The following is a 144,179-nucleotide window of genomic DNA, read 5'->3' as shown; positions in this document are numbered from 1 at the left end:
GATCCCGGCACCGATATGACTCCCGGCACCGGTCCCCGGCACCGAGACGATCCTCCGTGCCGGCCCGCGCAGACCCGTACCATCCAGGGTCGGCCCCGCCGTGGCCCTCGAGGCAGCCGTCCGTATCCTCCCAGACGGACAGCGGCTATGCGCTGGGCACCGACCGGCAGGCGGCGCTGTTTGCTGATCCGCCGCTGCAGGACCAAGGCCCACAACAGTGGGGATTCTGGACACCCTGGGCGTACCATCAGGCCCAGGGCCCCCAGCAGCTCCCTGCTAGGCCGGCGACTGCGGAGCGTAGGGCCCCTGAAGCCTCTTTGTCTCGCCCCCCTCCCTCCCCGGAAGGGGACGAAGGGTCCAAACAGCAGGACTCCGCTGCGGCTCCGGAGACAGAGGCGAGGGCTGAGGAAGACCCTCAGTTGGACACTATTGTGCCTGGGGTCTCATCATCCTCCTCCCCGGATGAGGCGGTGGCGGGTACCTCCTCCAACAGTCCCCCCCCGCTGGATCTCAGGGCGCACCAGGACCTCCTCAGGCGATTGGCTCAAAACCTGAGTCTGCAGGCAGAGGAGGTCTCGGAGATAGAGGACCCAATTGTCACCATCCTCTCTTCCGATGCTCCCACCAGGGTCGCCCTGCCGTTCATACGGACCATTCAGGCCAATGCCAATACTATCTGGCAGTCCCCGGCCTCCATCCCTCCGACAGCGAAAGGAGTCGAGAGGAAGTACATGGCCCCTTCTAAGGGGTACGAATATTTACATGTTCACCCGACTCCCGGTTCACTGGTAGTGCAATCAGTGAACGATAGGGAGCGTCACGGCCAGGAGGCTCCGGCCCCCAAATCCAGAGAAGCCAGGCGGATGGACCTCCTTGGCCGTAAGGTGTATTCGGCTGGGGCGCTGCAGCTCAGGGTCTCTAACCAGCAGGCCCTGCTGAGCAGATACGCCTTTAACTCCTGGGTGGCAGTGGACAAATTTAAGGAGCTGCTGCCACAGGATGCTCGCCAAGAGTTTACGGCCATCCTGGACGAAGGCAAGAAGGTCGCGCGCACGGCCTTACAAGCCTCCTTGGACGCTGCGGACTCGGCTGCCCGTACCCTCGCGTCAGGAGTTACGATGCGTCGCATCTCCTGGCTGCAGGTTTCCGGCCTTCCGCCAGAGCTCCAGCACACGATACAGGACCTTCCTTTCGAAGGCCAGGGCCTGTTTTCCGATAAGACAGACCCCAGACTTAAGAGTTTAAAGGACAACCGGGTCATTGCGCGGTCCCTCGGGATGCACACCCCCGTGACACAGCGTAGACCCTTTAGGCCGCAACAATAGCAGCACCGTCGGCCGTTTTCCCAGTTCCGCCAGCGGCAGGACCTTTACAGGCGCCGCGGCAGGAACGGAAGGCGCAGGCAGTCGGGGAACCAAGGGGGGCAGAACCAAGGCTCCTCAAAACCCCCGCCTGGTCCTAAGCCTTCATTTTGAAGGTGCGCTCGAGGGCGCAGTAACAGTTTCCCCTATGGATCCTTCCCCCCCGTTTTCCAACCGCCTTTCGTTTTTCCTCCCGGCGTGGTCCCAAATAACATCGGACCGCTGGGTCTTAAGCGTGGTGCAGACGGGGTACCGCCTGCAGTTTGTTTCGTTTCCTCCTTCCCGCCCTCCTTCCTCGTCCCTCTTCAGGGACCCCTCTCACGAGCAATTCCTTCGGCAGGAGGTGCAGACGCTCCTCAGCAAAGGAGCTATAGAGGCGGTTCCCGAAAACGAGAAAGGCAAGGGGTTTTATTCCCGCTATTTTCTGATCCCCAAGGCCAAGGGGGGCCTCAGGCCTATCCTCGACCTGCGAGAGCTCAACAAATACCTCGTGAAGTTGAAGTTCCGCATGGTATCCCTGGGGACCATTATTCCATCCCTGGATCCGGGAGACTGGTACGCCGCCCTCGACATGCAGGACGCGTATTTCCACGTTGCCATTTGGCCACGCCACAGACGCTTCCTCCGCTTCGTTGTGGGGGCTCGTCATTATCAATTTGCGGTCCTCCCGTTTGGCCTGTCCACGGCCCCGAGGGTGTTTACAAAATGCATGGCAGTTGTCGTGGCGCATCTTCGGCGCAACCGTGTCCACGTGTTCCCTTATCTGGACGATTGGTTGATTCGGGGCACGTCGGAACAGCAGGTGTACAGCCATGTCCGCGTGATCACCGGCATGTTTGCGAGTCTGGGCCTCTTGATAAACACAGACAAGTCCACCCTGAGGCCCACTCAGAAGGTGGAATTTATCGGGGCCGTCCTGGACGCCACGGTGGGCAGGGCCTCGCTGCCTCGGCAGCGGTTCCAGACCATGGCGGCGATCGTTCAACGCTTGCGGTCAGCCCCGTTGACGTCAGTGAGGACATGTCTAACCCTGTTAGGCCACATGGCGGCGTGCACTTTTGTGACCGACTACGCTCGGCTCCGCATGAGGCCTCTCCAGCTGTGGCTTATCAGTCATTACAGGCCAAGGCAACCGCTAGACATGTTAATCACAGTCCCCCAGAAGGTCTTAGATTCCCTCGGCTGGTGGTTGGACCAGTCCGTATTGTGTGCGGGTCTTCCCTTTCACCCGTCTCAGCCCTCGGTATCCCTGACAACGGATGCCTCAGATCTAGGCTGGGGGGCCCACCTAGGGACCCTGCGGACGCAGGGCCTATGGTCCCAGGAGGAGGTGGGGCTACACATCAACATGAGGGAGTTGAGAGCGGTCCGCCTTGCTTGCCAAACGTTTTGTCATCAGCTTCAGGGTCGTTGTGTAGCCGTGTTCACGGACAACACGACGACCATGTATTATATTAACAAGCAGGGCGGCACCAGGTCCTCCTCCCTGTGCCTCGAGGCGATACGACTCTGGGACTTTTGCGTAGCCCACTCCATTCACCTCAGGGCTTCCTTCCTTCCCGGAGTACGGAACACGCTGGCGGATCGATTGAGCAGATCCTTCCTGTCACACGAGTGGTCCCTTCGCCCGGACGTCGCTCTCTCCATTTTCCGGAGGTGGGGTTATCCCCGGGTGGACCTCTTTGCGTCCAAGGGGAACAGGAAGTGCCAAGCGTTCTGCTCCTTTCAGGGCAGGGAGCCGGGGTCGATAGCGGATGCCTTCCTCATCCAGTGGTCGACCCACCTGTACTATGCGTTTCCTCCGTTCCCTCTGGTTCACAAGGTCCTCCTGAAGGTGCGCAGAGACAGGGCTCGTGTGATCATGGTGGCCCCGGCATGGCCCAGACAGCACTGGTACACCATGCTGCTAGACTTGGCCGTAGCCGACCCAGTTCCCCTGCCCCTTCATCCGGACCTGATTACCCAGGACCACGGGTCTCTCTGTCACCCAGACCTGCAGTCGCTGCACCTAGCGGCGTGGCTCCTGTGTGGCTAACTGGTTCCGAGCTGCGCTGCTCCACGCCTGTGAGAGAGGTGCTCTTGGGCAGCAGGAAACCGTCCACAAGAGCCACATATTCGGCAAAATGGAAACGCTTCTCCTGTTGGTGCGTAGAGAGAAATCTCCGCCCTATGGAAGTTTCGGTATCCGAAATCTTAGACTATGTTTGGTCCCTCAAAGGGCAAGGTCTGGCCTTATCATCGTTGCGAGTCCATCTGGCAGCTATCTCCACCTTTCACCCGGGTGCGGACGGTCGCTCCGTTTTTTCTCACCCGACGGTGTCGAGATTTCTTAAAGGGCTGGAACGGTTATTCCCTAACGTCCGTCCCCCTGCTCCAACCTGGGATCTTAACCTGGTGTTGTCCCGACTCATGGGGCCCCCCTTTGAGCCGTTAGCTACTTGCTCCCTGCTTTACCTCTCTTGGAAGGCTGCCTTTCTAGTAGCCATCACCTCAGCTAGACGGGTGTCGGAACTCCGAGCCCTTGTGGTAGACCCCCCATATACGGTCTTCCACAAAGACAAGGTACAGCTTAGACCACACCCTGCCTTTCTACCCAAGGTGGTCTCAGCCTTCCACGTCAACCAAGAGATTTTCCTCCCGTTTTTTTTCCCAAAACCTCACTCCTCAGGCAGGGAGCAGCAGCTCCACTCGCTGGATGTCCGTAGAGCTCTCGCGTTCTACATAGAGAGGACCAAACCCTTCCGCAAATCCCCCCAGCTTTTCGTGGCGGTAGCGGACCGTATGAAAGGGCTTCCTATCTCCTCCCAGAGGTTATCCTCGTGGGTTACGTCCTGTATCAGGACCTGTTATGACTTGGCCCATGTCCCTACGGGCCGTGTGACTGCGCATTCTACCAGGGCGCAGGCGTCGTCGCTGGCTTTCCTTGCCCGTGTGCCCATCCAGGAAATCTGTCGGGCAGCGACCTGGTCATCGGTCCACACCTTTGCTTCCCACTACGCCCTGGTACAGCAGTCGAGAGAGGATGCGGCCTTCGGAACGGCAGTGCTCCGTGCCGCGACTTCTCACTCCGACCCCACCGCCTAGGTATGGCTTGGGAGTCACCTAACTGGAATGGATGTGAGCAATCACTCGAAGAAGAAAAGACGGTTACTCACCTTTGTAACTGTTGTTCTTCGAGATGTGTTGCTCACATCCATTCCACACCCGCCCTCCTTCCCCACTGTCGGAGTAGCCGGCAAGAAGGAACTGAGGAGCGGGCGGGCCGGCAGGGGTATATATAGAGCGCCATGGCGGCGCCACTCTAGGGGGCGACCTGCCGGCCCACTGGAGTTGCTAGGGTAAAAAGTTTCCGACGAACGTGCACACGCGGCGCGCACACCTAACTGGAATGGATGTGAGCAACACATCTCGAAGAACAACAGTTACAAAGGTGAGTAACCGTCTTTTCACATACTGTTCAGCTCTCACAGTCTTCAGGACTTGAGCAGAGTAGGAACTGAGAGCATACATGGTCAAGAAGCCAGACAGTGGTTGTCTTCTGGTGCAGTGCATTTTGTTCATGTTCAAAGGCCACTTCCTCTCCCTGAAGGGATCAGTCACAGGTGCTCTAGAACACTGTGTTCCCCCGGATGGCTTGTTGTCCCAAAAAACAAAGCTTCCCAGCCTTTATTTGTTGTAGTTTGTAAATTCAGCTTACTCAGCCTTGCAGCACCTCTCTCCAGGGTCTTGAGAAAATCAAGTGTGGTCTTCCTATCAGGTGGAGCCATCCAACTGGATCCAATTAGGTCATCCTTAGCTAGCATCAGTTTGGGAAAAGTCCTGTTGCAGGCACAGAGGGTGCCCGAGGCAAGCAACAGTGTTTCGTTGCCCAGAGTGCATAGCGCCAATAAACACACCAGGGTGGAGAAGCAAGCAAAGTTTATTTGAGATCTCAAAGCGGTGCAAGGAGACGAACGCCTCAAATCATGCACACCTACACAAGTGGCTTTTCCCTTTTTATAAGGTTTTTTTCTCTTTCTTCTTTCTCACCCCCCCTTCCTCCCCCTGTAGCAGTTACGTAAGCGCAGGTGCATTAAGTAATCTTGGCTGCGGCAGCTCGTTAGTAAGTTTTCCTTCTGCAAGTTATCTTGTCCTTCAACACGGAGGCCTTATCACTATTGCTTTAGACCGGTTTTAGCTGTGCTGCAATTGATAACTTTCTGTTACACATATAATTTCACAGCTGCTAGCTTTCTAGATCAAGTAGAGTTCAACATGGAGGAGCTTTGGTTCACTGAGGCCTAGATTTATGCCTAGGGACACCAACAGTCCTGTTTAAATCGGTAATTCTTAAAATATTTGGTGTTTTACATACCTCAGAGAATGAAAGTCTGCATCTACCCCAAAATGTCAAAAAGCAAGCCACACAACTAGTTTTTGAGTAAGTGGGCATAGAGGTGTCAGAGTGCAAGGTCCTATGATGACATCATGTCACCAGTTGATGGAAAGTTTAATACAAAAAAAGTCTAAAAATGACTGATTTGGGGAAAAAATTGCCTAGCAACATAACCAGTCACTGAACCAATTGCTTGCCCAGTGGCAAATTTAAAAATAAATTAGCTTGCAAATAATACAATTTATAATGATATTGAAACCAGCCTATTTGTCCAACAACTTATCTTTCAAATTTTTTACCTTGATAGAATGAAGTTATTTCAAAGCCTCTCAAGATAAAACTCAATTAAAATATACAACTTCCAATTTTATAAAGGGTCCATATTCTAATATAGGCTATTTCTCCCACAGTCTTGTGCAAGGGCTCTCTGTAATAATCCTGCTACTTATCCAAAGTGTTGGTCCTTGTGATCATCCTCATCTTGGGCTTGAAATACATGCTAGTGGTACATTGTGGGCCTTACTTGTTTAGGCTATTGGTCTACTATGCATTGTGTATATATAATAATACATTACTTTATTCCCTGAAGCAGTAAAATTTTGTTTAGGTGAAGACCACTTTGTGTGGAGAGTGATCTAGGTTATCTGGGGAGAATGACAGGAAATATACATTCCAAATGACGATAGATATCTTGGGATTACCTTCTACAGAGTTCTGTGCATGGAGTGCATGTTGTTTTGAATCTGTGGTTGCCTCGATATCATAAAGAGGGAAAAGGATACAACTACTGATAATGGGAAACCCTAATATCCCTTGAATGATGGCAGACTCTGTAATTGCAAGAGGCTTGAGTAGTGGAGAGAAAAAAGCTTGTTTATCTGAAACACCAAGCAACAATGACAAAATGTAAAGGGGTCTGGGCAGTTTCGCTGAGAATAAAATATTCATGTTGATAACTTACATAAAACAAAAGATGGAGTGTTTTCTGCAGGGAAATTACTTTCTCTGATGGGCTTCATTTATGCATGATGGAGTTTTAAATTTTTGAAAACCCCTTTGGTTATTTTTCTTTCTTTCTTTCAATTCTAGTGGTTTTAATTTCAGGCTTATAAACAGATATAAAATTTCTTGCTGAAAGGGTCTTATTCTGTTTAAATCCATGCTTACTACATTCAGCAAAAACAGAATTGCTTCTTACAATGACAATGAATACAACATCAATATTTAAGACTGCAGCCTCACAGATTTCATGTTGTGATGTGGGGACTTTCGTTTTAAACAGCCCTCTGATAAAATGTTTCTTCATTTGCTTACAGTTTATTTTTTAACATTCTTTACCTTAAGATTCTGGTTGTTATATCTAGTTACTGGTAGCCAGACATATGAAAGTGATGGTCTAGCAACAGAGTTTTCTAGTTCTCTGCATGGAATTGCAGTGTGTGTGTGTGTGACCTGCAAACAACTACAGCTGAAAGTCAAAGACATGGTCATTATGAGCTGCAGGGAGCAGTTCCATCAGGTAATCTCTATGGAAGCATTGCACTGGCCAAGCTACTAGCAGGACTAAGCTTTTTCTCATCTCAAAGTCCTTACATGCTGCAGACTTTTCAGAGGAGAATAGGAAATAGAATAATACTGACCTCTGGAGAACAAGTTCAAATTCTGGGTCAGGTTTCAAGAGAAATAAGTGAGCTTAATAATCTGTTTAGTTTTTCTCATTTAACAACATCACAAGGCTGCCGCACTTACTTAAACCAGAAATTCAGTCTTTGCTCAAGGATTGAAGTGCATTACCTGAGCTGTGTGGAGGAATCTTGAATAGTGCCTGCCCCATGACTGACTGTCTGGACTGAGTCAATACTCTCAAATGTAGCCTCTTCTGAAAGGGTACTATATACTATAGTCATTTTACCTTTGGTAAATATATTCTGACTACTTGGATTCTTGGTAGCTTTAAATTATGCAATAATATTAAATTATTAGGAGTTATTCTTCAGTTTCTCTCCTGGAAAAAATGTTGCAGACTTCTGCTATGTGCTGTTAAACAGCTGCTATGTTTCACTCCAGAGGAAGGTGCATCCTGGCAATGGGGAACTGGTCTCGATGGAGCAGATGCTACTCTCTTACTTATGTTGAGTGCTATGAGACAGCTTGGAGAATAAAATATTACTTAGTAGGCATGTTTACTTAGATACAGAATTACAAACGTGTGTGTCCTAAAGGGAAAAACTAGGTAAATGAGCAACAAATATTATAGCTCTAATGTTTGAAAGATATCTTTAGAGTACGTGGGTAAACAATTAAATACATTTAGTCGTTTGCATATAAGACATACAGAGCAGGAGAAATGCACTGCCTAGACTAGAGAATCAGTTATTGCTGAAAAGGCTCACTGGGAGCCCAATTCTGTAGACACTTCCTTGTGTGAATAAGTTACTCACTGGATCAGGCCTTATAACTGCACTGTATGATTGACTTTTAAAACTATTAAGTGACTATTGCAAATTAAGGAAATGGACCCTACCCTATTTAAAGGCAAAATTAAGAGGGACTTAGGAGGGGCAGCTCCTGAGAGATTCAAGAATCCCTGCTAAAAACCCATTCAGATGGGGTAATATGTATCACATTTATAAAGTGTATGTGTTCAGAACAGTTGTTAGCTTGATTACTGCCTGTTCTCACATGAAACTATGATCTAAACTGCTCAACTTCTTACTGCTGTGAAGATTCTAGTAGCAGAAAATACTGTACTCAGTTCCTCCCAACAGACTTGAATATATTGCAGTCTTAATAACAAATCTACCTTTTTCCTCTCCCACAAACCTTCTGGGAGAGGACTATAGTATTAAATAATAGTAATTGGCAGTTCTTATATAGTGCTTTTCATCTGTAAATCTCAAAGGGGTTTGCAAAGGAGATACATATCATAATTAGACTCTGTGAAACTCCCCAAGCAGTTGGCCCCACAGACTCCCTGACTTTTTTGGGAAGCCCAGGGAGATAGCTGCCAGGGAAGGAAGCTGAAACATTCAGTTTTATTTCTCCCAAAATGTGATATTTCCTCCTGCAAAAACTTTTGCATATTTGATGTTTCCTCCCAATTCAGGATATTCTTTTTTCAAAAATTCAAAATTTGTCCTGGGTGGGAAATTCCCTTTCTGGCCATCTCTGATCATAATCCTTATTCTACATTTGGGGAAGTGACGGCTTAGAGAGGTTAAGTGAGTTGCCCAGTGTCACCCTGCAGGTCAGTGGCAGAGTCAGGAGCTAGGTCTTCTGATTCTCTGAGTAGCTTGTGCTCTATTCACTAGGCAACACTACCTTTGGAATATGAAGCTATTGGTGCCAAAATGTGAAGTTAGGAACCTAACTTTAGGTTCCTATTACTGAAAATGTTGGCCATAATCTACTTTATTTACAACCAATTTCCATCTTTTCTTGTCTAATGAGCTTTGATAACAGCAATAGATATATTTATATTTTATGGTGTGGAACTAATTATGTACATGTGTTCTTAATGTATAGAAGAATCTTTCCAGTGATTGCAGTGGCATTTCGACAATGCCCTTATCTTACATATTGATTGTTCTTCCCCAAGTTTGCAATATCGGTCATCTCCTATTTTAGTGAGAAAGCAGATTTATTTTAGCCATGCATTTTAGATAACATTCTGTTCCATTTAATAAAATGTCATGGTTACCATTGTAGGGTAGTGCAGGAAATGGTGTTAGTGATTCAGTAGCTAACTCTCTCCTATCTGAGCAGGTACACTACATGATGAATTTAATAAAGCATTTGATATAGTGTCTCATGAAATCTTGCTTGAAAGTAAAGTCACATTGGCTTTGACATGAGGACAGTTATATGGATTCAAAACTAGCTGAAGGGTGTTCATAGCTGTGTAGTGGTGGTGATGATGATGATGATTATATCTAACCTTTCTGCTTTTCAGCCATACATCTCAAAGTGATTTACAAAGGATAAATGGTAAAGTATCAAGCTATAGGGAAGTGGCTAGCGCAGAGGTGGGGAAACTATGGCCTGCGGGACTGTCGTGCCTAGCCCCTGAGCTTCTGGCCCAGGAGGCTAGCTCCCAGCCCCTTCCTTGCTGTCGCCCCTCCCCCGCAGCCTCAGCTCGCTCATTCCGCTGCCAGCGCAATACTCTGGGTGGTGGGGCTGTGAGCTCCTGGGGCAGTGCAGCTGCAGAGCCTGGCCTGACCCAGTGCTCAGTGCTGCATGGTGGCGGTGGCAGTGTGGCCCAGCTCCAACTGGGTGGCACAGCTGTAACACCGCCAGCCACCGGTGCTCCAGGCAGTGTGGTAAGGGAGCAGGGAACAGAGAGGGTTGGATAGAGGGCAGGGGAATTTGGGGTGGTGGTCGAGGGGGAAACAGGGGGTTGAATGGGGGCAGGGGTCCGGAGGGGCAGTCAGGAAGGAGGGGGGGTTGGATGGGTCAGCAGGGGGCAGTCAGGGGCAGCAGTTCTGGGGCAGATAGGAGGTGGGGGCCGGGCCACAACCCCCTCCCCTAACTGGTCCTCCACACAATTTTATGAAACCTGATGTGGCCCTCAGGCCAAAAAACTTGCCCGCCCCTGGGCTAGTGGAATGACATGGTGACCTATTTGATGTTCATGCTTACTCGACATCCTCTTCATTAAATATATAAGAGAAGAAATAAATAGCGTGTTAATTAACATGGAAGATGATTCCCAAGTGGGAGGTGTTACCAAGTCAAGGAGATGTAGAAATAATAGAAGATAGTGGTTTTCATGTACAGCAGAGGTCGGCAACCTCTGGCACTCGGCTTGCCAGAGTAAGCACTCTGGTGGGCCGGGCCAGTTTGTTTACCTGCTGTGTCAGCAGGTTCAGCCGTTTGCAGGTCCCACTGGCCATCCCAGGCCAATGGGGGCTGCGGGAAGTGGCGCTGGCAAGGGATGTGCTGTCCGCGGCTTTCCTGCCGCCCCCATTGGCCTGGGACAGCAAACCGTGGCCAGTGGGAGCCACGATTGGCCAAATCTGCCAATGCGGCAGGTAAACAAACTGGCCCAGCTGCCAGCATGCTTACCCTGGTGAGCCGCGTGCCAGAGGTTGCTGACCCCTGATGTACAGTCTTACAAACTTTCATTCCCTCAAATACTCTGTATGATAAGTATCCTTATTTTACAGATGGGGAAATTAAAGTAGAGAGATTAAGTGATTTATATTAGGTCACTGGGACACTAAGTTATTGGGATGGGATATGAGGAGTCCTTGTCTTCCAATATACTATTTGGACAACTAGTCTAAGGCCAGATTTTCTTCTGTTTCTGAGATCTGCTCAAAGCAGCAGAGAGGGTAGGATGGTCAGGGAGCAGTTTTTGACTCCCTGATTTTTCCACCTGTCTCAGTCCCAATCAGAGCACACTGAAATTTTGCCATCTGTTACTTTAGTGTAAATCTGGAGTGACTCAATTTACATTGGTGTGACTGACAGGAAAATTTATCACAATACATAAATGAAGTGTGGTAATGTCCAAAGAAAAGAGGTAGTGTGTACTCTTCCTGCAAAAAAGAACACTCAGACTATTTTTAATCATTAATATCAAGAAGCTGCCACTTTCCAGAGAGGTAGACATTTTGTAGGAAATGTTTAGCCTTGAGGCAGTTTATTATTTACACAGATGTATAAGTAGTACAGCTTCTGGCAGTTTTTATCATTACTAATGAATGAATAAGCACATTAAAAATGTTTCATCAGAAGGAAGCATGTTACACTGTTCTTATCAATAATTATATGCAAGTAAAATTCAAGCCTATGGGATTATATTGTTGTGTTTTTTATGCAATCACTTTTCTTAAAAGGAAAGTTCAGACAGAGAAGATAAAAGATGGTTGAAAATTTTAGACATAATTAAAAGAAAAAAATGGATATGTTCCCAAGCCTCTTTAACAAAAGGAACACAGACAAATATTGTATAACCATAGTTTGATAAATAATATTGCATTAAAATAGCATACACAAAAATTGGGCTGGTTTATGAGAAATAGACTGACTGGTTTTTAATAGTCATGAGAATGCGATTAGTCAACCTATTTTGTTTCCTATTTTAATTTTGGAGATCTGCAGAGCAAAAATTGTTCCAGAGCATAGTATTAAATATGTTGAGAGAATTCTGGTATAGGTAACTGAGAATATATTTCCTAGAGGCCAGCTGGGAATGAGTGAAAGACTCTTAATTGGGCTGATTTCTCAATATTACCAATGAGAAAGAAGAACAGAAGAAAAAGCAAACTAATTCTCTTCTGAAGCAACCAATGAGGGGATGAAAGTGGATTCAGTCATTGGAGCTAACTTGGGAATTGTCATCACTATGGGATAAGTGGACCTAAGTTATGCTACCGCAGCTACGTGAATAATGTAGCTGAAGTCGATACAGCTAAGGTCAACTTATTAAGGTGTCTTCATAGTGCTGTGTTGATGGGAGACACTCTCCCATCAACTTCCCTTAATCTTCCCGGGGAGCTGGAGTACCAGGGTTGACCGGAGAGTGCTTTGCCATTGATTTAGCGGGTCTTCACTAGACCCGCTAAATCGATCCCTGCTGCATCGATTGCAGCAGGGTCAGTCTCCCCATAGTGAAGACCAGCTTTGAAAGTGACATCAGATGGGGTCAACAGGCAGCAAAAATAATTCAAAGGAAGGAAACACAGATAAACCATGGAATATCCTGACCATACGCAATTTTCAAAGGAAACATTTTTGCAAGGGAACAGGGGGAGTATTGTGGTGATGGTTGTAATTCTCACAGTGCAAACCCTGCTTTAAGCTTTGGAAGAAATTGAGGGAAAGAGAGTAGCTCACTTGGAACCATTCGGGTTGTCCAAGTGTTGGGGGAGGCATACTTGCAATGAGAATTACTGTCCTTAAATAAAAACATAGCCAATATTTTTAAAGATAGAAGCTTAAAGCTAGGCACTGAAATCTGTACTTAGAACCCAAATATATAGCCTGATTTTCAAATATGCTGAGCACTCAGTAACTTCATTTGACTTCAAAATGAGCTTTTTGAATGCTGAACACTTCTGAAATTCACATGGTTCTCTGTTTTGATTCAATACCTGTACCAAAGACAGGTATCACTTTTCAATGATAACTTTCTGACTCTGGGAAATTTGAGTATTCTTCATACCTGTTGACCTATTCAAAAAAAGACAAGGAGATATATGTATATTCATGTTAAAAAGTAATGAAATAAGATCAGAACTTCTTGACCTGGAAACAAACAGCATTGTGGTTTTGTTTAATGCAACAATAAGAGTACATAATATCATCAATACCATAAGCTCCTCTGACTGCAGTGTAACTGCTTCTTACTTTTTGTACCATCTCCAGTAAGAAGTAATGTTTTTAAGTGGGGCTCAGAGATCATGACATGTAGTTTACATTTTTCATCTGTTGTAATGCTGTTTGCATCCATGCTTCTAATGAGAAGCACAATATAATGCTCATCATTTTTTAAAATGAGTTCTCACTAAGGTCAGATGGCATGCAAGAAGCCTGAAAAAGAAGAATGATTTGGTTCAGAGTGTCAGTGTCAGAAGATATATCAGTCAGAAAATGCCACTCTTGCACTTTCAAAGGCCCAGACCAGAATGACTAAGAGAACTGGCAATGCATTACTCTGTAGAAGGCCATGTGCTCCGAAGCAAGGCGCACATGAGTCTGTTGGTATTGGGAAACATTGTAATGTGCAGAAAGTGGTGTTCAGTTTTGGTGTCATCTACTTTTGAAAATTTATTTTGCTACCCCTCTGTTGGAAATATCTAGTAAGAATGATTTTCTGTTTTTCATCTTTAAGTTACCATGGTCACCATAGTATTTGGCGTTAGTCTCCATATATTGGTATCTACCAAAATGGTCTTCTGTATGTGGAGCTGAGTGATAACATTTGGAAATGTTGACTTTTTAATGGCTTCTGCTATTTTCATTTGACATTTTAATAGGAAAACGTAGGCTACTTTGAAACCTCAATCTGTAGTAACAAAGAGCATTAATGTATCTAATACATTAATGCCACAATAAAAATTGAGTTCCCTGCTATTCTTCTACATTTCTTTAGTCTGGTACCTGTTGCAGTCTCCTCTGGGCTATAGTGATTCATCCTCAATCTATGTAACCATGCAAAATTAGCCTCTTACTCAACTACAGCTGCACTCAGAAATTTCAATTCACTGTGTCCTTTGAAGCTGTGGTGTGTATATATATAAAAAAGTACATTTCTTGCAATGTTGTAAACCTTGCCACATTCCTCTCCCTTTCCCCCCTACTAATATGGAATTACAGCAATAATAGCTCAGGCTCTGCACAAGATAACCATAGTGATCTGAGCAAGGGAGTCTGGCAAATCTACACTCCTGCAAATTTTGAGGATCTAGTCATCTGTCACCCAAGTATATTAGGCTTTTAAAGTACTTGTGATTTATGTATCGCTGCCATCTGTACATTACTATACATGCATATACCACAATGTATGTAATTTTACATTTTCACTCTAGTATTTCAGGACTGCTGTAGATGGAAATGTGCCTGGAATATATGAGAGCAGAATATTCTGAATACTGAATCCATTTTATGAACCGTGAATGGTGGTAAAAAAAAATGGGGAGAAGCAATTGAGAAGGCGAAAGAGAGGTTATCAGACACAAGAATCATGGAATCTTTTGTTTATGGGGATAGCTCTGCCTTTAGAGATTATGCTACTAGCATTGACTCTGAGTACTTGTGACATGATATGTCATTCTTAGGCAATTTTACTGTAATTTTAATTTTAATGAGAGCTGAAATAACAATCCATTTGGGTTTCTGTGAGCCAGGGGAAAATATATAATTTATTTGGATGGAGATTGGAAAATTACTCCTGACCAGATGGGTCAGTGACTCAAATATCCTCATCAGCTTTATCTTTCTCTCTCTTGGCTCTGTTAACAGAGTGCAAATTGGAGAAGAGGATGTCTAGGTGGTTATGCCAGACCATTCTTTCTCATTGCTGTCATTTGGTAAAGAGAAGCAGGAGACAGTTGCCAAAAAGAGAGAGAAATGTTGTATTATAGTATCCTTTATTTCCAGCTCAAGGAGTAGGCATAAGTACCAAGGCCCTGACCCTGTTGATTGAAGACTGGGGTCACCATTGTATGAAATAACTGTAAAGGATACAAGAAAGGTATAACAGAGGACCAGGTGGCAAATGACGAACTCTCCCCATAAGTGTTGTAGGAGGAGCAGATCCTCAAAGTCTAGGAGCAGTATCCAAATGCAATCCTTCCTAGGGCAATATGATAGCGTTACCCAAGAGCACATGGCTCTGTGCTTATTCATCTAAATTATGCTCTTTCATCTAAGGATGTGTATGCTCAGAGTAAGGTGGATTTTCAGATAAGTCGTTGAGGTGGTATTAAGCAGATACCTTTTCCCAAACCTCAGGGAGGGAGAAAGGGAAGGATGAGAAGTTAATAAAGAGACTGAGAAGATTCCAAAGAAAGGGAGAGACATTTCAATGTGCCCATCAGCTCCTGAGCAGATGGGGCATCCCAATGGGAAAAGGAATCTTATGAGGGTGACATTTTTTATTACAATGCAATGATAGCAGAATTTGTGTTTCCAGTGTAGCGTATCAGTGTCCTGTTTCTGCATTGAGCACCGCACATCGCGAGCTTCCTGCATAGCACTGTGCAGAAGGATAGACAGACCAGGGGATAGCATGGCTGGGATAGGGGAGCCACTGCTCTGCAGAAACCCATCCTCTCACATCTGGGGAAGGAGATACATAAGGATCTGCAGAATTTGCTTCAGCCATTTGGTTGCAGTAGTCTTCCCAGAGTGGCTGCATAGCTGTTCCATGGATTGTGGAGGGGGGTTCTTCTCCTCCTGCTTTTCCCCTTGTGCATCTGCTCCATGACTACTCTGGCTACTTGGACGAGGTTTTACCACCATACGTGCAGATTTGGTGGGATCTTAGATGAGCAGAGCATGAAGCACAATTTGCACTGGAGTACAACCTGCAGTGTTTAGCAGTATCCTTATTCAACAGTAAGATGGAGAGACTATACCAGAAGGGTGAAATGTGGATGTTCTTTCCTCTCTGATACTTGTTCATTGGCTCTGCAGTCATCTTTCACTCCAGTCATCATTTTTTCCTTTTTTATCCTATTCTTACATGGTAGATATTTTTCTATCTGCTCTTTCTTCCATAGTCTCTCTTGAGAGGATACAAACTCTATAACTTGTGTGTGTCTGTTTTTTTGTTTTTTTTTTAATTTAGGAACAATGCATTTGTCCAGTTTCTGTAACAATAAAGTACAACAAGTTTGAACAGATCAACCGAGAGACGTGCTGCATAGTGGATAAAAAAGTGTGTAGGGAGAACAGAAAAGATAGTTATGCCTTTATGAAACAAAACAAATGTTAACTTTGTCCAACACCTTTAGGCCTTTTCTGTTCCTTTCTTTTTATTCTTATATCTGTCATTTGGCAACTGGCTGTTGAGTGAAGCGGTGTTAGATGAACCTTACTGTCTTTGCTTGCTCTTAGTGCTACAGTGTACTGCACTGATAGAACACGAATATAAAGTGGGAAGGAAATAGTCAGAAATGGACAGGGTCCTGATGGCAAAAGCTTGTAATTTTGATGGGCAAAGAGATCTGTGTATGCAGTGAGTGAGCAAAGCTAGCTAGCTATTTTAGTTTAACTGAGTATAAGAAAACTGTCAGTATGTCCCATTCTTTGTTAAATTACTCTGATTCTTCAGTTAATGTACAATCTCATAGTACATGCATATTAACAGTTATAAAATGCATCAAGATAAGAGTCCAAAACATTCAGAATCCAGTATCAGGCAGCACTATGTAAAACTCTTGCACAAAAACTGAATCCTACTTCCATTCATCCGAGAGGTTGCAGGCACTTCACAAGGCAATTGTAAAGTTTGTGCCTAATAGCCGGTTTGCATGCTCATTGGCTGCACTATAGATTATATGAGTTCAATGAACAGTTCTTTATGTGGATTATCTCAGACTTTTTTTTTCATGTGGATTTATAATCTCTGGCAGTGTGCGCATAAACCCAAGCAATAAAAGATGACTACTATAGTTCTAAGATATATGGATCTCACTCCTTTCAGTTGCTGCCATTCTCCAAAGTGTCTGTAGGGATCAGAATGGTGATAATCAGCTGGGTATGGTCTGTGATCTGGGGCTGCTCCTGCAATTTTTGAAATTTGCAAGTGTGGTGTAAAATCATCAGATGCCACAGAAAGTGACTTGCTCACTGAACTGAAACCAGAATATCATTAGAATGGTGCCTGCTTGTGCCTCCGTAATTAAGGATCTGTCAGTATTTCCATTATAATCCCTGATTTTCAAGGGATTCCAATGCAAATGTAAAATTTTATTCTGCACAGAACCTGGTAAATTGTGGTGGGCATCACCTAGAAAATACATTTATCAGCCAGCTTTTTAAAAACAGACATCACTTTCGTCTCCTTTTTATGTGATGACAGTCCAATTAAAATCTCAAATTAAATAGTTGGGGGATGATTTAGATATTGTTTGGACTCATGTAATTTTTAAAAAAGAGCATTTTACATACATAATTAACAGGGACCAAGAAACTTCTGGTACTGAAAAAAAATAAAAATTTGAATTAGTCTCTCAAATAAGGTCATGATATTTCTGTCACAGAAATTAGTGATGGAAAAGACTCATCTGCATCTTTAGTTCTTTTGAGGGGAGTGAGTGGGTACAGATGGGGAGGAATGTGGTTTATACAAGTCTTACTATTTTATATTTGTTTTGTCATGACACCTAAACACCAAACCCGGCAGTGGGCCCATCTGTGCAAACATACATTGACAGTCCCTGTCCCAAAGAGCATCAGTAAACAGACATTTAACCTTTTCATTTCCGAGGGCACAATTTGGATCATTGTTTTGGCAATGGTGAATACTGCTTTATGCTAGGGGAGCAGAGATGCCTAGAGGCAATGAAAGCTGCAGTTAAGGTCTTTACTCCAGTAGGCAGCCCTCTGTCTTATGTGACCACAAAATACTCCCAGGATGTTCTGCACTAATTAATTTGGGCAGTCACCTCCATTAGGCCAAGTCTGCTTAAGATGGGGCAGGTTGTACTATAGATTCCAATTTCCCAGTTCATTGTAAATTGACTCTGAAATAGTTTCTGATGGATACCTGACATAATGTACTACTTAAAAAAACTAAATGAACACCTTCCATTCCCCTGGTAAATCCATAACTGCTGGTGATTGTAAAGGGGGTGGCTGGGTATTATATAATCAGTCTGGTTTTAAGTGATGGCAGAGTGCCAGTTTTGTACAGTATCTTTTTATGTATGCTTATAAACAAAAATAAATCAAAATATAATCATGCAGTCCTGTTCATGCAAACATTGCCAGTGCAGGATTTCTCTCTACTGTCCACTCTCCAATGCTTTGACCAAGTTAGTTTTAAATGTATCACTTGAAGGAGCATCTAATACTTCCTGTGAGAGCATATGTCACTGTTTCATACACAACACCATTAAGAAATGTTAATGTTTATAACTAGCAAACATATATTAATGTCACCTCCCTCTGAAATGTAGCAAGCAAAGTCACATAACACAAGATCCAATAATTAAAATGACACCCCCTTCACCACCTTCTGTTACTGAGAAAGCCAATGGTTCAGCTACACATAGCTGAAGAAAAGATCAGTGTAGCTCGAAAGCATGTCTCACCAACAGAAGTTAGTCCAGTGAAAGATATTACCTCACCCCCTTGTTTCTCTAATATCCTGGGACCAACATGGCTACAGCAATACTGCATACCCTCCTCATCAGTTATATACTAGAGTAGATTAATATTAAATCTCTAAATCCTTAATGAACCTTCAGAAATGGGCACCATTACAGGGTCAGATCATGCACCAGAGGAAATGATATTTGAGAGCTGGGATGGGTCCCAAAGATCAATTACTTTCTTGCTTCTCCAAGACAAAGATCTGGCTGCAGCAGTTAAAGAAAACATTGTTCAATTATTTCAGATAAATGTTAGACAATATAAAAAGAGGCCTTCTCTGGGAGGCAGATAAAATAGCATTTAGGAGCTAGTTGACAAGCAGAGCCTCAAGTCCTGCCCACGGGGACATTGGACCCAGTTCTTTAAATAGATAACTGCTCTTTCCACCAGCCCAAAAACGGCTGTGCAAGTTAATGTGGTTACAACTCACCTGTTTGAATTACACAGAGGGACTAGGCATTGTCTCCTTCATGTTTTGCATTGGGCTGGGAGCGTTTTGCACAGAGGATAAGGAACAATGAATCTATCATAGTAATAGAACTCACAAGAACACTTTATTATATGTAGGTGATGTGATATTTCCCTAAAATTAATGTCTAAAGAAATCCATGACTTTGAGAAAACATCTGGTGTTAAAGTAAATTACACTGAATCAGAAATGCTCGCTCTGATTTTGTCAGACTCTGAGAAGTCATTCCTCCAGAAAACATTTGGATTCAAATGGGCAAAAAATTCTATAAGATTGTCATAAACAGATAGCTAAGGGTTAATGTCTCTTTCACCTGGAGCACCTGACCAGAGGACCAATCAGGAAACCGGATTTTTTCAACTTTGGGTGGAGGGAATTGTGTGTCTGGGGTCTTTGTTTTCTGGCTGCCTGCTTTCTCTGAGCTTTGGAGAAGTAGTTCTACTTTCTAGTCTTCTGTTTCTAAGTGTAAGGACAAAGAGATCAGATAGTAAGTTATATGGTTTCTTTTCTTTGGTATTTGCATGAATATAAGTGCTGGAGTGCTTTGATTTGTATTCTTTTTGAATAAGGCTGTTTATTCAATATTCTTTTAAGAAATTGCCCTGTATTGTGTCATCTTAATACAGAGAGACTATTTGTATTTTTTTCTTTCTTTTTATATAAAGCTTTCTTTTAAGACCTGTTGGAGTTTTTCTTTACTTCAGGGAAATTGAGTCTGTACTCACCAGGGAATTGGTGGGAGGAAGAAATCAGGGGAGACTGGTGTGTGTTGAATTGGCTAGCCTGATTTTGCATTCCCTCTGGGGGAATAGGAAAGTCCTTTTTGTTCCAGGACCGGGAACGGAGAGGGGGAGTCACTCTGTTTGGATTCACAGAGCTTGTGTCTGTGTATCTCTCCAGGAGCACCTGGAGTGGGGGAGGGGAAAAGGATTATTTCCCTTTGTTGTGAGACTCAAGGGATTTGGGTCTTGGGGTCCCCAGGGAAGGTTTTTCAGTGGGACCAGAGTGCCCCAAAACACTCTAATTTTTTGGGTGGTGGCAGCAGGTACCAGGTCCAAGCTGGTGACTAAGCTTGGAGGTTTTCATGCTAACCCCCATATTTTGGACGCTAAGGTCCAGATCTGGGACTAAGGTTATGATAAAGATATCCAGGAATTCACATCTCAAACAATGTAGAAGAGTTCTATGAGTTAAATGTCAAACAACTACTTCAGCAAATGGGGGAAAAAAACATGTTGAGTTCTTTGGAAGTATGAATTTCTTGGTTGGGAAGAATAGTCATTCAAAATGAACATTTTTGCCAAGGATATCTTGCTTGTTTCAAACTCTTGGTGTAACCATCCCAGAAAAACCCCCAGCAGGAATACAGCCAATATTGTTAAAAGATCATATAAAATAAGAAAAGACCAAGAGTGCATGCAGATACTTCAGACAGACCTATTAAAAAGGGTGGACAAGCTGTTTCAAGTATTCTGTGGTACAATCAAGCCAGCCAACTCAAAGCCGTAGTGGATTGGGGCAGTCTAACCCGGCCAAACATTGGGTCTTTATTGAAAAAGAAGATTGTCACATTGGAAACATCACTAGGCTACCATGGATTAATAAAAAAAACCCACACTTTTCAGAAATTTATACACGTTCTTTAGTAAAAATTACTCTATGGTTCTGGGGCAGAACTAGAGATAAGTTATTTTCCCTTGCCAATGACTCCCATTGCAAATAATGTATATTTTAACCCAAATCATAAACCAGAGAGCTTTAAAGACTGGGACAGCCATGGAATACCACTGGTTGGTGAGCTATTTAGTAAAAAATCTTTTGTAACTTGGAGATAAAAACTAACTTTAACTGGTCTATGGTACCAGTACTTTTAAGTTAGGTATTATGTATGTCAGCTTTGTAGAAAAGCTGCTTTATACAGAAAACTAACTTTAATAGATGTGATGGTAATTGGTCAGTTAGAAAACAAAGAGTATAATTTATATGAATCACTGCAGGGAACTTTTCTAACCAAAAAATGTCCATACATTACATGGTGAGAAAAGGATCTCACCAAATTACCCCGGGGGAAAAGAGGACCAGCAACCTGTAGCATGATAAAATAAACAATTTTAAGATACTGTTTAAGGTTATGACTGGTGTGAGTTGCCATAGATAGACAGACAGATTAAATGAAGATAAATGTTGGAGTAATTGTTGTGAAAAAGGAGAGTTTATGCATAAACAGTGAACATGTCATAGAATCATAGAATATCAGGGTTGGAAGGGAGCTTAGGAGGTCATCTAGTCCAACCCACTGCTCAAAGCAGGACCAGTCCCCAGACAGATTTTTACCCCAGATCCCTAAATGGCCCCTGAAGGATTGAACTCACAATCCTGGGTTTAGCAAACCACTGTGCTATCCCTCCCCCTGCCCCCCAACTGTCCACTTGGAGAGTACTGGGATGCAATTTGTAACTAGTATCACAAAGAGTTGGATACTTTTACCAAATGATCCTTCTGTAATCCTCCTGGGGCTTCCTAGTGGAAATGGTCACGCACAAGGAAATGAAGAATTAATCTCTCACCTGCTAATAACTACTAGCCTACTGATAGCTTCTCATAGAAAAAAGAAAAATAATCCAAACTGTAAAGGAATTTCAGTATTTTAGAAGTTCATTATATTAAAAATACAAATGTATATGTATTATTGTGGAATAGTGTTTTAATATCTCTAGGGAGGAGCCATGGCTAATATAAACCTTGGGAAGTGTTATGAGCTTCAAATGACTCTTTGAAACAATGTGCTAGACAAGTGGGATTCTTAGGAAATACTTTCTCCTCTCTGTTCATCTTTAAAAGTTATCCTGTACCTGAGTTTAATTCACTTACTGCAGTTTCCAGTGCATCTTGTAGTTAGGTGCAGGCCTCCAACTGTGATGAATCTTCACAAGATTCCTGTTAATCTCTGACATGAACTGCTGCTTTTGGAAGGGATAATTTAGCACAATCTAGAAGATGTTCTGTTCTTGTAGTCCAGGGCATGCTATGGGAACAGTATATCTTCAGAAACAGTAACTTTATAAATAAGATCACTTAAGTCCTGTGCTGAAATAATAACTTGTATTGGCTTCATATTAGAAGATCCAAGATTCCTGCAAGACGAGGAGAATTGCAACTAGTTTACAGAAGGATTCCTTACTAGACAGGCCAATATTCTATGTGCTGTAAGTAACCAATCCTCCACAGGATAAGATAGTTTACATGCAATGGAAATGCACCATGTAAGTAAAACTGTAGGTGGAGCTGAGAAACAGTTGTCAGAAAGTGAATTTAATTTTGAGTTATACTTTTAAAGATAAGGCAGGGAAGAATCAAAGCGAATGACAGAGTGAATCATCCAGGTTCTTCAGCCATTAATGCATTTATCCTACCAATGCTCCTGTGAGGTAGAGAAGTACTTTTATCCTCCATTTACAGATAGGCAGCTGAGGCACAGAAAGATTAAGGTCAAATTTTCAAAAGTAATTTTTGTTTCTGGGTAGCTAACTTTAGACTCCTAACACTGATTTTCAGAGATAGTACTCAGAGATCACATTCAAATTAAAATGTTGGGTGCTGAGCACTTTGGATCTCAGTGCAAAGGGCTAGATAGAAGAAGATACCTACTCTAGAGAAGGCAGTTATAGACTTTTTCCTTGGAAAAAATCTCACAGTTATTTCTTTGTCTGCCTGCATGGAACTTGGTGTGGCTAACCTATGGACTTCTTGCAGAATAAGGAACTTAGCAAAAAATCAAGGACCAGACAATCCATTGTGGAGTATTTTTTTGTAAGGGCAGCTAATGATCTCTCCTATAATGATCCATTCAGTGAACTGGTCCTAAGGCAGGATATTTAAGAAGTTTTCACACAAGTCAATGTTAGAGGGACTGTCTGATTTCCCCTCCCCACCCCCCTTTGCTCTGTTCTATAAAAATTCCAGGATATGTATGTGATTATCTGTTTGAATCTGTCTCATCATGGGTGCTATGAAGCTTACATATTTCTTCAATGGGATAAGTTTTCAGTCTGTGATCCATCTAGCCTTTTAATCGTTTCTAAAATGTTATTATTCCTCTCCTTAATCTTGCTCATAATCTCTAGAATGGAGTGAATCGGAACAGGCTCTTCCAAGATTCTGGTTGCCGGGTCTGACTCTCTTTAGGCCATCTTAGAAAGAGTCAGTGAACCAGCTAAAGCAGGCATTCTCGACCTTTTTCTTTCTGAGGCCCCCTCAATATGCTATAAAAACTCTAGGGCCCATGTGTACCACAACAACTGTTTTTCTGCATATAAAAACCAGAGCTGGCATTAGGGGGTAGAAAAGAAGACAGTTGCCTGGGCCCCATGCCACAGGGCGCCCCTATGGAGCTACATTGCTCAGGCTTCGGCTTCAAACCCGGGTGAGGGGGCTTAGGGCCCCGTAGGGCCTCTGTGGTAGGGCTTCTGCTTTCTGCCTTGGGCCCCAATGAGTCTAATGCTGGCCCTGCTTGGCAGACCACCTGAAGCCTGTTCTCTCTCTCTCTCTCTCTCTCACACACACACACACACACACACACACACACACACACACACACACACACACACACACACACACACACACACCCCGACTCCTGGTTGAGAACCACTGAGCTAAAGCAGGGGCAGACTGTTAAAGAGTGTTTTCACACAATCTGTTGCTACAGTTTGGAGTTTTATTTTACCTTTTTTTTTTTTAAACAAAGACAGTATTTACAAGCACAACATTATTTCTCTCTGAAAAAGAAATGGAGAGTTCTGAAAAGCAAGAAACAGAGCTGTTTGCAGGTGGAAATGATAAATATGCTCAAAATATGTACCTGTTTTTGCAGAAAAATACATGCCAGATAAAACACCAAGTTTTCCACAACCCAAACAATTGGGTTTTGTATAGAGGGATTTAAGAGGGAGTTAAGTGTTTGGAATGTAACCCCCGTCTATGGTCTCTCTTCCAGCCTGTAGATGGTAGTTTCAGACCGCTGAATCCACTAATCACACACCCAACAGCAGTCTGTTTCTCCGCAGATCCTCCAAGCCTCCCTCTTTAGAAGCTTAATAGCCTTTATAGTATAAAAGGCATGTTGAGGCTTCCTTGCATGACTGTTCTGCCCATTGGCCCCCACCTCATGAAGGTTTAAAGTAATACTGCTTCTGAACTGGAGAGAAATGAATTTAACCCTTTTCTGAGCTTTGGGCCCTAATAGCCCAGCTCAACATAATAAATTAGAATAAATTGGAATCTGATGCAATTTCACTTTCTGGTTTTGGCAATATAACCAAAATTAGCTGCTAAGTAAATAAATCTTATACAGCACTTTGCAGTTATATATATATATATATATATATATATATATATATATGTTGGTGGTTGAAGGAGCTACTGGAAATGCTGTACTCAAGGATCTCTAAAATGTAATTGGGAATGAAGAAAAATCATTACAAAATGCATGATTGAACAGATTTGTTTTGCACCAGACAGCCTTAAAGCATACAGTAAGTATAAATGGGGGAGCATCACAGCATTATTCCAGCACTGTAGCATAATAGGAAAGTGGACAAATGAGTCACACATTCACTCTATTGCAAATATCTTACACATATGGAATAATGCCTAATGCCAGGTGCTTTAAATGGGTCATGTTAATTCAAGAAGAGAAGAGAATAAAATTCTAAGAACTCTGCTGTTGACTTTGAAAACCGATGTAGAGAACCCAGTATAATAAGCAGAGATACATACAGTTCTTTACCTTGAGTTTCAAAAGGTGCTTTAAAATATACCTAATGACAATATTGTGCCATTTTGGATTTATAATCTGAATTTCCATTACAAATCCCAAGGCAACATAATTCCAGTGTAATGATCAATATGTTTTTTTAAATGTTATTTACCACTACATTTATTTCAGCAACAGTCCAATTTGTCCTCTTAATATTATATGAGCCAACCATGGGCCCAAGCGCTTTGAGTGACTACCATAATTGTTCTTTACAATCTATTTCTTAAACAGAAAGACTTGCATTTTTATTTAGTTGTAATTAAAAGTAAGTCTGCTGCTATGGAAAAATAATAAGCAGTTCTATGGTTGAATAATGAGGATAAACAAAATAGGAATAAAATAACTACTGCACAGTGCACCACTGCAGATATTAATAGTACTCAGCAACTCATGAAATAAAATGTATTGAACCTGAAAGTGTGAAGCATGCACACAAATGTGATTACAGTATATATTAAAGTGCATATATTTCATGTTTTCCTACTTGATTCATGTTACCTTCAATATAACGTTAATTACATTTTATTTGTTTCTAAACTGAGACATACTTTACTTGCTTTGTTTGTTGTATTAATTTACAGGAAAGATGTCAATTTACTTTTGGACTTCTCTGTTTTCTCAGTGATTGGTGCACACAGCTTCACTAATAAGTTACATACACAGATTAAAGAGACAATGGAGTACCTTTCTCATTAACTTTATCCTTACATGAAAAGAGGCACTACTAAAAGTGTCCTAAGTGAAATACTAAATAAATAACCTACAAACTGTTTAATATAAAATATATTAGTTACATTCATAGTTTTCCTGGATTAAGGCCTTTATGAAGGGTTCTTAGTCTAAGTGGTGTTTTGTTGACCATGGAGTAGTTAGTATCTTGTTTTGTACAGAATGTTTGTGTTTACTTTCTCTTGTCTTGATTGTCAGATTATGTGTCCTTTAACTCCAGTAGCTGGTGTATAAGATGTGGCACGATAAATGAAAAATAATATAAACCTGTAATAAAGGGATTACTAAAGTAAAATCATGAATGGTTTTACGATTATTGTAAGATGCATTCAGTATTCTGACTTTTTTTTCATTGGATTTGTAATATTTAGAGCAATTAACAAAGATTCACTTCAATATCAGACTTATTATTTGATAAGCACTGTCAGTGTTCTTAGCACTGAGCAAACCACAGTGGCCTGCTCTTATGTGTTTACAATTGAAATAGATGAAAACCTAGATGATCACTAGCATTTATAGAAGTAGCACCTCAGCTGGTGTAAATTGCCCAAGCTCCCTTGATAACAATTACAATTTACAGTAGGTGAGGAGCTGGCCCCAGTTTATAATGTTGCAAAAACATGTGTGTTCTATTTTTTTAAATGTAGGATAGCTGTGTCAGCATTTCTTGGTTTGGGGGTTACTGTTGGTAGATTCTGTGGAAAAAATTAATTTTAAGGCAGGATTTGAATGGGAAGATGTCAGTTGCTTTGTTCAGAGGAAGTGGAGGGAACCTAAGTGTCAATATGGAAAAGTTGTGAGGCAGGAATATGGGATAAGGTGAAGAAGAGAAATCAGAAGAAATGAGAGTAGACATACAAGCAGAGTCAGACTTGCACAGAACCTTTAAGGTAAGGATTAGATGTTTGAACTTGATGCAGAAGGCAAAAGGAAGCCAACAAAAAGATTCAGAATGGGTGACAAAGTCCAAGCAGTGGGAAAGGGAGAGATAATTTCAGCTGTGATACTCTGGCACAGAGGTGAGCAAGATGAGCAGAGCCAAAGGCAGGAAATTGCAATGGTAAAGGCAGGAAAGAACCAAACATGGCCTAGAGCCCTAGACGCAAAATTGAAAAGTCAAATATTTGAGAGCTTATGAATAAAGAACTAGCCTTATTTGGCCTTCAGTTTGGCTTTTCTTTAGTTAGTCTTAAGCATAGGCACTGTTTTCCAATGTAAACCGATATTACACATTTGGCCAGAATCTACTTACATTGAAGTAGTTTTCTAAAAATACCTTAGATACAGATAGATAGGGACCAATCCAATCCTCATCTTAGTTACAGTGCTATAAATGAAAGTGAGGAGACTTGAGTTTTATTCCAGAATTTGTCATTGACTCATTGTGATTTAATCTTTGATTATTTGGTAGGGTTCTTTGAGATCTGTGGATGAAAAGTGTATTATTGGTGCAAAATTATCATTACACTGTGTTATGTTTATCTTTGGGTATTATGGGTCAAAACCTGGGATAATAGTAAACAAGGAGCAACATAGAATGAGAGAGAGAGAGAAGTACAAGGATTGTTTTTATTTTATTTTATTTATTTATTTGATTTGACTTGTTTGTTTGCTTTATCTCAATGGTTAGCTCTTCGATCACTTACTCCAGTGTAAATTAGGAGTAACTCAGCTGGGCAGGAGTTATGCTGTGTTAAGATGATATAAGTGATCTCACAAGCATATCCCATGTGTATAGTTGAAGAACTGCCAGTATGGCTAACTTCCAAACCTTTTCTAGAAAAGGTTGTATTGAGGTGTGAAATTTCCATGGTCTGTCCAGGACAACAGAGAAGGTCCCTGTATTTGTCAACACTCTTACTTCTAATTAACAACAGAGTAAAGAAAAAAGTGTCCCTTAGCTGAAATGTGCCCACAGTCAATTTATGCAGGCTCTTTGCTTTCTTTTACATCTAAATTTTTGTACAGATGTTAAACATTATGATTTTGATTATACTGATTGATTCCAGTCATTTTAAAAATATTCATTTCAGTTGATGTCAGGGCAATGAGTTTTTGAAAAGCTTTTGTTCTGAGTGATGTTCATCAAGGGAAAGAATAATATTTCTGGGAGAATTTCAGTGCTTTTGTGAATTGTGAGATTAGTTGGTTGTGCTGCAGAGAAATATATCTGAACTTGCCATATAGGAAATCTTTATAAAGAATTCCAGTATGATGGGGGAGGTGTGGAGAAGCCTTAGCTCAAGGAGGTCAGTTGGGGTTTTTCCTTTTTGAAAAAAAGTGATTCTTAATGCTTTTGTACTTTTCAAGATCCAATGAAGGTCAGTGTAGTAGGGAAGTGTCTTTGCTGTTTTAGATAAATAGTATAGCTTTGCTATGCATTCTGTTTTTCCTTTTACCCAGTTGAAAACTTACTATAGGATTTTACCTGAGTCTGTCAGGCAATGTTGAATTTTTTTCATAAGCCGTGGTAGGGTTATTAACTTGACATCACTTTCACCCTTTAGGGTAAACAAACACTTCCACTGCTGAAGAGGATTTGTTATTCCCATACTGATGCTATAAATGCTCCAATTTAAATATCTAGCACTAGCAATTTATTCTTGTAGAGTTTAATATACAAATCAGAATGTACTCTGAGTTTAAATTTAACATACAAAATGAAACAAAAACAGTTTTTTCCTTTCTTTCGTATTTTATTGGTATGACCCCACCACACAGTTCACACTCTGACCATTTTTAATAATACTACAGAATTCATAATGTACAGCAGAATATTCAGACTAAAAAACTGATGTACATATGAATGTTATAGTGTGTACTTTAAGTTTTATTATGGCGAAATGCACCTTAAAAAAATCTCAAGGAGTGAAATCATAACATAAGAATGGCCTTCCTGGTTCAAACCAAGGGTGCATCTTGCCCAGTATCCTTTCTTCCAACAGAGTTCAATGCCAGGTGCTTCAGTGGGAATGAGCAGTTCAGGGAAATTATTGCATGATTCATCCTCTGTCGTCCAGTCCTAGAATCTGGCTTATGGAGATCCAGAGCATGTAGTTGTGTTCCTGACCATCTTGGCTAATAGCAGTTGATGAACCTGCCCTCTATGAGCTTATCTAATTCTCTTTTGAACCCAGTTATATTTTTGGTCTTCACAACATCCCCTGGCAATGAGTCCACAGACTGACTGTGTGTTGTATGAAGAAACACTGCCTTTTCTTTGTTTTAAACATGCTGCCTATTAATTTCATTGGTAACCCCTGCTTCTTGTGTTATGTGAAGGGGTAAAAAACAATTCCTTATTCACTTTCTCCACATCATTCATGATTTTATAGACCTCTATCATATCCCCCCTTAATCGTCTCTTTTCCAAGTTGAACAGTTCCAGTCTTTTTAATGTCTCCTCATATGGAAGGTCTTCCATATCCTTAATCATTTTTGCTTCCCTCCTCTGTACCTTTTCCATTTCTAATTTATCTATTTTGAGATGGGGGCAGCCAGAATTGCATGCAGTATTCATGGTGTGGTTGTACCATGGATTAATATAGATATTATATTTACTGTCTTATTATTTAACTTTTTCCTAATGATTCCCAACATTATTAGTTTTTTGACTGCTGCTGCACATTGAGCAGATGTTTTCAGAGAACTATTTATAATGACTCCAAGATCTCTTTCAAAGCTAATTTAGACCTCATCATTTTGTATGTATAGTTGTGATTATGGTTTCCAATGTGCATTACACTGCATTTATCAATACTGAATGTCATCTGCCATTTTGTTGCCCTGTCACTCAGTTTTGTGAGATCTCTTTGTAACACATAGTTCAGTCCAAAGCAAGCTGCAACCCTAAGTAATTTTGTAGCATCTGCACACTTTGCTTATCATTGTTTATCTCTTTTTCCAGATCATTTATGAATATATTGGACAATACTGGGCCCAGTATAGATCACATGAGGAAACCCTGCCATTACCTCTCTCCATTCTGAAAACTGAACATTTATTCACACTCTTTGTTTCCTGTTTTTTAACCAGTTACTGATCCATAAAAGGACCTCCCATCTCATACCATGACTGCTTACTTTGTTCAAGAGCCTTTGGGGAGGGACTTTGTTAGAGGCTTTCTGAAAGTCCAAGTACACTATATCCACTGGATCACCCTTGCCCACATTTGTTGACCCTATCAAAGATATCGAATAGATTGATGAGACATGATTTCCCTCTACAAAAGTTGTGCTTACTCTTCCCCCAACAAATTGTGTTAATCTATATGTCCAATAATTCTGTTCTTCAGTATAGTTTCAACCATTTTGTCTCTTACTGAAGTTAGGTTTACTGGCCTGTAATTGCCAGGATTGCCTCTGGAGCCTATTTTAAAAATTGGTATCACATTAGCTATCTTCCAGTCATCTAGTACAGAAACTGATTTAAGCAATAAGTTACATACCACAGTTAGTAATTTTGCAATTTCATATTTGAGTTCCTTCAGAACTTTTGGGTGGATACCATCTGGTCCTGGTGACTTACTACTTACTAATTGATCAATTTGTTCCAAAACCTTCTGTTTTACACACCACCATCAGGGACAGTTCCTCAGATCTGTCACGTAAAATGAATAGCTCAGGTGTGGGAATCTCCCTCACTCTGCAGTGGAAACCAGTGAAAAGAATTCATTTAGCTTCTCTGCAATGCCTTTGTCTTTCTTGAGTGCTCCTTTAGCATCTCGATTGTCTAGGGGCCCCACTGATTGTTTAGCAACTTTCCTTTTTTTGATTTATTTAAAATTCTTGTTGCTATTTGGTTTTGCATCTTTTGCTAGTTGCTCTTCAAATTCTTTTTTGGTCTACCTAATTACACTCTAATATTTTACGTACCAGAGCTTATGCTCTTTTCCATTTTCTTCAGTAGGATTTGACTTCAACTTTTTAAAGTATGCCTTTTTGCTTCTAACTGCCTCATTTACTCTGTTTTTTAGCCCATGTTTTGGTCCTCTTAATTTGGGACATACATTTAGTTTGAGCCTTTCTTATGCTTTTTAAAAAAAGTTTTCATGCATGTTGCATGCATTTCACTCTCATGACTATTCCTTTTAATTTCCTTTCAACTAGCTTCCTCGTTTTTGCAAAGTTCCCCTTATTGAAGTTAAATGCTATTGTGGTGGACTTGATTGGTATTTTCCCCTCAACAAAGATGTTAAATTTACTTACATTACGGTTGCTATTGCTGAATGGCTCAGCTATATTACCTCTTGCATCAGTGGTCCCGTGCTCCACTTAGAACTAATTTGAGAATTGCCTCTCCTTGTGGGTTCCAGGACTAGCTGCTCCAAGAAGCTGTTATTAATGGTGTCTAGAAATTTGATCTCTGGATCCCATCCTGAGATGACATGTGCCCAGTCAACATGGGGAAAATTGAAATCTCCCATTATTACTGAGTTTTCTGTTTATATAGTTTCTCTAATCTCCCATAGAATTTCACAGTTACCATCACCATCCTGGTCAGGTTTTTGGTAATATATTCCTACTGCTATACTTTTATTATTCAAGCATGGAGATTCTATCCATAGAGATCTTTGGTACAGTTTGATTCATATAAGATTTATACTGTATTTGACTCTATGCTTTCTTTCACATATAGTGCCACTCCTCCACCAGAACAACCTATTGTGTCATTTGTATATATATTTGTACCCTGGTATTACCATGGCCCATTGATTATCATCGTTCCACAAAGTTTCTATGATGACTTTTATATCAAGATCCTCTTTTATCATTATCCTCAAGTCCTGGTCCTATTGAAGTATTGGGACTTCGATAATTAACCAACCCAAATTATAAATAATTATAAAAGAATTGAAAGATCAGGGCAGGGTAGTGATTGTATCTCGTTTCAATTATGAGTTAAGTTTTTGGGAAAGGGGCCATACATGCAGTGTTTATCCCAACCTCCCAAAATTCTATTTACTTACGGCAAGTAATTTTGCCTTCTAGTTGGGTAAAATAACATTTTTTATCATCAAATACCAAGGCTAAAGGAAAGGCAAATATTTTTTATTTGCCTAGGATTCTAAATTTTCATTACAATCTTGCAAGACTGATTTATCCATGTAAGAAGTAGAGTGCCAGCCATGGTAGCTCAGATTACCAGAGACTTCACAAATACTCAGCATTAGAGAGTTGTGCTGATAATAGGCAAAAGTTACTTTTTAGTGGCTGTGACCAGAATCTCAGGGGAGCCAACTGAGGTCACTCAATTAGAATAAACTTCAAAAAATGGGGCAGACAATCCTCTAAGCTGGCGGATATCCTAATACTTAGATTTACCAAACCAGGACAAAACAGCTTCTATAATACCTCACTGGTTACCCAGAAGCCAACAACACAGTTCCCTTAAAGCAATCCAGCCTCAGATCTCCACTCAAGTCAAATATGATGATGATTACTGAAAATCTTGTTCATCATGTAAAAAAGTTTTACCAATCCCGAAGGATTGGACATATTACCTCGTGGGTTAATGAGTATTTCAGATCTTACCCAAATACATGCTTACAGCCAATTCTTATTAACTAAACTAAAATTTATTTAAAAAGAAAAGAGAGAGAGTATTGGTTAAAAGATCAGTATACATACAGACAGGAGTACAATCTTGAGATTCAGATTCATAGCAGAGATAGTGAGCTTTGTAGTTGCAAAGAATTCTTTCAAATTTAGTTCATAGGTTATAGTCCGGGGTGGGCAAACTTTTTGGCTTGAGGGCTTAATCAAGGGATAGAAATTGTATGGCAGGCCATGAATGCTCACAAAATTGGGGTTGGGGTGCGGGAAGGGATGAGGACTCTAGGGGATGCGGGCTCTGGGTGGGGCTGGGGATGAGGAGTTTGGGGTGTAGAGGGTGCTCTGGGTTGGGATCAAGGGATTTGGACAGTGGGAGGGAGATCAGAATTGGGGCAGCGGGTTGGAGTGTGGGGAGAGGGTCAGGGGTGCAGGCTCCAAGTGGCTCTTACCTTAAGCAGCTCCTGGAAGCAGTGGCATGTCCCTTCTCTGGCCACTACACGGAGACATGGCCAGGCAGCTCTGCACGCTGCCCCATCCACAGGCACTACCCCTGTAGCTCCCATTGGGGTGCTTAGGAGCCGGAGCAGGGCCGAGCCGCATGGTGCGGACCCCGAAATTATGCCCCGGCCAGAGCTCTAGAGCGGGGCCAAGCTACGTGATGCAGCCCCGACACTGCGCCCCAGCCATAGGGGGATGAGCCATGTGGTATGGCCCCGACCTTGCATCCCAGTGGGATCTCGTTGGCCATAGTTTGCCCACCCTGTTATACTCCAAAGTTTATATTCAGGGTGTTCCAGTCCTGGGTTCTCAGTCCTTATGGCTTAGGCTTCCTCTGCACGAAGCCTCAAGCAGATCTGAGATGACAGAATTAGGACCCATGTGTTTTTTATACAGTTTCAGGCCCTCTTGTGACAGCTTGGAGTCCTTAGGTGAACAATAGGCACTCATGGGGACTTTCAAGTGGACCCATTTCCTAAGCGTCCCTGATAATTATCCACACAGTTTAACATAAGGCAATTGCCTGTTTTTTCACCATTCGCAGATGATTTGCTATACAGTTTAAAGAGAGAGGAATACAGTGATATCCTATGATTACAGTTTATTTAAATGTTAAGATGTCCTTTTGATCTCTGAATTAACATAATACAGCACAGACAAGTACTGTTTGATTACATGTTGACCTCTTCCAATATGTCTTTAAGGGTTGAATTTGAGTCATTTTTCCTGCAGGATGCTTAACCCTTTCAGGTCATGCTTCTTGTATATAGCAGGTACAGAGGTGTAAGCAACTCCATTCTCTCTCCTCAATATATCTCAACACAGAATTTGAAGGTTTTCTTCTAAAGTAGTCTCTGGACTTCAGCTTTGACTTCAGTTGAATTGCACAGGCTTATGCCAGGGCTGAATATTGTTGTCTGTGCTTATTCAAGTCTGTCCTTGTAAACCCTGAGTGTCAACAAAGGTGCAAAATAGTGGTAATTGTGTTCTGGACACCTGCGTATCAAGGATTAGACTGAGATCATCTTGTCATTTCAAAACAGGTCTCTTCCAAGCAGCTGCCAGATAACAGCTTCCATTCACTTTCATTTAGACATGGATGACAATTAATGAATTTAAGATTAAATGTTTTGTAATAATTACTAGGGCTGTCCAAAAATATTTGTTTTATGTAAATAGTTTGAATCATTTAGGGATTTTAGGTATCTCTTTTACATATATTACTGACAATTTTTATTTCATTATTTGGCCTGTCTATGGAGCTGGCTGACTATCTGTTAAATAATTTAGTCAAAGAATTTTGTGAAATATGTTGAATAACATAATCAGTAAATAATTTTGTCTTTGCGCAAGTTCCAGCCATTTCCAAGCTCCTCGGATCTCTATTACACTAGAAATACAAATATTTGCTATAGTACATGATTTTGAGCACACACCTACTGATATGTTATTTAAAGTTAATATGTGGGATTTCAAACTCACTTAGGGAATTTGGACGTTCATTGAGAGAGCTTTGGATCAGGCCCTTGATCATGTCCTGCCACTGCCATGCAAGAAGCAGAAATGTTAGTGAAGAGAAATAGTTGCTCTGTAGCCTGCATTGAATCAACTTGACAAAGCTCCCAAAATAGCTCCAAATTAGTGGGCATTGATTGAATTCTTTAGCAGTACCTCCCTGACAGCCAATGAGAGAACCTAATTTTCTCTAGATATCATTTTCTCTGGCTCTTAAAGCTCTATTCCCCCCTTTAATCAAACTCTGGTAGTTTTCACTGGCTGCATACGCTATGACCCTGCTTTCAGTTCATCCACAATATCACAGGATCATTTTTGACAGGGTACATTTCAGTTTTAGATTGTAAAGTCCCTTGTATACTTAAAACAAAGACTCTGTAAACACAAGCTCATACATAACACATGTCTCATAAATAAAGATCTTACCTCCAGGCTAATCTTTCAGAGTACTTTTCACAGTGATCTAGGCTTTGTTCCCCTGAAGTTAGAATTATTGCAACAAGTTGTTACCTTAGTTTCACCCAAATATCCTCCAGAAAGTAAAGCTGGGTCCATTTACAGCAATCCTACCATGCAAATGCCACTGTTGGAATCACACCACACTGATACTCAAAGGCTGCTAGTCCAGCATTGGTGTATACTCTTTGGGGAAGACCTTGTGCTGACTTCAGTTTAACCCAGAATTAAATGAACATTCATTATGGAAAATACAGAAAGCAACATGGATTTTTTTTTTAAAGGATAGCAGTTTGCCATAATCAGGTGAAAAGACTAAGCATCCCCAAACAGACAAAGTAATTATTTAAAACATGGAGTGAAAATCACTTCCTACACAGCTGTCATTTCTTTTACTCATTAGCAATAATGCTGGTGTCACAAATGGTGTGAAATGTGACGTGCAATGGTTTATAATCCTGCAAGTGTCTGAGAATTTTTCTGAATAATTCTATTATATTGCTTTATTTCTCTAGGGCATTTTAAAAGAAACTTATAGACGTACTGCATGTTACACAGTGTTTATAGTCAGCTTCTATTTATACTTTTTTAAAGAGTATGTTCCTGATGGCTTGAAACTACAATAATTGTCTTATCAAAATGTGTGTTCTTCTATCACCTGTTCGTACTGGTTTGTTTCAGGTTTATCCATAGTTCTGGGCTGCTGGCTTTTGTTGTTTGTGTTACATATTTTTATAAAAGACTGCATTGATAAATGAGCAAAGTGACAGATACAGCCTAAACTCCTAAAGCCCTTTTGTCAGATGTATTTCCAAACTCCATCCTGCACCGTCTGAGGGATGAGGATGGATTTTGTAATGGCACCTGTCAGATTTCTTTATGGTTTTATGATGTACCTGCCACATTTTTCTTTGTTTTCATTTTAGAGATAAGAGTATTGAAGCATTAAAAAAGGGTGCATGAACTTTGCTAACAGAGATGATTAAAAAGACAGGTCAAATTTGGGTGCTGCCAAGGTGAGCATGCCCCTTTAAGGAATGTAATGAGATCCCAGGGACCTTCATGCCCTTTGTGCATCCCTTTTCAAATATTGCAGTTTCCAGCCTATTTGTAAACGCATTAATGGTGTTTCCTTCTGTCTTCAAAGGTTTCAGACTTGGAAAAGCAGATGAAAGCCATTGTATGGGAGTGTTTGAATCTATCAGTCCTATCTTTGCCCTTGTTTTTCACTCTCCACAGGCAGCACAGTGGTAGAATGCACAGTGGGATACCTACTTTAAAGGCCTCATTTTACCCATAAAAGCTATACTGCTGACAGTGCATTTTTAAAAAGGTCTACTTGAACTGGTAAAAAGGGCTATATACTAAATACAAAGACTTTGATGTCTTTTGTTTTCTTTCTCTCTTAAACTTTCAGTAGAGGTGAAAGAGTCTGTGGATTCAATGACCTGTCTTATGAGATAGCTTTTGTTAATACAGTATGTATATTTGAATGAGTTTTGTCCTCAATAGATTACTGTGGGTGGCCATTTCATAGAGCTGCTGGGTAGATCCAGGCACATCCAGAGACACGGTTTTATGAAAAAGGAGAAGTGTTACTTTTGACATATTATTTAGTACATCACTCCCAATATCATGTAGTTGAAATGCTCAGTATCTGTGTGTGGCGGGATTTCAGTTGTTTACAATGGAAACTGCAAAAGCAAGTTGCACATAGAGAAAATTCGTCTCACCAATACAGTTAACCCTTGCTGACAATATTTAGAAAAATATTTGTTTCCAGATTTACTGTTATGACAGTGCCTCACCAAAGATGTAAAATTTCCGTTAAAGTTAGGGTAGTGATATTGTAGGAACTGGCTCAAGATCAATTGGGTGCTATTCAAATGTAGAGTTGTCAACAAATGATTGGCAAACCTTAAATGGCCATAAGGTTCTAATGGAGTTGCATAAGACTACAAAGGTTTGGAGGCTGGCTGGAAGTTTATCTGATCTATTTTGGTCTGGAAATTAGGCTGGAAAACAAATCTCATCATATTTCTAGTCCTTCTGGTTTGGACCTGTAAAGACATACCAGATCAGTGACACCCAGGAATTAAGAAGGAAAAAAAAAATCACTCTGAATGATGAAAATAGTTCAGATACGGATTCACTTCCATATTGGGCTGTTGGATCAGGTTGAGTCTTAAGTCCTGATCCTGCAAACAATTAAAACCTGTTTCACATGCATCAAACTGTGGATGTGGGTGATGCATGTTAATAAAGTTACATATGTGTGTATTCTCACAGAATGATTCACCTTATTCCTACTTGCTAATTATGGCTGAAGTAAGTATTTTACAACTGAATCCTTTGCTTACTCCTGGTGATGATTTAACCTAAGTCTGCAACCCAAACTTTTGGGTGGATATCCAATCCAAACTTTTAGAGGTTTCCCTGTCACTAATTTTTTGGCTTTATTTTTAAAGTTGATTATCTAATGAGAGTTTTTAGGTAGTTATATTACAGTGAATTTCTATTACTATTACTAATGAGCTGGAAAAAACAGCTCAGCTTCAAATTCAACTGTGATAAGATTTTTTTCTAACTTGTATTTGCAAACTGAACATCTTCACTTCCCAAACTGAACCTTTCAAGACCAAATATCTAGCAAAATTATCACAAAATACCGTACCTTTCTGATTTCTCTGTTTAATTCCATTTCGTGCTTTTGCTCTTGCTAAAGAATCTTCAACTAATTGTCTTAAAAGAATCTTGATTTTTCAAGTCTGTTGTACTAGGGAATATAACACTGGAGCTACTCAGCAAACTTATTTGAGGCTGAAATACTGCCCAATGCCACTTCAGAGTAATACTGATTTCATGCATCTATACCAATAATGAATATCCACATATAGCAGATGTTTGACACCATATGTTTGAGTTTTCATTTTGAATGGCTGTTCCCTGCTACTGTTGTGTTTTCTGGCTCGAGGTGGAAAAAAATAATAAAAATATCCTTTAGAGGATGCTTTTGCTAAATTCAGTTGTTTAATATTCTTCACAGCTAAGTTAGGCACCATGGTATTCATATTAAAGCATTGCAGGCGGTTATCTCTGACAAAAGGCTGATATATTATATGTATTTGTTCACCAAGTATTTTTAGATTACTAATGGCACATAGTTATTCTAGCACTGAAAAGATTGAGATCTGGATCCGGCAGAGCGCTAAGTATCTTCAGCCCCTGAAAGTGCTGAACAATTTACCACATCAGCCTCTGGGTTCCTCTGATTCATAGCCATTGTATGGCAACGTATCTATTTTCTAAAATTCATTTTGACATTTTGCAAACCTGATGGGAAGGCCATCTTTCATCCTGTTTGACCATTCTCCTACCTGGATGTGAGGTGGGTGAGAATGGTCTCTTGGGACTGAGAACATAAGAGGTGGGCTAAGCAGTCTTGAATAAAGAACCCTAGGAAGAGCCGAGGGATTTCAAATGCTTGTGAAAAACCCCACAGAGAGTGAAGATTTTGATCAGATGTTACAAATAAATCCCTTTACAAATGTGTACATTGGCTTTGTGCATTTAGTGAGTGCAACAAAGACTGTAAGCTGCTCTATCTTAAAATGTGTTAAATCTGCAGATGGCATGTGTTTGTTTAAATACAGTATCACTTATTATTGTAAACACTATTCAGTTCATGCCAGTTGTTTGCTTGTGAAGGATAGATGTTTATAATTAGTAGAGCAACTAGATTTTCTCATGCAAATTTCCGAGTACTTATGAGTGACATAATGGGGTAGCATTTTTTTTTTCGTTTTAAGATGAGGTTTGCATTTCAGGCTGAATCTACCAACTTAATTGTGTATTTGGAGCTATCCCGTGATCTGCACTCACAAGTATATCAACACAGGCTGTAGAACAGATTGAGCAAAAAATGGCTGCACATAGGCAATAACTTTCTCTCAAGACTGGGCAAAATGACATGATTTGGGGAATACCACTCTTATCTGTCATGAAACACATTTATTGACAGTAGTCACAGGGATTCTGTTTTAGTAATTTGGATCCACTTGAGAGGAAATAGTCACTGACCTATTAGACACTCCAAGGACCCTATCTTGCATGTGCTACACACCCAGGAATCCTAATAGAGCAAATGCAGAGCAAGATGATGCAGGATCACGCCCCATAAGAATCAATCCAAGAACAGTGGATGTTACTGTAAAAATAAATAATTTTTGTTTTAAAAATCAACATTTGGTAATACCTACTAGGTAGTACAATCTCAGACACTAGAATTTTCTCTTAGCATTGTATTTAGAAAAGAAAATAAATATGGTAACTGTGTAGTACCTGTTGGCAAATGATGACCCCCTCTCCATTTTTGGCAAGTGTGTGTGTGTGTGTGTGTGTGTGTGTGTATATATATATATAAATAATATGCATGACACTTTTTTAGGAATTGTGAAAATTTTCATGATACATCTGAATGTGCGAACATTACAATAAATAAGATAGTTGTACAAACCTCAGAAAGCAGTTCCTTAGGGCATGGCTTCCCCACTACTGGTCAAGTGCAGCAATATGAGCACTCCTTGCCTCAGTTTCTTTCCCTGAGATGGGTCTCCTCAACTGTCCACACACCAGTCTGGTGGAGATGTGCCTTAGCCCTGTATCCAAGTTTAAACAAAGAACTGCTTTTGGGGATGCAAAATTCTAACTAAAACAGAGAAACAAAAAGTGTCCTCTTCCCTTTGGGGCTTCTCTTCAGCTGGCCCCTTGAGGCCTTGTTCCCAGCCCCTCTCTGAGCTACGTGTGAAAGTCTTAATTGCGCTGGAATAGAACACTTGGTTCTCAGGCTGGCTCCCCCGTCAGACTTCTCTCTCTCTCTCTCTCTCCATCATTTTATATAACCCAGGTGACCATTAATCTATTATCTGACCCTCTTAGTTTCATCCCCTCGGGCTGGGAAGCAGCTAATTTATTGTGACAGAGGCGTGGCTGGCCCCATCTCTCCTTAAAGGAGCTAGTCACCTTGTGACAAATGATAATAGCTGTCAAGGCTAATTCCCCACTCTGGCACTTCGAGTGCAGAAGGTGGGGGCCCATAAGGATTCTAAAAATTAATACTGGCCACTCCAGGCTTGTATTAAACTCTCAAGTTTACAGCTTCTCTCTGACCTTGGATTGGTAGATGCTGCCACCATCCAAGTGCAGAACCCCTTTGAGAGCCCAGAAAGGCACACTTGGGAATTCCCCCAAACTCCTTCATCCTTCCCTCTGGGGAAGAACTGAGAAAGAAAAAAAAAAGGGGGAAATCAGCTGTTGCCACCAGCTAATTAAACGACATATGCACTATCTTCTTAAGACACAAAAATTCCAATTCTGTTCTTAAAGTTAAATTGTATTAATAAAAAAAGAAAGAAAATACATCTGGGAACTCAGGCTACTGCTTGATTTTAAAAGAGCCGCTACAAGAATTAAACACCAAGAATAGCTTTCTTGAGGTCCAATTTAAAGGTTACAAGCAAAACAAAAGCACCTGGGGTTAGTACAGAGGAATCCACAAGCCATAACAAAATAAAAGGAACAAACCTAACTGTGTCTTCCTAGACATTTCCTGATCTACTTACATATCTGGGGTTTTAAGAGTAGTTTCTGGGTATGAATGATACTGATGATTTTTTCACACCTAGCCCAAGCTTCTTACAGCATAACTGCTGTCCTGTCTGCCTCTTCCTGGGAGAACAACACAAACAGACAAAAGGGGAGTCTTGTTTCAATTTTAAAATGTTCTAGCCTTCCCACTGGCACTTTTGGCCAGGTGCCCACTCACTTCCTTTTACCTATGCATAGCAATGAGACTTTTTTTACCCTTTACAGGTAGAGCAATTAGAGAACAGCTGCTAAGAGGGATTTTATAGCTGCTGGCTGACTCAGTGTCCATAAAAGGGAGCTATACCCCCGCTTTATTTATCAGTCTTCTCAGCCCCTGCTGATCTCTGTTCCTTGCCTCCTTCCTTGCTCTGGTATAGAGCAGTGGGCTCCTCAGTCTGTTTCCTGTGGAGTACCCTGCAGATCCTGGCTCAGGGCCTTCCATAGGAACCTACTCATTCTTTGTGGCTACACTTGTCAGACTGCTCTCTCTGTCCATCTTTTTATATAACTCAGGTGACCATTAATCTATTACCTGACCCTCCTTAGTTCCGTCCCCTCAGGCTGAGAAGCAGCTAGTTTATTATGGCACAGGTCTGGCTGGCCTCATCTCTCCTTAAAGGAGCTAGTCACCCTCTGACAAATGATAATTGCCAATTTTATTTGAAAAAAAAATCATGAATAATTTTCTATATTATTCAGTGTGTTGCTGGATACTATTTGGGTTGGGTGTGGGCCACAAAACTCAGATTATTAGTTTGAAACACCTTCTGCAAACCAAAGCCAAAATCCCCCTTCCATTCAGATCTGGGGTTTTGATTTGACCTCTTATTAAAATAATTGCTAGATACAAGTTTCTAATCTGGATCCCACTTCAGATTCCAACACCGAGATTTAGGAATGTTCAGATCAGTGAATGGGTTTGAGGCCATCTCTAGTCAGTAAATTTGTTTTCAGCTCCTAACATTACTCCAACCTTGCTGACAACCACTAACATCAGATACAGGGATGATTTTTAGATGACAGAGGCTACATCCAGACTACCCGCCGTATCGGCGGGTTAAAATTGATTGCTCAGGAATCGATATATCGCGTCTCATCTAGACGCAATATATCGATCCCCGAGCGCGCTTATATCGATTCCGGAACTCCATCAACCCCAACGGAGCTGCGGAATCGACAGGGAGAGCCGCGTATATCGATCCCACACGGTAAGGACGGGTGAGTAATCCGATCTTAGATATTCGACTTCAGCTACATTATTCACGTAGCTGAAGTTGCATATCTAAGATCGATTTTTCTCCATAGTGTGGACCAGCCCAGACATTCCTGACTTCTTGAATTTTTACTCTAAAATGAAATAAATAAAGTAGAAACAAAATAGGAGAGTCACGTGACTGGGTGATGGGGATTAGAGCCCACCTGGGAATAAAATGAGACTACAATCTCATTAACTGCCTTCTGAGCTATCAATTTGTTACCCAGGTCTCCAAGGTGAAAGGCTACTAATTAATTCAATTCACTATCTATTCTGAAGAAAGTTCCAAAGGTTAAGACTATGGAGGACTGATGATGGCAATCTCCTTTAACGTTTAAACTACTATTTAAATTTGAATTAGATTCTAGGGTTGACGCTATGAAACTGACACAGATTTATATCTTTATCACATTCCAAATGCTGCCTTCTTGAAACCTTTTAAAGCACTTCTTGAATAAGCAGTCACTGTGTTTACTGGGCTATATTTTTGCTATTTAGGTTAGTAATTTCTACAACTGGATCTTAATATTCCTTTCCCACATGCATCTTCCTCCCCTGAAATGTGGAAGTGCTTTGGAACTTTTAAATTTATTCCCTGGTAAGTTTATTAGTGTCTGTTGTTCACTGTTTTATTTTATTTTATTTGCAATCTCTAGACAGAGAAATAGCCAGTAGCGTTTGTGAGCCTCAGCTAAGAGGTGTTACATAAAGGTGCCCACCCTCATCTCCACTAGGGGGAGACCCAGAGCAAAACTGTAGAGGAATTGCTGCAGGGACAGGGACAGGGCATGAAGAAGCAAAATGGAGGGTTTCCACTCTCTGTGGAGCAGTTCTTTCAGGCGAGCACACAGCAGACACCTTGACTGGCACAGTTCCTATGATGCTGCCCTCCTTTTAGCTATGACTGAGTTTTCCACCCAATCAGTCAATGTTGTTCCATTTTTGGGCCATAGACAAGCAGGGTCAACTCAAGGCAATGTGAGGTGCTCCCTCCCCTTTCTAGCTTCAATATGATATTTGTTGCATTATCAGCCATCTAAGATGGGACCTGGATTTAGATTGTATATATGGCAGCATATTGGCATTTCTAGACTTGTGCTAGTCTGGGGAATTTTGGAAAGTATTCTTTAATTAAAACAAAGCAAATGTGATCCCCAAGGAGGTAGTCCAGAACTGTCCAACCCCACATCCGCTCTCTCTCATACAAACATTCTCTCTCTCTCTCTCTCTGTCTCTCAGTATTTGATACTGTCTGCATGTTCAGAATCAGATTATAATATGGTCTCAGCTTTATGGATAATGAGGAGATTGCTGTACTAACCATCTTTGCTTAATCCTTTCTATAAAGAACAAATATTTTTCCAGAGTGATTCCTCCTTACCTCTCAACATCAAGGTCTAGCACATTAATACATATTAATAAAAAAGTAATGTCTCTTACACTTAGCTATCTTTATCACAAGGCTAAGCATAACAGTTGTGAATTAGTGCCACATGCTTGATATGCCCCATGGATCATGCTGTTTAATGTTATCATTCATAAAGTGCCTGATGTGTCATTTTGTATGCTTAGGCTTCAGTATCAAGGCAAAGATTTGCCTCAACATGGCATGAGCGATTCACAGAGATAAACTGTATGTGCTATTTTAGCTAAGAAGGTTAAATGAAATGTCAATTGTTACTATGAAATTTCAGTCACTGGTTGACTTTAAGTATTCTGTCACTGGGACTGAACTTTCTGAATACCAACGCTTTGCAGTTCATAAATTAGATCTTCTTAATGGTTTCACAAAGTGCAGAGAAAATACAGTTTGCAAAGACATGAATGACTGTTTCTAAGCAGTTGTGAGATATATTCACTTGTAAGAAAATCTCTGACCTTTTCTATTTGTTGCAGTTAAACAGAAGCCATAAAATTAACAATAAAATGCATACAAGGTTTATGATTATTTTAAACTGCTTTTCCTAGTTTTTAAAATAAACTCATGATGCAGCCAAGCCCTAAGAAAATAAAGTCAGATTTCTGAATTGCAGCCTAAAATGTAATAAACACACAGATCAATTTTATGAGTGAAAAAAAATTAACTTCTAATTATTAGCATAACTAACTCTCGCATACTTGCCACTATAGATTCATAGATTCATAGACTCTAGGACTGGAAGGGACCTAGAAAGGTCATCGAGTCCAGTCCCCTGCCCTCATGGCAGGACCAAATACCGTCTAGACCATCCCTGATAGACATTTATCTAACCTACTCTTAAATATCTCCAGAGATGGAGATTCCACAACCTCCCTAGGCAATTTATTCCCGTGTTCAACCACCCTGACAGTTAGGAACTTTTTCCTAATGGCCAATCTAAATCTCCCTTGCTGCAGTTTAAGCCCATTGCCTCTTGTTCTATCATTGGAGGCTAAGGTGAACAAGTTTTCTCCCTCCTCCTGATGACACCCTTTTAGATACCTGAAAACTGCTATCATGTCCCCTCTCAGTCTTCTCTTTTCCAAACTAAACAAACCCAATTCTTTCAGCCTTCCTTCATAGGTCATGTTCTCAAGACCTTTAATCATTCTTGTTGCTCTTCTCTGGACCCTCTCCAATTTCTCCACATCTTTCTTGAAATGCAGTGCCCAGAACTGGACACAATACTCCAGTTGAGGCCTAACCAGCGCAGAGTAGAGCGGAAGAAGGACTTCTCGTGTCTTGTGTACAACACACCTGTTAATGCATCCCAGAATCATGTTTGCTTTTTTTGCAACAGTATCACATTGTTGACTCATATTTAGCTTGTGGTCCACTATGACTCCTAGATCTCTTTCTGCCATACTTCTTCCTAGACAGTCTCTTCCCATTCTGTATGTGTGAAACTGATTGTTCCTTCCTAGAACACTTTGCACTTTGCATTTGTCTTTATTGAACTTCATCTGGTTTACCTCAGACCATTTCTCCAATTTGTCCAAATCATTTTGAATTTTGACCCTGTCCTCCAAAGCAGTTGCAATCCCTTCCAGTTTGGTATCATCTGCAAACTTAATAAGCGTACTTTCTATGCCAACATCTAAGTCGTTGATGAAGATATTGAACAGAGCCGGTCCCATAACAGACCCCTGCGGAATCCCACTTGTTATACCTTTCCAGCAGGATTGAGAGCCATTAATAACTACTCTCTGTGTACGGTTATCCAGCCAGTTATGCACCCACCTTATAGTAGCCCCATCTAAATTGTATTTGTCTAGTTTATCGATAAGGATATCATGCGAGACCGTATCAAATGCCTTACTAAAGTCTAGGTATACCACATCCACCGCTTCTCCCTTATCCACAAGACTCGTTATCCTATTAAAGAAAGCTATCAGATTGATTTGACACGATTTGTTCTTTACAAATCCATGCTGGCTATTCCCTATCACCTTACCACCTTCCAAGTGTTTGCAGATGATTTCTTTAATTACTTGCTCCATTATCTTCCCTGGCACAGAAGTTAAACTAACTGGTCTGTAGTTTCCTGGGTTGTTTTTATTTCCCTTTTTATAGATGGGCACTATATTTGCCCTTTTCCAGTCTTCTGGAATCACTCCCATCTCCCATGACTTTCCAAAGATAATAGCTAGAGGCTCAAATACCTCCTCTATTAACTCCTTGAGTATTCTAGGATGCATTTCATCAGGCCCCGGTGACTTGCAGGTATCTAACTTTTCTAAGTGATTTTTAACTTGCTCTTTTTTTGTTTTATCTTCTAAACCTACCCCCTTCCCATAAGCATTCATTATATTAGACATTCCTTCAGACTTCTCAGTGAAGACTGAAACAAAGAAGTCATTAAGCATGTGTGCCATTTCCAAGTTTCCTGTTACTGTTTCTCCCTCCTCACTGAGCAGTGGGCCTACCCTGTCCTTGGTCTTCCTCTTGCTTCTAATGTATTGATAAAAAGTCTTCTTGTTTCCCTTTATTCCTATAGCTAGTTTGAGCTCATTTTGTGCCTTTGCCTTTCTAATCTTGCCCCTGCATTCCTGTGTTGTTTGCCTATATTCATCCTTTGTAATCTGACTTAGTTTCCATTTTTTATATGACTCCATTTTATTTTGTAGGTCATGCAAAATCTCATGGTTAAGCCAAGGTGGTCTTTTGCCACATTTTCTATCTTTCCTACCCATCGGAATAGCTTGCTTTTGGGCCCTTAACAGCGTCCCTTTGAAAAACTGCCCACTCTCCTCAGTTGTTTTTCCCCTCAGTCTTGATTCCCATGGGACCTTACCTATCAGCTCTCTGAGCTTACTAAAATCCACCTTCCTGAAATCCATTGTCTCTATTTTGCTGTACTCCCTTCTAGCCTTCCTTAGAATTGCAAACTCTATGATTTCATGATCACTTTCACCCAAGCTTCCTTCTACTTTCAGATTCTCAACGAGTGACTCCCTATTTGCTAAAATCAAGTCTAGAACAGCTCCCCCCCAGTAGCTTTCTCAACCTTCTGAAATAAAAAGTTGTCTGCAATGCAGTCCAGGAACTTAATGGATAGTCTGTGCCTCGCGGTGTTATTTTCCCAGCATATATCTGGATAGTTGAAGTTCCCCATCACCACCAAATCTTGGGCTTTGGATGATTTTGTTATTTGTTTAGAAAAAGCCTCATCCACCTCTTCCACCTGGTTAGGTGGCCTGTAGTAGACTCCTAGCACAACATCACCCTTTTTTTTACCCCTTTTATCCTAACCCAGAGACTCTCAACACTTCCGTCTCCTATGTCCATCTCCACCTCAGTCCAAGTGTGCACATTTTTAATATATAAGGCAACACCTCCTCCCTTTTTCCCCTGTCTATCCTTCCTGAGCGAACTATACCCATCCACACCAACATTCCAATCATGTGTATTATCCCACCAAGTTTCAGTGATGCCAACAATGTCATAGTTGTACTTATTTATTAGCACTTCCAGTTCTTCCTGCTTATTACCCATACTTCTCGCATTTGTATATAGGCATCTAAGATATTGGTTTGATCTTGCCTCCCAGTTTTGCCCTGACCCTCCTTTCTCTCTGCCATTATAGCGCACGCTCCCTCTTGTTTCTGACCCATCTCCCAGGTCTTCATGTTCCCCACTTACCTGTGGGCTTTGCTCACCTGTCCCCGAACCTAGTTTAAAGCCCTCCTCACTAGGTTAGCCAGTCTATGTGCAAATAGGGTCTTTCGCCTCCTCGAAAGGTGAACACCATCTCTGCCTAGCAGTCCTTCCTCGAATAGCATTCCGTGGTTGAGGAAGCCAAAGCCCTCCCAGCAACACCATCTTCGCAGCCAGGCATTCACCTCCATGATGCATCTGTCTCTACCCGGACCCCTACCTTTGACAGGAAGAATCGAAGAGAATACCACCTGTGCTCCAAACTCCTTCACCCATGCTCCCAGAGCCCTGTAATCACTCTTGATCTGCTCAGCATCACACCTCGCAGTATCATTTGTGCCCACATGGATGAGTAGCATGGGGGAGTAGTCAGAAGGCCGGATAATCCTCAACAATGCCTCTGTAACATTTCGGATATGGGCCCTCGGCAGGCAGCATACCTCCCGAGATGAAATGTCAGGGCGACAGATGGGCGCCTCCGTCCCCCTCAGCAGAGAGTCTCCGACCACCACTATCCTACGTTTCCTATTTTCAGTGGTGGCAGCAGACCTCCCAGCCTTAGGGGTACGAGGCTTCTCCTCCTTTACTGTAGGGAGTGATTCCTTCTCTCCTGTATCAAGAAGAGCATAATGGTTACCTATTACCACAGCGGGAGGGTTCGCAGCAGGGGTGGAGCACTGCCCGCTGCCAGAAGTAACCATCTGCCAGTGCCCATCCTGAGCCATCTCCTCCTCCACCAGTGGTGTGTCAGCAGTTCTGTGAACTGGGACAGCTACCTCAGCTGTCTCCACATGGACACTGTCCAGGAATTGCTCGTGGACACGGATGCTCCTCAACCTAGCCACCTCCTCCTGTAGCTCTCCCCCCTGCTGCCTGAGAGATTCCACCAGTAGACACCTTTCACATTGGATGCCCCCTCCAGCCTGGATATCAGTAAGTGGAAATTGCAAGTTACAGTCTTTGCAAAACCACACCAGTGTCTAGGTAGAAGCATCCATGCTCTGGTGCTCTGTCTGGCTACAGGCACAGGTGGAGGAGACAGAAGCAGTGTTGCCACAATTGTTGCGGGTCTTCCTAACCATCGTAAGCCTCCCTCTGTCAAACTCCCTCTCAAACTCCCCTGTCTGCAGCTCCCTGTCTGCTCTGCTCTGCTTTAAAGACCAAGGTTTTGGATGCAGTTTGGCTTATAGGTTTTCAAGGGACTAACGGGTCATGGATAGGACCGACAAGGGACCCTGCTCCCTTCCTACTCCCCTTCCAAACTCCCTTGCGAAACTCCCTGTTAGCAGCCCCTGGTTGCTTGTGTGCAGCTTTATAAAGCCCTGGCCTGAGTGAATGCCCCGCCCACTGGTTAAGGCTCAGCCAATTACCAGAGGCTTCTAGCTTTCAAACCTTCCTTTGCATCTCAGCCTCCAACTGCCAGCTACAGCACAGGGTCCTTAAAACAAACAAACAGACAGACAGATTGACAAACACAAGCTCAGCACACAGCAAGTAACCCCCAAGCACAAACAAACACACACTGCAGACAGTCACTTACCCTACAGATGCTGTATTTGCTCCTCCTTCACCTGGAGAACTCCCTTGCGAAACTCCCTATGTCATTACCCTGTTGCTATTATAAGATCTTTTGCTGATCTCATTCTTGAATCCTGGGAATTGGAAAGGACAGAGACATTTGCAGAAAGAAAAGGAAATGTGATGTCTAAAAAACTCTCTACTAAAATAATTCAAAATGTTTTGGTTTGACAGCATATTGATGTGAAACTAGAAATCGATGAAAAAATCAAGTATTTTGAATAGTTTTGCATAAAAAGATGTTAGTTTAGTTCATAATTATGGGTTGCAGAAGTCACTATTTAAAAGAAATAGAGGGGAAAAGAAAAAAATTGAAGCATTTTGGAACTTTAGGCTCGCAGTGAAGACCAGCACCAAATCCTACTTGCTTTACTCATACAACTCCCACTGGCTTAAATTGGAGATTTTGTGATCAAAGTGTGCAGGATTTTGCTCCAAGCCTTGTGACTACCGGAGTCAGAGGTGTCCAGTTTGTGGGGGATAGTTCATTGGAATATTAATTTTAAAGATGATCTTTTCTCACTTTGGAAACCATCAGAATGCTGCCACTCAATAGCTGATAAGGTTGAGAAATTCTGCCATGAACTAGGGATGTGGAGTTCGAGTCATGCATTCCTTGCAAAGCCTTATTGTTGCAAAGGGAGATAGGCACAGTGAAGTGCTTAATATCAGTCCCACTTGTCTCATTTGGGATGTCTTAGCCTATATAACCATATGACAGTCTTATTAATGTTACACTCATCCTCCCTTCTCCTTTCTGATCCAGTTCTTTTACACACACTCACTGCATCGTGTTTCATTTTAGCTTGTGATGTCTTCCAGACAGGGACTGTGACTTCTTTTGTGTCTGTACAGTGCCCATTACAGTGGGACTTCAGCTTGGGCTAAGGTTGTTGGATGCTGCTGCAATGTAAATAATAATGATTAGTAATCTTAAAAATAGTTTTTCCACAGTAAGACTGGATTCATATGAATACATCCACCTTGGGTAAAAGTTATGAGCCCCTGGCTAGGATAAAAATTTGAGCTAATCAGAAAATTGAGCTTTTTTCCCTTTGGAAAATTTTGGCTTTTCAGTGAAAAATTGAAACCTGAAATTTTGATTAAAAATGCTGCTATGATGCCTCATGGGAGTTGTAGTTTGGGTGCCCATTTTCCTCTAAGGTTCCAGTTCCCTGGCTGGACCACAAGATGCAACATGGTCTCCCCTCTTGCTGTGCTGCTATAATGCATCAGTGGAGTTCCATAGCAATAGAGTCTGACCCAGAGAGGCAAACAGTGGCATGAGGCAGCCAAACTACAACTCTCAGACGGCATTGTGGTGGCATTTCAGAACAGAATTATTTTGTTTTTCAGGAGTTTGGGGCTTTTTATAAAAAGCTGTAATTTTTTGGCAGAAAACAGACACTTTTCACAAAAAGCTCCCTAAAAATCGGTTTAATCAAAAAAATCCGATTTTCCTTTAAAAAACAGTTTGGAAATAATTTTTTTTTTACCATCCTTTGTTTAAATGGGAATTTTGTTGAGATACAGTATATTTGGCTGCACCTTGGAATTCCTGGTTGAACTGATGGAGCTTGTGTCCCCTCTGGCAAGGCTGTCCGCAGTGACTTCAAAATTTATAGTTCACAATATCATGATCACCATGGCAAATGCAGGCTTGTCACAGCTGGATAGTGGCTCAACTCACAAAACTGATGTGTGTCTGGTTTGGTCTGGTTTTGACAGGGGATTAAAGCTGAAGGAGCTGATAATGGTCCATATAATGGTGTCACTATCTCCTTCCAGAGTTTTGTGGAAGTGGAATCAGAGGGCCTATGTCCCCTGGTGGGACAGCAGGGAGGAGACACAAGGAAAACAGGGCATATAAGAGTTTGTCTGGAAGTAACTCAGCCACATGGATGCAGCAGTCCACAGTTTTTAATAAAGTTCCACTTGCTTAATTTAACCTGCATTCAGCTTCACTCTCATTCAGCTAATGACACATGTTGTTTGAGCAGTGAGTTCACTAAAGTGAAGATGGCATGGACTTTGGCAGAAAGCTCTCTGGAGTTCTGGATTTTGCCTGGTTGCTTTGGTTTCTGGGCCACTACTGTAGGGAAGACCCCTGGTATGGGGCCTTCCATTTACTCAATGGTGCTGAAATCTTCTAGGTGTGCTAATTCTTCTTCCATCAGCTTTCTGACATGGAAAAAAATGATCTGTATAGTACAGCTACAGGCTGACCCATGTAATCGGTGTTCAATTTTATTTGCTGTTCCTTCAATTTTCATATTCCTTTGAACATGTCCTCATGAAACTAGAAGAATTTGATTTAGCCTGCCATGCTGTACCTGTTGGATCATCTAAATCAGTCCTAGTGCACTTCCTGTGACATAACTAATAGTGTATCTGTGCCGTTAGTCACCACATACATTAAACTGGTAACAGACCTCTCCTTAAATACAATCTGAGCTCAGAAGACACCACATGGTGTCAGTGGGTCTGGATTTCCATAGTTATATACTTTTACTGCATTGGTTGTAAAAGCACTTTCTGTGGCATGGCATCATACACAGGCATCATACACAGGTGATTGTATTCTCTGATGCACCCATGTCAATTAAAACTTCAGTCTTGTATCCTTGTATGATGATGTGGCATCATGGTTGACAGTGTGCTCAGAAGACTTTGTTCTTTTGCGAAAAAGTGTGAAAACATAAGACCTCTCATCTTCTGAGGTGTCAGCTTGAAGCACATTCACTCAATCTGGAAGTCTTTGTTGGAAATTTGTCTTTTTCTGTGGGAAACAGTAGATCTACAGACTTTTGCACTGTGGTTTCCTTGTGCAGAGTAACAACAGAGAACCCTTTTGCTGGGCAATCACCTTAGTCTGGCTATGAGCCTTCACATTTATAGCATTTTACATTTGTCATCTTTCTGGCTGAACCTAGAGTATTCCAGGGTTAGTTACCGTCTTCAGAAAGCCACTTTTGATTCCTGATTGAGCTCTTAGTGTGGAGTGCATATGCTATCTCTGTACTTGTTGCCAGGTTTCCTTGCTCAGTTTGTTGAGCATATGTTTCCAACTTCTTGTTTGCTCAAGCATTTGGGGGTCTTGGAGAATTTGTCTTCTCAGCATAGCTGACAAACATCTTTGTATTATGTGCCCTTTTATCTTGTGATTCGCATTTGTGAATTCACCTGAACTTGCAAGGTGATGTAGCAGGCATGATACTCACCCATGTTACCCTTTCTCGCTGATGGGCTTATCGGAATATATATTGTTCTTAGTTGGTGCTTTTGCTTTCTCATAGTCCTATCTCCAGTGTCAGGCAACGTTTTAAAAATATGGTGCACTTTATTTCCTGCAAAATTCAGGAGCATAGCATGTTTTGCAGTAGAGTCATTTTCCTTCAGTGCAAGAAATCGTTTTTCTACACTTTCAAGCCAGTGTTCCCATCTGGGTCTCAGATTGGAGTGAGATTCGTGGACAGAAAACTGGGGGACATTTGGGAATATTTTTTTTTAAGTTAAGACTTCAGTATAGTGAAGCGTACTGCGTGGATACGGGAGATAAAGTAGAACCTTGATAGATTTGTTGTCACAAAACTTTGGTCTAGCAATGTTCTGTGTACACCGTTGTGAGTTTTTTGTTTTAACTTAGCCTGAATATGTATGTCTTTTCTGATGCAGTCAAAATGGCATGTCACACTCAAAATGGCTGCTGCAATACTTCTTGGTAGACAGAGCAAGGCACAATCACTGCTAAGTGATGAATAGAGCATGGCAGGAAAACGCTGTGCAATCTGAATATTCAATAACTAGAAAGAGCTAATACTTTTCTCCCTGTTGTTGTGGTCTCTTCTTTTTTGCTTAATTGGTTTGGTTTCTGGTTCTTGTTGATCCTTATCACCAGTGTTGTGTCCTAACTGATTAGGAGCTTCTGGAATGGATCATGCAGATACAGTATACAGTTTTAAAGTAAGATTCCACAGACTACTGATTTAATGCTGCAGTTCACAGAACACATAATGCACCTTCTCCTTGTGTAGCTAACTTATCTCTCCAGCCAAAACCTGGAATGGACTAACATGACCTGGCTGCTATTCTCAATATTCTAAAAGACCAGCACGCATCACAGAGTGGATTCTCCATAAACAATACATGGTAAAAGTATCTACTTGATGTAGATGCATTCATTAGATAATTTTTCTGGGTTTCATAGCAAATTGGTGGCTTCCAAAGTGGCAGAGATGTGTAGGGGAACAAATGCAAAGTCTTTTATATGTGAGTTTCTGACAGTTTTTACTTCCTGTAGTTCTAAAAATTCTTGAGGAGTTCTGGGGAGTGAGCTGTGAGTTGGACAAATGTTCTGTGTGATTAATCATTGTGACAACAAAATGAAAATAATGGATCCAAATTTGATTTTGATTCCGAACATCAATAATGAAGATGGAGAAAGTTTTTCCAAAATTATATGCGGTATGAATTAGTCTGAGTGCACATAACAAAAGCCCTCTACTAGTAATTTTGCATGATTAAGGTTTAAAGAAAAGATAGCTGATGAGAGCAAGCTCTGTCCTTTTGTAATTTTGCAAGTTTGATAATGCTAAAGAGGTTTCTAATTCAGAGACATTTCATGCCAGTGCATAAAGTTAGATGTGTTCCAAACAACCCTTATGATTCTAATAAATAACTGTATATCACAGTGCATTACCAAGACACATTATGTCTTAAGATTTGCATATTGTAGCTTCTATATATACTTTTGGTTGCATATTAATATTTAAGATCCCAGCGTTATGTTTTTTCCTTGCTAAAAGCTGTATTTGAATTAGGTTTTATTATCTGCCACATTGGTTCTTTACACTGAATGAATGTATATTACACATTCTTTTTATTGTCACATCATTTGCCTCCCTGGAATCCCTTGAAGTACTGTGTCAGCAACGTGTATAGGTACCTTTGGTAAAATATTATTAAAAAAATATCCTCATGTATACTGCTAAGAATAAAGAATGTTTCACTCAGATATTTGATATATGGAGTGCTATATATAGTCTGAAAGAGACAGCATATGCCCAGACTTTCAGGAAGTAGCATAAAACGTAGTTCACTGAAACATTAGTAGTATCTAGTTTCCCTTGCAATAATGCATGTTCAAGTACATAATCATCTAACGTTTATAATACAGGTTTTAAGGTCTAATATATTGATTCCCAAGTGTTTAACTATAAAGAGTTCTAAATGACATTTAGCAGCTTAAGGTCAGGAGAGAGATCCCACAACTTTGAGTGGAGATAAACAACAGCTGGCAAGCAGAGAGGGAATGTTGAGTAATGTGTCTTTAGCTGAAATCCTGGTCGCACTGAAGCCAATGGCAAAAATTCCCTTGACTTAAATTGGTCCAGGATTTCACTCTTTGTATCTAGTTCTGAACTAATGCTGGTGCAAATCAGGAGCAATTTTATCGAAGTCTGTAGATTTACACTAGCATAAATATTCTATAAGTGAAACTGGAATTGGCTATGTCTCCTAACATGTATAAATGAAGTGAAAGATACAAGTTTAGATGGGCTTCATGGTATTGGAGAATGTGCAGGTTTAGAATTAATTAACAAAATTAATGTTTGGAGATATTCACTGTTTAGCAATTGAATCTTCTGCAAGAAACTGTATAAATACTACAATTCATATTTTTGCAGTGGCTATATGTAGGATATTTATAAAAGCCATTCTTATCCCCCAACCATTTCATTCTACTCTTCTGAGGTAATTGTCCTTTCCAATTCATCCCATGATTCTCTATAGCATGTTCATATTGGTGATCGTTTGTTCATATTAACAACCACAATGTGCTAGGTGCTTTCCTGACTGATGTCAATGTGTGGTGCAGCAGCACAGGCCTCAGACAGCCAGCAGCAACTTTTTATGTCCTAATAAGATGGGAAGAAAGGGTGAGCTGGTAATATTGGTGCATAGCTCTATGTTACTGGGGAAGGATAGACAGAGAAAAAGAGAGACACTGGTCAAGTGTGTCATGTTGGTCACTGTAGAAAAAAAGATGGAATCTTTCACTTATGATAGACCAAAAAGAACTAAATAGACAGGCAAAAAGGGAACATTTTGCACCACCTACAAGGGGAGAAATTTGGGGGAGTTGGCCAATGCCAAATATTTTTCTTTGCTCCATGTGTGAGCGGGGTTCTGGCAGGTGTCTTTTAGAAAAACAGAGTGCATATTCAACACCCTGTTTGGGAGACACTGTTCCCCCAGAATACCAGTTGTGTTGTGTTTGGCATCCCGAGTTATTTTACTGGAAAATACAATACATGTTTGCTGGTATACCAGGTAGTAAGGTTTACATACTGTGTCAAGGCACCTTCTCAGTCTCCCCAGTCTCTGCTGCTTTTAGCCCTGGTGAGACAGGCTCAGGTAATGCAGTCCCCCTTGTGACACAAGGGAAGTTTGCTCCCCGTATCTCCACTAGTCCTGGCTAGCGAATTCTTACCCCCTTGTGGGAGAAAGTACTGCCTCTCCTCCTGGAGGGTCTCGCTGTTTTTCTGCTCCTGCACTCCTGGCAGCGGGGCTTCTTCTCTCTCTACTCTCCCCTCCTTTCTTCCACAGGGAAGGGTTTAAAAAGGTCTCAGGCAGCCCCAAGTTGGAATCAGCTGGTCCCAATTAACCTCAGGTAGCTCCCCCCTCAGCTGATTCTAATTTGCTACCTTGGTAACCTTTCACAGCTGAACCTGATTGACCTGTGGTTGCCTCTCAGTTGATAAGGAGGAGGGCCTTTTAACCTTCTGGTACTGATTCCTACCCCTCCCTTGCAGCTGTCTGTCCTGAGTTTATCACATATCCCCCCCCCCCCGCTCAACACTACAGGGTTGGGCTACTTGGGTCGGCAAACAATGTACCCTTGAAAGGCCATCCGCATTGCCATGCTTTATTCCGGACCTATGTTGCACTCTGAAGTGGAAGGGCTGTAGTGACAGGAACCACCTCTGCTATGTACATCGGCCAAACTGGACAGTCTCTACGGAAAAGGATAAATGGACACAAATCAGACATTAGGAATGGCAATATACAAAAACCTGTAGGAGAGCACTTCAACCTCCCTGGCCACACTATAGCAGACCTTAAGGTGGCAATCCTGCAGCAAAAAAACTTCAGGACCAGACTTCAAAGAGAAACTGCTGAGCTTCAGTTCATCTGCAAATTTGACACCATCAGCTCAGGATTGAACAAAGACTGTGAATGGCTTGCCAATTACAGAACCAGTTTCTCCTCTCTTGGTTTTCACACCTCAACTGCTAGAACAGGGCCTCATCCTCCCTGATTGAACTGACCTCATTATCTCTAGCTTGCTTGCTAGCACACATATATATACCTGCCCCTGGATATTTCCATTACATGCATCTGAGGAAGTGGGTATTCACCCATGAAAGCTCATGCTCCAAAACGTCTGTTAGTCTATAAGGTGCCACAGGATTCTTTGCTGCTTTTACAGATCCAGACTAACACGGCTACCCTCTGATACTTGACACCATGCAAGGCACTGCATTTAGCCGTATGGAATGGAAATCCATCAACCTCATGAAGAAACTTGCACAAATACGGACAGATATCATCTTCCTTTCCAAATGCAAACGGATGGACATCATACCAAATGGACTAAAGGTAAAAAATCCACTGCTATCTACATACTACACAGACCACAGTGAGAGATTATGTCATACTCTATCAAAAAAACTGAGGAACCACCTGATCAGCATCCTATACAGCAAACAGGAAAACATCAAAAAAGAGCTCTCCAACCTGGAGACTCTTATTAATAACCAAACTTCTATACAAACGGACTTCACTAGAATAAGACAGGAGATCTACATCACTCACTTCACCTCTCTTCAAAGGAAAAAGGACTGTAAGCTGTCTAAACTCCTACCTGCCACATGGGGCCACAACAGTGGTACCCCTAACCCACCCAGCAATATCGTCAATCTATCCAACTACACACTCAGCCCAGAAGAAAAGTCTGTCCTATCTCGGGGACTCTCTTTCTGCCCTGCCACCCCCACCAACATGATACAGTTCTGTGGCGATCTGGAAGCCTACTTTCGCCGTCTCCGACTCAAAGAATACTTCCAGGACAACACTGAACAGTGCACTGATACACGGGTGCCCTCCCACCAACAGCACAGAAAAAGAACTCCACATGGACTCCTCCTGAGGGTCGAAATGACAGCCTGGACCTATACATTGAATGCTTCCGCCGGCGTGCACAGGCAGAAATCGTGGAACAACAACATCGCTTGCCTCACAACCTAAGTCGTGCAGAACGCAATGCCATCCACAGCCTCAGAAACCACCCTGACATTATCATCAAAGAGGCTGATAAAGGAGGTGCCGTTGTCATCATGAACAGGTCTGACTATCAAAAGGAGGCAGCCAGACAACTCTCCAATACCAAATTCTACAGGCCACTTCCCTCAGATCCCACTGAGGAATACACTAAGAAACTACAGCATCTACTCAGGACACTCCCTACACTAACACCAGAAGAAATCAACATACCCCTAGAGCCCCGACCAGGGTTATTCTATCTACTACCCAAGATCCACAAACCCGGAAATCCTGGACGCCCCATCATCTCGGGCATTGGCACTCTCACTGAAGGACTGTCTGGATATATGGACTCTCTACTCAGACCCTATGCCACCAGCACTCCCAGCTATCTCCGTGACACCACTGATTTCCTGAGGAAACTACAATGCATTGGTGACCTCCCAGAAAACACCATCCTAGCCACCATGGATGTAGAAGCTCTCTACACAAACATCCCACACACAGATGGAATACAAGCTGTCAGGAACACTATCCCTGATGATGCCACAGCACAACTGGCTGCTGAGCTCTGTGCCTTTATACTTACACACAACTATTTCAAATTTGATGACAATATATATCTCCAGATCAGTGGCACTGCTATGGGTACCCGCATGGCCCCACAATATGCCAATATCTTCATGGCCGACCTGGAACAACGCTTCCTCAGCTCTCGTCCACTCACACCCCTTCTCTATCTGCGCTACATTGATGACATCTTCATCATCTGGACCCATGGGAAGGAGACTCTGGAAAAATTCCACCATGATTTCAACAGCTTCCACCCCACCATCAACCTCAGCCTGGACCAATCTACATGGGAGGTCCACTTTCTTGACACCACGGTGCAAATAAGTGATGGTCACATTAACACCATCCTATATCGAAAACCCACCGACCGCTATGCCTACCTTCATGCCTCCAGCTTCCATCCCGGGCACATCACACGATCCATTGTCTACAGCCAAGCACTGAGGTACAACCGCATCTGCTCTAACCCCTCAGACAGAGACCAACACCTACAAAATCTTCACCAAGCATTCTCAAAACTACAATACCCGCATGAGGAAATAAGGAAACAGATCAACAGAGCCAGACGTGTACCCAGAAGCCTCCTACTGCAAGACAAACCCAAGAGAGAAACCTACAGGACTCCACTGGCCATCACATACAGCCCCCAGCTAAAACCCCTCCAACGCATCATCAAGGATCTACAACCCATCCTGGACAATGATCCCACACTTTCACAGGCCTTGGGTGGCAGGCCAATCCTTGCCCACAGACAACCTGCCAACCTGAAACATATTCTCACGAGTAACTGCACACCACACCATAATAACTCTAGCTCAGGAACCAATCCATGCAACAAACCTCGATGCCAGCTCTGCCCACATATCTACACCAGCGACACCATCACAGGACCTAACCAGATCAGCCACACCATCACTGGTTCATTCACCTGCACATCCACCAATGTAATATACGCCATCATATGCCAGCAATGCCCCTCTGCTATGTACATCGGCCAAACTGGACAGTCTCTACGGAAAAGGATAAATGGACACAAATCAGACATTAGGAATGGCAATATACAAAAACCTGTAGGAGAGCACTTCAACCTCCCTGGCCACACTATAGCAGACCTTAAGGTGGCCATCCTGCAGCAAAAAAACTTCAGGACCAGACTTCAAAGAGAAACTGCTGAGCTTCAGTTCATCTGCAAATTTGACACCATCAGCTCAGGATTGAACAAAGACTGTGAATGGCTTGCCAATTACAGAACCAGTTTCTCCTCTCTTGGTTTTCACACCTCAACTGCTAGAACAGGGCCTCATCCTCCCTGATTGAACTGACCTCATTATCTCTAGCTTGCTTGCTAGCACACATATATATACCTGCCCCTGGATATTTCCATTACATGCATCTGAGGAAGTGGGTATTCACCCACGAAAGCTCATGCTCCAAAACGTCTGTTAGTCTATAAGGTGCCACAGGATTCTTTGCTGCTTTTACAGGAACCACCTTGTCACTCTCGCATTTTTCTCTTTGTTTTGGTGCATCCACTTCAGAGGGGCATGGTCCGTGATAAGGGTAAACCTCCGTCCGAGTAGGTAGTAGCGGAGGCTTTCTACGGCCCATTTCACGGCCAGGCATTCCTTCTCTACTACAGCATATTTACATTCCCTGGGCAGGAGTTTCCTACTGAGGAACAGGACTGGGTGTTCTTCTGCTCCAACCATTTGGGAAAGAACCGCTCCCAATCCAACCTCAGAGGCATCCGTTTGCAGGATAAACTCTTTCTCCCAGTCTGGAGATACCAGCACTGGGTCGGTGCAGAGGGTGGTTCGCAGATCTGCAAAAGCCTCCTCAGCCGCGCTAGACCATCTTACTATGTCTGGACCACGGGCTTTCGTTAGGTCTGTTAGCGGGCATGCCCTGGTGGCGAAGTGGTGGATGAACCGCCTGTAGTACCCAACCAGCCCCAGGAACGCTCTGATTTGTTTCTTCCGGACTGGTCGGGGCCAATTCTGAATTGCCTCTAACTTGTTGAGTTGAGGCTTCACCACGCCTCTCCCCACTATATACCCCAGGTACTTGGCTTCTGCGAGCCCAATTGCACATTTGGAGGGATTTGCAGTCAGCCCCGCCTTCCTCAAGGTGTCGAGGACTGCTTCCACCTTTCCCAAGTGCGTCTCCCAATCTGGACTATGTATAATGACATCATCAAGATAGGTGGCTGCATACTTGCCATGTGGACGCAACAGTTTGTCCATGAGCCGCTGGAAGGTTGCAGGAGCCCCATGTAAACCGAAAGGGAGGACTGTGTATTGATACAGTCCCTCTGGTGTTGAGAAGGCCGTCTTCTCTTTGTTGGCCTTGGCCAAGGGAATTTGCCAATAACCCTTAGTCAGGTCAAGGGTGGACAAAAATCGTGCTTTCCCCAGTCGGTCAATTAACTCATCTACCCGGGGTATAGGGTACGCATCAAATTGGGACACCTCATTCAGTTTCTGGACGTCATTGCAAAATCTCATACTGCCATCCGGTTTAGGTACAAGGACCACTGGGCTTGACCATTGGCTATGAGACTCTTCAATGACTCCTAACTTCAACATTTTCCTGACTTCTGTTTTGATCTCTTCTCTTTTCACCTCCGGGACCCAATATGGCTTGACATTCACCTTCACTCCAGGCTCTGTGAGGATGTGATGGTGAACCTCAGTAGTCCTGCCTGGTTTTTCCGAGAACACGTCCTGGTTGCGCTTGATCATGTTGATCACCCCAGATCGTTGGTCAGGGGTCAATTCTGGGGATATTCACACTTGGCCAGGCGGGTTGCTCTCGGGAGGAGGTGACCCTAGAGTGACCACGTGAGCTTCTCTGTCTTGCCAAGGTTTCAACAGGTTTACACGATAGATTTGCTCCAGCTTCCGGTGTCCCGGCTGTCGGACCTTGTAATCGACTTCTCCAATGGCTTCTAGTATCTCATATGGCCCCTGCCATCTGGCCAGGAGCTTGCTCTCCGCTGTGGGTACAAGCACCATTACCCGATCTCCCACCTGGAATTTTCGGATCGTTGCTTGGTGGTTGTAGTATGTTTGTTGGGCCCCTTGTGCCCTTTCCATGTGTTCCCGCACTATGGGGGTGACTTGGGCTGTCCTGTCTTTCATCTGCAACACATGCTCGATGAGGTTTTTCCCTGGGTTCGGCTGTTCTTCCCAACTTTCCTTGGCAATGTCCAGTATGCCACGGGGGTGGCGACCATATAACAGTTCAAATGGGAAGAACCCAGTTGAAGTCTGTGGTACCTCCCTTATTGCAAACATTAGGTACGGTAACAGGGTGTCCCAGTTCTTCCCATCCCGGCTCACCACCTTTTGTATCATGTTCTTCAACGTTCTATTAAAACGCTCGACGAGGCCATCTGTCTGCGGATGATAGACTGATGTCCTTAAGGTCTGTATGTGGAGCATTGCACATAGGTCCTTCATTAATTTAGACATAAAGGGAGTCCCTTGGTCCGTCAGAATCTCTTTAGGTATTCCCACTCTAGCAAAAATTTGGATTAATTCTTTAGCTATGATCTTGGACGTAGTGTTCCGTAGGGGAACAGCCTCGGGGTACCGGGTGGCATAATCTATCACCATCAGTATGTGCTGATGGCCTCGGGCCGATTTTTCTAGTGGCCCTACTAGGTCCATAGCTATTCGCTCAAAGGGGACTTCAATAATTGGCAGAGGTACCAAAGGTGCCCTTAGGCGTGGTCGGGGCCCATGTAATTGGCATTCCGGACAGGAGGCACAATATCTTCGGACCGCCGCATATATTCCAGGCCAAAAAAACCTCTGCAGAATTCGATCCAGGGTTTTATCTATTCCCAGATGGCCCCCGAACAAATGACTGTGGGCTAGCTCCATCACTCCCCTCTGATGTTTCTGTGGTACTAGGAGCTGTTCCACGACCTGCTCTTGGATACGGACTACCCTGTATAGCAGATCCTTCTTGATCACATAATATGGCCCTGGGCCCTTGGCTCTTCCCTCCACAGGGACCCCATTCACCTCAACTACTTCTTTGCAAATATTATTATATACTGGATCATTGGCCTGATCCAGCCCAAAATTCTCTAGTGAAGGCCCAATTTGCCCAAACTCAGGGGGTTCTACTTCCCCCTCCCCCTCGAGGGAGGTCTCTGAGGATCTGGGCCCAGCTGCTGGCCTCCCCGCCTCCTGCCTAGTTTCCTTGTCAATCCAACCAACTTTTTCCCCTACGAGTATAGGCTTCTGGTTCTGGGCCAGGATTCTCGTTCCTCTCCTCTTATCTGCCCTCCTTTCTCGCCGAGTCTTCCTGGGCTTCCCAGGGGGCGAGAATAAATCCTGGGCAAATTCATGGAAGGCTGGGGGGTCACTAACTATCGAGGCCATCCCATTGCTCTCTGGGTCGTTACCACCTTCTGACTCCCCTCCAGGAAGTAGACTGCCGAACCCTGGGAAGTCTCGTCCTATGAGGACTGGGTAGGGGAGTTTCGGGACCACCCCCACCATCATCTTAGTGGGGTTTCCCAGGACCTCCATTTTTATTGGGATGGTCGGGTAGTAATTGACATCCCCATGGACACAGGATATCCCTGTGCACTTGGCCCGGGATAGTTGATCATACCCGACCAGCTTTCCTGAGACCAGCGTGACTGCGCTTCCTGAGTCTACTAATGCGGTGGTCTTTATGCCATTCATTTTAACTGACCTAATATATCTATGAGGGACCATTGCTACCCCTATTAGATTTATCAGGTCACATGGCTCTTCCAGATTTCCCAGGTCGCATTGCATGGGCTCCTCTAGGTTTGGGCATTGGGCAGCTATATGCCCTATCTCTCCACATGCATAACATCAGTATCCTGCTCGGGGCAGCCCCCTAATTTTCGGGCTGTGAGGCCTTACCCCCTGAGTCTTTCTCTCCCAGTCCCCAAGTCCCTCCGAGTACTCTGGCTGCTCTTCGGTCTCCTTCCTCCCCTCCAGAGTTCAGCCCGGAGCTACAGCAACTCGAGCCCTTGGTACATAGACTTGCCTCCTATTCTGGCGCCTCTCTTCCCCGGTGGTCCGAGAAAGTTCCTGCGCTGCTAGATGTCTCTCTACGAGGGCAACTAGCTCATCATAGGAGGAGGGATCATTTTGACTGACCCATCCTCATATGTCCGGTGGTAGCCCTCTCATGTACCTGTCCAGCACCATGGTTTCCACAATTTCCTCCGGCCGGTGGGTCTCGGGGCGCAGCCACTTCCTGGCTAGATGGATCCGGTCAAACAGCTGAGACCTTGAGGCTTTGTTGACCCGGTATTTCCACTCATGGAACCGTTGTGCCCTTACAGCTGTCATCACGCCAGACCTCGCCAGGACCTCCACCTTTAGCTGGGAGTAATCTGAAGCTGCTTCTGTTGTCATGTCAAAATATGCTTTCTGTGCCTCCCCACACAGGAACGGAGCCAGAATACTGGCCCACTGGTCTTGGGGCCAGGCCTCCCGCCAGGCTGTTCTCTCAAACGCAAGGAGGTATGCCTCCACGTCATCATCCATCGTCATCTTCTGTAAGTAGTGACTGGCCCGCAGGGGCCAAGTCCCAGGGGTGCCGTGCGCTAAGGTGGTCAGGGCCTTTAACTGGTTCACAACCTCATGCAGGGTGGCTCGATCCTGAGCCGCCTGGCTCATCAGTAGTTGATTTGTCTCCTGCTGTACTCGCACTGCCTCCTGCTGGGCAGCTATCTGCACCCTGGTAGCTTCTTATTGGGCCGCAGCGGCCTGCAACAATGCCTTCACTACATCCTCCATTTTGGGTTTTGTTTTTTTGTTTTTGTTTTGGTTGGGGGGGGGTGCTTTACCCTGCCCCGAGATGACGTGCCATGAAGCCTCACTCACATCCTACTCCTGTCACCACGTGTGGCAAGGCACCTTCTCAGTCTCCCCAGTCTCTGCTGCTTTTAGCCCTGGTGAGACAGGCTCAGGTAATGCAGTCCCCCTTGTGACACAAGGGAAGTTTGCTCCCCGTATCTCCACTAGTCCTGGCTAGCGAATTCTTACCCCCTTGTGGGAGAAAGTACTGCCTCTCCTCCTGGAGGGTCTCGCTGTTTTTCTGCTCCTGCACTCCTGGCAGCAGGGCTTCTTCTCTCTCTACTCTCCCCTCCTTCCTTCCACAGGGAAGGGTTTAAAAAGGTCTCAGGCAGCCCCAAGTTGGAATCAGCTGGTCCCAATTAACCTCAGGTAGCTCCCCCCTCAGCTGATTCTAATTTGCTACCTTGGTAAGCTTTCACAGCTGAACCTGATTGACCTGTGGTTGCCTCTCAGTTGATAAGGAGAAGGGCCTTTTAACCTTCTGGTACTGATTCCTACACCTCCCTTGCAGCTGTCTGTCCTGAGTTTATCACAATACCTTTTGAGATGGAGACAAACAATAGAAAAAGCATGACCAGCAGCTCCAAGCTGCTTTGGAAAGAACCAGGGCTGATGGGTTAAAGCTAAACAAAGAAAAATGTAAATTCCATGTAACAGAAATAACATACCTGGGAGAGATGTTAATGCAGCAAGGTGTACGAGGTAGATCATAGGAAACTTGTGGCCATCTCCAACATGCCTGCTCCAACAGACAGGAAGGGAATACCAAGATTCCTTACAATGGTAGACTGTGTACGGAGATTTGTACCTAGTCTAGCTGTCTGAACCAGCAACCTGAGAGTGCTACTGTGCAAAGATGTCCAAGGGACATGGGATACTAATCCTAATAAAGAGTTTCAGACACTGAAGAAGGAGATTAAAGAAGCCCCAGTCCTGAGGTGTTTTGACAGTAAGCATAAAGCTAGATTGTCTATGGCCGCCTCCCAGGAGGGTATTGGTGCAGGCCTTTTACAACAGTATGGTCAAAATAGAGACCAGTGACTTATGTATCATGAGTATTAATAAAAACTGAGTGTCAATACTCTCAAATAGATAAGAAGACTTTGTCCTCAGTGGGTGTAAAACATTCCATGATGTTACTTATGGGAGGCCTGCGTTAGATGAAACTAACCATATACCACTCATTGCCACTGCCAAAAGGGGCCTGGCAACTCCTCCTCACCAAAATACAGAGATAATTTTTTCAGTTACAAATGTCTGATTTGCAATTTGGATACATACCTGAGAAAGATTTGGTGATTGCAAACACATTCCATAGAGAATTTGACCCAAGTGCAAACAATCTGTCCTCTCTCAGATGAAATGTAGATTGTGATAGTCAGCACTATTGCTCAGGATGAGATGCTGCCGAAAGTAATTAAACTTATTAGCACAGGGTGCCTAGCACATCATGTTCCCAGTTCACATTATCAGTTTAAGAGGGAGCTTTCAGTACTAGAGGGGATTTTGTTTAAAGACACCAATATGATGATTCCTAAAGTGCTACAGAAAAATAAATTAAAAATCATATGTGAAGGTAATTTAGGGATTGAAAAATCTAAGAGAATGGCCAGACACATTTCATGCAGTCCTCAAATGAATAGCCACATTGAGGAAGCTCTTAAGACTTCTTGTATATGCCAAAAATACAGGCCAGGTCAAGTGAAAGAGCCCATGCTGATAGCAGTGGTAAAATGGCCCCCTGGAGTGAAGTCGGCATGGTGGCTTGCAGAAACTGTGTCCTGCTCCTAGAGAATTATTCTCATTTCCACTAACTAGGACATACTATAGGAAAACAGGTGACTGTGCATATCAGATCTATTTTTGCTAGACATGGTGTACCTGACATAGGAATGTCTGGCAGTGGGTCATAGTTTAGTGGGCGTGAGTTTAAACAGTTTGCAGTACTGTATCAGATATGTAACTGCTAGTCCCTATTAGCATCAATCCAATGGGTTGGTGGAAAAATGGTGTCCAAATAATAAAGTGCCTACTGAAAAAGATTGCTGAGTCAGACTCTGATCTGTAATTAGCACTGTTAAATTACAGAATGACACCAATGAAACATGGGATGTCATCTGCTAATATTTTGTTCAATGAAAAACTGAAAACAGGAATGTATGTGTGTTAGAAACTGCTGATAGAATCACTGAGGACTTGCAGATGTATAGAGAGACAAAGTAAAACAAGGAAATCAGTATGATTTGGGATCATGCAAACTTCCACCACTTCATGAAAAAGATGCTGTGTCTATGATGGGAAATGATGGTTGCAAACAGCAGTAATATCTGAAGAAATATGCTCTCTGGTCGTATTCAATTGTCACCCCAAATGGGCCAACCTATCGAAGAATAGCTACCTTCCCCAGAGCCTGCAAGGGAGGGAGATAAGGGACACCGAGGAAGGATACCATTTCAGATTTCATTGGAAGGTCAACTTTCAGTGGGGGTCCAGAGGCTGCTTAGGCATGCCACCCTGCAGAGCTCCCTGCTGCTGCTCTTCTCCCTGTTTGCTACATCCCCCCCCCCCCCCCCCCCCCCCGAGGAAGCTCCTGCTGAAGAAGCAGTGGCAGCTCTTGGAGTCCCCAGAGCCTTTTCCCTGCCCCTGATCAGTAACACAGCTCAGCTGGGAAGTGCCTCACATCTTTCTTTGCCAGCCTGGCCCACAGCTATGGTGACATGTTCCAGCTGTGCCTGGGCAGCTGGCCTGTGGTGGTACCGAATGGCGAGTGAATCATCCACCAGGTGCTCATCGGCCAAGGAGCCTCCTTCATGAACCACCCACCCTTCCCTTCCTTCCAGCTGGTGTCTAGGAGCTGGACCCTGGCATTTGGCATTTTTCCAAGCTGTGGAGCCTGCACCTTCTTCACCAGCAGTCTGGCCATCTGCTGCCTGCTGGAGCAGTACCGATTGGATGAGGTGTGGGTGCTGGTAAGGCGGCTGTTGTGGGGCAATATGAGCACATTTTTCTGGACTCATTGCAGAACCTGGAGGTAGCAATGGCCAACATGGTGAGTGCCCTGTGTTTTCAGCGCTGCTACAGTCGCAATGAGTTCCTGTGGCTGGTGCTATGCAGGGGTGCCATTTAGGTTGGTAGGGCTATCACGTGGTATGAAGGACGTGTCTGGGGGCAGGGGCGGGGGCAAAACTGAGAATGGAAGCCCAGCACCTGGAGCAACCGGAACAACGAAGTGGACTTGTCAACTCCTGACAGCAGTAATGCTCATGGTTCAAATGACAGCACAGGGCACCTCAAAGACTAATTGAACATTGTTAATAAGTTTAGTTATTAGGTTGGTTATGAGTATTTGTAATTGTGTTATATTAATGTTGATGTTTTGAGTATTATTGATAAGCCTTGGCTTGGAAGGGAAGATGTGGAATTGGGGACTATATTTAAGGCCTGAGCTTCCCAGACAGAGTCCGGCCAGGGTGCTGTGAAGCTCTTGCTGGTATACAAAGCCAGTAAGTACCAGATACAGAATAAAGCAGAGCTCTTGCAAGTGCTTTCAGCACCAGGAGTGATTATTGAACACCTCCCCATTACCAATTCGCTGAGCCATTCCACTGAAGTCACATATGCTTTAGATGTCAATTGGCTTATAGTAAGATGATTTTATTTTTGTTTTGCTTTGCTTGCATATATTTTTGTATATTTAGATAGTAATTAAACCTTCTGTCTTTGCATAAGGGGGTGTTTGATGCTCTTGCTTTTGTATCAGGCATAATTTCAGTTTTTGACTTCGTCATTTCCAGATAGCTGAATAGAGATATTATTGTTATGACTGGAAATTAACAAGTCAATTTTTTAATAATACAGATTCTGATTTCCTGAGGCTGAATGCAATACAGAAAAAGATTAGTGGGCTACAGCAAGCAGTAGTCTGCCTTAAACTGCAGTGCAAATATTTTACAGCAGCCACCTTTACTCTCCTGTTTACTCTACTCCCAGAGCAATTTAGAATAAGGGCATTTGTTTGACACTGACTTTACCTTCTGACTGAGTTACAGATCAGCTGCTTAAGTACATTGCTCTAATCAGGTGAAGAAGAAACCTTTCAATGATCCTTTGAGGGTATGTCAACACTCCCGCCAACTTCCAATGGTAGAAGGGCTAACCACCCCCCGGGGCCTGCCCATCAGATGCTAGGTACAACAGGAAGCAGCTAGCCCCTCCAGCTCCTATGTTCTATTTGTAGCCTGCTAGATAGATTAGAGCTGGAGTATGTCTCCTTCAGCTGGGAATCGCACCCCCCAGCAGGATGCATAGACATAACCTGAGACACTTACTACTGTAGCTCCTGCAAGTTTCCAAGCTCTGCCACTGTGACCAAACTCTCTCCCTCAGTTCCTGTGAAAGTTTTTTGGGAAAAGGGAGAGATTCTCAAGGGTCTTTAACTAAAACCAGGTGGAAAGTCTGTGACAGGCCTGAAACTTGCCTGGTTTCAGGTTTTGTTACAAAGTTAAGACTCTGACTTATGTCACAGAAGCCTATTTTAACCCACGCAGTGAACTTTAAAGCTGGCTAAAATGTGGGATCTGCTTTGTGAGAAATTTCATGTTTTTGAAATTTGGGTTAGTTACAAATTGGAACAAATCCAAATATCTTGAAATTTCCCTCGAAAAGAAAATGTCCCTGAAAATTTGTTATGGAAACACCAACACATGGTGTTTTTTAAATGAAATCTGCAAAGACAGGAATGGAGCCCTGGTTAAAGCCAGAACTCGCAGGGCTTTCAGGGTTTATTTACACTGCAATTGGAGACACGCAGCTGGCCTGTGCCAGATGACTCGGGCTTGTGGGGTTTGGGCTGCACCTGGAGCCTGGGTCCCCATCTGAACATTTACACTCCAATTAAACAGCCCCACGGTATCCCACAGTGCACCACTGTGACCGCTCTGGACAGCAGTCTGAACTCGGATGCACTGGCCAGGTATTCAGGAAAAGCCTCGCGAACTTTTGAATTTCATTTCCTGTTTTCCCAGCTTGGAGCTGTGATCCGCACAGGTGACCACACAGAGCTCATCAGCACAGGTAACAATGCAGTCTCCTGAGAATTGAAAAAGAGCTCCAGCATGGACCGCACGGGAGGTACTGGATCTGATCACTGTATGGGGAGAGGATTCAGTGCTAACAGAACTCCGTTCCAAAAGATGAAATGAAAAAAAAATTTGAAAAAATTTCCAAGGCTATGATGGCCAAAGGCCACACCAGGGACTCAGTGCAGTGCAGAGTGAAAGTTAAGGAGCTCAGACAAGGCTACCAGAAAACCAAAGCAGCAAATGGAAGGTCCGGGTCAGGTCCGAAAACATGTCGCTTCTACACTGAGCTGCATGCAATTTTAGGGGGCTGCGCCACCACTACCCCACCCCTGTCCGTGGATTTCAAGGTGGGGGTTGTAATCTCAACCATAGCTGAGGATTCTGCAGAGGGGGAAGATGAGGAGGAAGAGGAGGATGACCTTGCAGCGAGCACACAGCACTCCGTTAGCCCCAACAGCCAGGAGCTTTTTGTGACTCAGACAGAATTACTCTCCCAGTTCTCCCAAGCCACTAGCCCAGACAGTGAAGCCACGGAAGAGACCTCTGGTGAGTGTACCTTTGTAAATATAAAACATGGTTTAAAAGCAAGCGTTTTTTAATGATTGATTTGCCATGAGGGCTTGGGAAGCATTCGCGACCAGTAAAGTTACTGGAAAAGTTTGTTAACATGTCTGGGGATGGAGCGGAAATCCTCCAGGGACATCTCCATGAAGCGCTCCTGGAGGTACTCCAAAAGCCTTTGCAGAAGGTTTTTGGGCAAGGCACCCTTGTTCCGTCCACCATGGTAGGACACTTTACCACGCCATGCATGTAGCAAGTAATCGGGTATCATTGCATGACAAAGCATAGCTGCGTATGGTCCCGGTGATTGCTGGCATTCAAGAAACATCCGTTCTTTATCTAGCTCTGTTATCCTCAGCAGAGTGATATCGTTCATGGTAACCTGGTTGAAATTCAGGAATTTAATTTAAGGGACAGAGATGGCCCTTTTCCTACTGGGCTGTTGCTTGAAAGAAATCCTTCCTTGCACGTAGCCAAGCGGGGGGAGGGGAGGAAGGATAGCGCTAAGCTTTTTTGCGTTTGGCTAGCAGGAATCGTCCCAGCTACACGGTGGGGAGTGGAAAGGGGGTGATTAGCAGTGATCTTCCATGATACCAGCCAAGCGGTGGGGGGAGGGGTAAAGCAATCATCCTAGAGAATTGGATGGGGGGGGTTTGGCTTCTGCTGCTGCATGTTAACAGGAAGAAGCATCAGAGGGCACTGTGTATATGAAGGCTGGAGAAGCCGAAAGACAATGGCTTACCATGGCCGCATGCAAGCTGAATTCTGATGCCCGGACCTGCGTCTGTGAGATCTGTAACGCCAGAGCCACAGGCACTCAATATTAAAATGCAAAATGCGACCTTGTAGTGAAATCACACGTGCTATGTAAGGTGAATAGTGTTGTTCACTATGAAAGAGTTTAACCATTGTTTTGTAAAATGTATCTTTTTAAATACTTCTCTCTCTTTTTTCCCTCCCTCATGCAGCTGCACATTTTTCAAGCCTCCCTACTCCATCCCGAAGGCTCTCTTAGATAAGGTGGAGGAAAAAGAAGATGCGAGACGAAATGTTCTCGGAAATCATGGAAGTAACCCGTGATGAAAGAGCTCATCTGAATGACTGGAAGGACGTGGTAGCAAAGTACAGGAAAGATGCCAGTGAACGTGAGGACAGGAGGGACCAGCGTGAGGATAGGAGAGACGTTCGAGATGAGAGGTGGCGGTAGGAAGATCAGAGGTGTAGGCAGGAAGACCAGTGGTGGCGGGATGCAATGCTGGAGTTGCTGCGTGATCAAACTGATATCCTCTGACGTCTGGTGGATCTTCAGGAAGATCAGCGGGGTCACAGAGTGCCGCTGCAGCCCTGTGTAACCATCCTCACCACTCACCATGTTCCATATCTTCCTCACCCAGACGTGTAAGAACGTGTGGGGGAAGGCTTCATGCACCCGCTCACTCCACCCCCATGGACAGTCCAACCAAAAGTCTGTCATTACATTGAAATGTATTTAATGGCCTTTTCCTTCCCTCCTATGCTCCTCCCAAACCACATCCAGGATATCTTGTCAGTTCTCTGCCTCTTTTTATAATTACTTTTTAATAATGAATACATGATTTTTAAACGATAGAGACTTTATTTCCTCAAGCAAGCTGTAATCAAAGGGGGAGGGTGGGTTGCTTACAGGGAATGACTTTTAATAAAGAATACATGATTTTTAAATGAAAGTGACTTTATTTCCTTAAGCAAGCTGTAATCGAAGGGGGAGGGTGGGTTGCTTACAGGGAAGGAGTCAATAAAGGGGGGGCGTTCATGAAGGGGAAACAAACACAGCAGTCACACTGTACCCTGGCCCGTGATGAAAGTCGTTTTCAAAGCTTCTCTGATGCGCATCGCTTCCTGGTGTGCTCTTCTAATCACCCTGGTGTCTGGCTGCGCGTAATCAGCAGCCAGGTGATTTGCCTCAGCCTCCCACCCCACCATGAAGGTCTCCTCCTTACTCTCACAGAGACTGTGGAGCACACAGCAAGCAGCAATAACAAAGGGGACATTGGTTTGGCTGAGGTCTGAGTGAGTCAGTAATGTGGGCCAGCGCGCCTTTAAACGGCCAAATGCACATTCTACCACCATCCTGCACTTGCTCAGCCTGTAATTGAACAGCTCCTGACCACTGTCCAGGCTGCTTGTGTATGGCTTTATGAGCCATGGCATCAAGGGGTAGGCTGGGTCCCCCAGGATAACTATAGGCATTTCAACATCCCCAACTGTTATTTTCTGGTCTGGGAAGTAATTCCCTTGCTGCAGCAGTTTAAACAGAGCAGTGCTTCTGAAGACGCGGGCGTCATGAACCCTTCCTGGCCATCCCACGTGGATGTTGGTGAAACGTCCCTTGTGATCCACCAGTGCTTGCAGCACCACTGAAAAGTACCCCTTGCTGTTTATGTACTGGGTGCCCTGGTGCTCCGGTGCCAAGATAGGGATATGGGTTCCATCTATCGCCCCTCCACAGTTAGGGAATCCCATTGCAGCAAAGCCATCCACTATGACCTGCACATTTCCCAGAGTCACAACCTTTCGTAGCAGCAACTTAATAATTGCTTTGGCTACTTGCATCACAGCAGCCCCCACAGTAGATTTTCCCACTCCAAATTGATTCCCAACTGACGGGTTGCTGTCTGGCGTTGCAAGCTTCCAGAGGGCTATTGCCACTCGCTTCTCCACTGTGAGGTCTGCTCTCATCTTGGTATTATGGTGTTTCAGGGCAGGGGAAAGCAAGTCACAAAGTTCCATGAAAGTGCCCTTACGCATGCGAAAGTTTCGCAGCCACTAGGAATCGTCCCACACCTGCAAAACTATGCGGTCCCACCAGTCTGTGCTTGTTTCCTGGGCCCAAAATCGGTGTTCAATGGCTAGAACCTGCCCCATTACCAGCAGGATCTCCAAAGTGCAGGGGCCTGCGGTTTGAGATAATTTTGTGTCCATGTCCTCATCACTCTTGTCGCTGTGCTGCCGTAGCCACCGCCTCCTCCTCGCCTGGCTTTGCAGGTCCTGGTTCAGCATAGACTGCACGAGAATGCACAAGATGTTTACAATGTCCACTATTGCGGTATTGATCTGAGCAGGGTCCATGCTTGCTGTGCTATGGCGTTTGCACAGTTCACCCAGGAAAAAAGGCGTGAAATGGTTGTCTGCTGCTTTCACGAAGGGAGGGGTGAGGCTGTACCCAGAACCACTTGCGACAATGTTTTTTGCCCCAGCAGGCACTGGGCTCTCAACCCAGAATTCCAAGGGGCGGGGGAGACTGCGGGAACTATGGGATAGCTACGGGATAGCTACCCACAGTGCAACGCTCCAGAAATCGACGCTAGCCTCGGACCATGGACGCTCACCGTCGAATTAATGTGCTTAGTGTGGCCGTGTGCACTCGACTTTACACAATCTGTTTTATAAAGCTGGTTTATATAAAATTGGAATAATCTCGTAGTGTAGACGTACCCTTAGCCTGAGCTCTGTAAGCCTGGGCCAGCTGCAGGTGCCTAACTGAGGTGTAGACATACCCTCTGTCTCCAGTGTAGGGAGCCTGGATGCTCTGGCATAGTGGGGCTTCTGAGGATCCTGGAAGTCCCCAGCCTCAGGATAATCCACCTGGAAAGACTGTCTGCATCCTAGACCTGTGGGAAGAAGCAAAGAGGGAGAAGCCCAACCGGCAAGCTTTTGTCAAGTTCACTGGAGGAAACTGAAACTGACATCATCATTCCAGGTAGATAGGCAGATATATCAATTTTCTCTGCATGGTTTCAGTGCAAAACTGGGTTGAAACTCAGCAGTTCTGATTGAACTTCACTTTGCGATGTTTTAATTTAGCTGTGAATAAATTCAGAGGTACACACATGCCCCCTTCTGGGATGGGTGTGTGTGTGTGTGTGTGTGTGTGTGTGTGTGAGAGAGAGAGAGAGAGAGACTAAAAGGGTGAGGCTAAAAGGGTGAGGAGGCATGAAGGAAGGGCATGCTAAATCCAGTCAAAATCTGATCCAGCATGTGTAGATAGTTGCAGTCCTTGGCTTTGACCACTAAATTAATTACCTTTGGAAGTACGGTATAGCACTTGCTATTTTGAGCACCATCTCTAGAATTTCCATTCCTGGAATCCTAGTGAAATTCTTATTTTCTGAGGCTGAAAAAACTTTTCTGGAAAACTTTTTCATATAATAATATAATTCTGGTCTGTGCAGCTATACAGTGAAAGCATCTACAAGTCAGTATGCAGCACGTTTAACAGAACTAATATGCAGAGTGGTGTCTAACTAGTATTTTTTTTTCAAATGTTGTATATGCAATGCTACAGTATTAATTATCTATGTTGATCTCAAGCATTTGCCAGTAAATAATGAATAATTAGCACAAATTGCTTCAAACTCACTTTCCAGAATAAGTAAGAAGTTTTCAAGTAAACTCTTGAATATTCAATATTTTTCATGAAATGTCAAACAGAGCTGATAATTCAAGAGGCATAAGGATTCATTTGAGCAAGGGGGTAACCTGGCATATTTTTCAGAATAGAAATTAATTAGATATTTGCAGCAACAATTACACGTGACATTTTCAATATGTTGAGTCATCATTTCCAAAGCTAGAAAAAAAAAACATTGTTATGAAGAAATATAACACCTTGACCTAACCTTTGTTTAAAAACAAAGCATGATATATTGTTCTTATAAAGTCAACATCAGCATGATTTTCCTTACTAAACAAGCTGTCTTCTCTTGAAGCTTAAAAGGTACTCCCATTTTTCTTTTTATTTCTTCCCATCCTTAAGGTTTCCATGTTGCAATAACCCTATCTCTTGGGAAAGAAGGGATGGATGTGTCTCTCCAGAGTATCTTTATCTCCGCTTACGTTAACCATGGTTAGGGTGAGATTCCTTGGTTGGCTTAGAAAGCTCCAATTTTGTTAATGGTATTTGATTCAATGCATCCCACTGCAGCATGTCATCACCAGGTAGAACCTGTTAAATAGGGAAAAAAGTATTAATGAAAAGATTTGTAGATTCTGAATCTCTTTCCAACTTGACCATGTTCATGTGTTCCTCATATTCATCTGAATGTTGGTAACTGTACTTTCATGTGAATAAAGCTATGTGAGTACATATGAAGGTATTATTTGCTATTTATGTTTTTAGGTTGGAAGTGCATAACCTCTCTAACAATTTTGATCAACCAGTCAATATGTGACTTTAGGTGAATATTTCATAGATAAATTGAAATAGAAAAAAGGACTAAATTTTTCAGATATTGTTTGCTTCAAATTGCTCCACGCAGTTCTAATAAACACCATGTCAGCTTGTATCTAGAGCTTTTTTCCCTTCATTCATTAAAGGTAAGGTACTAATACATTTGGTCATGAGTAAAAGTAGTAACAAATAAAATGCCATGATTGTATTCATGCCCAGGTCTGGTTCAGCTTTCGAGTTTGAGGGCCATGTCCTCAGATGGTGTAAGTTAGCAGAACTCCACTGCAATTAATGGAGTTATGTTGACATATCCTAGCTGTAGATCTGGCCCAAGGTTCCGGACTAGATGATTTTGTTTGCTGGGAAGAAGAGATGACTGCTAGGTTTAAGTCTATAGCTAGATATTCTATGACAAAAATAATGTTGGCACCATATTCTTTTAGCAGCATTAACCTGCATCAACGGTGCAAGGAGCTAAAAACAGTCATGTGAGGATGCCTGTATTTTGTGGGGTCATCTGCTCTAATGAAAAGAGGAGACCAGATTTTAGGTGATGTAAATCAGAACAGCTCCATTGAAGTCAATGGAGCTATGCCAGTTTACACCAACTAGTGACAGTTCAGAAAACCATTGAGATGGTCTTAAATATCCTCATGCTGAATATTACCATTGTGGTGGAGGCATACTCCAGTGTGCAAGCAATGCACATGTGTCTTAGAATACATTTTAAACTTGTAAACTGACAAATGGGAAAACCTGAAGCCCCTCCATAACATATAAGTCAATATATATTCCAGATTAAATAGATCTGCAGCATTAGAATGCACCCAGTGATTAAAATAATTAAAGTAAAGCAATTGATATATAAAAACCGAAATGTTTTAGTGAGAGCAGTGTAGCATTCATTCTTTTAGTGAAAGATGCATAGCAGCCATAGTCCTTAGAGATAAGGAGAATAGTGCCAAACCTCTAGTGAGGGCTGCCTAGCAACTACACCATCTAGTGAGGGCAATGCAGAAGTTAATCTCTTTAGTAAGCAAGCGTAGCTATTAATTTAATTAGTAAAGGCAGTGTAGCATGAATCATCTTGGTAGAACAGCAAAATTTTTAATGAAGATTATGAAATTCTAACCTTGAATAGGCACATCAGGGACTTCTTCCCTGTTATAGTGGGACAGTTGAAAACCTTATTAAAAGTAAAGTACAGAAGACAATGCCCTAAAATGGGATCTTATGAGAGTTCCTGCAGAGACAGGCAGAAGAAATAAAAGTGACTCAGGCCATGTCTACATCTAAAATTTTGCAGTGCTGGTTGTTACAGCTGTATTAGTACAGCTGTATAGGGCCAGCGCTGCAGAGTGGCCACACTTACAGCAACCAGCGCTGCAAGTGGTGTTAGATGTGGCCACACTGCAGCGCTGTTGGGCGGCTTCAAGGGGGGTTCGGGGAACGCGAGAGCAAACCGGGAAAGGAGACCAGCTTCGCCGCGGTTTGCTCTCGCATTCCCCGAACCACCCTGCAAACCGCAGGGAAGGAGACCTGCTTGCTCGGGGTTCCGGGAACGAGAGAGCAAACCGGGAAAGGAGACCAGCTTCGCCGCGGTTTGCTCTCGCGTTCCCCGAACCACCCTGCAAACCGCAGGGAAGGAGACCTGCTTGCTCGGGGTTCCGGGAACGAGAGAGCAAACCGGGAAAGGAGACCAGCTTCGCCGCGGTTTGCTCTCGCGTTCCCCGAACCACCCTGCAAACCTCAGGGAAGGAGACCTGCTTGCTCGGGGTTCGGGGAACGAGAGAGCAAACCAGGAAAGGAGACCAGCTTCGCCGCGGTTTGCTCTCGCGTTCCCCGAACCACCCTGCAAACCTCAGGGAAGGAGACCTGCTTGCTCGGGGTTCCGGGAACGAGAGAGCAAACCGGGAAAGGAGACCAGCTTCGCCGCGGTTTGCTCTCGCGTTCCCCGAACCACCCTGCAAACCGCAGGGAAGGAGACCTGCTTGCTCGGGGTTCCGGGAACGAGAGAGCAAACCGGGAAAGGTTTGATTACCAGAGGCTTCCTCCTTCCACGGAGGTCAAGAAAAGCGCTGGTAAGTGTCTACATTGGATTACCAGCGCTGGATCACCAGCGCTGGATCCTCTACACCCGAGACAAAACGGGAGTACGGCCAGCGCTGCAAACAGGGAGTTGCAGCGCTGGTGATGCCCTGCAGATGTGTACACCTTCAAAGTTGCAGCGCTGTAACTCCCTCACCAGCGCTGCAACTTTCTGATGTAGACAAGCCCTTACTCAAACAATACAAATGAATTTCTCTCTTTTTTTTTTAAGCTGGGCAGAAAGGGGCAAGGATCCTGAGATCCCCACTATCCCTACTACCTATGCACATATTTTCCCGCAATTTCTCTCTTCCATTTTTGGGGATTTATACTGTAGCTACCATGCATCCTACCATTTCTCCAACTAGTACAGTGAAGACTATTTAGTGGAAGAATTTTGAAAAAACTTGATATTATAAATTTGTCTTGTAAGGCACTTATGGTTTGAATTTGAACAGGTTCACTGTGATGAACATTTCCAGAATTACAGGATTAAAGGGAAGAAAGAAGTAAAGAATTGCAGTAGTGTGTTTGAGTGTATGTATATGCCCATATGTATATTCATAGTTGTTTACTACTCATATTATTTTCAGACACTTTAACGCATAGTGCAGCTTTTGTGGCTAATGGCATTTCTGGTGTTTGCAAGTGGTGCAAATTATAGTTGATTAAACAGAACTAGCTATTCATATGCTTGGCTCTGTAGCAACAATATAAAAGCTGCTCATCATCAAACCAGTAGATGTTTCCTTTCAGATTGAAATGGTTTTGAAAAGGTTTCAAATTCCAACATTATCATCTGTTGAGCTGCATATTTGCTCTGTCTGCATGTGTGTAAGCATAATGTATATACAAATGTCAGATGCTGAACACCTAAAAGAAGGTGCCAACAACTCTCAGGGACTGGATTCTTAAGTGATGTATTAAGATTACTTTTTACTTTTAAAAAAGAATTATTACAATGGTTGGGGGATGTGTTTTTACAAATGTGGATTAACATTTGTGAGTTTACAGAAGAGGTGAATTTTAGGGATAGATCTGAATGAAGAGAGAGCTGTATTTTCACAGTAATCTATGCATTTTATCTGCCAAAACATCAATAAAGGTTAGGATTAAAAGAGAAAATACTTGAAGTATTTTACTTACTGATAACTCAGTTCTTAAGAGACTAAATTATTTTTATACTTTCACAGATGTTAAGTGCTTTGAAGAGGTAAAGTGCTCTATAGGCCTGACCTCACAGTGCCTTCAGCATTTATGGCATTCACTGGACTTTAGATCAGGCCCTATACAATGCTTTGGGTGACACCTGGCCTCTGCTGCAATCAATGGATGCTCACCCTGCGTATTAGTAGTCTCTGAAGAAATTTGATCTTTTTTTTAGCTAATTTAGGTTTCCTAACTGCAATGTTCTGTCATATTGAATCATCTGGTGTGGAGAGTGTGCTAGCAAAGGAAAAGGCTGAGATATTATGGAGTGTTTTGTTCTACAAACTATATATTGTGTATACTGTTACTCCATACTAATTTGAACCTTAGAAAACATGCTAATCTTAATCAAAAAAGCAATATTGCCCTTACAACAAACCTGGAATGTACCTCAATATTTATTGGGGTTTGTCAGTGTTCCTCCCAATCTGAACTCTGGGGTACAGATGTGGGGACCCTCATGAAAGACCCCCTCATCTTATATCCTACCATCTTGGGTTAAAACTTCCCCCAAAACACAAATTCCTTTCCTTGCCTTTGGATGGTATTGCTGCCCCCACCAAGTGATTTACACAAAAAATTCAGGGAAGAGTCACTTGGCATCCCTATCCCCCCAAACCACTTCACCCCCTTTCCTGGGGAGGCTTGAGAATAATACACCAACCAATTGCCTTAGCAGTGTGAGCAAAGGCCGGACCCTTTTTCTTCAGGACATTGAAATCAATCAGGTTCTTAAAAGAAGAACTTTATTATAAAGAAAAAAGTAAAAGAATCACACCTGCAAAATCAGGATGGAAGGTAACTTTACAGGGTAATAAAAAGATTTAAAACACAGAGGATTCCCCCTGGGCTCAGCTCAACAGTTACAAAAACAGGAATAAAACTACCTCCATAGCATAGGAAAATTCACAAGCCAAAACAAAAGATAATCTACTGCATTTCCTTGCCCTATTTACAATTTCTGTGGTTTTAGATGGATTATTCCGGGTATATTTTCAGGAGATATTGTATCTTCTTGGCTTCTCCATCCATCTGGAGAGGGAACAACAAAAGAGAATAACAACAAATCCTCCCCCCCACACACACTCATTGTCCTTCTGATCAAGTGCCAGTTAGGTTATTTGAACTGCTTAACCCCTTACAGGTAAGGGGATTCAGTACAGCTGCCAAGGACGGATTTTATGCCACTCTTCTCTCTATATTTATGACAGGGTTAATATAAATTTCCTAATGCTGAGAAACAAAATTTGTCCGGCATCCTTTTTGTTAAAAGCTATATTCACAAATACATCGTGGTTTATGACCTGTTGCAATTGCCAAACACTTGTGGCACCTTAGGAAAGACACAAACTTATAATCCTGGTCCAGTGCTTTTTTATCAGCTTTGGTTTAATAGTCATTGTGCCATTTTATATCATGTTTTGATGTATTGTGTCTGTCTGGTATTGTGTCTGTCCACTCATTTACTACTGCAGCTTGCACTTTTCTTTCCACTATCTGTGTAAAGATGACACCACCTCCATAGTTTATTGATAGATTGAAGATGGTAGCTCCCATTTCTAACTTAAAGGGATTGTAAACATTCCTGATAGCACCATTTCAATTTAGAGGTCTGTTTCTATATCCATTATAATCTCTTCCTTCTAGGAATGCTAAAAAGTCACATTAAGGAAGAAGTTTTTATTCTAAGTTTGGAAACAAAGCTCTAATATTTTCAGATAGAGGCAAGTTTTTTAAAAATAAAATTTCAAATTTCAGACACTTTTATGTACCCTTGCAACTTACAACCATCCTTATTATGGAAATATTTGGTGCAGGGGTTTGGGAGAAGAATAACAGTAACAAGATTTATAATTTTGATTATCTATATTTAACCAAAGCTGATGGTGAAGTGACAAAGTTGGATGAAATTGTGAATTTTTTAAATGTAGCCGAAGTCTTGTTTTCACAGATGTAACAACTCACTCAATTTTCTCCTGCAAACATATACGAGTAACTTGTTGACACTACTAGTCCAGCTGAAGTCAATAGGACTACTCATGAGAGTAAAGATACTCATATGCACAAGTGTTTGCTATAGCAAGCCTTATAACTTTTCCGGTTCTTGCATGTTTCACATACATTTCAAACAAGAAAATAGTTGATATGACTTTCTTTTATTTGAAAGCAATGATGAAACCATTGGCATAGATGTATATTGTACAATAATAAAATGTTAGATACAAATGAATCCTAATCTATCGAGCTCTGGAATTAGGAGTGGTTATTATTTGTAATTTATTTCAAAAATACAATTTACTGAAACAAAAAACCCTACAATCTTCTCACCCCAACATGTTGCTAGTATGACAGACCCAAGCCAGTGGGGTACAGGAGTCTGGTAGAGGGCAAATATACTCGTCACTGGGTGAGTAGTTTTCTGTTCCCTGAGTGACCAGAGCAGCGGCTGCACTAGAGTAATCAGGAACTTGCTAGAACCAATTAAGGCAGACAGGCTGATTAGAACACCTGCAGCCAATCAAAGCAGGCTAATCAGGGCACCTGGGTTTAAAAAGGAGCTCACTCCAGTCAGGTGGGGAGGAGCTAGAGGAGAGGAAGTGTGTGTGAGGAGCTGAGAGCAAGAGGCACAAGGAGCTGAGAGTGAGAGGATGTGTTGCTGGAGGAATACGGAGTACAAGCATTATCAGACACCAGGAGGAAGGTCTTGTGGTGAGGATAAAGAAAGTGTTTGGAGGAGGCCATGGGGAAGTAGCCCAGGGAGTTGTAGCTGTCATGCAGCTGTTACAGGAGGCACTATAGACAGCTGCAATCCACAGGGCCCTGGGCTGGAACCCGGATTAGAGAGCGGGCCCGGGTTCCCTCCAAACCTCCCAACTCCTGATCAGACACAGGAGGAGTTGACCCAGACGGTGGGGAAGATCACTGAGGTGAGCAAATCTGTCAATTGGCACAGGACCCACCAAGGTTGAGGAGGAACTTTGTCACAACTGGTGCCAGGGGTGGGAGCTGGTGTGCACAGCGCGGCAGAAGAAGGAGGGTGATTTAAAAAAAAAAAAAGGTAGAGGGGTTTTTTTTTCCACCACAATGGATAACTTAGTACAAGCATTGATACTAGCTACAGCAGCCCAGCAGGAGGCTACCTGTGTCCAGGCAGCTGCCCAACAGGGGGCAGTGCCGCTGCAGCAAGAGACTAATAGCCTGCTGATGGACCAGACTTCTCAAGATCGAGCTATGTTGAGAGAACTGGTAAACCAGGTAAAGACCCTTACAGAGCTGAACTGCGGCCCTGATAGGATGCAGATCATATGGGCCAGCCACTGGCTGCAGAAAATGACGCGGGAGGATGATGTAGAGGCATACCTTCTGACCTTTAAGAGGACAGCCCTACAGGAAGCCTGGCCTCAAGATCAGTGGTCTGGCATCCTTGCCCCATTCCTGTGTAGGGAGGTCCAGAAGGCTTACTATGATCTGCCTGAAAAGGCTGCAGCAGACTACCCCCAGCTGAAAGCAGAGATCCTGGCCAGATCTGGGGTAACGACTGCAGTGCAGGCCCAGTGGTATCACGAATGGAGGTACCAGGAAAATAAAACACTGCAGTCCCAAGTGTAAGACCTTATCCATCTAGCACAAAAGTGGTTGCAGACAGAGTTCCAGAGTCCAGAAGAGATACTAGAGGTTCTGGTCATCGACCGATATATGAGGGGACTACTGCCAGACCTTCATGTCTGGGTAAGCCAGAATGAACCCTCCACCTATGATGAGGTTGTTGCACTGGTAGAAAGGCGAAGGACGGCAAGGGAACTGACCCACCAGTTAAGGAAGAGGCACCTCAGGTTAAACTAGCAGCACTAAGCCCTAGAGCTCGAGTGACGGGGACACCAGGGGAGCCCAGGTGGAAAAAGAGAGGGGCTGAAGGCTCACCAGAAGCCACAAAGAGTCAGAGCACTGAGAGAAAAGAGGATCATGATGTTAGACTGCCCAAACCAAGAGACCGGGGAATGCCTAGGGCTCCATACAGATGTTATGCCTGCGGGGAATGGGAACATATAGCTGCGCAGTGTCCCAATGCTGAGGAGCCGATGCAGTGTAACCTGGGGAACTGGGCAGATCCATGATCCCTAATCCACCTTGTGAGGGTCTCACTAACCCCACATATGTATACCAGACCAGTAAAGCTAAATGGGGTAGAGACCACGGCACAGCACAGCATTCAGGGAGTGCTATCACGCTTGTCTCAGGGAAGCTTGTGAAGTGTAGTCAGCTGCTGTGGGCTAAGCATGTGGGGATAACATGCATCCATGGGACAATTGGTTAATACCTTACCATCCCAGTAAAACTCGAAATTCAGGGGAACACTACTGAGGTAGCAGCAGGTGTGGTCCCTAAACTACCATACCTGGTGCTCATAGGGAGGGACTTCCCAGGGTTTGGAAACTTACTCCTAGTAGGAGGATTGGAGGAAAAGGGGAATACTAAAGTTAGTGAGGCCTCCATAGTAGACTGTCAACCTCCAGTTTTCTCTGAAATATCCCCAGATTTATTTTCCATTTCCAGACAGGGTAGAAAGTCAAAAAAGGAAAGGAGGGCAGCTAAAGCCTTGGGAACCCGAATACTGACTCAAAGCCAGCGGGTCGCTCTTGTAGGTAGGCGGACCCGAACAGCTGAAAAGGAGGCCACCCAGGACGGAGAAGCACCCAAGTCTGACCCCCACCCTAACGCTTCTGAACCAGTAGAGGCAACAGAGACTGGGCCCCTAGATCTGGGGCAGATTAGCCCCGGGAGAGGAAATTTTGGATGGGACCAGGCCGAAGACCCAAGGTACGACAACATTAAGTAGGAGGTGACTGAAATAGATGGGGTCCCCATGGAAGGGAAAACCCAAGGACCAGGACCCTACTTCATAATGAAGAAGAATCTCTTATACCAGGTTGCACCAGTACAGGGGCAGAAGATACAGCAGATCCTAGTAACTCAAAAACACCAGAACGCTGTATTAAGTCTTGCTCATAGTCATCTTTTGGGGGGGCATTTGGCACGAGTCCTGTGACAGTTCTTCTGGCCCAGAGTACATGAAGAAGTGCGGAGGTACTGTGTGTCCTGCCCGGAGTGTCAGCTGCATGGTCCTCATCCCCACCCGAGAGCACCTTTAGTACCCCTTCCCATCATAGAGATCCCCTTTGAGTGAATAGCCATGGACCTAATGGGACCCCTGGAGAAGACGGCTCAGGACCACCAATATATACTTGTTGTTTTGGACTATGCTACTCGCTACCCAGAAGCCGTCCCCCTGCAGAACACAGCCTCTAAAACGATAGCCGAAGAGCTGGTGGGGATCTTTGCCCGAGTGGGGCTACCAAAGGCGATATTAACAGACCAAGGAGCCCCATTTATGTCAAAGCTAATGAAGGACCTCTATACGCTGCTCCATATACGTACCCTGAGAACTTCAGTCTACCATCTGCAGACTGATGGATTGGTAGAAAGGTTTAACCAAACCCTCAAGGCTATGATAAGGAATGTGGTAAGTTGGGATGGGAAGGATTGGGACACTCTAATACCCTACCTTATGTTCGCTATCCGGGAGGTACCTCAGGCCTCAATTGGGTTTTCCCCCTTTGAGTTATTATATGGGCATCACCCCCATGGCATACTAGACATTGCCAAAGAGATCTGAGAAGAGGAACCCAATGAGGGGAGAAATATAATAGAACATGTAATACAGATGCGAGACCAGATAGCCCGTGTTACCCCTATTTTACGGGAACATTTGGAAAAGGCCCAGGAGCTCCAGAGAACCTATTACAATCGCCAGGCAAAAGTCTGACAGTTCCAACCAGGGGATCGGGTGATGGTGTTGGTACCCAAGGCATAAAGCAAGCTTCTGGCCCAATGGCAGGGGCCCTATGAGGTGGTTGAACCCGTGGGGAAGTAACCTACAAGATGCAGCAGCCAGGACGCCGAAAACAAGGACAAATTTATCACATCAACCTTCTGAACCCTGGCATGCACAAGAGGCTTGCATAACTGCCAAAAAGACCTAATCCAAGAAAACAAGCCTTCCAAACAGGTGAGAGTGTCTCCTGATTTAACACCAGACCAGAAGAATGAGGTGTTTGAGATGATCTTCCGGAACCAAGATGTGTTCTCGACAAAACTGGGTCAAACAACTGAGACATATCACCACATCGTCACGAACCCTGGGACCAGAATAACAATGAGGCCGTATCGGGTGCCAGCAGCCAAAAGGGAGGAAATAAAAGCAGAAGTAAAAAAAATGCTGGAGTTGGGGATCATCGAAGAATCCCACAGTCAGTGGTCCAGCCCAGTCATGCTGGTGCCCAAACCTGATGGCATCACAAGGTTTTGCAACGACTTCCGGCAACTAAACGAAGTATCCCAGTTTGACGCGCACCCCATACCTCACATGGATGAGCTAGTGAACCATCTGGGTAATGCCCGGTACTTGACTACTCTAGACTTGACAAAGGGGTACTGGCAGATTCCCCTTGCGGAAGACGCAAAGGAAAAGACTGCATTCTCTACACCAGAGGGTCCTTTTCAATACACTGTCCTCCCTTTTGGACTACATGGGCCTTCAGCTACTTTCCAGCGCCTCATGGACAAGCTATTATGCCCACATAACAGTTATGCTGCTGCCTACTTGGACGATGTGGTCATTCATACCCTAGACTGGGAAACTCACCTAGAGAAGGTGGAGGCAGTCCTTGATACCTTCAGGCAAACTGGCCTTACAGCAAATCCTGCCAAGTGCACTGTAGGGTTTACGGAGGCCAAATATCTTGGCTACATTGAGGGAAAACATCTGGTAAAACCCCAAGTGAACAAGTTGGAGGCCATCCAAAATTGGCCGTGACCACGTCGCAAGAAACAAGTCCGGGCATTCCTAGGTGTAGTGGGATATTACCTACGATTTATCCCCCATTTTGCCACAAGGGCAAGCCCCCTGACTGACCTAGTAAAAGCCCATGGACCTGATCTGGTAAGGTGGACTGACGCAGGAAGCATTCACAGACCTAAGGACTGCCCTCTGCAGTAACCCTGTACTAATAGCCCCTGATTTCACCAAGAAATTTATCCTGCAGACGGATGCATTGGAAGTAGGGTTGGGGGCCATTCTATCACAGATGGTCGGGGAGGAGGAACACCCAATTCTCAGTAGGAAACTCCTTCTGAGGGAACAAATATATGCAGTGGTGGAGAGAGAGTGCCTTGCCGTAAAATGGGCCATGGAAGCATTGCGCTACTACTTGCTCGGGCGCAGATTTGTCCTCGTGACCGACCGTGCCCCTCTTCAATGAATGCAGTGGAACAAAGAAAAGAACATAAGGGTGACCAGGTGGTTCTTATCCCTCCAACCTTTCCAGTTCCGTGTGCAACACAGAGCAGGGAGCCTTCACGGCTATGCCGATGGCTTGTCACATGTGCACGGTCTGGCATTCCAAGCTGCCCAATTCGTTGGTGTTAAGCAGGGGGGAGGGATATGTGACAGACCCAAACCAGTGGGGTACAGGAGTCTGGTAGAGGGCAAATATACTCGTCACTGGGTGAGTAGTTTTCTGTTCCCTGAGTGACCAGAGCAGCGGCTGCGCTAGAGTAATCAGGAACTTGCTAGAACCAATTAAGGCAGACAGGCTGATTAGAACACCTGCAGCCAATCAAGGCAGGCTAATCAGGGCACCTGGGTTTAAAAAGGAGCTCACTCCAGTCAGGTGGGGAGGAGCTAGAGGAGAGGAAGTGCGTGTGAGGAGCTGAGAGCAAGAGACACAAGGAGCTGAGAGAGAGAGGGTGTGTTGCTGGAGAACTACAGAGTACAAGCATTATCAGACACCAGGAGGAAGGTCTTGTGGTGAGGATAAAGAAGGTGTTTAAAGGAGGCCATGGGGACGTAGCCCGGGGAGTTGTAGCTGTCATGCAGCTGTTACAGGAGGCACTATAGACAGCTGCAATCCACAGGGCCCTGGGCTGGAACCCGGATTAGAGAGCGGGCCCGGGTTCCCCTCAAACCTCCCAACTCCTGATCAGACACAGGAGGAGTTGACCCAGACAGTGGGGAAGATCACTGAGGTGAGCAAATCTGCCAGTAGGCACACAACCCACCAAGGTAGAGGAGGAACTTTGTCTCACTAGTTACAGCCTCAACTAAGCTTTTGCCCTTAAATTGCTATTGTAAAAATCAGTTTGAAGGTCCTTCTGAGGTAATGACTGAAAGAAGAGACAGATGTTCTTATCAAAGTCTTGACCTTGAGATTTACCTCATCATAATGCCTGACCAACTGGGAAAAGTCAGTGCTAGAAAATTATATTAGAGTTGCTGTAGAGCATTTATACACCAGTATAATTTGTGGCATCAAGTCCACAGTAAAAAGGTTTAATCTAGTGCTTGAAAGAATGATCATCAAATTATGTCACTTATCTTTGTAAAAAGTTATTTTATTATTGCAAAGAAATGCCTTAAAATTTTAAGGGGTACTAAGGTGAAAAGAGTGAAATTTAACAAGAGTCAGAAATTAAATGTGAAATCAATCTAACAATATTGTCTGAAGGATACAGTTTAAGAGTTTGAGAATATTTAAGGATAGAGGTGTGATCTACAAGTCCCCATAAACTCTGGCATCATCTGAATGTAATAGACCCCCTACATGGGTAGATCAGCCCCCCCACACACACACACTCCCACAACACCCTCATGACTGAACCTTCTGAATTTATCCTACACTTGCGTATATGTGTGTATGTGTATTTGTATATATTCTTAAAATAACGTTGATTGTAGGGAGCAAGTTGATTGAGTACTTCAGCCTGTGTATTTATTCATTTTTTTCTTATTTATATTCACTTCCTAGTATTGTACCAGGCAGGCACATTAAATTTTTTTTTTTAAATAACAAAATAATATCTCTGCACTGTGTCCTGAAGTCCTCCAAACTCTAGACTAATTTGAGGCAACAAGGTGAGGACTTCAAATTAAAATATCTTTCCGCCAATCCCAGAGAGTTTTACTTCAGGAACCAAAAATGCACCAGTTGACTTTAATTGTCATGAGGGAACAAAGTAGGAGCAGGCAGCTCAAACAAGCGACAAAGAATCCTGTGGCACCTTATAGACTAACAGACGTATTGTAGCATAAACTTTTGTGGGTGAATATCCACTTTGTCAGATGTAGCTCAAACAGATATTTTGGGCTTTACAGAATGTAACCAACATCTTGATTTGTACCTAGGACACATGGCCAGCCATGAGTAGGGTGACCAGGTGTCTAGTTTTTGACTGGAACACCCAGCTATAAAGGATCCTGGTGACTCTGGTCAGCACTGCTGACCAGGCTGTTGACTGCCAGTTGACAGCGCTGTGCAGCGGGGCTGGCAGACTCCTTGCTAGCTTCCGTGTCACATGGCTCCCGAGAAACAGCCACATGTCCCCCCTCTGCTCCTACGCATTGGGGCAGCCCAGGGGCTCCGCACTAGGGTGACTAAGTGTCTGATTTTTGAACCAGAACATCTGGTTGAAAAGGGATCCTGGCAGCTCCAGTGAGTACTGCTGACTGGGAAGTTGACTCTCCAGTTGGCGGTGCTGCCCCTGCAGTTCCCATTGGCCGGGAACCATTCCTAATGGGAGCTGTGGGGGTGGCACCTGCAGACAGGGTAGTGTGCAAAGTCACCTTGCTTCATCTCTGCATAGGAGCCAGAGTGGAGACATACGTCTGCTTCCAGGAGCAGGTTGAGGTAAGTGCCACCAGGAGCCTGTACCTCTGACCCCCTCCTGGGCCCCAACCACCAACCCCAGCCCTGATCCCCCTTAAAACTGGTCCATCCTAGCCTGGAGCACCCTTCTGCACCCCAAACTTCTCATTCCCAGCCCCATCCAAGAACCCATACCCCTAGCCTGAGCTCTCCCCACTTGCACCCCAGTCCCCCTTGCCAGTCCGGTGAAAATGAGCATGTGACAGAGGGAGGGGGGATGGAGTGAGTGAATATGGGGCCTTGGAGAAGGGGCAGGGCATGGGCTAGGCCTTGGAGGAGGGGCAGGGTAGGTCAAGGTGTTTGGTTTTGTGCAAGTAGAAAGTTGGTAATCCTAGCCATGAGGCACAGGTGTTATTTGAACATGGCAGCTTGTCCATTTTAGGTATCAGCATGCTGCACCAGCTGAAGCTTCCCTGCAAGTGCTAGCTGTCTGAAAAGGGTTGGGAGTGGTACAATGAAAGCAGAATTATGGCCTTAATTACCCCGTGCTTACATCAGCAAGTGGAGCTGCTGAAGCATAGAGGAGGAAATATGCTGCATCCTCTTGAAGGATGGGGCAGCAACCATGTCGTGGGAGCCTTCAAGACAAATTCTAGCTAAGTTAGTGAGGTGGAATTTCCGACTTGAGGTCTCCAGCTGCAATGTACTGCATCCACACCTTCTCCAGCAAACAAGCAGAAAATAATCTTACCCATACTGTGAAAGACACAGAACTTTTCACACTTTTCCTCTACATCAAGATGGTTACTTCAAAATGGTCATCAAAAAATGCCTCTTGAATTTTACAAAAGCTTGGTCATTGATCAGCTGGTGGCAAGATATTAAAACATCCAGGATCAGGAGGATTTTTGCTTTCATTTTTATCTATTCTACAAATGTCTTTGTTACCCTGTGCAAGAGGTGTTGCTGACGCTGGTTGATTTAAGATTCATATTAAAGAAAGGGATTGGGACCAGATCAATGCAACACCTGAGCTAAGACTTTATTGAGGAGTGTGAATCATTTTTGACAGGCTGTAAATATTAAAATTGATTTGAACTGAGGCACATCATTTTTTTTGTTAACTAGAGCAAAAGAGCCAATGCAGAAACAGATTAGAAATTGAGCTGGAAGTAGAATATTTTGTCAAGTATACTTTTCTTTGATTTATCAGACATGTCTGTCACTGTCTGGTTGAAATATGGAACTGGAATGACCAGGAGGAAAAGAATAATATGCAGGAAGATGGTCTATTAAATGTTATAAAGAGAGGAGGGAAATCAGCAGTCACTCCCCACTCCCAAACTAGTTACATCATAATACTATATTAACCTCCATATTAATAACACTTCATCTCCCTATATAGCTATTTGAATTCCCCAAAGACAACACTTCTTTTGTTTTGTTTTGTTTTTCAATGAATTGTTGAAACAAAATATTTCAACCAAGGTTCAATATTTTTCTAAATGTTCATTTTTTTTTTTCATTTTGTGGGAAAAATCCTACTTTCTCTTATTAACTAATTCTCACTTCTTAAAAAAAGAGGAGAACATTTGATAAATTAGCAAGATTTTCCTCCCTCAAATGATACCAAAAATTCATTTTGACATTTCTGGCCAAAAAAACATTTTTATTGAAAAATATCAAGTGAAAAAAAATACTTTTTTGTAACTTTTTCACAAAATCTGTTTTGATCATCTCCATTTCTTATTGTATTTTTCAGTGAAGTGCTAGTGGGAATAACCTCTCTTTATCATCATAAAGTGATCTAGGTTGTGCATGTACTTAAGTAACAATAATGGGTATCACTTAGGCTTAGAGGGTCAGGAACTTGTATATGTTGTTAGGTTTTTCCACCGAAGAGAAACATCAGAAAGGTTTGCTAGAGTATGTATAATTTTGGGTGGTTTAATTGGAATACTGTATGTGTCAGGAAGAGGTGGTTGGCAACTCAGTGTACAAAGGATTATCAGTGGTATTCATTTATTTATCATGAAGAGACATCTTCTGTACTAGGTTTAGGGCATGCCTGAATGAGTAGGTGGGGCAACTGAATGATCCGCAGCTTTCCTCTTGATACTTTTTACAGATGGAAATCAGCTGCTTGATTAGGAAACTAATAAAAACTTCAGTGAAATTCTCTAATCGGGCTACACATAGGGAAGGTGTCATTAAACCCACGGATAGTGATTCAGTGAGTGAGCCAGCTAAAGATGCTCAGCTATTTAAAGAAGGACCACTCTTGAAGAGGACTGTGAATTAGGCCTAGCTGAAGCTGAACAGTTTTGAGAAGAAATGATTTAGTCAGGAGGAAGGAATAGATGAGTGCTGTCGATGATTTAATGTGGCAGGTAGCCTAGCGTTTTGTTGCTCACTACTATAAATGAGCCATGTTTTCACTCTACATTAAAGACTACTTTATTGGTTTTCAAAAGTGGACCCTAATCCTAATCTGTCAGTTTAGCAATAGTTATGTTAAAACTGGGTGATTGACCAGCCTTATGGAAAAATAGAACAGAATTTATTTGAATAAAACCAATATGGTTCTATGGAACTTTAATAGGGTTTCACAGAAACTACTCTACTCTGAAAACCTGTGGCCCTAAATTCTTCTACTGTTATTGACAATGTACCCTGAGTAGCACATTGAGTAGTACCTTACTCCATGTCTAATCCCACTAAAATTGTAGAACTGAATAGGACATGGCACCGTTTCTACAGTATGCGTGTGTAACCATTCCGTAGAACTCTGTCAGGGAAATATATTACTGTTAAATTCTATAGGATTTGTTCATAAGGGAGCAGCTTAGATGAAATCCATACTACAAATATTTGTACAGAATGCTGTACATTTGATCTTTTCAATACTTTTTTAATAGTTTATTTGGTAGTATATTACATGTAGGAAGGAGAGTTTGAATACAGTAAATTAGTAATTACTTATACTAGTATCTGTAGTGCTGATGTTCTGAGAGGTTTAAAAAGGTTTGAACTATTTAACCTGTTGGAAGACCATTACACTAAGAATGATGGTGAAATATAGTGAATAGGAAAGTGTGCAATTTTAGAACAGAGCTAGTAAGGTAACATTTAAATTGCTGCTTAAAGTAAAAGCTGTAAAAATAAATGCATAAAAAGAAATGGGAATGTTTAATGAGCACTTGAGTCAAGCTTTGACCCAAGAGAAGACACAGGATTTTTAGTAACTGCATGAATACTTAGCTCAGTCTTTAGAAAATCAATACAGTCATTAACATAGTTCCATAATGTTGCTCCATTATCTTATTACTAGTGTCACTCTTATGCTATTACATTGTACCTTTCCATGGCTCAATTGTTACTGTGTTGTCTAGAAATTATAACGATTTATTAACTGAATAACATTTTTGATAAAGCTGATCAAAATTCCAAAATAGACTTGAGAAAATCATTTTTTTTCTTATGACTTTTTATTTGTCTTCATTTCAATGCAGTTTTTCAGTAGAAAATTGAATGGGAAACTCTGAGCAATTTAGATGTTGGAGTTGTTTGTTTGAATGAAGGGGTGGTATATATGATGAACAAGGAATATGTCTACAATTTATGAATTTTGAGTGAAATATGAGCCCTATGTGTCTGTGTCAGGCTGCAAACTCCATTTTGAATGTCCAGCCTGTTCCCTTCTCTGTTATCTATTTGATTCCATGTTGGCCTTAGGTTGAAAATTCCAGAGGCTGGTGACAAAAGAATAACCATAGAAGGTCGTTGGCTCTAAGTATCCAATTGTTGGAAATCTATTCACTCCTGACAAAAGACTTGTCCCTGCCCAGTAGGCAACAAAGTCACCTGGCAGGGGCTTGTACTCATCTAGGGAGACTGACAAAAGTGTAACTTGACATAGGAGACTGAAGGCTTTAAAAAGATACAGACTTGTTTGCTTGGGAATGGGCCTATGTTCTTCATTCCATGAGGAAAAAAACTCACTATGTAACAGACTGTATGAGGCAGGGGACACCCTGCCTGTCTGTCTTCCTGGATTGGGGTGGTTCCCCAAAGACTCTGAAGGGAAGAGTGAGGTAGGAAGAGAGGGACATTGCAGTTTCAGATGTTTATTGTTTTGTATGATATGTAATCTCTTTTGTTTGATTAAGGAGAAAAAAAGTATAAAGATGTGTTAGACTGTACAAAGTACGTGCATACTGGCTGCTTCTCAGTAGCTGTGTACCACTGAGTTAAACTGTAAATCAGAAGGTTCACACCTGTTGGGTGGAGTTCTGGGACAGGGTTTCCAGCACTAGGAGGGGGTGCCAGAAAGGTCTGCACCCTGAGAGTATATCTAGAGACCTTGATATTTGGGGCAGTGTCTGGACTCCATTCTAGATCCAGGACCTTGAAATACCCTGGGGATCCAGAGCACAGATGCTGGGATTCCTCTCACAACAGTCCCAGTGAGTGGTTGGCAGCGGCACTCACTAGGATCTATGCCAGTAGATAATTAGATTATACACATCTGAACTTTGAAATATCTCCTAGATCACTTATAAATGCATTTCCTTAGCCAAGATCCACACAAATCTATGAGCATAGGCTCCTTTTACATATCCTATATGTATCAAGAATGTCCTTCATGTCATCTCCGTTTCTAAAAGTTACTGCGAATCATCAGAATAGGTGATTGTTCTGTTTGGGTAGTGTGACTTGCACATTCTCCAGCTCAAGTCTCCTGCTTTTCCTTCTCCCCTTGTGTTTGTCTGTCACAGTCCAATGGCAACACAATCCACTGGGAATGGACACCTCTCCACATAGTTCATGACCAAAACTGACCTGGGGTTGGGAGGGGGAGGGTAGAGATTTCAGAAACTCTTTATTCTTCAGTCCTTCTCCATAGAACGTATAGGGTTATCTTCTTTTTGGGGATGTCTGAATGAAATTGCCCATAAACAGTAAACTTAATAAAAATTGTTAAAGACAGAGAAAATGGAATTAAAAAAATGCATGGTTTGCTTAGTAGATATAGATTTATTCTTCTCAGAAGTAAACTAGACAAGGCATTCTCCACTAATTAGAGAGAGAGGAAAGGTGAATAGCTTACATCTCTTGAAAACAATCCCCATGCTGACCTTCTTGGATAGCCAGTTAGCACCCCACTAGAGTCTAGAGAGTTTTCCACTGCATCCCATTATTATCTCCCTATTTTCCTAACCAGTTTTCTGCAGCTCCATATAGACACAATAGGGTTAGGGGAACAGTTGCAAAACTCACCTTGTAGGAGATAACCAAATGAAAAGAGGATAATTCTTTAACTATGATTAGTAGCCACTTCTCAAAGGCTTAATGACCTAACTCATTTACCACATTTCACAGATCATCTTGTGAGTAGGCTTTCTTCTCCCCCTACCCTCCATGACCCCTTCCCAAAGAACTATATGTTATGGACAGAGGCCCAGACTGTCTGTCACAGATAGCCTCTCCTCTGAGGAAATGATTAATGCAATGGGTCTGGAGGTGCTGATTCAATGCAGATATACCATTAGTGTATATGGAAATGACAGCCTTCTTCCTCAGTAGATGTTCAGATGTATCTACAGTTTGCTAGGATTGTGCACCCACAGTTCTAGTAAAACTGCATGCACTCAGCATGATTAAAGCTAGAAGATTTTAATCTTTAGGTCCCTTTAAGGGAATATGGTTGAGAATTTTAACTTTGTAATGGATAGAATGTTTTGAGAAAAGCCATATATGTGAAATTGGTAATTAAAAATGGTTAATATTTTGGCTGCTATTGTTTGTTTTGTTTCTTGCTGTTAATGCCACTTTGGGGCTGTGGAAAAAATTTGGTGGACAGGTTCAAAAGTGAATCATTGGGGCAGAGGTCTGCACAGAAAGGAGCACCCTGTATAATCTGGCAGATATGAAAATATTTAGATTTGGCCCAAAGTTACACCCACAAAAGGTGCATGTGGGCACAGTTATGTGCCCACAACCTGAGACTGTGAATAGAAAGAAGATGATTACACATGCTAACATGTGAAATAGCTGTTTGATTTCTTCCAAAAGGTACAGAATTAGTTTACATGCACATTTTTTGTGGCCATAATTTAGGATCTGCATTTAGACAAATTGTCCTGTAGTATTTCTAAGAATATCCATGTCAGTTGAGTAGAGGATAAGGCTCGATTTTTTTTCCCCTGGGCTGTAAATTAATGAATTACTTCTCTTCTTTTGTTTAACTATCTTGAAGGTCAGTTACATTGCAGTCAACAGGAAAGGAGGGTTATTAAGGTTGAACGTTCAGTCTGGAATTGGGTAAAATGGAAAGTCAGCACTGAACATAATCGGCAATGCTGAGTGGTCTGTTTAATATAATTCTGATAGCAATCACAATGTACATCTTAGTAATCACCATGTGGCCTGTGAAGTACTATACCTTTAACTGTCTTCTGATGTTTAAGGAGGATTTGATCTTATCCTGGCTATTACTAAACCACATTTGATATGATGGGGAGCGAAAATGAAAACTCTCAGATTTGTGGTTCTAAAGCATAACTTCTGTTTAGCTCGTAAGTGTTTTAAAAACATTACAAATTTACTGTTTCAGTAAAAATATTTCCTAGACTATTCAGATATAATTGAATCCTATAAATGACACAGAGAAAATGTGGAGAATTAAAGAATAGTAAATTATTGGACCTATGATTGCTAGACAAGGTCATATGAAATCACGCTATGCTCAGGAAGGATCACCCACAGCTAATAATAATTTGCACCTAAGGAAAGTTTTAAGTGTACCTCAGTTAATCCATTCTTTGATTATGCAGCCAAGCTTTGTTGATGCAGAATATATTACCATGGCTCAAAGCAGATTTACTTGCTGGTGATACGGAACATTAAGCCTTTCAAGATTTCCCTAAGTTAACTAAGGTAAATTATACACTTTATTTGTTAAATATGATTCTCATTTGCTCATATGTCCTAAGGGAAAAACAAAACCTTTATAATTTAAAAAGATAATGCTGTTACAATTTTTGATTTAAACTGCAGACTTCTCAGCTTAAAAAATATCACCAGTAAAACCTGTAATAGGGATAAGCAGTATTTGCATTTGAGGTGTGTGGAAACATTTACTAGGGTAATATGTACATGTCAAGTATAGATTATTGTAGGTATAGTAATAGCTTTGACCCATATATGTATTTTTGTATGGGTCTGTTCAATACAAATAAGGTCAAGCTATTACTGAGGTTTAAAAAAAAAAGTGTACATCTCCCACTACCATAGTTTGAGAACTTTTTTCAGTACTAAAGAAGGGGAAAAACTCTTCAGCAATAATGAAAATTAAACTCAAAATTAAGATATTAAAATAGGAGGCAAAAAGGAGAAAAAATTAATATTGCACTGTTTTGATAGGACAACTAATAAACAGATTATGCATCTAAACTTAAGAAAAACAGAAATTTTTCAGCTAATCATGAGAAAACAAAAGACTTTAACTGAAACTATCAATTGATAAGACAAAAGAGGGGAAAAAGTGTCAAGCACAAAATGTGATCAAGACCACATAGTTGAAGGAAGCGACTGGTAGCAGGCCTCATTAGTGCAGCTTTCAGAATTGACACAGGCCAATTTTATAATTGTATACTTGTGGTTTTTTATTTATACAAAGTTTATTTAAGTTGCAAAACAAGTTTTATAACATTTTTTATGTAAAAGAATGGATCTGTTAATAAATAAAAGTGTACATCATGCCACGTCATTCATATTATTAAGCAGTGCCATTGAAAAGTCCCTAAACTTGATGTGTAATTCTGACAAACTAGTTGACAAAAGGAATAATCTTTCTTCCTTAAATTAGAATCTTGGAAGCATCCAAGAAGAAATTGTTCTCAATTGTTTATTTTAAAAGTATAAACTTTTTACTATTTAGAATAAACAGAAATAAGTACTTCATGTACTGTGAACTATAACCTGTGAAAAGTCCCAAGTAAAGCCAGACTGCAGTATAGAAGGAATGATGGGCACTTGAGTGGTAGTAGATGGGATTCTTGTAATATTTAGTGACAAAAGGTGTATTTCTGGAGGGCGCAAGATCAGTTATTTGATTGTGGGTGCTTAAGAGTTTAGTCTACACTGCAATAAAAGACCCTCAGCATGGCTGTGGCTAACCCAGGTCAGCTAACTTGGGCTCACAGGGCTCAGGTGGTGGGGCTAAAAATTGTAGTGTAGACATTTGGGCTTGGTCCTGGGCTCTGAAAACCTGCAAGAGGGAGAGTCTCAGAGCTTGGGCTCCATCATGAGCCTGAATAATCTAAACTTCAGTTTTTAGCCCTGCAAGCCCAAGCCCAGTGAGCCAGAGTCAACTGATCTGGGCTCTGAGATGCAGTAGCATTTGTGTTTTTTTTGTTTTTTGTTTAGGGTGCATCTACATTGCAATAAAAAGGACAGAGGATGATTTAGTGGGGGAGGGGATAGAAATTAATAGGAAGCAAAAAGAAATATTTTTCTGCCCGATACATAATTGGCTTATGGAAATTATTGCCACAAGATATCCTTGAGGCAAAGAGCTTATTAGGATTTTTAAAAAGTATTAGACATTTATATGGATAATGAAAACGCCCACAGTTACATTAGACAGGATAAAATTAATTAGACTATATCCCCTCATGCTTCAAGTCATAGACCAACTCACCGGGATACGCAGAAACATCCCTAAAAACAGACTAACTGAAATCTAAAATCTCATCCTTAATAGGTCATTAACCTTAATAGGTCATTAAATCCTAAATCTTAGGCAGCCCAAACAAACAGATGCTTTAAGGACTCTATCCAATAGCAGACCTGTTGGAGTCATCAGAGGTGATAATGACGACAATCTGAAGTTGATAAGTAGGCATTGTTAATCAATTTTCCGCTTTTCTGGTTGAACTAACAATTCTCCAATTCATTTAAAAGATCTAAATGTTATGTACGGACTATTAATTCCACAACAAACCAGAAGATATGAAGATGATATAAAGGACACAGAGTTGGGAGAGAGAGAACACTCTAGTGTCCTATATTTGCATTACCTTGGAAATCTGGGCTTCAAGAATCAATGCATGAAATGAACACATGCTTCTGATAGATTTAAACATATTGCTGATAAATCTATAAAGAAACTGTCGCTGAAGCATTTTCACTTAAATAATAGTGGAGAGTTACAGTTTAAGAAACTTTATCAGTTCAGTTTACCTGTAATTTATTGCTCATGTATTTCCTCCCTTTAAATCTAATGCCATTACCCCTTTCATCTGGTGACATTGTGAAACTTTTTAATAAGACTTTGTCTTGTTCTTTTAAGATATGTACATATAACTCATTTTACTTCCTGGGAGCAACACACTTGCTCCTGACTACAATATATTGTTGTCCCCAACATGTCCTTAAAAAGCCAATATATTATTGGCATGCTGCACAGTGCAGTCGGTGCTGGTTTGTGGTGTGTTGGATGCTTAATTACCCAGTGGCTGCAAAAATCAAATATTATTGCCAAAACATTTCCAGTTTTCTAATATAAAACAACAATAGACTCAAATTTTGCATTTCAAAATGTACAATCATTTTGAATGCTTTCTAGATTTTACCTCTTTTATTTCACAAATTAGACAACAAGATAGCTTAAGCAAAGGACTATAAAAAATTGCTCCACAAAACAAGCTCATAGGAACTCTTTTCTTATTTGTGAGTAGAAATCCTGTGGGAAAATATGTTAAATTCTGCAGAATGTGGCTAATCAATGGGACACAGTAATACTAGGGTACAAAATATATCTGAATGACAGAGTAGATCATACTCGTGGTGGAGTGGCATTTGAAAGAAAGCCCAGAGTCAAACATGGTAAAAATCTTAAATGAATGAAATTGTACCATTAGAATCTCTATGGATGGAAATTCCATCTTTGAACAGTATGACAGTAGAAATATATTACTGTCTACCTGACCATGATGGTGTCTGTGAAATGCTCAGGGACATTACAGAGGATACAAAGGCAGAAAATGGAACAATAATGGGGGATTTCAACTATCCCCATTTTAACTGGGAATGTATCACCTCAAAACAGGATGCAAAGATCACATTTTTAGATACTGTTAATGACTGCTTCATGGACCAGCTTGACCTAGAACTAGGGTTGCCAATTTTGGTTGGATGTATTCCTGGAGATTTAATCACAGAACATAAGAACGGCTATAGTGGGTCAGACGAAAGGTCCATCTAGCCCAGTATCCTGTCCTCTGACAGTGGCCATTTGCCAGGTGCCCCAGAGGGAGTGAACAGAACAGGTAATCATCAAGTGATCCTTTCCCTGTTGCTCATTCCCAGCTTCTGCCAAACAATGCTAAGGACACCATCCCTGCCCATCCTGGCTAATAGCCATTGATGGACCTATCCTCTATGAATGTATATAGTTCTTTTTTAGAATCCTGTTATAGTCTTGGCCTTCACAACATCCTCTGGCAAAGAGTTCCATAGGTTGACTGTGCATTGTGTGAAGAAATACTTCCTTTTGTTTGTTTTAAACCTGCTGCCTATTATTTTCATTTCGTGACCCCTAGTTCTTCTGTTATGAGAAGGAGTAAATAGCACTTCCTTATTTACATTCTCCACACCAGTCATGATTTTACAGACCTCAATCATATCCTCCTTTAAATGCCATTTTTCCAAGCTGAAAAGTCCCAGTCTTATTAATCTCTCCTCATACGGAAGATGTTCCAACCCTATAGCACATGACATAATCTTTAATTACAGATTAATCTTTAATTCCTGGAGACTCCAGGCCAATCCTGGAGGATTGGCAAACCTACCTGGAACCCGCAAGGGGAGAGGCAATTCTTTATTTAGTCCCACGTGAAGCACAGGCTGATGATGACTATGATAATAAAATCATAATAAATAGTAAGAGGACCAAAAAAAAAAAGAAAAGACACCGTGACTGAACACCAGAGTAAGAGGCAGTTAGCAGCGAAAAGATATCCTTTAAAAATTGAAAGTCAAATCCTTGTGAGGAAAATAGAGAGGAACATGAACTCCGACAAATCTGAGTGTAAAATTGTAGTGAAGCAAGTGCCTAAAATTTAATATCCAGCCTTATCTTCAGAGCTTCTCGATGATTTTTAGATAATATTCAAGACTTCTATATAACCAGCAAATATATCAAAGGAAGAATAAGTCTGTGATTACAATGGAAAAAGGATTCAGTGCTAAACATATTTAGGAAGATTTGATTTCATTACTTATCAAATGTTTTGCTGTCAAAGAGGTTCCTACAAATTAAAACTGTGAGTTGGAATAGTTCTCCACAGTTTAGCAACAATTTGTGGACCATTTAATGTTAAAGATTTATGCTTCTGCATTAAATAAGACCAATGATGTATTCTCATTCACCTTAATTGAATACATTAGACTTAGGTACCTGCATTATTTCACTGAACTAAGGCTCTAATATGGTCTTTTGGGTTTTCTGTTTGAGGTTTTCATTATACAGGAAAATCAAGATCTTCTATTACAATATATTATTGTCTGCCATATATTGTCTCATGTATTGCATATAATATGTTTGCAATGTTTGATTAGCCTATTGAATGTCATGGAAACATGTATTGTTATTGCTCTTTGGTTATAATAATGGAAAAATATCATCACTAATTAAAATAGAATCATAGGCATTAAAGTTAGATAAGCCCTACTAGGTCACCTCATCCATCCCTCTGCCATTTCAAGATAGTACCCTACAGTATTCCCAGTGTTTTTGCCATTCTGATTTTATACATTCCAATTATGTAAAGGGTCTGTAATGGGGTGAAACCCCATCCCAGGTGAGAAAGGTTTAAAGGCTCAGATAGTCCCATTCGTTTTACCTGGGTGGTAATTAAGTAATTATGTGGCAACTAGACAGGATGGGACTAAAAAAGGATGAAGTGATAGCTCAACAGACACCTGAGCCTTATAAATAAGCTGAGAGCCCAATCAAAGGTGGGAGGGGAGAAGTAGGAGCTGCCGCCGCCGCCTGTGAAGGAGCAAAGCACCAAAGATTATTGGAGGCTACAGGACTCATGGAGACTTAATGTTTGCTGTCAGAGCTGGGGAAAGTCAGTGAAAACCCAGGAAAGGGTTGAGCACAAGGCCCCACAAGATAGGTTGATTGTTTGGGACACTGGACTACACTTGGACATTTTGTTACCCTGGAAGGGGCTTGACTAGCCACTTCTTAGCTGGAGGGATGAGTTGTGTACAGAGACAGATGGCATGTTAGTGACTATCCTCTGCAACCTCGGAACCCAACACAAGGATGTGCCATTGCAGGATCTCATAAGCATCACTGACTACAGTTCCTACCAGAAGCTGTTTATTTAACACCTTCCATTAACTCCAGTCAGGCTCCACATGGCCACAAGGGTCAGTCTACTCAGAGCTCCTTTTCAGGATATGGGGTTAAAATGGTAAACTCAGTACATCCCATGAAATAATAATTATGAGCATTGTTTCATAGTAGAATAGTATAAAAATATTCAGGATGGCTCTCCACAGGAGGTCCAGCCTAATGCCGAAGACTCCAGAAATGCAGCCCAACTTTCAAGGTAATTAGAAAGGCAAAATGTTTTCAAAGCTGTTGCTTGCATTTAAATCCTTACCTGCATTTCCTGTGTCTGAAGCTATGTCATCATACTGTTAAGATGACTTCCTGTTTGATTATTAACCCTTCACTAAATGTAAGCCTTTACACTTTTGTAGTGAATTGTTCCTTTGTAATTATTTGAGGTGATTAGAATATATTTTATATCACATTGCAAAAAATTTTGATATTGAATTCAGTTTGTAGTATTCTTTAATTATTCCACTTGAAGTTCTTTTTCACTTGACCGTGCTTTTGTCACTTGAAAGTTTAAGTAAACAACAATTTCTATGAGCAAAGAGAAATAATCATAGAAATCCTTTAATAAGTCTACAGAACCTTCTATTTTCATTTTAAAATAAAAATTCACAAAAAAAGTTTACCAACACAAAGAGAACCTTTTACAGACAACAGTAACAGACCTGGTTTGCCTGAATGATGGGCCACTTCCTTCCTTTGTGCCACTTAGGTTAACCAAACTATTAATACCTGCTGAACCTTCTCCCCATCAGTCATGAGCAATCAGTCAGCTACTTGATAATTAACAGTGAGTGGGGAAAGCACTTCAAAAGGCTAAAAATATTTCCTGTGGTAACTTCATGCATAAAATCACATAATAAAACTTTTCACTGTTAATAACCACTTCAGTGCCTGCATTCCTGTAAGATAAACGTTACAAAGAGGAACCTACTGGCATATTTAACTTACAGTCTACATCACTACTTGGTCATTCATTTCAATAGGCATGTGTCATGGAAGAGAAATTAAAAAAAATAAACACTTCTGATTTGAGATGAAGAAAATGGAGCCCTTGACAGAAACCCATGGCTGTGCTAAACATCTGTGGTTCTTGATGAAGATTTAGTGGACTATAGGTAGAGACAATGCATTCTGTCAGTGAAGCCATGGATTCTCACTACTCTCTGCCTATCTAACCTGGAAGGAGTGGTAGTGTGCTGTGAGGGAAAGAGAGATGAGAAAGACACTACCAAACCCAATTTCCATCCTAACCACCCTCCCTTGCCTCCAATGTCTATATGTTGCAGATAGAGATGAACCAAAATTTCCTGATTGCCTTAGACAGCTATATTCATTTTGCTGTATAATAACCTTAGTGTTTGCAGTATTGATGGTATTCCCTATTTATAACTGTTTGAAAATGCACTTTTCCTGGGTCTTGGGGAGAAATAGAATATGGGGAGGACAGTAGGGCAGGGGTTCTTTACTTCATATGTCCCTCAATACCCAGTTATGTCAGCAGTATTCAGGGATAGTTATCTGAAATAGAGTATTGATTTTCTTTTCATAAAATATAATATTTGATTAATCCATACTTAATTGTGAATGTTGTCTTAAAGATACTGGCTTGATTCTCAGGTACATTAAGGCCCTTTTATGCCACTCTGACAGGAAAAAGGGACTTTAAAGGAACAAAAATGGCCACATAAAAATATTTCCTGGTACAGAGAGCCTCTTCACTTGGTGTAGAGTTGTACAGGCTCTTCTTTGGTCATTCCACCAGTCTATAGGCATAGCCAGATTGTACTGCTTTACAGCAAGTATCTGCTTCCTAGTGCAACCTTTGATTTAGATATTACGATTAATGTGTTTTGATGCAAAATTTAAAAAATATCAGCCCAAGATTCACTCCTGGATTTAGTTATAGGTAATTGATTTAATTCAGTCTAAGAACCTTGAATGACACAATGAGTGATGATATTCAACATTTTATTATATAATAAAACTAAAGCAAGCATGCATAAAAGAATTACAATATAACAACTTAACTCTACATTTATACTTGCATACCTAAAATGAAATAACACCAAGGAGTGATCAGTCCTTTGATGAAGGAATAGTGTTAGAGTCCTTCCTTTAAGCAATGTGTGATGCTTTATGGAGTTAGCCCATAAATTACAGGCTACCCTATTTATTGTAAATTATAAAAAGCTAATTAACATTTAATTCACCTTTTTACCATACCTATTCTTCTGCTACCATATTTAATCTTCTGTACCTCTAAACCCAATTGTCTTTTACTTCTCTATTGGCTGTTAATATCAAATATCATTCTAATTATCATTTGCATCAATGAAAATTCTGCAGTTACCAATATTCCAAAACAGCAAAAATTCCCTTACATCACTTGCTACAACCAGTTAAGACAAAAACATATACTACCCTGACCCATGGTTATACCTTGAGTCACTTCCATTAATATCTCTTATTCACTCATACTAACAAATTAACTTTAGACATAGATAGCCCATACAGCAGGCTCCGATCGAACTGCCCAAGAAATCTACAGACGTGGTTCGTAGTGAAGAAACATAGTCAAGTTTATTGCCAACAAAGCAGGTTGCTAATCCCCCGGCACAATGGTTACAGGTACACTAACACATGTATGCCTGTGACAATGCAGTGGCTCAGTGGATGGCGGGACTTTCCATTCTCCTCTCAGCCAGACAGAAACACTCCCTCTGAGACTCCATTTTATACATCAATACAAACAAATTACGTACTGTGCCTCTGACACAGTTAGCTGACACCCTCTGACGTAACCGGTTACCACCCATCACCTTGTACATCTCTAACCATCACACTGTCATCCTGACCTTATTTTTAGAATGGCTCAGCGTGTTCCTGTTACCTTTAGGGAATGTGCTGGTATCGAGGTGTTGTAGTGGCACCCTTCTGGAATGCATTTGTGTGAGTGCTCTATGCCTAGAACCTCTTAGGAATGTGTGTTTTTGCAATATCAGTCCTGTTCTTGCCAAATTCTGAGTAGGGCCTGCCTCTAGCTCACCGCTCACTGAATTTGTTTCGTATTCACAAAGTTTTGACCACTATTTTAGCTCAGGTCTCATACCAGGCCTCTGATACAAGGGCTTATGTTTTAGGCCCTCTTCCTACTACATCAGGTTCAAATCTCTGCTGTCCCTTGGCTCTGCTCTGTCAGTCTTTCTCTCTCTCTCTCTCAGGTCCAATAAATGTTTGTTTACGCAAGGGGGAACAGCTCCACAGAAAAGACTAAGGCCTGGTCTACACTACACATTTAAACCGATTTTAGCAGCATTAAACCGATTTAACACAGTACCTGTCCACACTATGAGACCCTTTATATCGATATAAAGGGCTCTTTAAATCGGTTTCTGTACTCCTCCCCAATGAGAGGAGTAGCGCTAAAATCGGTATTACCATATCGGATTAGGGTTAGTGTGGCCACAAATCGACGGTATTGGCCTCCGGGCAGTATCTCACAGTGCACCATTGTGACCACTCTGGACAGCAATCTGAACTCGGATGCAGTGGCCAGGTAAACAGGAAAAGCCCCGCGAACTTTTGAATTTCATTTCCTGTTTGCCCAGCGTGGAGCTCTGATCAGCACAGGTGGCGATGCAGTCCCAAATCCAAAAAGAGCTCCAGCATGGACTGTACGGGAGATACCGGATCTGATCGCTGTATGGGGAGACAAATCTGTTCTATCAGAGCTCCATTACAGAGGACGAAATGCCAAAGCATTTGAAAAAAATCTCCAGGCTACACAGTGCTGCGTGACAAGCGTAACGGAAAGCCAAAGAATCAAATGGACGCTCATGGAGGGATGGAGGGGGTACTGAGGACTCCAGCTATCCCACAGTCCACAGCAGTCTCCGAAAAGTATTTACATTCTTGGCTGAGCTCCCAGTGCCTGTAGGTTCAAACACATTGTCTGGCGTGGTTCAGAGTATAGCTTGACAATTTATTCCCTCCCCCCCCCACGTGAAAGAAAAGGGAAAGAAATCATTTCTTGACTTTTTTCAATGTCACCTTATGTCTACTGAATGCTGCTGGTAGACGTGATGCTGCGGCAGTGAAGAGCAGTATCCGCTCCTCTCCCCTCCCTGGTGGCAGATGGTGCAGTAGGACTACTAGCCGTCCTTGTCATGAGCCCGTGAGTGCTCCTGGCTGGCCTCAGGTGAGGCTGGCCGGGGGTGCCTGGGTAAAAATAGGAATGATTCCCGGTCATTCCCAGTAGATGGTACAAAACGGCTGGTAACCGTCCTCATCATAGCAACTGGGGGCTGAGCTCCATCAGCCCCCTCCCTTTCCTGTGTAAAGAAAAGATTCTGTACTGCCTGGACTATCATAGCACCGGGAGGCTGCCTCCCCCTCATTTTATCTCACTAACAAGTCACTGTTTCTTACTCCTGCATTCTTTATAACTTCATGACACAAATGAGGGAGACACTGCCATGGTAGCCAGGAAGGTTGGGGGAGAAGGGAAGCAACAAGTGGGGTTGTTGCAGGGGCACCCCCTGTGAATGGCATGTAGCTCATCATTTCTGCGGGATCTGACATGGAGCAGCTGTGCTCTCTGATACACTGGTTCTCTAGTACACTTGCCCCATATTCTAGGCAGGACTGACTATTTTTTGAAACCATAAAGGAGGGATTGACTCAGGGAGTCATTCCCAGTTTTGCCTTTGCGCCCCCGGTCGACCTCAGCCAGAGGCACCCATGATAGCAGCAGACAGTACAGAACGACAGATAATCGTCATCTTACTGCCAATTTACAGTGACAGCAGACGGTACAGAATGACTGATAACCGTCTCTGCTATTATGCAAAAGCAAATGAATGCTGCTGTGTAGCGCTGCAGTAACACCTCTGTTAGCAGCCTCCAGTACACATACAGTGACAGTAAAAAAAAAAAAGCTGAACGGGCTCCGTTGCCGTGCTATGGCGTCTGCCAGGGCAATCCAGGGAAAAAGGGCACGAAATGATTGTCTGCTGTTGTTTTCCCGGAGGAAGGAATGAGTGACAACATTTACCCAGAACCACCCACGACAATGATTTTTGCCCCATCAGGCACTGGGATCTCAGCCCAGAATTCCAAAGGGCGGGGGAGATTGAGGGAACTATGGGATAGCTACAGAATATCTACCTACAGTGCAATGCTCCAGAAATAGACGCTAGCCTCGGACCATTGATGAGCACTGCCAAATTAATATGCTTAGTGTGGCTGTGTGCACTCTACTTTATACAATCTGTTTTACAAAACAGGTTTATGTAAAATCGGAATAATTCCGTAGTTTAGACGTACCGCATGAGAGACTCACGCTAGATTAGCAAAGAATCTGATGGGTAGGGCACTCATCTGGCTGCCTTAATCACCAGGTAATTGGCTATTCTGAGGTTTCTCTCTGTCTCTGTCTCTGATTTTTCATTAAAAAATTAGAAACGGCTCTGTTTCATCCAGATGCACAATGGGGAATACATTGAAATCTCTAAGAGTTTCATAGGATCAGAAAACCTGTTTCTCAAACAGGGCTAATGATTTTACTATTGATAGTAAAATATGCTCCATACAGGGCCGGCTCCAGGTCACAGCGCGCAAGCGCGTGCTTGGGGTGGCATGCCGCTGGGGGCGCCCTGCCGGTTGTCGGGAGGACAGCAGGCAGCTCCGGTGGAGCTCCCGCAGGCGTGCCTGTGGAGGATCTGCTGGTCCTTCGGCTCCGGTGGAGCATCCACAGGCACGCCTGTGGGAGGTCCACCGGAGCCGCCGGACCGGCGAGCGGCAGAGCGCCCCCCGTGGCGTGCCGCCATGCTTGGGGTGGTGAAATTGCTAGAGTTGGCCCTGGCTCCATATACTACTATTTCATACAAGGAGGACATCAGACCAGTGTTTCTGGAAAATTCATGGCCAGATTTATCCTCATTATCATTTTGCTGGAATAATTGTATATTTTAAGAGTGTTTAAAGATAAGAGGCCGTATGCGTCAAACATTGATTTTAGTGGTTCGGTAAGATCTGCAGGATCGTGCCCAAATAATGTCCAGTTTTTCCTAGCAATATTATAATGCTTTATTTCTATAGTTTTTGTATTATACAAAAATAAATTACTTAACTATCAGAGGGGTACTGCTGAAAGAAAGCCCATAGGAATGTGTAGTTAGATTTGAAACCTTTAAAAAGAAAAAAAAACTTTAAAGAACATTTAATTTCAACTCCTGAGGTGTTGGTGCTTTAACAGATAACAGTTAGACTCTCTGAGTGGCTAAAGGTGTCAGAGCTATTGGTGTGATTTCAAATGGATAACTTTAATTAGAAACCAGTGCTTAAAGGTCAATATCTTTTATTCTAGGCTCAAGCTGTGTGGCACACATACGGTGCAATGATTTCAGTCTAAATATCAAGGCTTATTAAAACCACAGAGTGAGGGTCAAACCCTGCTTACCTTACTCACAAGAGCCATTTTATTGATTCTAATGGAACTGTTTGCATAAGTCAGACAAGCAGGATTTTGACCCTTGCTTCTGTGTTTTTCCCCCAACCCTTTCTCACCTTCCCCTTCCAAAAAGGCTGTAGTAAGCAGACAGATGTATAGTGCAATAATTTACATAAGCAAGAGTTAAGCATGGGCATTTTGTAGACAATTTTAGTAATGTGTTGAGACTAATCTATTTAAGAAAATGTTCAGTAGTTGAGAGCCAAAACCGTGCTTATTAACTTCTTATTCAACTATTGTTTTTCTCAGACTGAGGGCTCTTACATCATTGGCTGATGAGTTATGTAAGTATTTAGTGAAGACTTCAACTGAAATTAGGAAGTTAACTTTTCTCTTGGCTTAGGGTAGCAGATTTCTTTGGCAGACAGTGGTCTTGAGATAGGTGAAGCCTATACGCCAGCTAGAGGTGGGAACCTTTCTGAGAAGTGCAGGATTCTGTGCCTGTGTATTTTTAATGAATGTAATAGTTCATTCCTTACCAATATTTGTTAATAATCTGCCTAATATTGTTGGTCTTTATGATAATGGCAGGAAAAAAAACTGTGGAAGTTTGAGTCTTAAATTAATATGTGCCTACATCAATAAGGCAGGATGGCCAGCTATCCCTCCTTCAGAACCACCCTGGAAATTTTGGGCTCCGCCCCTAAAATTAGACACAGGAAGCTTCAGATATGGATGTTCTCTGCTTCATTAACTATAAAAGCAGAGTTGGATAAAGATGCGCAGAACGTCATGTTCTCAGTTTCCTTCTACCCACCACTATATAAATCATATCACCACATCACCACACCTCCTCCAGACCCCTTTGCATTCTGTGCATTGGTCTACAGTTTGATCTGATTTTGCTCAACATTTCACTCAATGAATCAATCAACTAATGTTCTCATTTTGAAATGCTAATGTTCAGCTTTATATGGCAGTTAGTTGAGACACTGACAATTTTATTTAGCTTATGGTAAATATTTCAGAAAAAAAAATCCCTTGCCTTAAAGCTTAATAAACTGTCACAGCAGATGCAGCTGTGTAAAATGGATTTGAAATCCTCTTTTCTTCTCTTTAAATATTTTCATTTCTGGTTTTACATTGTTCATCAGTTGTTTAAAGCTCGTTTGGATTTCCAACACCTCTGGTTAAATATAATGAATCTCAGTCACAAAACTAACTAATGCAGTTTAAATGTTTAAATGAGCTTCGGTTTTCATTCAGAAACTTACACAGTGCTCTAAGTAACTGGTGGGACCTTTCAAATTCTGGCTTATTATATATTCCCACACAGTGGAGTCATATAAAAGCTGTAATGGAGATCTGATGAAGGAAGGGAAAGTGTAGAAGCATTTTCAAAAGGACCAGTCAAAACATTAGCTTTCAGATTATGAAAAGTTTTACTCATGGTAACTCTGATTATATAAGCACTTATTATTTAAGACTGTAAAGTACTTATGATTATGGTATCAATGGACCAGCTGGCTCTAATTAGGCATTAATCTGTGATAGACAATGCAATAGTCCTGGATACTCGGACGTCTAGATTGCACATACACCATGGGGTACATTTTCAAGTCCTTCCAGTTTACACAATATCCAGGAGTTCCATGTTGTCAGATAAGAAAACTACATGGGTTAGCCACCATGAGGGAAATATGATTGGTTGGGATCTAATGGACCTGTGTGCAGGGAATAGAAGGGGCTAATGGATTTGGTTGGAAAGAATGAAAGTATTGATGGATTTTGTGTGGAAGAAGAAAATGAGTAATTCTTGGATTTTTAAGGAGTTACAAGGGGTTAGAGTTGGAGAGAAGGTTATTTTATCTAGGGAACATCACATGTATTACTGAATGAGGGAGACATTTTTTTGAGGAAGCCCTTTGATTTTGTCAACTACTAGGAAATTTCTTGTTTAAAAAAATAAAAACCTTTGGGCTAGTTTTGTTTAGTAAAAATGTTATTGTTCATGACTGTGAATGATGGGAGATATGGAACAATAATTACTGATTACAGAAAGCACAATGCCTCAATTAATTAGAAATTTAAACAACCCATAGTCCCCTTCCCCGACCAATGCCTCACAGTGAGATGCAAAAGCTTTTTGAGAAGGGAATTTAATTATAGCAGATTTTAATAATTTTTTTTTTAAACTAATTGGAGTTGGTAGTGGACTATTGTTCTTTTCTATTAAGCCACCCAAAAAGTTGAAACTCATGCTATTTCTCTTTTAATTAGTTTTTGATTGAAAATGACAAACTTTTGTTTTGTTTTGAATTAAATAAATAAATGGGAAGATGAGAATTCATAAAACTGGAATGATTTGAGATTTGGAAATGATGAATTATTCAAAGTGGATATTCCAGTGGGAATCTACTGTGTGCAAAGGGCTGTTGGAGTAGAAAGCTGTTAATAGCATGGATATTACTTCTGGCATATTTCTCCTACATCCACATGTCTTGCGCTGTCTGAAGGTGCACAGTACTGAACATGCCATCATGCAGCCTGAAAATTCCATCTGTCAGATAAGAAGCAAGGATATCTTTTTTGTTTCTTTTTTCTTTTTTATTTTTAATGGGAATTTAGTTATTCAATGGAATTCATTCTGCATGACAAAAAATCCACTTAGGGAGTGTGGAATTTTAAAGCTGTAGGACTTTGCATGGCTTCAGTTTGTGCCTTTATAGTTACATTTGATTATCTCTGATTTATGAACTTTTTGGGTCCAGGGTGTGAGATTTGTTCAGTATTCTTTAAAATAGTGAGATAAGTCCCTATTTAAATCCATGTAGGATGAGTTTAGTTCAAGCTGCATTTAGCTTCTTGGGAGGGGGGAAAAACTTGACGAAGGAAGTTGAATAATGCCATTCCACTATGCACTTATCATTGTGCAACATTTCAGTAGCAGTGTGTGATAGAAGTGACATACTATACATCTTTTCATCATATAACACAAAAGTACAACGTTGTATGTTTGTATAGCTGTAGCAATTAGGAACCCAGTCATGAATCAAAACTCTCCTTGTGTGTGAGGTACTGCACAAATCTAGAATTAAAAGATGGTCCCTGCCCCAAAGAGTTTACAATCTAAGTATAAGACAAAATATGACAAATGGATACAACAAACATGAGGGGAGCAAAAGGTAACAGACATTACTGGTTAACATGATAAGCTGCAGCCACAGCACATCAATTACCTACCATTGTCAAGTATTTGTAGGCACCAGGCTTGAAGGCAGTTTTAAGGGGAACAATGATCGGGCCTAATTAGGTCATCAAGTCTACTCCCCTGCCTTCAGTAGCAGGGCCAAGTACTGATTTTGCACCAGATCCCTAAGTAGCCCCCTCAAGGATTGAACTCACAACCCTGGGTTTGGCAGACCAGTGCTCAAACCACTGAGCTATCCCTCAGGGTGGTATGGGAGAAAGTGCAAAGATTCTTATTTGTAAACAGCAAATGGGTGACAGGGGGAGGTATCACTGGCAGAGTGAAGACAGGAGATGATATCGCTATAGCATGTTTGGATAGGCCATGAAGGGCCTTAAAAATGAAGACAAGTAGTTTGTCATTGATGTGATGGAAAAGAGGGAGCCCGTATATTGAAGCAAAGAGAGGGGTGACCTGGTCAAAGTGATGAGCCAGGAAAATGGTCTTTGCAACTCTATTTTCAGAGGAAATAAGTAGGGCAAGATGGGATTTGCCAAGGCCAATTGGAAAAGATAGCACTAGATGATAGCACTATTAGCAGGAGTGTTGTAAGCAAGACACAAGAAGTAATTCTTCTGCTGTATTCCACGCTGATTATACCTTAACTGGAATACCGTGTACAGTTCTTGGCACCACTTTCCAGGAAATATGTGGACAAACTGGAGAAAGTTCAGAGAAGAGCAACAAAAATGATTAAAGATCTAGAAAACCTGACCTATGAGGGAAGATTGGAGGGACCTATGAGGGAAGATAGGACAAGAAGCAATGGGCTTAAATTGCAGCAAAGGAGGTTTAGATTGGACATTAGGAAAAAACTTCCTAAAATGGTTAAGCACTGGAATAAATTCCCTGTGGAGGTTGTGGAATCTTATTGGAGATTTTTAAGAGCAGGTTAGACAAACACCTGTCAGAGATGGTCTAGATAATATTTAATCCTGTCATGAGTGCAGAGGACTGGACTAGAGGACTTCTCAAGGTCTCTTCCAGTCCTACAGATCTATGATTCTGTGAGACAAGAGAAGATTATCAGGATGAGAATTTTAGATGTGTAGGCAGAAAGAAAAGGCTAGAACATAGCTGTTATGTGAGAAGCAGCAGTAACATTAAAAGATGACAAGGATAGGAGGGCCAAGCAAGAGGTCCCTGTTGAAATGAACAGCTAGGTTAAGGCCCTGAATAACAGGGAGGCTAGTGGTGGTGTCTGCAGTGACAAAGCAGTTGGAGAGGGCTTGGGTGGGAAAGATGAAGGACTCCATTTTGGCCATGGCAAGCTTAAACCTGAGGGCTAGACAACTACAGAATAAGAAAAGAGAGACAGCAGTGCCCACAAATAGAAACCACAATTCTTAGATGCTGTATGCATGCTGTTAGAAGGAGGGCAAAGTTCACTACAAGTATAACAGGATGAAACTCCATTGACTTGGTTGGATTTGTGCTCTCTTTCAGTAGTAGTAAATATTATCTGAGATGGCTGCCACCAAATGTCAGCAATGAAATTCATGCCATAAAATGTCCCATAGTCAGATGCTGTTGCTCAGAGATGTCTGCAGAGATTTAGAGGAACAATGACCTTTCCTTTTAAGGAGCAGGTTTTACTGATTATTTACTTAGGCTTTTCTTGCTGTTTTGCTACGATTTTTAGAGCCTGTCAAATGTTCAGTGGAGCTCAACTGCCTGAAAACATTTCCAAAAGCAGTTATTTACATGGGGAAATAGTTTATAAAATAATAAGTAAATGTGAAGGTTTTTCTTGAGAAAATCCTAGAAGTAGCTGACACCAGGGGTTTAAAAAGCCAGGTTCTAAGTAATCAGAGGAGACAGTGAACAGGAGCAGTAAATAGGGGATTTTTGAGAGGGAACATGTGAGCCAGATTCACCTAATAAACATTCTTTAAATTTAGGCCAATAAACCTTTTCCCCACCAGAGAACACGCAAACAACTCCCTCTCCCTGCAAGAGTAAAAATAATGCAGGAAGAAGTCCATCAGCAGAGTGGGAACTATCCAGTTTGCTGTCCTGAATGTAGCATGTATGGTTACCTGCCTTGTGGGCAGGTAGCATATGTATGCATTTGGTGCAAGCAACTCATGGCTCTCAGAGACTAAGTTCAGGCTCTTGAGCCTAGAATGGCTGAACTGGAGGAGCTAAAGGAGACAGAAGTACATAGATGAGACTTTCTGGGATGCCGAAGAGTAGTCTGATGGCTCTGTTTTGTTAAGGAGGGTGAAAGTCTTGGGGAAGGAGAACATCAAGCTGGAGTGAAGGGGAAATGATCCCATAGTTGCGCCTTCCTTCCAGATGATGTTATGGTGTCTTCTTGCACTGAGCATACCTCTCTGGGGGACAGGACCTCTGTCATTAGGAAGAAACAAGTAATAGCAATGGGGGATTCGATTTATGTAAATATAGATAACTGCATGGTGAATTGCCTGCTGGGTGCAAAGGTTGTGGATCTCTCAAGGCATATATGTAGACTTATGTGCAGTGTTGGAGAGGAGCCAGTGGTCATGGTACATGTAGGTACCAAAGAAATAGGCAGATGTATGAGAGAGGTCCTGTAGTCCAAATTTAGGCTGCTAGGTAAGAGATTAAAGTCTAGGGTCTCCATGGTAGCATTCTCTGAGATTCTTCCAGTTCCATGCACATGGCCAGTTAGCCAGACAGTACTACAGTGTTCCAATGCGTGGAGGGGATGATGGTGTTCAGAGGAGGGATTCAGATTTATTATGAACTAGGGAACCATTTGGGAGAGGAGGAGCCTATACAGGAAGAATGGGCTCCACCTGAACCAAAATGGAACGAGATTGCTGGAATGTAAAATTAAAAGATTGTAGAGGAGTTTTTAAACTAAGGTCTGTGAGAAAACCAAAAGTTATTGAAGAACACAAAATTCAGGGAGAGACATCCCTTAGTGGAGGATTTATTAAAGGGTATGCTCAATAGTCTAGTAAAGAGGAGAGGATAGAAGTTGATAAATACAGATAGGAACTGAAGAGAAACAGTCAAACCAAAGAGAGTTCTATTCAGTTATATCACATGAAGGCAGACAACTAAATACTGATACATTTTATAAGTGTTTGTACATAAATGCAAGAAGTCTAAATATTAAGTTTGGTGAACTTGGGTGTCTGGTATGAAATAAGCATATTGATATAATAAGCATTACAGAAACTAGGTGAAATGAGGATTCTTCTTCGAGTGCTTGCTCATATCGATTCCAATTAGGTGTGCATGCGCCGCGTGCACGTTCTTTGGAAGATTTTTACCCTAGCAACACTTGGTGGGTCGGCTGGGTCGCCCCCTGGAATGACGCCATTATGGCGCCGGATATATACCCCTGTCGACCCAACGGCCCTTCAGTTCCTTCTTACCACCCATGACGGTCTTTGGAACTGTGGAGCGCAGCTTAGCTGATCACCACGTCCCTAGCTACTCATAGTTCTTTGCTGTTTATTGTGTGTATAGTTCAAGTTCTTGTAGTTATAGTTAGTTGTTGTATTTATAGTTAGTGTATATAGTTTAAGGGAGGATCAGGGATTAGCCCCTTTCCTCCACCCCGGTATGGGCCCATGCCCAAGGCACTGGGATTCAAACTGTGCTTGGATGCCAATAGGGGATCCCCATGACTCCTGCCTCAAGTGCTTAGGGGAATCCCACCTTACCTATAAGTGCCGCATCTGCAAGTCGTTTAAACCAAGGACAAAGAAGGAGCGAGACTTTCGATTGAAACAGCTTCTCATAGAGTTGGCACTTAGTCCTGCAGCATTGGTACCGAGCGCCCAGCAGACTGCTTCTGTAAGGAGCGCCCCTTCAGCCCTGGACCGCTCCGGTACTGAGGAGTCCCGGCACCGACCCTTGCTGGCACCGACATCTGCTCAGTACCGCTCCCTGTCCCCGAGACCCAGGAAGCAACATAGTGCTCCAGCTGCTTCAGCTCCACAGAATGAGCGCTCTTCGAAGACGGTTAGTCCATCACCGTCCTCTGCCATGGCACTGTCAATTGTGGTACCGCCAATTGGTGCTCCACCAAGCGCGGCACCGTCGATTCCGGTCCCACAAGGGCCATTGATGGACCTATACTGCATGAACTTATCTAGTACTTTTTTGAGCACAGTTATATTTCATCCCCTGGCAATGAGTTCCACAGGTGACTGTGCACTGTATGAAGAGTATTTCCTTATATTTGTTTTAAACCTGCTGCCTATTAATTTCATTGCGTGATCCCTGGCTCTTGTGTTATATGAAGAGGTAAATAAAACTTCCTTATTCACTTTCTCCACACTATTCATTATTTCATAGACCTCTATCATATTCCCCTTAGTCATCTCTTTTCTAAGCTGAACAGTCAGAGTCTTTTTAATCTCTCCTCATATGGAAATTGTTGCATACCTCTAATAATTTTTGTTGCCCTTCCCTGTACTTTTTCCAATTCTAATATATGTTTTTGACATGGGGTGATAAGAACTGCACACAGTATTCAATATGTGGGCATACCATGGATTTATATAATGGCATTATCATATTTACTGTCTATTAGCCAGGGTGGTCAGGGATGAAACCCCATGCTTTGGATATCCCTAAACTTCTGACTACCAGACTGGATGACAGCTGATGGATCACTCAATAAATGTTCTGTTCCGTTCATTCCTTCTGAGGTATCTGGAACTGAAAGAAGACGGGATACTGGGATACGTGGACCATTGGTCTGGCCCAGTATGGACATTCTATATATTCATACTTCACTGGGAGCTATTATTTCTCACTGACTGCCCACAAACTCATTCATATGCATCAGTTCATATTCAATAGATTGTTAATATAAGGCTAAAAGCTTTTTTTTAAATGAAAGTTTAAAGTCTGCAAAAAAATAAAAAAAAGACCCTCACAAGAGCCACCATAAAAGTGTCAGCATAGCTGTAAGTACCAATTCAGTCTGACTCCTGAACTGCAGGTAAAAGCATGTTATGTTGCTTCTAAGATTAATGGGCCATATGCTTAGCTGACATAAATCAACATAGTTCCATTGAACTAAAAGGAGCTATACCAGTTGATATGAGGTGGGGATCTTGTCCAAAATGTAATTGAAAGCATAAAAATTTCAATCATGAATGAAGTTTTATTCAGATTATAAATACCATTGTCCTTGATAAGTTCACTTATACAGAAGTAATCCCAGTGTGAACGCAGTAAACAATTTGTTGAATTGTCAAGGATGATGCCCTGTGTTGTCACTGTCTTCAGGTGTCTGTTGCTGATTATGATGTTATTGAGACAGCCAGGGAGAAATCTAGCTTTTATCTTAAATTGAATAAGTCAGAAACAAAAATTCTGAATTGACAGTTCTAGGTTTACAATATATCTGCAACTCTTCCAATTTTCCTATATTAAAGGGCTTCTTCAGTCATTTCGGGACATATGGGATGACAGTCAAATCCGCAAAGCTCTGAAGGAGCCAAAGTTTTATTAACTAGAACGTTGAACAGCAGATCTATAATGACATGTAAATTACTTGATAGATGCCCATTCAGATGTGCTGAATTTGGAACCCAGGACTATAGCCAGATGTGCAAATACAAATCCATTTTTTGAAGGGCATGATTTGGTAGAATTTCTGATGTCCTCCAAAACTTTACATTTAAGGATGTTTATTTTTTTTAAACAAAAGGGCATGATATTCATTTTTCACTTTAAAAAATGACCATATTTGGGAAGTCTTAAGTGAAAATGCACCAAATGGAGTCAGTTAATAGTTTATTAACAAAATCAAAATAATCAGTTATTCCCTTAAGCAAAAGTCTGTTTGAATAAATTACTCCAGGTCCAGGATGTCAACAGACTAATGGGTATTTATCTGGGAGTCTCATGCATAGTGCCATGAGAGCAAAATTCCTGTCCTGCATGGTGGAAGGCATGCAGTGGAATGGTCCAAGCTGCATATCCAGAACAAGAAACTTCCTTCAGATGCTGGGCAGGATGGTTTAGGGAGGAACAAAAGATCCCCTGTCAGGTGCACCTTGCTGCTGCTGCTTTGAAGTGGAGAAACACGCTTCAATGGTTGAAACATGCTGTTGACCACAGCATAAGCAAGCACTAAGGCCCCAAACCTGCAGAAATTAAAGAAAGACATAATCTTAATTCTATGTGCTGTGAGTAGTCTCATTTTTAGACATGACAAATCTTGCATGATGGCAGGGGGTTAGACTAGATCAGTGTTCTCCAATCTTTTTTGATCACGCACCCCATCAGTAAAAAAATGTTGACACCCCCTGCTCCTGGCCGAACTGTCGAAGCCAAAAAAAAGACCAAAAAAAAAATGCTTGGACTCCTGGCTGAACTGCCGAGGGAGGGGAGAAAAAAAAAGCGGCTCTGCTCTGTCTGTGCTCCTCGTGCCATGCAACCCGAAGGATCCTCTTGCGCACCCCACTTTGGAGACCACTGGACTAGATGGCCCTTGCAGTCCCTTCTAACTCTCTAGTTCTATGATTCTATGTTTGAAGTCAGTGGGATTCCTCATGCGCTTAAGTGCTCTGGTGGATCAGGGTCTGTCTGTTTGGGGGTACTGGAATGTTTCCTTAAGGCTGTGGTGTGGCAGCTGGCTCGCCTTAACTCTAAAAAGAAACCATACCACGCTAATGGTGGCAGGAGCACAAACTCCCTGTGCTGTGTCCCTATTACTGTCAGGCAAGTTCACTAGCTATGCTATTTTGTCCAAAGTTTAGGAGAACACCTCAGACTAAGCTGTTTGTAAACAGGAAGAGAGAGAGATTATTACAAGCAGTGAAAAACTTGTACATGACACCAATCTAAATCCAGATTTCCAGTGATATGAATATGAATTTACTTAGTGCTTGTAAACATCTCTATACAACATTAGCGCCATGGAGCTGAAAAACATTTTGAAGATATACTTGATGATAGTAAGCTAAACCTGAACATGTTACACCATAACACAGAAGTATAATTGACTTTGCTATAATTGAACACTGATTGTTGAATATACAACACTGTGATGATTTTTTGATAGAACCCATTTTCCTCCTTCTGGCACAAAAAAAAAAAATCTCTTCAAGATATGATTTGGATTTTCCAGTGCATTGTACCACCAGACCTGTTTGTGTGCTATGCAAGTAGTTGTGTCCCTTTTTAAACATGTGTTCTAATTAATATTTATCTTTTTCCAAATTGTTTTAACTTGCTACAGCTTGCATTGATTGTACATGTTTTTGAGTCTGCCCAGGCACATTCTAATCACTTACATACTGAATAACCATGACAGTATTTCAGACTGCAAACTTAATTTCACTGTACCTAGCCTGCTGTCTAAAAATAATGTGACTCTTGAAAAGAACTACATTTATACAAAAGTCCCCACATTAAAACAGTGTTAATTTAACTATAGAAAATTAATAAATCATAGTTAAAGGCTATACTATTTATGAAAACATTTTATTCTTTTTTTACTTGATAAAGGATACTTTCAGATTAAAAATGGGCCAAATACTGAAGTTCTTTCTCAGAACTTGTTCAAACCTTTCTTCATTGTTTATGCTGTGGGTTTACTTTTTTGTATTTCTTTCAGCTTGGACAAAGACATTCATTTTGTTTCTAGTCAATTTCAGGTTCTTACAAACCACTAGTGCTTCAATACTTGAGTTTTAAACACATAGAGAATTATTCATATGTGTTACCAAAAAATAAAAAAAGTCCATTGTAAATGTTAAAATAACATTTCCATTGATTTAAGCATAACATTAATTTTCTGCATAATATTAATTTTGCAAAAGCTAAATTCTGAGACACATTTGACTCAACTCTCTTTCTTTAAATCAACAAAATTTGGTCCCAGTTCAGCCCCTTCAATGGGGCTTCTCCCATGCTTCAAGGTAGGTATATGCTTAAGTATCTTGTGGGATTTGGGCCGCATTGACTATACATTTACAGATATGTTTCAACAACACTGCATTCAAAAAATATTCTTAATTACACAAGGTCATATTCTGAAATGTTTACCATGACATTTCCGACAGCACATGCTTTTTGGAATTCAGATGTATAGCAGTAGGGTACAAGGAATATTGATTCCAAGAATTTTAATATACTACATACACACTATACTAATAATCCCCCACTGAATACATGATTCTTATCCTTGCCACTGATTACAATTTTAATAAAAAATAAATGTGGATAATCACAACACTGATTACCAGTCTTGTCCCTCAAACAATCTTGTATTTCATAGTGTAGATCAAAAAGAGAATGTCTTTGAGTGAGTTGGAATTTGTATCTCCTTAATTTATAACATAAAAGAGTATTACTCAATATGGTCTGAAAGAACTTCACAAATTGTTTTCTTAAGGTATCACTTGCTTTTGGATCAGCTATCTTTTTTCAATTTGCATAGAGGATACCTCTTCTAAATGTACTGCACTGAAGATAAGTGAGTCAGGCATTTTCATGGTTTTGCTGGCTGCACATTTCTGCCTACCAGTTTAGAGAAAGTGTACATAAATTTGCTGTCATTAATCCTAGTTTAAGAGAGAATGCATCATTTCATTCAATAGAAGACCATGCATACATCTTGTTGCATCAGGTTATCCATAAAGGTTGTAGATATGACACACTATGATATAGCCTAATGCAAGGCATACTACTTTTTAATCAAACTTTTATTCTGATTTAGATTTGTAAGTATCCCTAATGTGTCTGCTTATAAGATATGTGCCAAGGAGCACAGCATTCAAATGAACCCCCTCAACCATCTTCCCAATCACGCAGGCTCTCAGATTTGTGTAAAATTGCGTTCCTTACTCTTGTCTCCCAACATCCAGGCTCTTGTGGTGGTTTCTTCTATAATCTATCTAAAATTTGTCCATTCTTCTCCATCCTTGTGGTTAAAACTCTTGTCTATGCTCAGTTCATCTCCTGCCATAACAACTTTCTCTCTAGCATGTCTTTTGCTTAGTTTACTCTCCCTTCAACCCAACCAAAATTATACTGAGAAAATGTATTTCCCCCATCATTCCTTCAGCCATGTCACTACTTTTTTCAAATCTGTTTACTGACTTCCTTCTCCCTTTTGCATCACTAAATCATTTGTTTATTAATGCCCACAATCATTTTACCTAAGAATGATTTGCAAGTTCATCATAAACTTTAAAATTCTGTTCACTGTTATACAGTAGCTTGCATGTTACCTTACCTTCCTCATATTTGTATTTGGGATTCTCTTTTGGTACTTCTCTTCAAAAGTGAACTGGAAGTATTTTACCTGCAAAAACCTGAGTTCGTTTTTTTTTTTTTTAGTTATAGGTGATAAATACTCCTCACTAACATTTACCTGTGCTGTTTTAGCTGTTAGGATGTATTTTTATAAAGCGTCTTATTTGGACTTTCATTCTTCTGAGTTTGTCTGATAGTTCAATGTAGCTTGGTACATGATACAGTCTGTATTTAAGAAAGCATTATTCATAATATTTCAAATTTGGAATTCTCTTTCTTTAGTCATGTAACTGAATGAGGGACTTAAGGTTTGTTGTACAGTGGTGCATGTGGTATAGCTGCCTATGTAAGGGGAGCAAATATCCCCCTAAAGACATTTCCTGGGTCACGGTGCCAGGTTCCTTTGCTCAAAGGGCCACAGAAGAGCTTCAGGCTGGCTGGGGAGGATGATTGATAAGATGGTACCTTCCTCACCCCTTCTTATGATTGGTGACAGGGGGGCAGGATGTCATGAGCAAAGGATCCCCTGGGAAGGAAAAGATGTGGTCATCAGTTTTTTTAGAGCTGGAGTGTAATCAGGGAGAGGTCATAAGGTAGCCAATTGGAAGCAGGGCTGAGGGTAACTGAAAAGAGGAGCAGCAGTCAGGGAGCAAAGCAGCAGGTGCAACAGTTGGAGCCAATCAAGAGGGCATTAAGTGCCAGACCCAGATGGGGATGTCACCTGACAAAAGGGTGGAACCTGAAAGTGGAAAATGGATGCCATCACATAGAGTCAAAAAACATCCTGAGGCAATGCCACATCAGCAGCATATCCAGGCCCAGGAAGAAGACACCGGACCTGTACAATTGTTGTAGCTATAATATTTATTGCCCTTCAGTGGACTGCTGCATTGATCCTTACCTATGACATTTCTTCACAGTGCTTACACTGTGAAGTGTTATTTAATCCCTCAAAAGACTGTTTTGGTGTTAATAAACTGTATATATGTTTAAATGAACTGCAGTGATTATCAATTTAGAAGAGTAACAAGTGAGTCAAAAGTGGCCTGGAGTAGGGACACCCTTGTCCTTGTCTTGAGTTACTCACAGAAAGATTGAGGCATCAGTCATCCTTGTGTGGCATGAAGCTGGCTCCTACTGGGGAGTGAAGTAAAGGTGAGCAGGTATAGGAGTGAAGTGAATAGGGGCAGGGACTCAGATCCTTTCATCACTCGGTTCAGCTGGAGTACTGTGTACCTAGAGAAATCCTCCTACCATGGTGGGACAAATCCTCTGCTCACACCTAGATAGATACTGTGCATAATATACAAAGGTATGATGTTTGGCCAATTTCACATGCCCATTTATGACATTTTTATCCTCTGTTTCTTTAGATACAGGTATTTTAGTGCATTCTTGGTGAACAGATGGTATTCTAGGAGTCATCCAGATGCACATATTTACTGGTGTGTGCCTAGATATGGGTCTAGCATAGTGAAAACACTGTATGCTCAGTATTATTTGATCTGTAGTCCAAAAGGACGTGAATTCAAATTTGTCATTTCTACCTTCTAGTTAGTAGATAGACATTTACACGGGTAGGATGATATTGGCCACTGATTTTAGACATTTTGGGTAAGATGTATTTTCTTCTTAGACACATAGACTTCAAGATCAGAAGGGACCATCATGATCATTTAGTCTGACCTGCACATTGCAGGCCACAAAACCTCACCAACCCTCTTCTGTAATAGACACATAACCTCTGGCTGAGTTACTGAAGTCCTCAAATCATGATTTAAGGACTTCAAGTTACAGAGACTCCACTATATATACTAGTTTAATCTTGCAAGTGACCCATGCCCCAGTTTTTGCCAGTGTGATCCGAGGGTAAAGTCCTTTCCAACCTCAGACACAGTGATCAGTTAGACCCTGACCATGTGGGCAAGACCCACCAGCCAGACACCTGGGAAAGAATTCTCTGTAGTAACTCAAAGCCCCCGCATATAGTGTCCCATAACCAGCCATTGGAGATATTTGCTGATAGCAGTTGCAGATCAGCTACATGCCATTGTAGGCAATCTCATCATACCATCCCTTCCACAGCACAGGGGATTATACATATGTTTTGATCATATTACATCCTTATACATTTGCCCTAGTAATGTGTGAAATTTTACATATATGTGATGTTCTTGTTTTCGGATCTCACACAACCTTATTTTTAAAACTGTGTTCAGTTCACTTTTAAAAGATAGTAGTGCTTATTTTGTTCAGTGATGAAAAGCTTACATGCTGAAATTCTCCTGACTTTAAGATTCAACCTGCTTTATAAATAAAGAATACCTGATGGCTTAGCGTGGTGTAAATGTTTTATTGGCATGAGTTTCAGATAGATGTAGTATTCAGAAGTGGCGAAGCCATGAGTTATGCAGGTCATCCAAAGTGAGAGCCAATATAACTTTTATGCTTTTGGTATATGCCACAGATTTTATGGGGGAAAAAGCCCTATTATCAATATTTTAGAAGCTTTAGATTTCATTTCCTTTTCCTATTGTTTCCAGATTTCCTAAATAATATAAGTCCAAATACATAAACCTCAGAAGGAGAGAAAAATATAATTCAATACATTGGAAGAACTGCTAAAATTGACTTAAAATATTTTCTCTGAATAACAATGTCATGATTATAAGGTCTTTTATCTTGGGGCCTTCCATAGCTAGAAGTCAGTCCACTGTGTCTCAATGGAATCTGAGAAATCTAGGCTTTCCTCTGAAATAAAACACCTACTGGGTTACAGATATTAGACCTTAAACCTATTACTTGCCTAGGGGTGAAATATTGCTCATCCTGAATATTATGTTTTCCATATACAAAGAGAAAAACATGCACTTTAATCTTATGTGACTTTTATCTTAGATTAAGGAAAACCATTGAAGAAACATAACAAGGATATCACATCTGCATGAGAAAGAATGCAGAGAGGTGCTTTCTCTCTCTCTCTCTAAGATATTTTATCCTTCAATCTCCTCACGTCCCTGTCCCTTTGCATTTAAAGGTGCGCTGACAAAAAACAGAATCATAGAAACATGGAAATGTAGGGCTGGAAGGGACCTCAAGAGGTCATCTAGCCCAACCCCCTGCACTGAGGCAGGACCAAGTACACCTAGACCATCCCTGACAGGTATTTGTCTAACCCATTCTAAAAACAGGGATTCCACATCCTTCCTTTGAGCCTATTCCAGTGCTTGACTATCCTTATAGTTAGAAAAATTTCCTAACTAACCTAAACCTCCCTTGCTGCAGATGAAGCCTATTACTTCTTGTTCTATTTTCAGTGGACATGCAAAACAATCATAGTCCTCAGTTACAACTCTGAACATATTTGAAGAGTATCTAGTCCCCCCTCAGTCTTCTTTTTTCAAGGTTAAGCATGCCCAGCTATTTTAACCTTTCCTCATAAGTTATGTGCCCCAGCCCTCTAATAATTTTTGTTGCCCTCTGCTGGACTCTCTCCAATTTGTCCATATCCTTTCTGTAGTGGAGGGCCCAAAACTGGATGCAGTACTCCAGATGTGGCCTCACCAGTGCCGAATAGAGGGGAATAATAAGCCGGCAGTGCTCCTACTAATGCAGACCAATATGCTGTTAGCCTTCTTGGCAACAAGGATACACTGTTGACTTTCATCCAGCTTCTCATCCACTGTAATCACCACAGTGAGGATGAGGCCAGTATAATTTGATGGGTGGAATTTCAAACTGGGGGAAAACCGTTTCTTGGAGGTTGTCTAATATTTTTAAATGGCTGCTCTTTGAAGCTCTTTGGGATGTTAGTATAAGATCAAATGAGCTGGATGTAACTGTCAACTAGTGGGTGTCTTGCACCTTCCTCTGGTACTAGCCACTGTCAAATATGGGATAGTGGCTTTGAGAAATCAGTGATCTGACTCAGCAGAGCAGTTGTGTTCCTAGAGGGCAAGCAAGGCAACTAATAGTGCATGGTAAAGGCTATCTTCTATATGGCTGTCACAACCATATATGTACTCAAGCATGATGTGATTCTATATGAATCTAGTTAAATACACAATCACTTGTATTGTTTCACCTATCATAAATATTAATTAATCTTCAAAATGCCTGTGTGCAGTACTTTTTATTATTTATAGTCTGTCCCAGAGTACATATTACCATAGCATCTGAACACCTCACAAATTAATGCATTTATCCTCATGACACCCTTATGAGATAGGGAAGTATTTCCCCCTTTTCCAGATGGAGAACTGAGGCTTCAAATATATAAATTGTCTGAGGACACAAGGAAGTCTCTGGCAAAGCCAGGAATACAGTACAGAGTTCCTGAGTTCCAGTACAAGACCAACAGAGATAAGTAAATGGAGGAAAATATAAGTTAAGGGATCAGTCTCACTCCTCATTTAAGTCAATAGCAGTTTTGTCTCTGATTTCAATGGGAGCAGGATCAGACTCCTATGTGACTTCAATTGTAGAGCTAGGGAAAAGAACCTGATTTTTCTAAGCTCTACCCATAAGCAACACTTGGAAGCTGATTTTATATTTTGCACCAACCTCTTGATGCTGCTCCAATGGAGTAAAGGGGGAAGAAATATCCCCCCAAGAATACCTCTGGAATAAGAGGGTTCCCTGTATGGTGAAAAGCTGATCAAACAGTCCTGGCACCACCTCCCCACAACCCCGCTGTAGGTTTGGGAGCTGCTTTTCAGCTATTCTTGGCCATAGCCGACCATAAGTTAGAGCAGCCTAGGTAGGGGTCCCAAACTGCCCCCTGGCCAGCCTTAGAACCCAGAGAATGTAAAGGTGGGTTCAAGCTGCCTTTGCATCCCACTCCTCTGTTCCTGCACTAAACACAGAATCCCTCTTCCCCCCGCCCCCAAATAAATTTAAACAAACTTGCTCTCCAGGCAGGATTTATTCTCAAAGTCTCCAAGCTCTAATTTATTACTGAAAAAATCATATGCATTTAAATTACCTATGGAACATTTTAGGATTGAAAGCTTTTTTTTTTTCCCTGTTACCTGCTCTGTGCTTGTTATAAATGACAAACTCCTATTATTCTATCGAAAAAGTCATAATTTAAATTACTCTTCACACATTGTAATGTTTTTCTGCATTGTTCCTAATGAAGGTTGGATCTACGAGATAATATGACTGGTTCTAGCTGCTTCGCATGCTTTATATGTATGACAGCTCAAGAAGAAGCAATTCATTTACATAGAAAGTGCTTTCCCATAAGTGAACCAAGGCATGTCCACAGACATATATAGAAATGTGTTGATGGATTGATAACATTTTGCCAGTGGTAATTTAAAAAAAAAAGTTCTTAAACATTGATTATTAGGAATATAACAAGCATTTTCCAGATGGAAAGGACTTCCTTTTCTTTCTTAATAACTACTTTGTTTTCTCCACAAGGTAGACAGGGTTACTTTTGACACCTGCCAGGACGAAAACAAAACTTCTATGGCCAGGACAGATGTAAAAAAGAGATGATCTTTTTAGCTAAAATGCAGTTGTGACAATGTACATACAGAGGCACAGAATGTAATATCCCTAGCACATTGGGTAGCATTTGACTTGACAAGATATACCATTTGCTTTATTGGGATCATAATCAATGTGAGCAGGAGTTGTAATGCTGGCAGACCAGATGCCAGCTCTTGCTCATTTTGCAGGCAGTAGCTAAGAACTGAAAAATCATAGCTGGAGACCAGATGAGTTCACCAGCATTTTAGTTTGGCTCAAAATAGATATTAGTCCGATAAGAATTTATTTAGTGTTTAGACTCTACAATGCTTGTAAGTTGCTGCATGCATTAATCTCTCTTGTAATATCTGTATCCCATACTACAAAAAAATATGTAAGTTTTGCTTTATAACTTTGAAAATGTTTGCTCTGAACTTATGAACCCAGTCCCTCTGCTGATCCAGCAGGACTATCAAAATGTAAGTGGCCATTATAAGACAAAACCTTTGCACTGTCATCCAGCTTTAACAACTGCAGAATTTAGATATCTCACAGCACTCCGATCTGAAGATTTAAAATATCACTCAGGTTTTCTGGTCATCTTGAGGATGAATGATTTATAATTTACCCAAAATGTGAAGACTTAGTTTCTCTTTTTTTAACCTTGTGACAATCATCATAATTAGAGCTGTACAAATAACAGACTTTTCAGCTTGCTGTCAATTCAAAAAAAAAAAAAGAGAGAAAGAAAGTGGGGTAAACCTGAAAATAAACTTTTTTAAAAATTTCAGTGAACCAAAAAGTAAAAAAATTAGTGTCACATCTAACAAAACATTTTGTTCTACCCAAAATTAAATGTTTCATTTTGATTTTCAGCATTTAAAAAAATAATTAAATAAAATTGACAAAAAATCCAATTGAAAAGTTGTTGTGACTAACAAAATCAGACTGTTCAATTTAGAAAAATGTCAAAGCAAAATCTTTTGACTTTTTTCATCTTTTTTTAACAAAAACAATTCAGCAAAGCTGACATGAAGTGACAAAACATTTTAGTATCCCCAATTCTGCATTTGTAGCTGAAAAAAGTTTTGACTGAAAAATTTCACTGAGCTCTGATTGTAAACCAGGTTTGATAGTTTTATCATCTAGGCTTCTATATCCTTTAATGAAATTCGGCTATACAGAACATTCCCTGGATGCCTGGGCAATTCTCATGATCAGTTGGTGTTATACCTTCTTTGAGAGAAATGATTGATATTGTGCAGTTTAGTAGATTCGTGCTTTATAAATATGACTTCCATGTATAAAAACGAGCCCATAGAAGCATGAGAGAGTACACAGAAAAGGTATCTTGAGGAAGACACTCAAGGCCAGAACGTCAGACCTGCTGTAGCCTTGATGGCAGTCAGGTGCAGTCAGGAGACTACTCTAATTTGCTCTGAGAGCTGAACTGGCTTCAGCTGGCCTTAGGATCAGGAGAACACATAGGTGGCATAAAGCTACCATTGCTCCATTCCTGGGGTCTGATGCCAAGCACAACTCAGTCAGACCTATGATGGATCTTTGAGTTTATCTATGACAGTTGAATTTACGCTATATCTTTGTACTAGAATAAATGTTAAAACATTTAGTAAACAAAGACACTGTTAACATTAGTCATGTGGTCTTTGATGGTGACCTATTTCTATTACAGTAAACAAAGAAGGTTGGACCTAATGTACTTCAGCAAGATTTGGGAATATCAATAAATAGCCTGAGCCTTCCAGCATCCCCCTCCCCCCCACCAATATAGCACACCAATATAGTTCTTCTTTATTTATACTTATGAGAGTGTGTTGTTAGTTGCCCAGATTATGCATATTTGTTGGCCAACTGAAATACTTGTCTTAGTGAATTACTCTGCATTGGGTTCAGAACATGCTGTCAGTTAGCTATATTTATCAATAGGAGATAGAATGATAAATTGCCTTCAAAAATTCTTGTAAAATATTTGTTTTTGATGCTATTTATTTGCATGATTCATAGATACTTGCTCTACAAAAGATATAATCTGTAGTTTATGATCTCTTATCAGCTATTTGCTGAAGACATCATTAGGAGTTGCTCTTCTTACCATCTGCAAGATCCATATAACTTCATGGAACCTGTCTTTGATATATGGTTAGCCTTTACTTGTGATTTGAAACGCAGAATATTCCATTTATTTTCTGACAAGGTTTTCCTCTGGTGTTCCTTTAACTATAGCTGGCCAAAACTCAGAATTTCTAGTTGTCAGGAAATTTTGACATTGCAAAATTTGGTTTCATTCTGATTCAGAACAAAAACATTTTTCTAATCATTTCCCATGAACTGGAAATGGTGTATTTTTTTTCAAAATACTGACACATGGTGTTTACTAAATGAAATATGCTCCCCAGAGACCCTGGCAAAAGCTGACTAAAATGATATGATTCTTGACAATTTCACGGCTGCCTCCCACTAAATATCAGCCACAAAACTGACAAAAATCACGTCAATTTCAATCGGCGATTGCCAAGGCTTCCAGGGTGTGCAGCTTTATGTCAGCCCTGGCATTTGGACTGCCCTGGGGCTGAAAAACTCAGGACTTCCACACTTCCAGGCTAGCTAGCCCCCTGAACTGTCCGACTCTCAGGGCAGCTGGCTCACCAGACTGTGAGAGTTGGGCATTTCAAGGAACCAGCTGAATGTGGTAGTCTTTAGATCTCTAGGCTAGGGGAGTCTGTATTGTGGCACTGACATTGTGCCACAGACCGTGGAAGGCCAGGCTCTCCAGCAGCCCACCAGGTGAACTGTCTGGAAACCTGCCAGGTTTCTGAGAGAATTCTACCTGCGGTTTCTTGAAAAGTAATTGAAGCAGAAACATTTTCCTCTTAAGTTTTGGGGTTAATTAATTGGCATTTTCTGACCAACCTTTATTTTGTTGGAAGATTCCCAACCAGCTTTAATTCTAATGGTATTGGGCATTAAAACTTAGACTTCATAGATTCAGCTCAGTAGTGCTATTACTGTTAATAAATACCCACCTACTAAATATTGTATTTTCTCTATTTTGCTTTTGTAGTCTCTGGTGTATACTGTTTTTTGACAGACTGTTTTAAGACTGTCCTGAATAGACATTTTCTCATCAATTTCGATGTGATTTGTTTTCAAATATGACTGGAGATGAAGTTGTGAGAACAAAAATCCTTGATGCACAGGCTTCACTCTAAGATTATATAAATGGTATCAGAAAATCTTGTTCGGGATTTTGAGGGCCAAATCCACATATGGAGTAAATTGTATGAGGATTTGGCCCTAATTAGAGTGCCTATGTAATCTGATTTCTAGCTACATTTCAATGCATGCCACACATATTTCTACCAGTTCCGAAATAACATCTTTCATATAGCTAATTTAATGGAAAATGTGAACTGTAGGATGCATAAATTGTAACCCAACAATATTCAAACAAATATATGACATTTATGCACAAAATAAAGCTCTCTGATGCATCAGGTTAGGAGCTACTGCAATACCCAGAGGACACATTTCATCATGCACTCAGTTCCAGAGCACATTCTGTATTTTAATGAAATACCAGAAAACAGTGCTGCCTATACCGAGTCTTAACTGCATTATGGGGGAGCTGAAGTTAGCATTATGTTCTCTTAGTTTTCTGATCACAAGTTCAGCTCCTGTGCTTCATGCATTAGCCAGAATTTATATTTAACAACATTTCTATGGTGATAATTTTAAAGGTGTTCAGTGTTGCATATGAAATACATAAAATGCAAAGCAAATTAAGATGGATTGAACACAGACAAATTGAATGAAGATCATGTGGCACTAGCAATGCATGCTTGATGTTCCTTAGGCTTTGCAGCATGTGAGCTTCACATGAGTAATTTAATTAGCTCAGAGTTTTTAGTGACTTGACCATCAAGGCAAAAAGAATGAAGGGACCTGTCATAGATTTCAAAATAGAAAACCATTCCTTATATTTTACTTGGCAGGTCATATCAAAACAGAATCATGGGGACAGTCAAAACTGTGTCATTTATCTCGCTGAAGCGTACCTTAGCATAGTACTATGATCAACATATTGATATATTTTAATAATGTGAGGTAATTAATCATTTTTTTAAAAATTGGGTCAAGCTTACCACCATGCTACAATGTATCACTGCTTTATGTTCTGCCACTGCTAAGAAATAGACTTGAACATCACTCACTGATCTCTACCCAAATAAAGAGGCTGAATCCAATTTATTAAAGCAAGATGAATATAACCTTTAACGTCTCTGCTGAGATACTATTGTTAATTAAATCAAAGGCCTATTCCTAGTCAGTGCTAACAGTTCTGGCCTCACATCCATTCTCCAAACTGCATGTGACATTGATGGATAAATGCAATTAAAGCTTGGGCATTAGAGAAGTTACGCAGAGAGCTGAACTGATCTTTACCAATCTCCCTTAAAAAATTGCAATAAATATTTCGAAATGAAGCCTTCCTAAATTATGCTGAAGATACATGTTTGTAAGATGGGATGGAAGTTCAATACAATTACTCTAAGTGAGTTTACTTTTGGTTAGGAAATAGCATTTGTTTTCCCTCCAATTATCAGTTATAGTATTTTACAGAAAGACTAAAAACTGAATGTAACTAGGGCAAAAACCACTTTTGCATCTTCTTCAGAAAACAAGGAAATAGAATCCTAGCTGGGATTCAAAATTTCTCTTACCATTTGTGATTTTCAAGTAACTAACATTTTTACATAGCATGAACAGTATCTACGTTTATTCAGTAATTGCTGTTAAAATTCATTTAGTTCTAATGCAGAACACCAGGACTTAAAAAAAAACAAAAAATCACGCAGCCTATCTGCCCCCAGAACAATTCCAAACCAATGCAACTTTAAAAAGCTTCATTACGTCCTCTAAAATTTTAAAACTGTGTAGCTGTATATGAGGGTTTAACTGTAATGTTTCTATTTATTTTTTTTCATGGGAATTACTTGGTTAAATCCTCATGCACTCATTTGAAAATTTAGAGGTTCAACAAGAGCCCAACATGTAGGGTTCCTTATAATAAGTCTTTGCGCCGGGGGGCACAGATTCTCTGTGCACTATAGCTGCTTTGTGCTATTTCAGTGGGAGCTGTAAAACTGGCTTAACTAAGCCAGCTGAGGATTCCTCTAGCATTGAGGGAATGGCTAAGCTCAACAGGGCATAGCTGAAGCACTGCTGTACTCTGCAGTCCCTGTCACCCTGAATGAGGCCATGGACAGCCAACCAGATGTAATGAAGAGCACTGCTCTGAATTGCTATGTGGACAGCTCCAGCATTGAGGAACTACAGAAATAATGTATTGCCCCTTTTACTTTTCATGCTGGGAGCTGTGCTTGGAAGAGCTCAAGATGGACCAAAGAACTGGGCCATGATTTGCCTGAACGATATCCTAAGCCTGTTAGTAGTTTAACATTTTTTTATGAGCACCTCTTGTTGTTTTCACTCTCAACTGTGGTGCCATGTAGAAATTCTTCATTGCAAACTCTTCAGGGCAGGCACCTTGTCTAACTCTGCTCTGGAAGGGAACTAGCACTCATCTACAGAGAGCATAAATAATAAATAGCCACCACATCTGCTTGCCTTCTTTGCCATGTTAGCTATTGGTTACAATTTAGAGTAATTTTTCAGCAAGTTCATTGGCACCCAATTTGCCCTAGGTACAATTAAAGGTGTTAACTTTGATTTATGAACCCCTAATTAATTTATCATGGCATTTTGAAGGACTGCCTTTGTTGCCATGAGGGTGGGAGGGACTTAAATATGATCCCATCCTGCCTGGGAAACAGTAAGAGGAGGGAAGAGTTAAGGTTCATGGGAAGGGAAGGAAGAACTGAAACCTGAGCCTCTCCAAGAGGTCAGCTGTTAGAAAAGAGAGCTTGGCCATATGAAAGGGGATGAATATACTTAGACTGTTGGAGCCCAGGCTGAGAGCACTCTGATGGGGAATTAAATGGCAATTGTAGTGTTCTCTGGAGAAACAGGCATGTTTTGCAGTGACAATGCTTTTAGGAAAACGCTGTTTAAGCCATCCAATGAGAGTAGTCCTTGGTGTTTGAACCAAGCTTGATTCAACTCTGAAGGCTCTGTTGGAGCTGTCACACCTCCATAATTCAAAAGGGAACAGATTTTGACATTCCAGTTCTTCCTTAACTCAAAGTTCTTAAGTGCCCCCAAGACTTAGTACCCTAACATTATAGGGCAGATAAACAGCACTTTGAAAAGGTGTCCCCAAATGATTATATCCTTTTTTCAACAAGTTTGTTTTAACATATTTAAACAGAGTATGCTACAGTTTACTACCTGTCTACTTTTAAAAGGGTATCATGCTATGGGTGTGTGTATCTATAATAGTAATAGACCTTCCTTGGCAGTGGCTCCAACTGGTAGGAGCAGAAATAGCCAAAGCAGAGACTGCTGCACTGGGGAAGAGATAGTAAAATGGGGCCCAACTGGGGCAGCCTTTCCCCGCCTCACCTCCCTGGACCTAGAACTGTGCAGAACAGACCCCGCCCTACTCTGAGGGTACTAGGACCCAGATGCTGCCTTCCTCCCACCACCATGTGGCATTGATAGTCATCCAGAGACTCCAGCTGATAGCAGAAAAGCAACCAAAACAGGGACCTCTGGACATACAGTTTTGCCTGTGCTGATTAGTTGTTTTCTTTCCCTTCTCCCCCTTCCTAACAGTCTCTCCACCTCAGTTCCACTCCACACTTGCCCCTTGTCCTCCCCTGTCTTGTCCTCTTTGGCACACTTTCTTCACTTTTCTTTCCATTTAGTGGATCCACTTCTAACCCCCTCCCCACCAAATAAAGAAATAAATATGGAGCTTTGCTGATATCACATTGTTCACTCTGCCTGTTCACTGTGTCCTTTCCCCTCACCCTGTTTCTGTTATGTCTATTTAGATTGTAAGCTCTTCAGGGAAGGGACTGTGTTTGTACAGTGTCTAGCACAATGGTGCCCTGTTCTTGATTGGCCTTTAGGCACTACTGAAATACACATGAGTAGTGACTTCAGCCCTCCTCAGGAGGTTTAGTACATTCATTCAAATTCCATGTGTGTTAGTCATGCAGTAACTAGCCTGGCCATTGGTGTTAGGAAAGATCTGGGAAAGGAAGGGAGAATAGAAGCTAAACACTAAATATTTTACGCCATATTTAAAAATAGATATTTTAATTACCTTGGAAATAATTCAATTAACTAATCACTACATGGGTAGCTTCATTGGAATGTAATTGCCGTCAAATTATTAATTGCTTAAATTACAAAAATATAAATTATAAAAGAAAAAAGTTATTTTTATTTAAAGTCATTTTTTAGTCAAGGAAACTTATTTTCAAGTTGAATATACTGGGCCAGATCTTCATCTGGTGTTTTTAGACTATCAGAAAAGGCAGTTACAATTTTAACATTTTCCCCCCTCATTAGTGGTAGCCTTTCTAAAATGAAACATTAAACATCTCTGCATGTGTAATAATGTAATATATTAAAATTCCTTTGCCCTGAAGATTTGGGTGACATGATATTTTTAATCTACTTATTTCATCTGACAGAGGAGCGCAATGGAGACTTGTATGCCTAACAGTTCTTGTTAAACAATTATATATCATTCTCACATTGTATTTGGAAAGATGATTTAATGAATGGGACATTAGTCTAGGACTCAGGAGACCTGAGTTTAATTCCTAGGGCAGCTGAAGACTTCCTGTGTGATCTCAAGCAAGTCATGTGCCTCAGTTTCTCATCTGTAAAATGGGGATCCTACTTCACAGAGGTTTTATAAGGCTAAATATTCATTAATGATAGTGAGCTCTTTAGCTTCTGTGGGTAATGGGAGCAGATTAAGTACATACATAGATACTGAAGTCAGATGATTTGAAGAGGAACCCATATGGTAATTGCTCCCATGTTTTTGACAGAAGGCTCTGATATACCTAATGATCACATTTTAAAGATGATGATGGGCATTCAGAAGAAAGATTTCTGACCAAAATTCAAGTTGTATTTTATACCAACTCATCCTTCTGTAATCTGTTTAATTTAATTGTGTGAGCAAAATAAATGTGCATCAGAGACTAATGTCAATGCCAAACATGAAGATAAAAACCAACCTTTTTTGAGTTCGCCAGTGTTGAACTGATAGATTTGGGATACCAGCGTGAGGTAAGAAAAAGAATACTTTATTTCTCTGCCAAACCAGGCCTATTCATAAATTTTAAAGGAGCATTATGACTATCTAGTCATTTAGTGTAGTTATTTCAAAATTAACTTTTACATTGGGTTACAAAAGATTCCTTGAGGTCTTTTTAAAACACTGGCTCTAAATAGCCACACTAGCATCACATTCTCACTTTCTGAAAAAGGAAGGTGATAACTCTTTTTTCACACCTTTTAAAAAATGTAAAAAATTATGAACAAATACACAAACCAGTGAGGCCAGGCTAGACTGCCTGAACCTTCAGCTAAATACTCCTCTATTAAACAAATAGCTATAGGGTTTGGTTCAGTTGTGCGGATGCTGGGTGGTGTTGATGTCCTTTACAGAAGGCCAGACTAGATAATCTGGTGGTCCCTTCTGGCCTTATATCTTTTTCTCCATTGGGCATTGTCTTGGATAATTAAAGTTTCAAAGGGACCTTTTTTGCTTCTTTTTCCTGACTTTTACTCAGCACTGCTTATTGGAGTTTCTTTTCCACTCAGTCCCAATCTCCCACTACTACATCTCTGGGGAATCCAGAGGGTTCTCCCTGAGATTTTAACCTACTCCTCCAGTGCCTTGGCAACTTCTTTAAATTTAAATGCTTCCATTGCTATTGCTAAACTGCTGGGTTGCAATCCTTAACAGAAAAGTTACGTGTATAATAGACTATATGTTACCTGCTCTGGACACATAGATCTGATCCAAGTCATGGCCCCACTATGTTGGTAAAGCTTCTGAGACCCCTTCCATTTAGTTCCTGAAGAATTCACTGGTTTTCTCACTCAGGTTCCTTTATTTGACATACAATAAAGCTACACGGAGTTAATCAGCCTAAACATAGGGGGTAAATATACAGCCTACCACATCCAAAGTTACACAGCAAACTTCTTCTTTTGTATACATTTACACATCACATTGCATTTACTATCCATTGCATTACGTGTTTTGGAGTTGACTTAGTGACTTTGTAGAAACCACTTCCTGTATAGCATGCTCTGTCCACACACTATCCATGCACAACTTACTCTTTACCTCCTCTCACTTTCCAGGCTTGTCCATTGTTCTCTTGTCCATTGGAAACGATTCTCTTGCTGTTCCCCCTTATTTTAGTTAGCATCAGACATTCTGTTTCCAGCCAGCTGACCCATTTATCTCCGTAATCCCATCTCCCAAAACATGAAGGCTCATCCATATCAAATTACTCATGTCAAGTCAGGCCTGCATCTATGAACAGAAGATGAACACACCTGCTGTGAGTTGCTTCTCTTGCTGGAATTCTGGCAGTGCTGGGCTGGAGTAGGTGAGCCACACAGGGCTTTTCCTAGGAATATGAACAACAGAAAAATCAAAACCAAAATCACACAGTCTCATTTGGAAACATTTGCTAGATAGCAATCTGTCTGATGCCTCAAAACAGACCACAAAGCATCTGGTTACTCTTTTAGAACCAAAAAAGTCAGACAAATTGCCATCTCACAAATAGTTGCAAAGACTCTGACACATTTGCATGCATGTCTAGAAACTCTGTTCAATTTGTATACAGTGCTATTCTGTTCCTTTTTACAATGCACATATTACAGGATACCACTCAGCTGGAGACTGTTTTTTGAAGGAGAGCTGCTCTTAGATTACAAGATGAATCAGGTGTGGGTCACAGCATTTGGACTTATAATTACACAGATCCGTCAATTTATTGGACTCTTTTTCCTAAAGTACCAGACATTTGGATTGCTCTGGAGCTCCCATTATGTTTTTACATAAAGGTTTTTTTTCCCGGTGACATGTCTTTCCACATATGGTTTGACATGTTCATATAGTGTACCTTGCTGGCATTGGCTAATTCATCTTGGTCATTACTTTTTGCCCTTTTAGATCTGTTCTGACCTGTGTCCCATCAATTTGGCATAGAAACTGGATTTTGTCTTATTTATTTAATTATTTGATTTATTATTTATAGGCCTACCTGTCTTTGATGTGCATAAAGGGCACTAAGTTTATTGTGTCGTGTTACCATCCATTTGGCAAAAGGAAAATCTCTTCTAGGCTCCTCAACAATTGTAATGGTTTTCCATCAAAAAAATTCAGGGGTGAAGAAATGCCAGAAAAAGCTAATTGAAGCCTTCTAAAATATGATTCAAGTTTTCATTAATCTTGATGATAAGCCCAGCTATATCTGCCAAAATCCTGATATTACTTTTGTATGATATACAATCCTAACCTAATGAACCCAAGCAATAACAGAGGTCTTACCTTTAGCTCACAGTTGGCACTCTCTTCCTTTCCTGCATAACTTTATTTAACCATTTGACTTCTCCTACTTTCTTTCCTCTTTCCTTTATAAGAATTTTCCAGTTTCCCTTCTAGATCATTTTACTACTATAACTAGACTGACAAGAATTGTAATAAATGGAGGTCAGAATCCGATACACTTTATAAGAGTACTAGTACCTTACTCAGTGAGTGACCTCATTAATTTCAATGGGACCAATCATTTTGTAAGGTAATTAATAGAATGAGTAAGTGTAGCAGATTCTGGCCATATATAAATAAAAGGGGGAAATGTTAAAGTTATTGAGAATATAATTGTACTTGGTTTACCATCAGGCTTTGCCAAGTGCGCCACACTTATAAAATTATAGACTTTAGTAACAACAGGTTATATGGTGTGCTTTTGCACTGTTATCCAACATAACTACCTCTTTTTTTCCCCTTACAAACTGCTCTATTGGTAGAGTTTAATGAACAATAGTGCATTATGCAACACAAAAGAAACTGTATATATGTAGGAAACTTCTTTCCCTTATCCTGCAGTGACAGTAACTCTCAGAAGACAATTGTTGGATGGAATTTCAGTTTTTTTTTTCTTGCTATTGTAAAATGAAAATGGAAAATATATAGTGAGGTGGATTCACTTAGCATTGCTACAGAGGAGTCAGTTCTTTGTGTGTATCTTTTCTTTGTGCCTGTTATAGAAAAATACAAAAATAATTCTGTTTACTGTTTTGACAAAAAGGGAATATAACAAAATAAGCAAGAGAGTGAGAAATTCAGGAACAGCTTTAGATGGGAAAGTGAAACAAGGCCCTGTTCCTATATACAGATAAGTGCAGGGGGCCCTTGTTGGCCTGAAAAGCCTTGTTGACTTTAATGGGGTTCCATGTGGGTACCAGGGTCCACCTGCATCAATCTAATTGCAGAACTGGGCCTCCTGAGTCCAATCCTCTAACCATTAGAGTTATCTAGACTAGGATTATCTATAAAGTGAGAACCAAGCCTCTTACTTTTATTGTATGATTTTTTTTAATGGATTGTAAATGGTCTGTGGATGCTACATCATCCAAGGTCTTGATGCTATCATGAGTTTTGCATGGACTAACCTTACATATGCAAGGATCCTGGCTGACTAATATGCCAAGCTTAATGTTAATTTTTGGCATATTCATACAAGTCAGTATAACACCATTAGTGTAAAATTTGTGGTTATGGATCAACGTTCACGTTATGCTTCCCATCAGCAGCAAGGTTGGGGAAGCTAGTTGATCCGTCCAGTGGACCAAATTTGGTGATGAATCTAAGACACATTGCGCATATGCTAAGAAGGGTTAAATCAAGCAGCCTTATGGCACTGATGCAGAAAAGCATATAAGCACCTACCTAACTTTAAGCACATGAATAATCACATCAATGCCACAGTTAAAGTTAAGCTTATGCTTTAAGTGGTTTACTGAATCCGGGCCTGAGTGTGTTTGCATCAGGAATTCAGGATTGCGCTCTGTGCAGCAAATGAGCCAGGGAGAATATGCAGAGGCCTTGCAGCCAGAAGACATGAAAATCAAATTTTGAACTACATAAAATTCTTAAGCAATCAAAAGGGTGAAACTGATTATTACTGATATTTCATATAGCCATTGTATGTAAAGAGGATTATGTAATGAATAAAAGATAAATGCTCCTGGTTAAAAAAAAAAAGATTTACATGAAATTTGAAACCTATTACCATATGAAAGTTATCAGTGCACATACTCCATCCCAAATGTGCTTGAAGCATGATTGTCTAAAGGACTTAAAAATACATGATCACACTGAGGAGAAAGCATTTATAATTTAAATTAACATAATCAGTACTTGTACTGGTAAGTATTCAATTTTGCTTTTAAGTATTTTTAATTATTAAATAGAATGAAGTTTACGTGGGAGAGAAGTTTCCATAGAAACACTAGATACAAATAAGATTATACAGTGCATTAGAGTTAAAAAGAAAAAGTAAATGCCAATTACTGATTAGGTTACTTTATACATAATTTTCAAAGAAAACAAGTAGGAGCTTTTCCCTGCAAGTGACCCTGTTTTTTAATTGATATTCTGATTTTTTACTTTCTTTCTGTTTTGAAGAATTGCTTTGTGTGTGTCTGGTCCCTTTAATTTGACAAAGTTTTTCAACAAGAAAATGAAACTAACAAGCTCAGCGCTATTTTAAATTCTAAATAAATAGGATGTTGTGGCAGACATGGTGGCACAAGTCCGATTGCAATTAATGGGAGTTCCAAACATTTGGAACGTTCTGTTAGAACAGGACTGTGCATAACTTGCTGATAATTTGTTTAGCTAGAGATTCAAATGAGCAACTGCAAGCTAGTATATGGAAAGGGAGAAGGCATCTTCCCAGTAAAAAGGGTAGAACACCTCTGGTTTCCTATCCTCTAGCTTTTTCTAGGAATATATCTTAAACATATAATAGACCCTAGAAAGTGTTCTCATGGTAGAGCTGGGAATCACAGAAATCACTGGATTTTGTAGCAGTTCCATGATAACTTACGTTTATCCCCCACCCTAAACTCAAAGCTAAGGAATTACTGGAATAATATATGCAAAAATATCTGCAGTTCAGGAGCCAGTTCTTTCTACTTGCACAATATGCATGTGCCGAGTAGAGCAGGTCAAACTCTCCATTGCCAATGTGTCCTGGGATTTGATCCTCCTTTCAGTCTATGAATTATCCATGATCTGTTAATGATTTTTATAAATGTTTGTTTATGTAGTTCAGCAAATACTCTTCAAATCACATTTGGACTTTTGAGAGTACTTCTTTGAGTATTCACTTTTCAGAATTTGTTATTCTAATTATCTATGTCATGTGACATGGTTTCTACTCCCTTATTGGATGACCTAATATCTGTAAATAACAACAGTGCTTGACAAATTCGTTGGATCTTTGTAGCTCTGAAGGCAGTGGTGGGGAGAGAGAGAGAGAGAGAGAGAGAGAGGTAGTCTAGTAGGAGAGGAACAACCCTAGGGTATTTTAGGACATTTAAAATCTTTTCCTGTCTTCTTTTGCACCAAAACAACATCAGATTTACATACATAGGTGGAATGTATATTTAAAAATATTTAAGTTCCTTTCTTACAATGTGAAGCAGATATAAACCAGACTTATTGGCTGTTAAGCAGACTTCCATTTAATTTTCAATAATCCTATTAATACCATATCATTGCTGCATTGGACCTCTTCCTTCCTGACTGTCTTTGCAATGTGCTAGCCTCCATTTCTTTTTCACAGCCAAGGTAAAAGTTCCTTGTTCCTGTCCAATCAGATTGTGAGTCATAAATAACAAACATGATCATAAGTAATATCCAATGTTGCCATCCCCAAGAATTCAAAAGTCATGAGCTAGCCCTCCACCCAAATCATTTGAGAGGCTTAGTCAGGATGAAGGATTTTTTTTTTAATGACCTTCTGGTTTTTGAGCCTTTATGATGCACATTTTCAAGCTTGTTGTTCATAACAATGAGAACTAGAAGCTTTCCCCTGCCTTTTTAATGAAAATTGAGTGTGACAGGGCACAGCCCTCTGCTCCTGTCTTTTTGTATAAATGGCTTTGACATCTCTGGTTTGTAACCACCGTTATGTGCTTTGTGTTTATCAACTCCCACCCTCTTATAATTCCATGCAGCAATTCTATTTACAGTGCCATGCAATCATAAGAGAGAGAAAAATCTCTCCATGCAGACATTTCCCTTTACCCTGGTCAACCAGTGTGTACATGTGCTCTCTCTCTCTCTCTCTCACTCACATACATACATACACACTAATTCTTTTTTTCTCCTCCACCTGCACTTCCTTCTGGACCCCCTTTTCAATTCTTTCAGTTAAAGTTCTAGTAATTAGACATTTCTTCCTTCAGTGAGACCTGCTCCTGGGGAACTAATTGACCTGAGTGATGGTACAGCTTCTGGTTTTCAGCACTGTCACACTGAGATTTTCAAGGATTCACATAGGTCCAGGAGCTGAGACTTGGAGAAAAACTCCATTTATTGTGAGACATGATAAAACCATTGAGAGTTGGCAACACTGATTTCCTCCCAATCTAACTATTCACACAGTTTGAGTTTCAAGTCAGATAAATAACCTGAATATTACAGTTAATGGAATATGACTCTATGGCCCAAGAGAAGCACAGAATAGCTGGAGTCCACACACCGTCCTTGTCTGTGACTTGTATTCATCCTCTCACTTACCAGTCCACCCTGACAATACCCTCTTATGTGGAGGTACTCCCAGAGGCCATTTCTACCTGTTTTAATTCCCCCTTGTATGATTAGAGCAGTACACAGTGACTTAGTGGAACAGCACATTAGCCCCACTTGAGGTAATGAGACAAAGAGAGATGGAGGCCAAGATGGTGGCTATATACAGTACAAACATTCTGAGTTTTATTTAAAATTCTTTTAAAAATCACCATGTAAAATTTTAAAAATCACCAGTTTGAGTAACAGCAGCCCCATGTAAAAAACAAATTTTGCTGGAAAGATCTGGCCTGAAGAGACCTGACATCTCAACTTTGTGAGCCTATGATTCCCACCAGCTTTTGGCTTCAGCTTATACACCTCTCCGCATTTCTAATTAATTCACCATTAGTGTGCATCCCCGTGGGCAAAGGGTGTTTGTTCCCTCCATGGAACAGAACTAATTTCACAGCAGTTCTCTACATGCCAATGTGCAGAGGGGGGGTTAGGGACATGAGTGGGGTTCTAAACAATCCAGTGCACAAAGACCAGTCCCTGTGATACTAGGTGATACAGTTCCACTTTCACATCACACATAGGGACTGAATAGGCTATGTGAAGAAAAGCTGCGTTTAAAAAAATTGCCATGTTCCAAAACTATCCACTTTAAATATTTTTAAAAAGTTAGGAAGAAGGCATTTCGCAGTGAAAAATATTAGTCCCTTTGCAAAGAAACATCTTAATGAAGTTTAGTTTATGTTATTAAAGTTGGCTTTTGTATACAATTTGATTGAAAAAATAGTGTTTTACATGTAAAAAGCTATTGCAGAGGAAACACACTTTAAAATCATGATTGTAAGGTTAACTCCAAGATGGTCACACATCTCTAAAATCCTTGTGGGAGACATTAGCTTTAGTGACAAAATGTTAGGTTGTTATAGCAACAGAATCATGTGATGACTTCATGAATGGAATTGAGTGACATTAGAATGGCAGTTTGGGAACAGCTCCATGTTAGGTTTTGAAAGAGAGAAGAATGGTTCTGCTGGATGAGAGTGTGTGAGGATTTCTGACTCTAAAACTGCCATGTGTATGAAGCATTAAAAATTCCAGCCTTCTGCTAGCCATCACAGAAGAAAGAGGATGCCAACTTTATGCTACATGAAAAAATAGGAAAGCACCCAAAAACCAATCATGTTGCCATTTTCCCATGAAGCTGCAATACTGCATTTCTACCACTCCCAGAATCTCAGGCCCACTCACCTGATTCCAAGAGGGCTGGTTTCAGCAGTGATTAAGTACTACCAGCTTTTCTTGGTGCTCTGGAGCCAGAGAAAGACTAGCACTAAGGAAATTTCAACTCAAGATAAAGAGACTCCCTATCTGAATGGAGGGAAGCAGTCTTTGCAAATTGCACCATGAATTTGGTGTTTTCTTCTCTGTCACTTCCTTGGGTTGTCTTATGCTTCAAGGAAGGGGATTGATATTATAGAATGCTATTTCAGTGTAATCTTTCAGTGACCTTCTCCCTGGTGTTCCCTTTTTCTCAGAGGCTGATTGCTCCATTACCGCTATGAATACAGTGGCATTATTCATGGTGGTAAACACGATGTGGTCTAATATACATAATGGGTACTAATTTAGTACACTCTGCTAATTGATGATTTGGTGCAAATACCCTAAGAATCTATTTCTGTTTTCTTATCTTATTTTTCATGGCCACTACTACAAATATACCTATTTGTGGGGTTGATCCTACTGACCTATGCTGAGGTCAGTGTGGGTTGAGGGTGCTGGGCACTTCCCAGGATGTGAAGCCTTTAGTTTGTTCTGGATATTACTTTACGATCTGCATGTGAAGCAAACCAGACTTTCCAAACAAAACACAGTGATGTTAAGGTGAACCTTGCTTAGAAACACAAACAAATATGTGTGTGCCAAATAGAGAAGGACAAAATGAATAGGGGAAGGCATTGGTTCTGAAGTGGCATTAAAACAAAGGAGAGTGAAAAGTAATAAAATTATAAAAAGTTATTGAGAATATCTTTAAAATAATAACAGGGTACTAAAAGTGACTGGCTCATGTATAATCCTTACTCTCAATAGCAGTAACCTGAAACAACCACCTTCTGTCACTGCCAGTCTTCAGAGCACTTCCTCTTTACCTTTTTGTTCCCTTTGATGTGCTCAGTGCCTGTGGCTACTCACAGTGTGGTTTGGTAGCTGTAGAGTCCTCTCAAACCTGTGATCTATTTGTTAAGAAATGGCATTTATTCCTCTGAACGGCACCCTGCTGAGGTGTTTTCTCAAACCTCTTGGATGGCTGCTGGTTATTCTCTAAGTCTAGACCTGTCCTGTTGGCTTAGTGCAGAATCAGATTGGTAATAGCTGTGCTTCAACTCCCTTTTGATTTGCATTCCATTTTTAGGGTTATACTTTCTTGTACAGAACAATAAAACCTGGTTATAATGCCACTCAGCAGGTTATAGCCATATGACATTGAATCCATATTGGAGAAAGGTCAGAAAATCAGCTTGCATGCATTACTGTGTGGAATTCTAATGTGATTCTTTGCCAGTTTCAACAGGTTGAATGTTATATAAAATATCTGTTTCATGGTAAAGTGAGGTCACAGAACCACTGGGAAAGAAAGAAACAATGCTATATCCCTGAGTGATAATAGAGACGTACAAGCCTTACAGGATAGCTGATGCTAAAATAAAGTTGCAGAGCTGGAGGGAAAAAGAAATGAACCTCTGAAGTCATACGGATTCCATCCAAGTGCAGCTGCAGGATGGAAGTCTAAGTGAGCAAAAGCTGTTTACTTAACTCTCTGGGACTGATAATCATAAAATAATGCTTGTGGTTAAAGAGAAAATGGGATTTTAGTACACAGCACAGTACATGAGTCTACTCCTGAAATTGTTACTTAGGCAAAACTCCCACTGAGGTCCTGCATAAAGATTGACAAGGACTTCAGGATTTAGGCTTTTAGAATAGTGATTTTGGCTAATTCCAAAAGGCTAGCTATAAGAAGGGAATTAATTGCATACTTAATGAACACAGGCCTATGGATACAAGAGACTTCTGGGAATTTTTCAAATTATAACATACCGCAGGTCACTGTGAGCAAAAAAATCACCAGACTCTGCTCAGTATAGAAGCTGCAAAATCCTGCAAATGTTAGTTGGAATGAGTGGTAAAACACATTTTTTGTTTGGTTGTTGAATATGGGCTAGATCACTTGTTCTCCACCAGGAGTGAATGTACCCCTGGGAGTACGCAGATGTCTTCCAGGGGGTATATCAGCTCATCTAGATGTTTGCCTACTTTTACAACGGCTACCTGAAAAGCATGGGCAAAGTCAGTACAAACTAAAATCTCATGTAGATGATGACTTGTTTATACTGGTCTATATACTATACATTGAAATGTAAGTACAATATTTATATTCCATGGTAAAAATGAGAAAGTAAGCAATTTTTCAGTAATAGTATGCTGTGATTGCATTTTTATGTCTGATTTTGTAAGCAAGTACTTTTCAAGTGAGGTGAAACGTGAAGGTACACAAGACAAATCAGACTCCTGAAAGGGTACAGTAGACTGGAAAGGTTGAGAGCCACTGGGCTAAATTGTGCCAGTTTACCGCCCATTTATGAGCACTTACCTGTGCAAATAGTTCTCCAGATTTCAATAGAACTGTTCACAATATAACCCTATATAATAACCAGAGAAGAAGCAGGTTGCAGTTATAACCTCTGAACACCAGACTGAAGGCATGAAATTGGCAAAGCTCAATTACTCCATTTTTTTAAATTATCACAAGATACCAGTGGAGCTTCCATACTGTGAGAATATTAAATATTATTTGTGTTGCAATAGTGCTGAAAGGCCTCAATCAGGGTCAAGTCCCCATTGTACTAGACACTGCACAAATACACAAGAAGACATAAACCTGGCCCTGAAGCTCTTACAATTTAGATTGAAGCAAGTGAGTGTGACAAAGAAAAGAAAGGAAGCAGGAGGAAAGCTGGCCAAGGGTAATCAAGATAAGATTGCTCTGTTACATACATAGCTATTGCACAATTTAGTGCTTCCAAATAATCTGTAAAAGGTTTTTTAAAAATAAATAAAATCAGCTACTCTGACTGCTGCACAACCTAGGCATTAGTGTAGACTTAGTCGTAGGAGTCACAACAGAAGTGGATTCAAAAATAAGCATCAGTGTGTGTCCTGTATCTTAAAAAAAATCCCTCCTCCCAATGTACTGCCAACTCCAGCTTGACCCTGCAAAAGATTCTAGGCACCTTTCCCCACTACCTGATCCCCAACATGCTCTACTAAATTTTACATTATCTGTGGGGCTCAGCCTGGTTTTCATCCTGGCTTCGGGGATCTTCACTCTAAATCTCATCTACTTGTAGTCTGGAATATTTCAAACCATCCCAGATCAGCCAGATGCGGAGGGTAGCTGTGTGGAATCAAGCAAAGAGGGAACTGGAGCCTGCAACTGGTTTTGGGTGATGAAGAGAACCTGAGTCTAGTGTGGATCCAGTAGACAGTAAAGGAAGAAGGAAAAGAACGGGTAGGAGAAATGATCTGTATTGTATTGTGTCTGTATTGGGGATTTATGGGAAAGGAGAGAGGCAGATGGTAAAAAATCATGTACCTCCTTTTCAAGATTTGTTTGCAGTTCCAGTGAACCCAGTTTCTTGGTGTTCTCATGCTTCTTTGTTTTTCAAAGATGAGAAATCCTCATTCAGTATATCTGAGGCTTGGTCTGTAACAGGAAAATTATTTGTTGACAATGGATAGCAGCAGTAAATTGAGTAACATTTCAGCTATACATGGTTTGTCCCCTTCTACACTTGCTGTTACACCATCTCCAGCACCGTTTCTGCAATGGTGTTTAAGTCTCGCTTTTCACTTTTTTCTAGGCCAAAAATTCAGAAATGAACTCAAACTGAAAATCCTCTGAAAGAACTGAATGTATGCAACATACACAAGCAGGTGCATTTTCTGCATGTAAACTAAAATGCAATTAATTTGTAATGTCTGTGCTTTTTCTCTAACATGCAACTTATAAAAGTCTCCATTTTTTTCCACACCAAAACTTTCTCTGTTTAGCAGAACAAGAAATGACTTTTTCCCCAATAATGCATTTAGCAAAAAACATACTTGACACTGGATTTATCTTCTTCCAAGGAGGAGCGTGCCTAGTAGTTGGGGATTAGTAATTTAAGCTTTGTAAATGCAATTTAAATTGCAAATGTAAACTATCAGAAAGAAACACCTGTAAGTGTTAAGTCAGGCAACTGCTGATTTTCAACTCAATCAATAATTTGTAACAGAACAATGAATTTGTACCATCCAATCAAAACAAATAGTTACTATCTTCTTATTATCATAAAAGCAATAAAAAGGCTTGCACAGCATTCTTTCCCTAATTTGTCTTTCATTCTGCACCATAAAGATAACAAAGTGCCGCTTTCTCATAGAACGTATTGTTTTATTTTGTATGTTTTTCATCACTAGAGTCTGGAGAGTATTGTTTTTTAATTTGCTGATGGAAACCATCAATTAGAATTAGCATGAGTGCTGTGGGAGGATAATGACAATGTATCTGAAGGGAACAGAGGAATATCTAGCATAAATTAATGATGCATTTATTGTGCATCTCATTGACTTCATTGCAAGGCGTATTCTATGAGTAAATAACTTACGGTTGTGTCAAAAGCTGGAAGGGGAGGAGGATTTGGTTAGGGAGCCTTCTAATTATAG

This window comes from Gopherus evgoodei, chromosome 5 (genome assembly GCF_007399415.2).
Source record: "Gopherus evgoodei ecotype Sinaloan lineage chromosome 5, rGopEvg1_v1.p, whole genome shotgun sequence".
Taxonomy (NCBI): domain Eukaryota; kingdom Metazoa; phylum Chordata; order Testudines; family Testudinidae; genus Gopherus; species Gopherus evgoodei.
This window is presented reverse-complemented; position numbering follows the sequence as displayed.